Raw genomic sequence first — 116,060 nt, 5'->3', positions numbered from 1 at the left:
TAGTAACAGTAGTACTAGTAGCAGCAGTAGTAACAGTAGTAGTAACAGTAGTACTAGTAGCAGTAGTAGTAACAGCAGCAGTAACAGTAGTACTAGTAGCAGTACTAGTAGCAGTATTACTAGTAGCAGCAGTAGTAACAGTAGTAGTAACAGTAGTACTAGTAGCAGTGTTACTAGTAGCAGCAGTAGTAACAGTAGTAGTAACAGTAGTACTAGTAGCAGTAGTAGTAACAGTAGTACTAGTAGCAGTAGTAGTAACAGTAGTAGTAACAGTAGTAGTAACAGTAGTAGTAACAGTAGTAGTAGTACTCACCCCAGCATCAGAGTCGACAGCAGGACCAGAGTCAAAACTTTACTGTTGATCAGGTTCATCATCTTACAGTCTCAGGTAGTCCTGATCCACACGTAGTCCTGAGCCACAGGTAGTCCTGAGCCACAGGTAGTCCTGAGCCACAGGTAGTCCTGAGCCACAGGTAGTCCTGAGCCACACGTAGTCCTGATCCACGTAGTCCTGAGCCACAGGTAGTCCTGAGCCACGTAGTCCTGATCCACGTAGTCCTGAGCCACAGGTAGTCCTGAGCCACACGTAGTCCTGAGCCACGTAGTCCTGATCCACGTAGTCCTGAGCCACGTAGTCCTGAGCCACTTGGACTTACCTTGGAAACTGCGCGAGCCTCTCCCCAGCGCTCGCTCGCTCTGAAGCAGGAAGTGCAGCAACATCCGGTATGCTTTCTGCTCAGGGAGCCCGTCGGAGGCTCCGCCCCTCACCTCAGGTAACAACACGTGACGTCAACAGGTGACGGCGTGCAGGGGTGCAGGTGAATAGTCCAAAAGTTACCTCCTAACGTCCTTTCCTCACCACTTTTCCCGCCCAGACGCAGAGGATCTCCACTTTCACTAAGCTACGTAGTTATTAGGCCAGAAACATCAGATAGAACAGGAAACATCCAAACACGGATATATGTTTACTTCCGGTCGTGAGTCAGTGAGCTGAAGCTGTTCTGAGATCAGCTGCTGTTTGTCTCCACCTGCTGGTGGATTCAACTCACTGCACACAGTCACATCAGGTCAACAACATAAACAAGGGCTGCGTCCCAAGTCTCTTAATTGCATCCCCGAGAGAGGACGCGAGGAGAGAGGACACGAGGACGCGAGGAGAGAGGACACAAGGAGAGAGGACGCAAGGAGAGAGGACACAAGGAAATTTGTTTTAAGAGACATGAATGTCGGTCACTTCATGGAGTTTCTGTCTGAACACACGATCAGTGTGATGGAGTTATTTTCATGTCCGGACCGTTTTTTAGTGAACATTCCAATAAAAATGCACTTAAAATATTGATCAAAAATGATCAGTTGATTTAATGGTGTTGAACTACTACGTATGTGGTAAGGCAGGCCACAGGCAGCCTGCAATTAAGGACCCAGGCAAAGGGGCAGAGCCTTTAAAAAGGGGTGTGAAGCTCACCTGGGCCTTTCTTCCTAACGACACACACCTGAGAGCAGCTGTGTTGGGACTGATTTGGTGAGCACTCCTTCCTGTTGATGCTGGTTCTAAAAGCATGATTTTAACAATGTGATATAACCTTTTGTTCCTTTTGTTTTGAGTTCTTGAAGGAGCGACCACTGTTTTCCCCACACCTTTTACATTTACATGTCCTTTTTAAAGTCATCAATTGCACGGGCCTTTTTATGTTTGATTTTAGCTTGTGGGGTTTTGTGCTGAAGAGAGGGACACCAAGTAGAGCAGCCATATCTTTTGCATGGGCATTTCACTATTGTGTTATTGTGTTTGGTTTGTGTGACTATTTACTGTTTTCATTTAGCTCTACACTGACCTCCCTGACTGCAGTTTTAGTTCCACATGATTTACTTTCTTGTTTGTGCACTTTTGATTTAGGTATAGTTTACCCAATTTGTCAGGAAAACTTACGTTTGGTACGTCGTCTCTGGCTTTACTCTGGGCGTTGTGTGGGGATTATCACCGGGTCACACTTATACTAATAAAGACAGTTGTCACCACTGTACTTGTACTAATAAAGGCAGTTATCTTAACTGTCAGAGTGGAGGTGTGTGTGTGTGTGATTTATACACAGTGTGGAGAAACCACTCTAATATATAACTTGAGTTTAATCTGTGATCGTCTACATCTGGTATGCAACTCCAGCAATCAGTCCGCTCAGCTGCAGCTTCCAATAAAATAACAATGTGGGAGTGTGTCCAGCGTTAAAACACTTCCTGGAGGCCGGCTCTCGTGGCTCCTCCTCCTCAGAGTAGGATAAGAGCTTTGGGACGGCCGGCCCAAAGAGCGAATGGTGGAACATGTTTGATTGGAATGGTGTCTTGAGTTTTAAATGCATAAAAGAACCAAATGTCTTTATTGCATCAAGGCTTTTTGACTTTGTCAAGAACCTCTATTTCAACAAAATAAATATATATAAAAAAAAAAATCTGTTTGAAATTATGACCTTTGTGTTAGGCTCGGTTTCAACCCACTTATAAACATACGATTGGTTTAATTGGTTGTTTGTTTGACCTTGCAAATCTATATTTTGTGTTATGACTTGTTCTGCTTTTCATTTTGTGTTTGTATTAAAGTTATATTGCTGAAAAAAATACTTTTTAGCCTTTTTCTTGAATTAAATATACATGGGTTGAAATTGACCCGTAACACAATAGATGTTGTTATAGTTAATATTAAAATAAAAACATAAATAAAACATGTAAGAGATGTGTTCTAATACCCCTCAGTAATAGTCAGGTAACACAACCTTTTATTTATTTATTAATATGATAATCTTGAGGTTCATGTTACCATTTCTTTTTTATAGAAATGGAGGTATCCTGATAAAGAAAAGGCCCGTAGGCCCACACCAAAAATATTAAAACATACAACCATGTATAAGGAAGCCTAACAAGGTAACCAAGAGATGAGAAACAAATTGGATGATAGATAATTCCTTTTAGTGTATTTTACAGCTGATTTAAGTCATGGGTCAAAACCGACCCGTTAACACAAGAGATGCTAACAGAAAGCTAACACAAGAGATGCTAACAGAACGCTAACACAAGAGATGCTAACAGAATGCTAACACAAGAGATGCTAACAGAATGCTAACACAAGAGATGCTAACAGAAAGCTAACACAAGAGATACTAACAGAAAGCTAACACAAGAGATGCTAACAGAAAGCTAACACAAGAGATACTAACAGAAAGCTAACACAAGATATGCTAACAGAAAGCTAACACAAGAGATACTAACAGAAAGCTAACACAAGATATGCTAACAGAAAGCTAACACAAGAGATACTAACAGAAAGCTAACACAAGATATGCTAACAGAAAGCTAACACAAGAGGAAGGTTTATCTGTTTCATTGTCAACATTTACCTGTTCATTCTGTTTATTCTGTTTCACTGTCAACATTTATTCTGTTTATTCTGTTTCACTGTCAACATGTATTCTGTTTATTCTGTTTCACTGTCAACATTTATTCTGTTTATTCTGTTTCACTGTCAACATTTATTCTGTTTATTCTATTTCACTGTCAACATTTATTCTGTTTATTCTGTTTATTCTGTTTCACTGTCAACATTTATTCTGTTTATTCTGTTTCACTGTCAACATTTATTCTGTTTATTCTGTTTATTCTATTTCACTGTCAACATTTATTCTGTTTATTCTGTTTATTCTGTTTCACTGTCAACATTTATTCTGTTTATTCTGTTTCACTGTCAACATTTATTCTGTTTATTCTGATTCACTGTCAACATTTATTCTGTTTACTTTGTTTATTCTGTGTATTCTGTCTGCAGCCAGTTACTGATATTCGTGTTGGAATGGTTTTATTTGGCAATACTTTATTCCACTGAATCAGCAATGCGATTATTAATAAGAATGAAATGAGTTGACTACGTTCTATGGAAACTTTGCTGAAGCTGAGGATGAAACCTTGAGACGGAGAGGAGGACTTTGGTTTCATTCTCTCCTTCAAGCTGAAGTGGAAACTGAGTGAAGAGCGATGAGGACTTTCCTTCTGCGACGTCACACTTCTGAACAAACTGCAGCTGAAATGAGTCACGTGGTTTCCTTCCTGTTTTCTGAGATCCTCGAAGGTTTTCTGTGTTCACTGAGGCTGAACTTCCTCCCTCGCGTTCAGCCGTCTCCTCTCCCTGCTCGCCTCTTCTCTGTAAACGTAAACTGAACGTTTGGGGGTTGAACCGCATCCTGACGACGGGCGACGCTTCAGACAGAACGGAACTGAAGGAACTCCTCGGTGTGAAACCGCGGGGAACAAAGTCATGAAGAAGCAAACTGCTGCTTCACTTTCCAACCTGCACTTCACCCCACAGGCTGTTGGCGGGAAAACCTCCAGAATAAATACATTTTCTGCTTCTGAATCTCAGGGAACGCTTTTGTTTCACAAGAATAAATCAATCATGAAACCTTTAGTGGAACAATAAGCTTCTTCTTGATAATCACCTCTTTCACAATAATCCCATTCATTTACTCACTAATATTGACTCAGATATTTTAAACTACTGAAAGAATGAATGGACAATAATACACGTTGGTTGATGTTATGAGTCTGTTTTACTTTAAATCATAAACGCATCCAGATGTAATAATGTTAATGTTATTGTATTTATAGTTATGTTATTGAGTAGTAATACAGATGTTATTGTTTTTATAGTTATGTTATTGAGTAGTAATAATTATGTTATTGTATTTATAGTTATGTTATTGAGTAGTAATAATTATGTTATTGTATTTATAGTTATGTTATTGAGTAGTAATAATTATGTTATTGTATTTATAGTTATGTTATTGAGTAGTAATAAAGATGTTATTGTATTTATAGTAATGTTATTGAGTAGTAATAATGATGGTAATGTATTTATACTTATGTCATTGAGTCGTAATAAAGATGTTATTGTATTTATAGTAATGTTATTGAGTAGTAATAATGATGTTATTGTATTTATAGTAATGTTATGGGTTAGGGTAATAATGACCTGTCTGCCTACCTGTCTATCTACTTGTCTATCTGTCTACCTGTCTATCTACCTGTCAGTCTACCAGCCTGTCTACCTGTACATGTCCATAGATATGTGGACACGGCCTGAGTCTAGCTTTGTATTAATGGTTTTAATGCATCAATAGTCACAAAGTAATCCAGTTGATTTCTTGTCTTATTAGTTCTGATTGTACTTTAGTAGCAACAAGACTGTCAGATGCCCCACATGCAGCCTGGCACCCTGAGGTGGTGGTGAGGGGGGGTGAGGGGGGCGAGGGGGGTGAGGGAAATTTCCAAGTTTTGCAGATTTTTATTTTTTTTATTTGCTTTGAAGACATCAGAGTTTCAGTTTCTGTCGACCAGGATGAAGCTTTATTTAAACCAAAAGACAACAGAGACGCTCATCAGAACCACAACGACCTCAGCCAGAGGGAAGACCAGGACCTGCAGAGGACCAGAGGACCAGAGGACCAGAGGACCAGCACCACTCTCACGGTAAGTTCATTATTATCAATAATCACAGTTAGGATGCAGTTATATTTCATTTACAGGAATAAACACATATAGCTTAAATTAAACAATCATCTTATTGGTTTTACGTTTTATTTCAAGATTCGTTAATTTCATTGTAAAACTTGATTTTTTTGCGATTCCTGTGATCAATCTTTTATCGTCTGATTGATCATTATTCATCAGAAAAGCTTTAGTTACTTTACAAATCAAGATTTTTACACAGAAAACACATAAAGAGCTAATTCCCCAACAGATTACACAAGTCCATGCATCAATTAATCAATTAGTCCATTCATTAATTATTGAATTGGAAGACAAATCATGTGAAGCTATTTTGTCTATAAAGTCATTTTTCATGAAAATACATCCAGATGTAATAATGTCAATTATGTTATTGTATTTATAGTAATGTTGTGGTAATACAAATATTGTTATGTTATTGTGTAGTTATAATGTTCATGTAGTAGTTATAATGTTAATAAAGTAGTAATAACTTTATTGTAGTAGTACTAATATTAATGTAGTAGTAATAATGTTAATAACATAGTAATAACTTTATTGAAGTAGTACTTATATTAATGTAGTAGTAATAATGTTAATAACATAGTAATAACTTTATTGAAGTAGTACTAATATTAATGTAGTAGTAATAATGTTAATGAAGTAGTAATAACTTTATTGTAGCAATAATAGTGTTAATGTAGTAGTAATAATGTTAATAACATAGTAATAACTTTATTTTAGTAGAAGTACTAATATTAATGTAGTATTAATAATGTTAATTATGTAGTCATAATGTTATTGAAGTAGTACTAATATTAATGTAGTAGTAATAATCTTAACGAAGTAGTAATAGCTTTAGTGTAGTAGTAATAATGTTAATAACGTAGTAATAATGTTAATGAAGTAGTATTCATTTTATTGTAGTAGTAATAATGTTAATGAAGTAGTAATAATGTTAACGAAGTAGCAATAACTGTAATGTAGTAGTAATAATGTTAATGAAGTAGTAATAATGTTAACAAAGTAGTATTAACTTTAATGTAGTAGTAATAATGTTAATGAAGTAGTAATAATGTTAATGAAGTAGTAATAACTGTAATGTAGTAGTAATAATGTTAATGAAGTAGTAATAATGTTAACGAAGTAGTATTAACTTTAATGTAGTAGTAATAATGTTAATGAAGTAGTAATAATGTTAATGAAGTAGTAATAATGTTAACGAAGTAGCATTAACTTTAATGTAGTAGTAATAATGTTAATGAAGTAGTAATAATTTTAACGAAGTAGTATTAACTTTAATGTAGTAGTAATAATGTTAATGAAGTAGTAATAATGTTAACAAAGTAGTAATAACTGTAATGTAGTAGTAATAATGTTAATGAAGTAGTAATAATGTAATGTTGTTGTTTAATAATAATGTTATTGTAGTAGTAATATTGTGATTGTGTTGTAATAATGACGTAGTAATAATGTTAATGTAGTAGTAATAACATTATTAATAGTTTATAAAAGTTATTAGTACCACATTAACATTATTACTACTACATTTAAGCGCGATGATGCCGGCTCACAGTTATCGTAATGACGCAAACGGAGTTCCACGCACTTGGAGTTTCCTGGTCCGCCGCGTCAGAAACATGGAGCGTCGCGTAGAAATGGAAACATTAGTCAGCCGATAAAAAGTCATTCAGAGTTTCAGAGTCCTGGTCTGAGATCAGTTTGACTCACAGACATCACGAAGCAGCTTGTGTTGAAACTTCACATTATCATTTCATTAGAAACCTGGGAAACCTCGTATTAATATTCATGTGGCAGTTTATTTCCTCTGAAATTAAACCTCGTCTCTGATCTGACGCTTGACGGGTCGATCTGGAAACTCGTTATCGTGACAAACAGTTTATCTGTGAGCCGTCCTCGTCCACCGGGTCTGTATATCCTACATTATTATCATTATTATTGTCATTATCGTTATTATTATTATCATTATTATAGTAATTATTGTTATAATCATTATTATTATTGTCATTATTAAAGTTATTATTGTTATAATCATTATTATCATTTGGATTATTATTATCATTATTATAGTTATTATTATCATTATTTGTATTATTATTATATTATATATTATTAGTTTCATTATTATTTTGATTCTTACTATTGTCATCATCATTATTATTGTTAGAGTTATTATTATTATCATTATTATAGTCATCATTATCAATATTATTATTTTTTATTATTATTATAATTTTGTTTTATTATCATCATTATTATCATTATTATTATTATCATTATCTTTATTAGTTTAAACAGTCACATAACCAACATTCTCAATTATGACTCAAATATAAACGTCTGTGTTGATCTCAGACTCCATAATGAATTCCACGGAACGAGTCTACTTACCTGTATGAACCTGCAGGACTCACCTGGCAGAGCAGCCTTGGTCCTGGTCCTGGGCCTGGGCGTTGTGGTTTGGATCAGACTCTCGAAGATTTGATGAGTCAGGTAGACGGCTGCTGATTGGCCAATCTGCTGCTCTGTGTTCCAGGTCGACTGAACTCACCTGAAGCTGTCTGCTCACATAGCTCAGACCAGACCCGCACCAGGACCAGGACCAGGATCAACACCAGCACCAGGACTCGCTTCAGGTGAAGGTTTTTAAAACTCAGAACGTCAATTTGTCTTTTTGTAGAACTTCAACTAAAACTGAGATATATTTCAGAACCTCAGGACCTGAAGAATCAGAACTATTAGAAACACCTGAAGAACGACCTGAGGGACCAGAACACCTCTGAACCAGGACCAGAACCACGTGAACCATGACGCTGTCTATAGTCCTCCTCGTGCTCCTGCAGGTCTACAGCCTCCAGCTGATGGTGGTGGCCAAGCCGACCTGTTCTCTGGACGGCAACATGGTCCAGAAGGCCCACCACTCGCTCAAAGACCTGGTACGACCCCTGGTACAACCTTTGATCTCCAAACAGAACACTGCAATCATGTTAACGAACGTTGAACCAACACCTGAACGCCCCAGCTGACAGAGTGATGACGGTTTAGAGTTCAGTTTACTATATTAGTTCAGTTTTCAAGATCAACATTCATTCATATTTTTAATGTCATTCCGTCCACACGGAATTACAATAACTTCAAACTTAAGATGAAGAGTGTTTCTATGAAGAGTAGTCCTGGTAGGGGTCCTGATAGGTGTCCTGATAGGGGTCCTGGCCCTCTGAGGGTTGTGTGGATGACGTGATGAAGACTGTTTCTATGAAGAGTAGTCCTGGTAAGGGCCCTGGTAGGGGTCCTGATAGGGGTCTTGGTAGGGGTCCTGATAGGTGTCCTGATAGGGGTCCTGGTAGGTGTCCTGATAGGGGTCCTGGTAGGGGTCTTGGTAGGGGTCCTGATAGAGGTCCTGATAGGGGTCCGGGTAGGTGTCCTGATAGGGGTCCTGGTAGGGGTCTTGTAGGGGTCCTGATAGGAATCCTGCTAGGGGTCCTGATAGGGGTCCTGATAGGGGGTCCTGGTAGGTGTCCTGATAGGGGTCCTGGTAGGGGTCTTGGTAGGGTCCCGATAGGAATCCTGCTAGGGGTCCTGATAGGTGTCCTGATAGGGGTCCTGGTAGGTGTCCTGATAGGGGTCCTGGTAGGGTTCTTGGTAGGGGTCCTGATAGGTGTCCTGGTAGGTGCCCTGATAGGGGTCCTGGTAGGGGTCCTGATAGGAATCCTGCTAGGGGTCCTGATAGGTGTCCTGGTAGGTGCCCTGATAGGGGTCCTGATAGGAATCCTGCTAGGGGTCCTGATAGGTGTCCTGATAGGGGTCTTGGTAGGGGTCCTGATAGGTGTCCTGATAGGGGTCTTGGTAGGGGTCTTGGTAGGGGCCCTGGCCCTCTGAGGGTTGTGTGGATGACGTTGTTGACTACATCGTCAGTGGACCGGTTCTGGCGATAAGCAAACGGGTCTACGGTGTCTAGGATGGTCTTCTTGATGTGGGTCAAGACTATTCTCTCCAAACACGTCATCACTATTGGGGTGAGAGCAGCAGGGCGAGAGTCTTCGGGCAGGTTTTTCTTTGGGCACGATGGTGGTGGACTTGAAGAAGGTGGACTGTAAGCTTGTGCTAGTGACAGGTTGTAAATGTTAGCAAGCAGTAGATACATACATTTATATGTATAGCTTAGCATTAGCTGATACTAGCAGGTAGATAAAGATGGGTCTGTTTCCTGTCTGTCCTGTAGGGGGAGGAGTTTCCCATCCACTGCTTGCCATACCGTACCAACATCTCCTTTCCAGACTCCGCCTTCCCTACTGCAGAAGCCAATCACATTCAGGTAATCATCTGACCTGTCAGCCAATCACAGAGCTGATTTATATCCAAAAGATTTGTTTAAAAAAATGTAAACTGCTGACCTCTGATTGGTTTCCTGCAGTGCCGCCGTGCATTACGGGTAGTGCATGAGTCACTACAAGGAGCGGAGCAAGTGTTTGAGGACCATGAGGTACCTGCCGGAGGGGGCGGAGTCACCTGGGACCAAGAGAAGCTCAACCAATTCCAACACCTGCAGCACCGCCTGCTGGAGGAGGGGAGTTGTGTGAGTACCTGTCTGTCTGGCTGTCCATCTGAACAACTGGCTGTCTGTCTGGCTGTCCATCTGAACAACTGTCTGTCTGTCTGTCTGTCTCTCTGAACACCTGTCTGTTTGTCTGTCTGTCCGAACACCTGTCTTTTTGAATACCTATCTGTCCGAATACGCGTCTATCTGAATACATGTCTGTTTGTCTGAACACCTGTCTATCTGAATTCCCGTCTATTTGTCTGTCTGAACACCTGTCTATCTGAAAACCTGTCTGTATGAATACCTATCTGATCTTTTCTCTCTCTCTCTCTCTCTCCCTCTCTCTCTCTCTCTCTCTCTCTCTCCAGTTGTCCAGTGTTGATGGCTCAGGTGTTTTATCTTCTTACTTCAGTAATGTGACAGCAGTTCTGGAGCAGCAGGTAAACTCACAAACATAATGAATGATATATAAATGATATATAAATGATATATATAAGTGTATATATATACATATGCATATATATGTATATTTACACATATATATACAGTAGAGTCTCTCGTCATTGGGCGAGAGGTCTGTCTGCTTGCACCAATCCCAGCTGAAGGGGCGGATCTCTCTGTGTGTCACTCAGGACAGCGCAGGCTGTGGTTGGATGTCTCTGAGGAGAGATCTTCTCCGGGTCCTAGAGTTCACCCTCCACCACCATCACACTTGTTTCACCTGGAGACACGCCCACTGATGACAGGGACCACGCCCACTGATGACACTGACAATATATATTCTTCTAACTAGTTCTATCTATTTATTTTTTTTTATATTTATTAAGACATTTTTAATTTTTTATACCTATATTTTATATTTCATAAATTATTTTTTAAATATTTAAATTATGTTGTTCTGGTTGTGTCAATGATCAATGTATTATTTATTGTTAGCATCATAAAATAAAACATATTCATGTTTAAGATTCGTGTCTTTGATTATTAGCTTATAGTTGGGATGTGTTTGATTACAGGAATCATTGGAAATGAACATTAATTACACTTTGATGAATCTTGAATCTGGTTTGAAAAGCAACGTACATTCATTTAGCATTCCTAAGTATTTATATAGCATTTATTTAGCATTCCTAAGTATTTAATAGTATTTATTTAGCATTCATAAGTATTTATATAGTGTTGAAATAGTGCATTCGTTACTATATTCAGTAACGAATGCACATGCATGAGTGTGAGTACAAACAAAGGACTGGAGAAGAGAAGAGTTCTGCTTGATGGTCTTTAATGTCCTTTACAACCCGTTAGCAACTTCCTTTTTACAGCAAGTAGAAGCTACAACATGGACGAGAGGGTTTTTTACTGACAGCATTTATACTGTAGAACAAACCCCAGACCTCCTTTATTTACAGATAGCATTTATACTGTAGAACAAACCTGAGACCTCCTTTATTTACTGACAGCATTTCTACTGTAGAACAAACCTGAGACCTCCTTTATTTACTGATAGCATTTATACTGTAGAACAAACCTGAGACCTCCTTTATTTACTGACAGCATTTCTACTGTAGAACAAACCTGAGACCTCCTTTATTTACTGATAGCATTTATACTGTAGAACAAACCTGAGACCTCCTTCATTTACTGATAGCATTTATACTGTAGAACAAAGCCCAGACCTCCTTTCAGGCATCTAACCAAAAAGAAACATAGACTGGGAGACAGGAACAAGTACAAGTGGACCCTTAGAGAACTACAAAGGAAGTGGAGAACTACAAAGGAAGGTCGGTGCATGAGCACAGACAGTCAGAGCCTGAATAAATAAATAAATAACATATGTATATATATATTAGGGCACGTTAATATACACAAAACATATGTGTACATGTATAGATATATTTATATATACATATATACATATGTACATATATATAATTATACATATATATAGACATATAAATATAAGTGTCTGAACAAACAAGGGTGCTCAGATTTTAATCAGGTTTGATTATTAATAAAATATTTACAAAAATAACATTTGTGAATAAATAATGCCCTTGCTTTTATATTTCACACAGTATTTAATTAATAATAGTATTTAATCCTGAGAGTTTACATGTATTACTATATGGTTACCTCTATGGGGCCTAAAACTTCCTCTGAGTGCAAATGTGCATTACAATTGTTATATATATATATATATATATATATATATATATATATATATATATATATATATATATATATATGTATATATATATATATATATATATATATTTCAAGCTATACCTGTACTAGTAAAAATATCTGTATGCCCGTTTGCTCGTGAGTCAATCTGAAGGAAAGAGCAAATATTAATACAAGTACAAAAAAGTACATTATAGCATTAATTCATGGATTTGTGTGTGTATGTGCGTGTGTGTATGTATGTGTTTGTTGTGTATGTGTGTGTGTGTGTGTGTGTGTTAACCAGAAGAAAGGTGCTAATCAATATGTAAACACTCACAGCTCATCAATAAGTAAATACACTTGGTTATAGAACATGATATTGATCGTGACCCTGTAGAAGCAGCTGATTGGTCCGCACACGAAGCTCTCCGTCTGATTGGATAAACAAACTTTGTCCTGCACTGTGATTGGCTGAATCAAGTCCCAACACAGGAACCACACGTGAGTGAGTAACTGGAGCGATGCCATCGGCTGTCAGAGGGTGGAGGACTGTTTGATGCTGTGGAAGGACACTCTGCTGGGGGAGGTGGGCAGCGACGTGGCGCGCACCGCCCGGCTCCGGAAGGAGTGACGGTCCTGCCAACGAATCCAGCGCTTCCTGACCGCAGTCCGCACCTGAGCACAGATCATCAGACATATATATATATATATATCTCATCATATATATCTCATCATGTTTACACAAGATATCATGTTTATATAGCATACCATGTATATAACGTATCATGTATACATCATATCATGTTTATATAACACATCATCATGTTTATATAACACACTTTATATATAACACATCATCTTGTATATATAACATATATAACAGATCATCATGTATGCATAACAGATCATCATGTATATATACCATTTCATAATTTATATATAACATATATAACATGGGGCCACACGTAGAACCCTGTGGAACGCTACGGATGGAAAGATCAAAAGAAGAATAAATTACCTCACTGTTGAGAAAACAATAGAAAACAGAAACAAAGAACCCCTGTTGAGACAAACAGAGGAGAGAGTTAGCTGCTAACAGTGCTAACAGGCTACTAGCAGTGTTAAAAGGCTAATAACAGTGCTAATAGGCTAATAACAGAGCTAATAGGCTACTAACAGAGCTAATATGCCAATAACATAGCTAATATGCCAATAACAGAGCTAATATGCCAATAACAGAGCTAATATGCCAATAACAGAGCTAATAGGCTAATAACAGAGCTAATAGGCTACTAACAGAGCTAATAAAGTGTGTGGGGGGGGGGCGCGTCCTCGATTAAGCTAAGCTGCATGTCTTTGGATGGAGAACCCACACTGACACGGGGAGAACCCCACAGCACCCCGTTCACCTTGAACCTGGACTCTGCGGTTTGTAAAGACAGATCCTGAACGAACCTGGAAGGACTCCAGGACGGAGTTGAAGTAGATGAAGACGATCTGAGCGACCTCATCTTCTCCCCCAGGATTCACAAAGAACAACATGTAGGTGATTCCTAACAGAGGCAGCAGCACCAGCGTCGCCTTCACCGCCTTCCTGCAGGAGCAACCAATCAGACAGAGGGGCCGTGAACGTATGATCTTTGGCTGCGGTGGAATCGTCCTTTTTGGTGAGGAACCTTCCTAACTGAGTGAAATGACCTGAAGTACCTCAGTGGCCTCCATGATAAGAGCCGGTCAAATTCTCTAAACGCAAAGATAAGGAGCTTCAATGCTTCCTAACTTAGCTCCTTTAGCAAAGGAACCACTGGACCTGCCTTTACTAAAGGAAAGGAGATAATGCCGACCCACAATTCCTTGCGGCGGCAACATTTAAAGTGACGCGCCAATCGGCCGTTCGCGAGAACAAACGATCATGAAGACAAATGCAGATCATGTAAATAACCGTTAGCATAACTTGGAAATACTTTCAATAATCTGTTAAACCGGCTGGAAAACTACGAACGTTATGTTGCTGAAAACTGCTGTAAAGTGATCAAACTGCTGTAAAGTGATCAAACTGCTGTAATGATATTCTGTTGTCCTGCAGCTTCAGCCCTCATTCTTTTATTTGACTTCAGCTACAGAAGCTTTGATGAAAGAGTTAAACTGGTAGAGCTCTTCAGTCTGAGTCATGTCTCTGACTATCATCTTTGGATCAACTATGTTGTCCCATTAGAATAAAACATGTCAAGTCAACACTTCTAGTTGACACTGAGTTGTGTCTCATAAACTGTTGTCTGCATATTTTTATGATCAGATCATAACCTGCATATAACCATAACAGCATAAAGGGATATGAGACATACATATATGACACACATATATGACACATTGTTATTGTGAGAATGTATTTAATTCAACATGTTTGAAACTGTTCAGTAGCTTTGGTTTCACTTTCATATTCCGTCTTTCATTTCTATTCCAACCTCATGAATAAAGTAATACCATGAACCAGGTTGCTAAATTGATATCAATAAATAACTTCCAGTGTTTGTACCAGTTGTTCTACCTGTTTTATTGGAACCTGTGTTTTGGCTGGTACCTGTACTGGATGGTCTCTGATGTGGTTGATGCCCTCAGTTTGGTCATCAGGATCCGAACAATGTTGAACAGGAAGATGAAGTTAATCTGAGGAGAAGAACACATGAACACTGACTGTCAGTTCGTCCAGATAAAACCAAAACATGTGACTAGAGAGGCACAGATAGGAGAACCATTGTTTCCTGTTGTGTCTCTAGCATGCACTCCTCTCTTGTTTTTAAACATGCTCAAACATGTAAACTTCTCAGTTTAAAGAGGATTGCAGCGTCGTCAATGTCCCACTTGGCCCAGGCAGCCAATCAAACGAGCCACAAGGTGGGCTTCACTATCCCAGTAGATATGGGACATGTGTTCTCATGTGTTCTCAGTAATAGCAGATAGACTATTTAAGGTGGACCTGATGTGACTAGTTGAAATAGATTGTATTTAAGGTGGACTAAGAACCAAAACACATGTGGCAGGCATGTGAACTTGAATTGTTTGTCATATTACATACTTTTTTCATTCAATAGGTCTTCTGCATTCAACACATCCTCAGCAGGAGCAGTCGGCTGCTGAAAGCGGTGTCTTGCTCAAGGACACTTTCCACATGCAAACTATGGGGAGACCGGGGATCGAACCGTGTACCCTGCGGTTTCAAGATGACCACCACAGTCGGGTGCAGGGGGCGGAGCAGGGATTCTAACATGTGACACAGATGTGGTTGCGTAACTCTTACCAGCAGGACCAGGATCATGGGACCTTGGTAGATGTAGTCTGTATAAACTCCCGCCTTCTTTCCAAACCAGCACCTGTCAATCAAAACGTGACCACCAATCAGATCGCCTCTTCTCAGGGTTCATTACTCATATTGATGACATCATCAAGTCCTGCTCTGTGATTGGTTTAACTTTTGTTTTAAAGCCAAAAGCTATTGTTGTTGTTATTATTATTATTATTATTTACACCACACTTCAATAAGGAGAGTGAATATTAACTTAAGGAGGAACCTGTTCTGATGTGTTCTCATGGGTTCTGATGGGTTCTCATGTGTTCTGACGTGTTCAGGTGTGTTCTGATGTGTTCCCATGGGTTCCGATGTGTTCTCATGTTTTCTTATGTGTTCTTGTGGGTTCTGATGTGCTCTCATGTTTTCTCATGGGTTCTGACGTGTTCTTGTGCGTTCTTGTGCATTCTTCTGGGTTTATAGGGTTATTATGGGTTCTTATGGATCCTGACGGGTTCCTATGGGTTCTTATGGGTTATGATGTGTTAGAAGATCAACAGAACATTAGCTGCTGTTCTTGTGAGTCATAATATTATCGCCACTGATAAACGTCCATAAATCTGCTCAGAATTCACAACTTGTCTGAATCCTTTGTGAAAGTTTTCTTCAGTTTCCCATCATGCATTGGGTCTGAAAACAGCGGCCGCCTCAATCAAGCGAGATCATCGCTGATCAGGTATGCATGACGTCAAAACAAATCTACCCAGCATGCATTGTGGAAGCTGTGAGGGTTAGTATGATTGTGTGACTTACTTCTCATTGTCGTAGTAAAGCTTCCCGAAAGCCCAAGCCACTATGATGGGAAATGGAATACCTGTAAACAGACAGACAGGTGGTCAGGTAAAGCTGTGGACAGAGACAGGTAGACAGGTAAAGCTGTGGACGGAGACAGGTAGACGGGCAAAGATGTAGACAGAGACAGGTAGACAGGTAGACAGGTAAAGCTGTGGACAGAGACAGGTAGACAGGTAAAGCTGTGGACAGAGACAGGTAGACAGGTAAAGCTGTGGACGGAGACAGGTAGACGGGCAAAGATGTAGACAGAGACAGGTAGACAGGTAGACAGGTAAAGCTGTGGACAGAGACAGGTAGACAGGTAAAGCTGTGGACGGAGACAGGTGGACAGGTAAAGCTGTGGACAGAGACAGGTAGACAGGTAGACAGGTAAAGCTGTGGACAGAGAGAGGTAGACAGGTAAAGCTGTGGACGGAGACAGGTGGACAGGTAAAGCTGTGGACAGAGAGAGGTAGACAGGTAAAGCTGTGGACAGAGACAGGTAGACAGGTAAAGCTGTGGACAGAGAGAGGTAGACAGGTAAAGCTGTGGACGGAGACAGGTAGACAGGTAAAGGTGTGGACGGAGACAGGTAGACAGGTAAAGCTGTGGACAGAGACAGGTAGACAGGTAGACAGGTAGACAGGTAAAGCTGTGGACAGAGACAGGTAGACAGGTAGACAGGTAAAGCTGTGGACAGAGACAGGTAGACAGGTAGACAGGTAGATAGGTAAAGATGTGGACAGAGACAGGTGGACAGACAAGTGGACAGACAGGGGGACAGACAGGTGACAGATAGGTGGACAGACAGGTGGCTGACCCCAGCCGATGCAGATGAACATCCACCTCCTCAGCCTGTCGGTGTGATACGTGAGGACGACGGCCGTGTGGAGAAAACAACCTTCACCAAACATCCAGAAGAAGTTAGTCACCTGGAAGTAATTATAACCTGCTGTGACCAAGCGGCACCACACCTGAGGAGGAGGAGGGGGAGGAGGAGGAGGAGGAGGAGGACGAGGGAGAGGAGGGGGAGGTGGAAGAGGAAAATGAGAAAGAGGAGGAGGAAAAAAGTAAATCTGTGTTCAATTGTTTCTCTCCTCTTTGTCTTGTTACCAGGGTAACCAGTGATGTCACAGTAAACCAACCTGTCAATCAAAGACGTTACCTGGTTGCTATCGGTAACAGCAGGGTTCATCGTTAACTGCACGATGAACCAGGTGGAGTTCCTCAAGATGAACGCAGAGATCAGGTTCCAGTGGATGATGTTCCTCAGACACCGAATACTCCTGCACACACACACACACACACACACACACACACACACACACACACACACACACACACACACACACACACACACACACACACACACACACACAGGTAACTGACCTCACCTGTAACTCAGACAGACAGACAGACAGACAGACAGACAGACAGACAGACAGACAGACAGACAGACAGACAGACAGACAGACACACACACACACACACACACACACACACACACACACACACACACACACACACACACACACACACACACACACACACACCTTACCTGAGTCTCATGAAGAGTGTGAAGGCGAGCAGCAGAGCGCCCAGAGAGATGCAGTGACCCAGGAAGTTGATGATCACAGCCACCTGATAATGAGCTTTACTCTTCCTCTAAACACAGGAAACATACAGCAGTTAGTTTGTTTGTTTGTACAACATGTCGTAGTATAAAAAGGAAAAACCCAAGGAAAGAATCCGACACCAGAAGAGGAAAGTCATCCAAGATTATTCTAAATGTCTGAAGAATGTTTATAACATTTGTTTAATTACAGATTCCAGCAGCTTGAGAAACACGGACTGTGAAATATGTTGAAAGTGCATCTGAAGCTGTAAATTATCAAATAATCATGGAGAAGAGTTACTTTATGGATGCTTTCACCTGTAACCTAGGTTAACCTAACTAACCTTTGCGAGTCTCCAAATCACTGCAACTAGTCCCCAGACCTTGTTAGCTAGTCCTCAGACCTTGTTAGCTAGTCCCTAAATCACTGCAACTAGTCCTCAGACCTTGTTAGCTAGTCCCCAGACCTTGTTAGCTAGTCCCCAAACCACTGCAACTAGTCCCCATACCTTGTTAGCTAGTCCCCAAACCACTGCAACTAGTCCCCAAACCACTGTAGCTAGTCCCTAAATCACTGCAACTAGTCCCCAGACCTTGTTAGCTAGTCCCCAAACCACTGCAACTAGTCCCCATACCTTGTTAGCTAGTCCTTAAACCACTGCAACTAGTCCCCAAACCACTGTAGCTAGTCCCTAAATCACTGCAACTAGTCCCCAAACCTTGTTAGCTAGTCCGTAAATCACTGCAACTAGTCCCCAGACCTTGTTAGCTAGTCCTCAGACCTTGTTAGCTAGTCCCTAAACCACTGCAACTAGTCCCCATACCTTGTTAGCTAGTCCCCAAACCACTGCAACTAGTCCCCAAACCACTGTAGCTAGTCCCTAAATCACTGCAACTAGTCCCCAGACCTTGTTAGCTAGTCCGTAAATCACTGCAACTAGTCCCCATACCTTGTTGGCTAGTCCCCAAACCACTGTAGCTAGTCCCTAAATCACTGCAACTAGTCCCCAGACCTTGTTAGCTAGTCCTCAGACCTTGTTAGCTAGTCCCTAAATCACTGCAACTAGTCCCCAGACCTTGTTAGCTAGTCCAGAGATCTCTGCAGCTGGTCTCCAGACCTCTGTAACTAATTACTAAACAGTTGGAAAGAAATTAATTGTCTTCTTTTCTTAACATTTCTTTAGATGGTGCATTTCAACTGTCCAGCTCTGTGCTGTTTGTTTTCATGAATAGATGATTGAATATCTAACCAAAACAGTAGAGAAGCGATCCTCAGAGAGTTTGTTTTCTCTGATGATGAATATCTATGCAACATTTATCTTCGGCCTGCTTTGACTGTCAACAGACACCTCTCTCTCTCATTGATTATGGCTCTGTGATTGGCCGACAGCCAACTCTGTTGTCCAATCAGAGGAGAGCAGGAAATAGGCGACAGATTTTCTCAGTGGGAAGGGAAACAGTAACTGTGTTACGTGACAGAGCATATGGACACACACACATACACACACACACACACACACACACACACACACACACACACACACACACACACACACACACACACACACACACAGTCCAGATGGTTCCCTCTGATCTTGCTGGACTCTCACTATTGTCTCTGATTGGTTGGTTCATGCTCATTTGTTTGCATATATTTTTATCTGGTTGATTTGTAGCAGCTGAAATGTTTGTGCAGATCAGGCACAAACTGTAATTCTCTTGTCCAAAATGAACTCTGTAACTAGTCCCTAGACCTTTGCAACTGTTCTTAGGCCAGTGGTTCTCAAACTTGTTCTGTCATGCCCACTTTGGAGGAAGAAAAATGTTCATGCCCCACCTCCCCAACAAAGTGATTTTTATTGAAATAACTTTTTGTGACTCCTCCATCCGTGCTCTTTCAAATATTAGAATAAAGAAAATTGCAATCAAGTTCAAGTAAACCAGATCGCTCCATCAGACAAAAACTAAAAAAATGTGCAATCACTTTATTTGAACAGTGCAAATAAAGTTCTATCTGTGCAAAAAATAACCAATATTTGGCAAAAGAAAGTACATATTGTGGCTGCAAATAACCGGTTTTGCACTGAATATCTTCTCAAGATAATAGCAATACCGTGCAACCTGTGCAAAACAGAATGAGTGCAGATGTGTGATCATCACGTTGCATCAGTATTAGTGGCTGCAGTGAGCTGCTTTCCTCTACACATCTTTTTTAAATGAGGTTGCAGGCTTGATACGGCCGCTCTCAATTCATGCTCAATGTTGAGCTGAGATCTGTATTTTGTTTTGAGAGACGCAACAGCAGAAAAGCGGATCTCCGTGAGATCTCACGGAGATCCGCTTTTTTCTGTCGTTGCCCACGTGAGCGTTGAAGTCTTCCAGGAGCACTATGGAGTCGGTGGGCGTCACCCTTTCCAGGACCCTCCAACCGACTCCAAATAAGGCCAGGTCTGGCTCGACCCCCCCCCCCCCCCCGACACCTCTCACCCTGGGCAACCTGCTCCACCTACTGCTCCACCTACTGCTCCACCAACTGCTCCATCTCCTGCTCCACCTCCAACACCACATTCTGCTCCACCTCCTGCACCACCTCCTACACCACCTCTTGCTCCACCTCCTGCTCCACATTCTGCTCCACCTCCTGCTCCACCTCCTGCTCCACCTCCAACACCACCTCTTGCTCCACCTCCTGCACCACCTCCTACACCACCTCTTGCTCCACCTACTGCTCCACCTCCTGCACCACCTCCTACATCACCTCTTGCTCCACCTCCTGCTCTACCTCCTGCACCACCTCCTGCTCTACCTCCTGCTCCACCTCCTGCTCTACCTCCTGCTCCACATCCTGCTCCACCTCCTGCACCACCTCCTGCTCTACCTCCTGCTCCACCTCCTGCTCTACCTCCTGCTCCACATCCTGCACCACCTCCTACACCACCTCCTGCTCCACCTCCTGCTCCACATCCTGCTCCACCTCCTAAACCACCTCCTGCTCCACCTCCTGCACCACCTCCTACACCACCTCCTACTCCACCTCCTGCTCCACCTCCTGCACCACCTCCTACACCACCTCCTACTCCACCTCCTGCTCCACCTCCTGCACCACCTCCTACACCACCTCCTGCTCCACCTCCTGCTCCACCTCTTGCTCCACCTCCTGCTCCACCTCCTGCTCCACCTCTTGCTCCAGCTCCATCGTTCAGGTCAAGAAACAGTCAGAACAAATCTCTGAGTGTGTGTGATCCATTAGAGATGACAAGATCAGAAAAACACATTATCACCCAAAAGACGTGTTAACACACACACACACACACACACACACACACACACACACACACACACACACACACACACACACACACACACACACACACACTGGGGACACGCGTCTCAGAACATGAGTTCCTTTGAACACTGATTCAGTAACGTCAGTGAATCATAAACTCATCGTTCTTTGTCTTTACAGCCAGTATAACTATGTAATTAACCCTAACCCAGTATAACTATCTAACTAACCATAACCCAGTATAACTATGTAATAAACCCTAACCCAGTATAACTATCTAACTAACCATAACCCAGTATAACTATGCAATTAGCCATAACCCAGTATAAGTATGTAATTAACCCTTACCCAGTATAACTATCTAACTAAGCATAACCCAGTATAACTATGCAATTAGCCATAACCCAGTATAACTATGTAATAAACCCTAACCCAGTATAACTATCTAACTAACCATAACCCAGTATAACTATGCAATTAGCCATAACCCAGTATAAGTATGTAATTAACCCTTACCCAGTATAACTATCTAACTAAGCATATCCCAGTATAACTATGTAATTAACCCTTACCCAGTATAACTATCTAACTAAGCATATCCCAGTATAACTATGTAATTAACCCAGTATAACTATCTAACTAAGCATTACCCAATATAACTATGTAATTAACCCTAACCCAGTATAACTATCTAACTAAGCAGAACCCAGTATAACTATGTAATTAACCCTAACCCAGTATAACTATCCAGCTAACTCTAACCCTCAATAATAACAATAATAAAAAACTACTATCAACCCTCTCAATCAAAATACCTCAAAACAATTGTTTAACCATTCCTGCAAAATTTGACAAAAAACGCCTATCCAGGTAAACCCAAAGTAAATTGGAAGCTGTACTTGAACTATGTGGAGTAAATGCATGAAAGGTAACAATCTGAAGCTTTTTCCCTCAATAGTCAGAATCACTTTAAGTGCTGCTGACACTGAGTTATATGAGTTTGAACACACTAAAGTATAAGGTTTTTATTTCCGCCTGAACATTTATTTGTAAATAGATGCCTGTAGATGACTATAAATGGGACTTATGGACTGGAAAACACAATGGGACCATAGCCTGAAGCCTTTTTTAGTCTAAGTAAAAACTTGGTAACAATATCACAGAAAATTAATATTTTACACATGTTTTTCTAATGAAATGTCTAGGCGTTTTTTCATTTTGAGACTGAAAATATTCCTGATCTATATACTATATACCAATTTAAAAAGGCTTATAGTCTTGCAAACTTATAGAGGTACTATTCATATATACTACCAGTATTACTGACAGAGAAAATGAAGTATAAATGCATTTTTAAGCTAATTCAATGACAGACTGACAGCAGCTGTCTCTTCTCATCAAATTGAAGGCTGTTGGGATTATTTTCCCCCCCTCTTCCCGGTACTTGTTCTTTAGGGAATTTCATCGCCTGTCATCTGAGCTGTACGACGTGACAGGCTAGACAGGGGTTGACTCTGTTCTTCAACGTAGCTTCTGGTTGGGTAATGTAGCTTGTCAGTCAGGACATGAAGCTCCTATTGGTTCAAGTGGGGATCCAATAGAAAGCTTACATTTCGGCGGACATTTTGATACCTAGTTTGTAGCTGTGCTCCCATGCAAATATGACTTTCTGTTAAAAACAAAACTGCTTTCGTTCATATCTTCCAGCTGATATGAAATGATGCAACGCCAGTTGGTGGATATTTATGGATGTAATCACGTGTTTTGGACTAAATCTTTTATGGGATTTATTTTTCTTGGACCTTTGCGATGCAACAACGCCGTTTTTGTTGGAATGTTATGGATTTATGGATCAATATGAGGCGTCATCGGTGAGTTGCCTGGATTTTGCTTTTGTTTGTTTGTTTGTTGTTGTCTGACAAAAGTCTCGTTTGTAGCTGCTGTGGTGGTCTGATCTTGAAACGGGTTACACAGCTGGAATCACAAGAATCGTAGGTTTCCAGAAACACATGGCACTCGTACCGAACGTGTACCGAACAATAAATAGGGGGTACAGTGTACACTGGAATGTCCAGAAAAGGACGCCCGCAGGACGGCAGAACGTTAGCAGTTTAAACATGTATCTCGATCTTTACCATCAAGTCTCACTATCCAATTAAAACTGGACTAGCCATCCTCTATGAATACTTAACCGTACCTACAACAATACCTAACCTTAACCCGATTCCTATTACCTAAACCCAACTGCTTACCTACCAACACATTACCTCAAACTCAATATAAAACCTACCTAGACCGATAACTTAACCAAAACTAACCCGGTTCATTTTGCCAAAACTCAACCATTTCCCTACTTACACCATCCCAAACCAAAAGCTAACCTTAACCTGATTCCTCTTACCTTACCTCAACCCTTTACCAACTAAAATCACTCAGACCAAACAAGATCCGAAAAAAGGACAAAACTACGCAAGAAAATATACTACTGTGACATGGGGAGATTCATGAGTACATTCATACAACCTAACCCAGTATAACTATCAAACTAACCATAACCCTAACCCAGTATAACTATCAAACTAACCATAACCCTAACCCAGTATAACTATCAAACTAACCCTAACCATAACCCTAACCCAGTATAACTATCTAACTAACCATAAAACAAACCCAGTATAACTAACCCTAAGTATAAACCTAAACCAGTATAACTAACTAACTAACTAACTAACTAACTATCTAACTAACTAACCATAAAACAAACCCAGTATAACTAACCCTAAGTATAAACCTAAACCAGTATAACTAACTAACTAGCTAACTAACTATCTAACTAACCATAAAACAAACCCAGTATAACTAACCCTAGGTATAAACCTAAACCAGTATAACTAACTAACTAACTAACTATCTAACTAACTAACTAACCATAAACTTAAACCAGTATAACTAACCATAACCCAGTGTAACTATCAAACGGACCATAATCAGTGTATTGATCAGTGTGTTGATCAGTGTGTGGATCAGTGTGTGGATCAGTGTGTGGATGACCTCACCAGGATAATGATCTCAGTGCACTGACTGTAGTTTCCTCGCAGAGCCCAGCTGCCATTAGACTGACACTCTCTGTAGACTCGGTCTGAACACACACACACACACACACACACACACACACACACACACACACACACACACACACACGCACACACACACACACACACACACACACACACGGTTATTATGTAACATTAATACAGAGGAACATTAAACTGTTACATATCTCAGGAAAATGATTTATTTTCATCAAACAGAAGATTTGGATTCTGATCATCTCAACCAACTAATGTTGATCGGTTAGATTGATCTGCAGGTTCTCCAGGAGAACTCGTCAGGTAATCAATGCTACAATTGTCATGTCATTGAGCTGTCCACATCAAATAGACTTAACTAGTATTCATATCAATAACTCATCAGTTTGCTCATCAACCTGTGAAACACAAGTCAACCAATCAAAGGCCAGAGATCTGATTACACAAGAGGAGAGGCAGCGTGGGCATTTCTCACTTTGTGAAGAGATGATGATGATGAAGACGAAGAAGGAATGAGACATGAGCTCCAGCTGGGCCACACACACACACACACACACACACACACACACACACACACACACACACACACACACACACACACACACGCGACTCATGTTTTTAAGTCAGTCAACAACTAAACATCTAATTAAACAGGATATGTATTTGTCACCCACACATTAACACTCACTGTCATTTCACTGTATCTCTGTTTAATGTGTTTGTTGGATGGCCTTTCAAAAGACCGGGAGACAGACCGGTGGACAGGCAGGTGGACAGAATGGTAGACAGACCGGTGGACAGGCAGGTACCTACTGGTGGTATTGTAGTGGATGCCGTTGAACTGTTCAGGACAGGGTCTGGAGATCAGCTGTCCTGCTGCACTATGAGGCCAACAGGTCCCTATACCGTCCACAGAAAGATCACAATACAGACCTGCAGAGAGACAGGCAGAGAGAGAGACAGGCATAGAGACGGGCAGACAGAGAAACAGTCAGACAGGCAGGCAGAGAGTCAAAATGAGACTATTACAGAAGTTACCATGAAGGGATTATAACCTATTCAGGTGAACTCTAAAAGTCAGCTGGACAGACCTGAGGTGTTACTGATGGTGATCGTCTGGTTCAGTAACGTCCTCGCTAAGAGACAACAATGCAGGAAGACAGAAAGATAAAGCAAGAATTATCTTCACTGTTCACTGTGTGTCTCCTATCTGAAGACGGAGAGAAGAGGAAGCTACCTGTCAGGTTGGTCGACAGCAGGGCCAAAGTTTCACAAGTCAACTCTGCCGGAGAAACCCGTCCGCTCAGCATAACACACACACACATCACCTGAAACACAAGATTATTACGTGTCATCAGTAGCGGGTCATCAGTGGCGGGCTGTCAGGGCCTGATTTTACTAAATTTCCCCTTGGGGATTAATAAAGTATATATTCATTAATTTTTTTATTCATTCATTCTGCTAAGCCTTCTCTGCTGGCCTAAACAGAATCACAAATGTATAGCTATTTTCTTTTTTTTAATCAGATTTATATTTATTTAAATGTGCCTAAAACAAGCCCAGAGAGTATCTAATTGATACAAATTAATATATACTTATGAGGATATATGTACTGTATGCGCGTATGTATGTACTATATATGTGCATATACATGTATGTATAGCTTACCATATAACTAGGAGTTTGAATATGTGTATGTATTATTCATAATCAGAAATTCAATTGAAGCAGATAAGTCCACCTTAATCATTTTCTACAATAATGATATGTATGGTGTACTAATAAGTCGTATAAATATGAGTGCTTTCAACACATCCATAAGTTTCTTAAGCGCTAAATAAACTATACGAACAGCGCGGCATGCAGCGGCTTTCCCGATGTACCAATCGCAAAAAAGCGCAAGGCTGTGATACAGTCTGTGAGACAGTCTGTGAGACAGGCTATGCATGCAGTATGTGAGACAGTCTGTGAGACAGTGTGTGAGACAGGCTATGCATACAGTATGTGAGAAAGTGTGTGAGACAGGCTATGCATACAGTATGTGAGACAGTGTGTGAGACAGGCTATGCATACAGTCTGTGAGACAGGCTATGCATACAGTCTGTGCGACAGGCTGTGCATACAGTATGTGAGACAGGCTATGCATACAGTATGTGAGACAGGCTATGCATACAGTCTGTGCGACAGGCTATGCATACAGTCTGTGAGACAGTGTGTGAGACAGGCTATGCATACAGTATGTGAGACAGTCTGTGAGACAGTGTGTGAGACAGGCTATGCATACAGTATGTGAGACAGTGTGTGAGACAGGCTATGCATACAGTCTGTGAGACAGTGTGTGAGACAGGCTATGCATACAGTATGTGAGACAGTGTGTGAGACAGGCTATGCATACAGTATGTGAGACAGTGTGTGAGACAGGCTATGCATACAGTCTGTGAGACAGGCTATGCATACAGTCTGTGAGACAGGCTATGCATACAGTCTGTGCGACAGGCTATGCATACAGTATGTGAGACAGGCTATGCATACAGTCTGTGAGACAGTGTGTGAGACAGGCTATGCATACAGTATGTGAGACAGTCTGTGAGACAGTGTGTGAGACAGGCTATGCATACAGTATGTGAGGCAGTCTGTGAAACAGTGTGTGAGACAGTGTGTGAGACAGGCTATGCATACAGTCTGTGAGACAGTCTATGCATACAGTCTGTGAGACAGTGTGTGAGACAGGCTATGCATACAGTATGTGAGACAGTGTGTGAGACAGGCTATGCATACAGTATGTGAGACAGTCTGTGAAACAGTGTGTGAGACAGTGTGTGAGACAGGCTATGCATACAGTATGTGAGACAGTCAATGCTCGGCTGCACTGTCGGCAGAATCGATAGCGTACAGGAAGTCATGATGATGTGAGAACGGATCTTGGCGATCTCGAAGAACTCTCTCTCTATAAAACTAATATAACTATTATCGCTCCTTCAACCATCATTATCACCATCATCGTCATCACTGCCTCCACCTGTCTATCTGAATTATTCTGTTGCTGTTTGAAGACGAGTTTCAAACTGAGAATTAATTAATAATTGAATCATGTCACATGATTCAGTTTGTAAGAAATACGTTATTATAAGTATATTTATTATTATTATTATTAACACAGACTCTTACCTGACTCATTATTTTTTCCATCACTGTCATTCAGCTCTACCGCTCACAGCCCCATGCCGCGCGGTCCGGTTTGAGACCTGTGTGAGTCCGGTTTGAATCCGGTTTGAATCCTGTTTTGAATCCGGTTTGAATCCTGTTTGAATCCCGCGTCCACATCAGAGGAGGAGAGACTGGTGAGCTACTGCCGGTCCTCACCAGCAACACTGAGACCGGAGCAGAGAGGCTGCAGAGCGTCTTCCAATCAGATCAGAGAGAGAGAGAGAGGAGGGAGGGAGAGAGAGAGGAGGGAGGGAGGGAGGGAGAGATGGAGAGATGGAGGGAGGGAGAGATGGAGGGAGAGATGGAGGGAGAGAGAGATGGAGGGACAGTGGGTGCATCCCAAGTCTCTTACTGCTCCCCATTTCCCTCACTTGATCAGTGTGATGGAGTTATTTTCTGCGCACATTCTAATAAAAACCCACTTAAAATATTTATACAAAATGATTGGATAATGTTTTCATTGAATTTGTGTTAAACTACTACTTATATAATAAAGACAGTTAACATCACTGTACTAATACTAATAAAGACAATTATCATAACTGTATTAATACTAATAAAGACAGTTACCGACAGTCAGGAAGGATCAGCCTCACGTGACTGAAGGATGATATATGATGTAGAAAGTGTTTTAACCAGATGGTGACTCAGAAACAAGTAGCATTCATTCAAAAAAATCCTATAAAAAATATTTAATAAATATTCAATAAAGTGTAAGTTCATGACAATATTAGTATATATTCTTTACTAAATCAAACACTGATGACACAGTGCTGTGTATGACATCTTTTTTTCAACCAAAAACAATGGTGCGCTGGTGAGGGGGTACATGGCTGAAAACATATTGTGAAATATGTCTTCAGCGGTTCATCACTGAAAGAAGATTCTAGTTACAACAACACCTTCTAGATACAACCGCACATTCTAGTTACAACATTCTAGATACAACATTCTAGATACAACCGCACATTCTAGTTACAACATTCTAGATACAACATTCTAGATACAACCGCACATTCTAGTTACAACATTCTAGATACAACATTCTAGATACAACCGCACATTCTAGCTACAACAGTCTAGTTACAACAGCACATTTTAGATACAACAGCACATTTTAGATACAACATTCTAGATACAACACATTTTAGATACAACATTCTAGATACAACAACACATTCTAGATACAACCGCACATTCTAGTTACAACATTCTAGCTACAACAGCACATTTTAGATACAACATTATAGATACAACAGCACATTTTAGATACAACATTCTAAATACAACAGCACATTCTAGATACAACATTCTAGATACAACAGCACATTCTAGATACAACATTCTAGATACAACAGCACATTCTAGATACAACATTCTATATACAACAGCACATTCTAGATACAACATTCTATATACAACAGCACATTCTAGATACAACATTCTAGATACAACAGCACATTTTATATACAACATTCTATATACAACAGCACATTCTAGATACAACAGTCTAGATACAACAGCACATTTTAGATACAACAGTCTAGATACAACAGCACATTCTAGCTACAACAGTCTAGTTACAACAGCACATTTTAGATACAACATTCTAGATACAACAGCACATTTTAGATACAACAGCACATTTCAGATACAACAGCACATTCTAGATACAACATTCTATATACAACAGCACATTTTAGATACAACATTGTATATACAACAGCACATTTTAGATACAACATTCTAGATACAACAGCACATTTTAGATACAACATTCTAGATACAACAGCACATTTTAGATACAACATTCTAGATACAACAGCACATTTTAGATACAACATTCTAGATACAACAGCACATTTTAGATACAACATTCTAGATACAACAGCACATTCTAGATACAACAGCACATTCTAGATACAACATTGTATATACAACAGCACATTTTAGATACAACATTCTAGATACAACAGCACATTTTAGATACAACAGCACATTTTAGATACAAAATTCTAGATACAACAGCACATTTTAGATACAACATTCTATATACAACAGCACATTATAGATACAACAGCACATTTTAGATACAACATTCTATATACAACAGCACATTATAGATACAACAGCACATTTTAGATACAACATTGTATATACAACAGCACATTCTAGATACAACATTCTAGATACAACAGCACATTCTAGATACAACATTCTAGATACAACAGCACATTCTAGATACAACATTCTAGATACAACAGCACATTTTAGATACAACAGTCTAGATACAACAGCACATTCTAGCTACAACAGTCTAGTTACAACAGCACATTTTAGATACAACAGCACATTTTAGATACAACATTCTATATACAACAGCACATTCTAGATACAACAGCACATTTTAGATACAACATTGTATATACAACAGCACATTTTAGATACAACATTCTATATACAACAGCACATTCTAGATACAACATTCTAGTTACAACAGCACATTTTAGATACAACAGCACATTTTAGATACAACATTCTATATACAACAGCACATTCTAGATACAACAGCACATTTCAGATACAACATTGTATATACAACAGCACATTTTAGATACAACATTGTATATACAACAGCACATTTTAGATACAACATTCTAGATACAACAGCACATTTTAGATACAACAGCACATTTTAGATACAAAATTCTAGATACAACAGCACATTTTAGATACAACATTCTATATACAACAGCACATTATAGATACAACAGCACATTTTAGATACAACATTCTATATACAACAGCACATTATAGATACAACAGCACATTTTAGATACAACATTGTATATACAACAGCACATTCTAGATACAACATTCTAGATACAACAGCACATTCTAGATACAACATTCTAGATACAACATTCTAGATACAACAGCACATTTTAGATACAACAGTCTAGATACAACAGCACATTCTAGCTACAACAGTCTAGTTACAACAGCACATTTTAGATACAACAGCACATTTTAGATACAACATTCTATATACAACAGCACATTCTAGATACAACAGCACATTTTAGATACAACATTGTATATACAACAGCACATTTTAGATACAACATTCTATATACAACAGCACATTCTAGATACAACATTCTAGTTACAACAGCACATTTTAGATACAACAGCACATTTTAGATACAACATTCTATATACAACAGCACATTCTAGATACAACAGCACATTTCAGATACAACATTGTATATACAACAGCACATTCTAGATACAACATTGTATATACAACAGCACATTCTAGATACAACATTCTAGATACAACAGCACATTCTAGATACAACATTCTATATACAACAGCACATTTTAGATACAACAGTCTAGATACAACAGCACATTTTAGATACAACAGTCTAGATACAACAGCACATTCTAGCTACAACAGTCTAGTTACAACAGCACATTTTAGATACAACAGCACATTCTAGATACAACATTCTAGATACAACAGCACATTCTAGATACAACATTCTAGATACAACAGCACATTTTAGATACAACATTGTAGATACAACAGCACATTCTAGATACAACATTCTAGATACAACAGCACATTTTAGATACAACATTCTAGATACAACAGCACATTTTAGATACAACATTCTAGATACAACAGCACATTTTAGATACAACATTCTAGATACAACAGCACATTTTAGATACAACATTGTATATACAACAGCACATTCTAGATACAACATTCTATATACACAACAGCACATTTTAGATACAACATTCTAGATACAACAGAACATTTTAGATACAACATTCTAGATACAACAGAACATTCTAGATACAACATTCTAGATACAACAGAACATTTTAGATAGCACATTCTAGATACAACAGCACATTCTTGATACAGCATTCTAGTTACAACAGCACATTATAGATACAACATTCTATATACAACAGCACATTCTAGATATAGCATTCTAGTTACAACCGCACATTCCTTTCACATTCAAGCCTTATTTCAGTGACGCAACAGTCCTACATGTATATTCCCTGAATCAAACAACAAACAAACAATATATTGATGAGTGAATTATTATCACATCGTCCTATTTAGATAAGATAATCCTTTATTAGTCCCGCAGTGGGGAAATTAGATTCTCTGGTTCTAGTCACATCTGGTCTCTATATCAGACCCACACACTATCATACTCTCACACACATTATCTCACACACACCTAACTGATTGGTTAAAGTTACCTGTCGACTGAACCAGTTTCTTGCCTGGAGGATGAGTTGGAGTTTGATGTTTTCTTAGTGAGACCATACTGCCACCTGCTGGCGTCACACGTGAACTCCACCTGACTCTCCAATAAGTCTGTCACAGGTATAATCACTCACCTGGTCCATTAGTGCAGAGAGCTCCGATTGGCTGTATAACAGGAAGTAGACAGACAGCAGGGGCAGGGTTTACACGTTTTTATTGATTTATTTCCATAACGATGATAAAAATAACATAAAAAACAGCTGTGATATCAGAGGACGAGCTTGATGATCTATGGGGAGGGGCGGGGCTTCAGGGCAGCAGCAGTCTGTTTCAGCCAATCAGAAGACAGGGAGGAGGGCCGGGGCAGAGCGTGACTGAAGATCCGCCGGTCAGAATGTTGTCTAGCAACTACTCCAGCCAATCGGGGCAGGGCTTGGCTCGAGCAGGGGGCGGGGTTAATAGCAGGGGGCGGGGCTAAAGGACGTCATCACTCTCAGCCGTGTGGAGCTGCGTATCGTCAGCGTCTGTCATGATGCTGCTGTCCTGACTGTCGTCCACCTCAGCAGCTAGACAGGTGGAGGGAGGGAGACAGAGGAACCATGTTTAAGAACAGGACTACAGGAGCAGAGAACAAGTATTTCTAACGGAAGACTAAAACAACAAGGAGACAAAAACTGAATGTTTAGGATTAAAGCTAAAAGCAAACAGCTAACTAGCAAAACAAAAGCTGGGCTGCCATGAACGTCGTGGCTCAAGATCCTGACCAGCTGAGGAGGATTTCCCCAAAATCTTCACCCCTGAACTAGACCATCAATACATCAACTAGACCATCAATACATCAACTAGACCATTAAACCATCAATACATCAACTAGACCATCAATACATCAACTAGACCATTAAACCATCAATACATCAACTAAACCATCAACTATACCATCAATACATCAACTAGACGATTAAACCATCAATACATCAACTAAACCATCAACTATACCATCAATATTACTCAACTGCTGCAGCAAACTGAGTAAAGTAGATATACTTTCAGGAAGTGGATCACGTCTCCAAACTCCACGACTGCTGCTGGTTCTGTGTCCGCTCATGAGACACTGAGGCGTCTGTTAGTAAAAACGGATCCGTCCTCCGTTTGCGGTGCTCTAGTGAGGAGGACGCTCAGTGGAAACGTAGCAAAAGATATGCGTTTCAAATGTAAAACTCACTGAAGAGGACGGGTATCGAACCTGCTGCCTTGCAGTTTCAGGGCAAACACTCTACCACATGAGCCACAAATATAGACAGACCTGAAGGTCTGCATAGTTGTGTTTTTAATTAACCTTAATGTAGCCGACACATGACTATTTTTTGTTTGATAGTTATAAACAGGTAAAATAGCAATACAATGTAACAAAATGTCTTTATTATTGTTCTATAACTTCATAAATACAACAAACTATAATTTTTTGTATATATAATATGACTATATATAAAACTTCAGAAGCTGTGATATAAAATATTTGTTGCGGCTCCAGACAATTTTTTTTTGGTGGAAAAAGGTCAAAATGGCTCTTTGGATACGAAAGATTGCTGACCCCTGAACTAGACCATCAATACATCAACTAGACCATCAACTAGACCATCAGTACATCAACTAGACCATCAATACATCAACTAGACCATCAATACATCAACTAGACCATCAGTACATCAACTAGACCATCAATACATCAACTAGACCATCAATACATCAACTAGACCATCAGTACATCAACTAGACCATCAATACATCAACTAGACCATCAATACATCAACTAGACCATCAATGCATCAACTAGACCATCAACTAGACCATCAATACATCAACTAGACCATTAATACATCAACTAGACCATCAATACATCAACTAGACCATCAATACATCAACTAGACCATCAGTACATCAACTAGACCATCAATACATCAACTAGACCATCAATACATCAACTAGACCATCAATACATCAACTAGACCATCAGTACATCAACTAGACCATCAGTACATCAACTAGACCATCAATACATCAACTAGACCATCACCTGGTTCTATAGACAGACAGACGATGTCTAGATCACACGTTTGATCCTGATCCCGGGTCTCACCTTCGTCCTCTGGCAGGTATCTCTTGTCGATGGCTTCTTTGATCTGGTTGTTGGCTCCTTTAGGATCCAGGTCCATGGCCCAGCTGAAGTTCATCAGAGCCAGGTGAGTTTGACCCAGCTTCTTATACACCTGAGGGGGCGGGGACAGGAGTAGAGATGAAAGCTATACTGGTTAACGAGTGACACCTTGTATTGACATTCACCTGAAGGACAATCCACACCAGGGGAGCGATGGAATAGTCCAAAAATTACTGCCTAACGTCCTTTCCTCCCCACCTTTCCTAGACCTCTGTGGAAAACATCACAGGGTCAAGGAAAGGTGGGGAGGAGAGGTCATGAGGAGTTAGGACACTACAAAGTCCAGAAGATGGACCACAAAGAAGCTCCTCTTAGAGTCAGAACCTTCCAGAGCAGCCAACATGAAGGGGTCAAAGGTCATTACCTTTCCTATGAGGAAGTAAACCAGAGACTCTTTGGGAACTATCTGTTTCAACTCCTCCAACTCCTGAAGAGCAGCCTGCAGAGAGAGAGAGAGAGAGAGAGACATTGATTCATAAATGTACCACACTGATTAACTAATCAATGTGGTACATTGTGGTACGAGAGCAAGGTAATTAATAACTATTAATTACCTTGCTCTCGTTAACCTTAATGAAAGGTATGGAGGTATTGATGAGTCTAAAGTATTGATTACCTTGTACTTGTCGTTAGCAAAGAGTATGGAGGCACGGTGGAACTTGCAGAGTGGGTTTTTGGGGTCGATGACGATTGCCCTGTTCAGAGTCTCTAAAGCAGCATCAGACTTCTTCAACGCATGCTGCACCTAGACACCCACACACACCATCCGTCAAATCACTCCCTGATCAATAGCATGGGCCTGAAGCTACATGCTACATGCTACGTACCACTCCGATGTGGCAGAGCAGCACGGAGCTCTGAGGGTTGATGCTCAACGCCTTCTTAAAGTGGATTTCTGCCAAGTTGAACTTCTCCTGTTTGTAGTAAATCATCCCGAGACCGTACCTGAACACACACACACACAAACACACACACACACACACACGGTCATCGGAGAGCCGGGGCATGGAGTCGTGCCCCTGCTGTCACTCAGGCCGCGTGACCTACCACGCATTGTAGTGCCTGTTGTTGACTCTGATGGCGTTGCGGAAGCAGGCGAGCGCTCGGTCCAGCTCCTCCGTCAGGACGAACTCATGACCCAGCAGAGTGTAGGCGTACGCAAAGCCCGGGTCCACCTGAGAGACAGACAGGAAACAGAGAGAGAGACGGGTCAGACACACAGGAGACAGAGAGACAGGTGAATCTAACCTCAGTAACGGGCTCACCTGGATGGCTCTCTGGAAGAACTTGATGGCGATGTCGTGCTCCCTCTGCAGACTGAAGCAGTTCCCCGCTACACACCAGGCCTGCAGAGACAGACAGGTGGTCAGAGAGAGAGACAGGCAGCATGGGAGACCTCTAGTTATGCTCACCACTACTGGAGCTTGAGTCTTTCTATTACGCCTTTCAATAAATCGCGGCGAAGAAAAAAAGAAAAGAGAGGAGCAGAGCAACTGGCCTGCCAGCGTTTCTGAGATTGGAGTGAGACACAATAGAACATCTTGGATGTGACGTGTCGAGTCTTGGCCAATCAGCGTCAAGATGTCGACAGCGTCTTCATCTCCCTCAAAATTGTTTTTAATGGAAGCTAGTCAGCTTGCTATCACGTTAGCTAACGTGTTTGGGTTGTGTATTGTCGTTAAAGTTCCGTTATGTTCCGTTACAGTTCAGTCTTGCTTGTAAAAAAAAAAACGTAACGTGATGAAACATGCCGTAAACCTGGTTCAGTTCACGCTGTCACTCGTTAATGTTAAACCGGCACACCGGAGGATCGGGCTGCAGGTTTTTTAATTTCTTTTTACTCAAAGTAGAATGAAGCAAATCACGTAGTTGGGCTTAGCCAACAAGAGATGAGGTGGAGCTGGGCCTGAAGGTGGAGGTCAAAACAGATGTGAGAGGAGCAGTGCAGCTTCCCTCTGTCCCAGTATTTCATACATATTGATAAAGCAGGGCATGCTAAATGCAGCCTCTGCTCCAAGGAGATCAATTACAGTTTAAAGGGCTCATATTTAGCAGATGTAAAGCATACATGTGTATGCATTTTGTGTTAGTCCAATTTTTTTTAATTAACAACTCAGGGATGTTCAAGGAGCAACCTGTTTGTGCACTTTCTGAAGATGTTTTGCACTGTGAATTCACTTCTGTTTTTGAATCAATGGTTCATGACCATAGGTGAAGGTTGGAACGTAGCCCGACCAGTAAATTGAGAGCTTCTCCTTCAGCAGCCGCACCGATCCGCCTGTCGATCTCCCGCTCCACCTCACCCTCACTCGTGAACAAGACCCCGAGATACTTGAACTCCTTCGCTTGGGGCAGACGCACAAAAATACACCCCTGATCTCGGGTCAGTGGGTCTGACGGGATCCAGGTTCAAAGCCAAAGCAGAACCGTTTGTGGAGTTTACCTCGGGACAGTTCTTGTCCATGTCGGTCAGGTCTTTGGACAGGGCGGACAGCGCCACGTCTTTCTGCAGGTGCCATAGCGTCGTTGAATAAATCTCCATTCCTTCAACTCTGTACGACTCGATCCTGCGAACCTCGCTGAACAGACGCTCCGCCTGCAAACACACACACACACCATCAGCCCAAACACGCCCACAGCTGACCAATCAGGACACTCACGGACTCCCACTGTCGCAATCAGACAATGTAGGCGTGGGCGGAGCTTCAGGCCACGTCTCATCTATGGAAGATGTTTGCCTTCGAACTCTGCTTCACTTCCCTGCAGGTTGTAGTGAGAGTGGTACTAGTTACCTGCGTGTACTCGGCCAGCTCAAAGTAAGCCCTGCCGATGTGCGTGAGGACCCAGCCGGTGTTGTAGTGCTGAGGAGGCAGGGAGGTCAGGGTGTTGATGGCTTCTCTGCAGTTGTACGAGCACAACGCCTGGTAACCACGTCCAAGTTCCCGTAGCAACGCCATCACGCTGTCTGGAGACACAGAACATGTTCATGAAGATTAATCCAGAGCAACTTCCTGTTATTATTGCCCAGGTTCAGGTTTCCCTGTGAGGATCCGTAAAGACAGTACTGGGTTAGTACTACCTGCCCTCTAGGACTGTAGTACTGGTAGTCGTTGGGTACTCAGGTACTGCAGTATTTCATAGTATTAGTAGTAGTATTACCTGCAGCAGCCCTCTGGTACTGGGGGATCTTGGTGTCTGGTAGACTCAGGCTGGTGTCCAGTCTCAAGATGTCCAGACTCTCGTTCAGGTTGCTATTTGACGTCTTTGCTGATTTACACTTAGTTTTTCTGTTGGGGATCTTTGTAGGAAACTTCATCTTTAACTTCTTGCTGTTCTCCTGCGGGAACAGAGATGGACGTTCAGAAGTACTTAAGTAGTAATGTAGTTAAGTACTTAAATCGGTATTAGCAGTACAGTATGGTAGTACTGCAGTATTACAGTAGAAACCTAGAAGTACCTTGGCAGTAGAACTGGCACTAGTAAACAGTCTGGAGCTTCTTCTGGGCTGAACGTTGGGAGGACCAGACATACTGGGACTGAGGACCTGAGGGGAGCCACTGAGAGACAGACAGGTTGTTAGACAGACAGGTCAGACGGACAGGTTGTTAGACAGACAGGTTGTTAGACAGACAGGTCAGACGGACAGAGGCCACTGAGAGACGGACAGGTTGCCAAACAGACCTTGATGGACATAAGCCACCCGTCTGTCTGTCTTGCTGCTTTCTGATTGGACCAGAGAAGCCTCGTCCCTCCTACATTCACCTTGAGGAGGGGCGGCGCTCTGTGATTGGTCGATAGAGTTACCTGGTGTGAGGGGCGGAGCTCTGCGATTGGTTGAAGGGGATGGGGAGAACATCTCTGCTGTTTCCACTCTGACTGAAGACCGATTTAGACTGACTGATCCTGGAAACAGACTGAGAGACAGACAGAACGAGAGACTTTCATCATTAAGATTCAGCGAGTGTCATGTAGAGGCCCCCTGTGTATGGATACTGTGTGTGTGTGTGTGTGTGTGTGTGTGTGTTTACTGTGTACCTTTTTGCTGGGAGCTGTAGATTGTGTTTCCATGGTAGCTGAATAGTTCTGTAGATATGTGGGGTCTCCAGGGCTGGGCTCCAGGGGCAGGATGCCAAAACTACAGAAAACACACAGTGAATGTTTAAAGGTTGAAAAGTGAAGAGTTCCATCACACCCGTCTGTCTGAAGACAAAAAAGGTGAAGAAGTCACAGAAGCCGTTTTTAAGTACGGACGGGAGTGTCGGTGTGTTTTGGTGTGCGTTGTGTGTCTTGTTGTGTGTCGGTGTGTTTTGTTGTGTGCTGGTGGGTGTCGGTGTGTGTCGGTGTGTGTCGGTGTGTGTCGGTGGGTGCCGGTGGGTGCCGGTGGGTGTCGGTGTGTTTTGGTGGGTGTCGGTGTGTTTTGGTGGGTGTCGGTGTGTTTACCTGTACAGGTATTGCATAACTCACCTGGGTGTCAGCGGGCTGAGAGCTGCAGGTCCTCCCAGTAAACTCCTCCCACTTTTGGGCTTGTTCTGTTTGGCCAACAAGGAGCCAGCTGTCGCCATGGAAACCGAGTTACCCAATAGGGAGCCGGTCTCCGGTGAGATTAGGGAGGAGTCAATGTAGGAAACCGACAAATCAGACATCAGCTTTCCATTAGAAGATTCTAGATTCAAACGATTCAACTCCTGAGGAGAAAATAAAACATGTTTGATCATTTAATCTGATCATCAGACTAAAACCACCTCATCAATCTGATCATCAGACTACAACCACCTCATCAATCTGATCATCAGACTACAACCACCTCATCAATCTGATCATCAGACTACAACCACCTCATCAATCTGATTATCAGACTACAACCACCTCATCAATCTGATCACCAGATGTGCTACATTGAAGCTGTATGTAACCGCATCATCTGTAATCTGATTACCAGACTACATACATGACATGAAGACCTGTGTTTTCGTACCAGCGTGTCCTGGGGCGTCTCCATGAGGGCGGTGTCTAGGCGGTGGGAGGGGTTGTGGGCGGGGCTAACAGATGGAGGGAGTGCTATAGATGAGTTGTGTAGAGAGGACAACCTAAAGACTTGATCTGGATCTGGCTTCTCTCCTGGAACACAGACCACAACAGTTCATCACATGATTGCATGATGAAGATAATCAGTGGGAGAATCACCTGGTCAGGTGTGTCTGTTACCTAGGTGACAGAGGTTCTGGAAAGGCGACCAGAGGAACGGGTTGAGTGTTAAACTTCTCTGGAAGCACTCTGCACCTTTAGCAACGCGATCCGTCTTACTGCTCAGAGAGAGAGAGACGGGTCAGTGAGCGGAGGGTCTAACATCATTACACGAGCAGACTGGTTGAGCCGTTACCAGTAAATGTGTCCCAGTAACGACAGTGTGAAGGGGGCAGAGTCTCCAAACTCTGTGATGATGTCATCCTGACTCTTCTGTTTGTTCAGCACTCCACCAATCAGAACCTGTTCTCCTTCAGCCAGCCTGAGAGACAGACAGGTAGGTAGAGAGAAAGACAGACGGAAGGCTTTAGTCGTGAGAGCTTCATTGAAACAAATACAAATGGAAGTTTCTACTGGTTTTACTGGTACAAAATGTTTGAACCAGTTCTGGACGCTTACTTGCTGAGTTCGACGCAGCACTTTGCCAACAAGAATCGAACCTGCGGCGTGGAGCAGCTGTGAGCCTTCAGCAGCCGGTACGCTTTGTAGGGCTTCCCCGAGCGGTAGTAACATGTAGCCAGCAGGTACAGGGCCTCCTCGGACCTCACTGGGAGACAGACAGGTACAGTTAGGTCAGCAGGTACAGGGCCTCCTCGGACCTCACTGGGAGACAGACAGGTACAGTTAGGTCAGCAGGTACAGGGCCTCCTCGGACCTCACTGGGAGACAGACAGGTACAGTTAGGTCAGCAGGTACAGGGCCTCCTCGGACCTCACTGGGAGACAGACATATTGACATATGGACCTGTACTTATGGACATACGGACCAGTCCATAATGATATACAGACCAGTACATATGGACCAGTACGCACGGACCAGTCCGTACATACGGGATGTGAACCCCTGTGGTTGTGGTTCCTGTGTGGCGTAAAGAGCGTAATGTATTGTAGACGTGTGCAGAACTGGTACCATTATGAGAACAACTCTGCAGACTGGGAGAGGACATGTAGTGATCTCACCGAGTAGACAGACAGACAGACAGACAGGTGAAGAGACAGACAGGTGACCAGACAGACAGGTACCTTCAGCGTAGAGTCTCTCAGCCAGGAAGACAGCATCCAGGTAGGCGTAGTGGTTCAGAGCCTGCCACACTGCAGCCTGAGACAAACACACACACACACACACACACACACACACACACACTCTAAGAAACCGCTCAGACAATAAACAATAATTCATCTTCAGATATGAAAAAGTGGAACATCCGTCTAGAACCGGTCCACTGAAGCCCGGCATGGGTAAAAGGTTCTGAGTGCGTGAACCCGACAGAACGAGGTTATGGAGCAGAGAACTCCTCCCATAGCAGTCTACTGCCAGTTCTCTAGCTTTCTACTGGTCGCTCATCACATTGACATGTCGGGTTTAAAGTCAGGTTTACAGTTCCCATCTTCAAGAAGGGGGACCGGAGAGTGTGCTGAACTATCAGGGTGTCACACTACTGGAAAGGAGGCTCCAGGGTTCTAAAGAAAGTTCCAGGGTGCTGGAAGACTGCTGAAAGGAGGCTCCAGGGTGCTGAAAGGAGGCTCCAGGGTGCTGGAAATGAGGCTCCAGGGTGCTAAAGGGAGGCTCCAGGGTGCTAAAGGGAGGCTCCAGGGTGCTAAAGGGAGGCTCCAGGGTGCTGGAAGGAGGCTCCAGGGTGCTAAAGGGAGGCTCCAGGGTGCTGGAAAGAGGCTCCAGGGTGCTGGCTCAATGTTGAGCTGAGATCTGTATTCTGATTTGAGCGAGGCAACAGCAGGAAAGACCTCACGGAGATCTGCTTTTATGTTGCGGGTGAGGGAAGTCTGGGTCCAGCAAACACATGTAGACTGGATGCAACTCCCATGAACCCTCTGACAGACCTGCAAGGATGTAAAGCTGGTCCACTGGTCCAGGACAGAATCTACATTGAGGAGTCTCCTTAACTGGATCCTGGAGTAAACCTTTAGGAGTTCCTAAAAAAAAGTTATTTCCACTATGTGTTCAGTCCAGGCACCACGGTCCTCCCCCATGTGGACTCCCTGCTTCCTCTTTTTGAGCCAGTTTGCTCGAGGCCTCGTAGATCTGGACTGAAGTGAGATTAACCGAGAGTCGTTGATCAAACACATCGGGAAGATGAGCTGTTGATGAACCACATCGCACGAGACCTCCATGTGGTTCACCAGACCCTAACCAGAGACCCTCTCTCCCCATGAACATGATAACTTCACATAGTACAAAAGTACACCGATATAAAACGTCATTCATAAATACATGGTGAAATGCCTGTACTTTTGGGTAAATGTTTACGTTACGCCGTTAACAGGTTACGCAGCACATGTGCGACTCACCGATTCTTGGCGTTTTGCTAAAGGCCTCCGTGAGGTCGGCTTTTCTGTGGTTGAGTCTCTCAAAACAGAATATAGATCAAAGCTCAACACTGAGCATGAATTGCGAGCGGCCGTATCAAATCTACAACCCAGTTTTTAAAATAGCCACTAACACTGATACAACGTGATGCTCACACATCTGCACTCATTCTGTTTTGCACAGGTTGAACGTTATTGTTATTTTCTTGAAGATATATTCAGTGCAAAACAGGTTATTTGCAGCCACAATAGGTACTTTCTTTTGCTAAATAGGAGTTATTTTTTGCACAGATAGAACTTAGTTTTTGTCTGATGGAGCGATCTGGTTTACTTGAAAGGAATTTCAATTTTCTTTATTCTATTATTTGAAAAAGCACAGATGGAGGAGTCACAACAAGTTGGACCATTTTGTTACAATTGTGTTGGGGCCCGAACATTTTTCTTCCACCAAAGTGGAGCGTGACAGAACCAGTTTGAGAACCACTGGAATAACCAAGACCCCAATGTGGTTCAACAGACCCCTAACCAGACCGGGTAGTCAGGTGGCTGATAGGTAATTGATCATCCGGGTTTCTATTGATCATCGTTTATTAAACTACACGGCAACAGTTAATTCTGGTGACGTCACAAATAAAACATACTTTACTCTGACTGAAGGTTATAACTCTGTAGTTTGGTGTGTCTGTGTCTCTGTCTCTCACACTCACACACACACACAGACACTTAGCAACAGAGGCTAATCAGCTGTTGGCTAACTTTAGACTAACACTAGTTTCGCTAAAAACAGGATAAATACTCGTGAAGCAGTTCCCTGATGAACTTTAGATCACTGACATTTAACCCCTTAGATCAGGTTTATTCTCATTAGTTAGTTAGGGTTGGCTAGCTAAACGTTAGCCTTGGGGTTAGCCGCTACTGTTAGCATATCAGCTGCTCGTCGGCAGAACCAATAACTCGTATAATAACTCTATAACGACCTTAAACCAATCCCTGTGACCCACTGGTGGATTCCGCTCACACACATGAAACCAAAAGGGTCTGGTTCTGGTAGAATATGAACTTGAATAACTGAATGAGCTGCATGTTGAGCTCAGCCAGAAGACAGATATTATAGTATATGATATGATATGATATAATCTCACATTAAACCACAGCCGAAGCGACCAACGGGACCAAGTGAATAAGCAAAGCTCACAAGAACATTCCTCTCCATGTATTGTGTCCCCTAAACCGCCGGCACCCTTGAAGTGGACTCTTTCTGAACCGGGTCTGGAACGACCGCAGCTGATGTTAGCAACCAAGAACCCGCTACTGTGAAGTCTAGACCCACGGCCCCCTACAGAAGACCAGGGTCCGGGTCTACAGAAGACCAGGGCCCGGGTCTACAGAAGACCAGGGCCCGGGTCTACCAAGGACCAGGGTCCGAGTCTACCGGGGTGTTTCACACCGATAACACCGATAAAGCCCTCGGGCTGCAGCGGGGCCTGTGGCCGGGTAGCAGCTCTCAGACCGCGGACTGGAGCCGCGCTGAGGCCGGGGCTCCCTCTCCCCTTTCCGGCTCGTGACAACGAGCTCCAGGTGTGTGTTTACCTGGACGGGTTCCTGCAGCACCGTCATTCCGCTTCGGGACTCTGTCTTTCTGCTCTTGTCGTCTGTTTCCCTCTTTCCTCTCGGCTCTTTCTTCACTTCGCTCTCCAGGAGGAGCTGCGGCCGAAGATTTGAACACACCGACCGTTAACAGCCGAATTTAGCCGAACACAGCCGATGATTCCCGAGGAGGGGGAGAAGTCCGAGGCGAACAGCCGAACAAAGCCGAACACAGCCGATGATTCCCGAGGAGGGGCGAAGTCTGAGGCGAACAGCCGAACACAGCCGAACACAGACGATTATTCCCGAGGAGGGGAGAAGGCCGAGGCGGAGATGAACGACTGGCAAACGGAATGAGCCGAAGCTGTAGATGCGCCTCCTGCTGGTGAAACATCCTGTTCAGGTTCTGTGGAGCCAATCTGATGCCACCTGGTTACATTAAAACAAGGTATACCCATTTAATTGAGTGACTTTATCTATGGTACAAGTATTGGGTTTATCTGTGGTACAAGTATCGGGTTTATCTATGGTACAAGTATTAGGTTTATCTATGGTACAAGTATTAGGTTTATCCATGCTACAAGCATCAGGTTTTCTCTTGTACAAGTATCGGGTTTGTCTATGGTACAAGTATCGGGTTTATCTATTGTACAAGCATCAGGTTTATCTATGGTTGACTGTCTGGTGACTACATATTGTTTGCTAGTCACGTGTTGGTGGAGGCACAGCTGTAATGTGGTGGATGTGTAGACTGAAAGCTCTGCTGCTGATCACTCAACTGAGAGGAGCGCTTCTGCTGGCATACTGAAATGTGGGATTTTCAGTTTTTTCTATTTAAAGGTTTTTCACCCCTTTCCCTGAATGGAACTTGCTTCATTGAACATTGTAATGACATGTAGCTCATGGGGATGAGTGGTCGTTCTGTAACCACAAGGTCGCTGGATCTATCCCTGGTCTCCCCATAGTCCACATGTGGAAGTGTGTCAGTGTCCTTGAGCAAGACACTGAACCCTAGTTGCTCCCCGGTCAAATGCAGAGAAGAATTTCCCCAAGGGGATTAATAAAGGATCATTTATTTCTTAAATGACTCCAATGGCTTGATAGGCTAATTCCCAGAATAAAAGGAGGAAAAGGGAAGAAGTTGTTTGTCGTTAGATGATCAATCCCTGTCAAGTTGGGAAACTGCACACGGTCAAAAAACGGAAACTTGACAGAGGTTCTACTTCCTGATTCAGCTCAGGAAGTAGAACCTTCCTCAGGAACTGATACTGTTCTACTCTTCTTCCATCATCTGTTCTCTGTTCTTCTTCACCAAACCTGATCAACTGAAACGCCGGGTATTGCAGGAGAAAGGCTAAATTTATGCGGTCTTTACTATAATTTAAACCATTTTGTACCAATACCCCCCCCCCCCCACACTCTAACCCCTAACCCTAACAACCACATACACCTGAAGAGACTGAAGATACTGTGAACATCAGCAGAGTGAGTTTACAAATCATCAACACGCAGCTGAATGCAACACAGAACACTTTATTTCACATATTGACAGTATGACACCACTTCCTCTTCACAACCGTCATCATAATAACATCAGAAAACATTTCATGATCAGCACAGAGACACTCCATCTGCATCAACAAAACCACTGAGGCTAACACAAATGTGAACATGGAGGCGGGGCTACAGAAAACACAGGATTACGTCATCCACACAAGGCGTAGCCTTACAGTAGAGAGGCGGGGCTACAGGGTGCAGTTGGCTTCTGGAGAGAGTCGACATTTAGCCACCGTCAGGTAGGTCTCCACCTGTAAACACAAACGTCATCATCTTACATCATCATGACATCAGCATCAGCATCGGTACATCAAAGCTCTCCTCTTGCGCACCTTGTGCATGTCTTTCTTGAAACAGGCCAGGAGTTCGTAGGATCTTCTCAGCGACTCGTCGGCTCCCAGACTTTGATAGTAGTTCCCATAAGGAGCCAGCTGCAGGGTGGAGCTATCGGGGAAGAGATCTGCTCCGTCCTGATTGGCCTGCAGGTTCAGTTAGGTTAGTCACGTTAAGTTCGTTGGAGACGAGCCAGTTCTGATTAGAATCGATCACCGGCAATCGGTGTGCAATGCATGCTGGGTAGATTTGTGTCGGACTTGCTCTGACCTCATGAACATGTGGTCAACGATAATCTCACCACGTGTCGTAGAACATTCTTATTTTATGTGTAGTTGTAATACTTAACGCTGGATTGTTGACTATTCGTCTCGTGTTTGATCTGAAAACATATCTTGTGTGGTTGATAATAATAAAGATTATTTATACAACACACATCAAAACCAGGAGTAATGTATTTCACAGGCAGACAAACAGAACAAAGGATGTAGCTACACACACATTTCTACATAAATATATACATATATATATATATATATATATATATATATATATATATATATATATATATATATGTATATATTTATGTAGACGGTATGATTCATGTGTGTTCTTACCTTGATCAGCAGCAGGATTCCTGTCTTCAACTCAGACAGTTTGGGGGAAATCTGGATTCTAGGAGCAGACCCTCCAGACAGGGAACGACTAGGAACCTCCCAAGACTCAACCAATCGATAGGAGATAGACAACAGTTTCAACACCTAGACCAATCAGACGATAGGAGATAGACAACAGCTTCAACACCTAGACCAATCAGACGATAGGAGATAGACAACAGCTTCAACACCTAGACCAATCAGACGATAGGAGACAGATAACAGCTTCATCACCTAGAACATATAGCATAGAACAGTGTAGTACAGTATACTGTAGTACAGTGTAGTGCAGTATAACGTAGTACAGTGTAGTAGTGGTAGTACTCTCACAGAGCTGCGTTGGGTCTCGTGCTTGTCGATGGGGCTGATGATGTAATCAGAGTTGCAGAAATCTTGCAGGAAGATTTTGTTGAGTTGCCGTTGCTCCTCAGTTTGCAAAGAACTCTCCTAACAAACACAAATACACACAGTAATACACACTGAACTCTCCTAACAAGCACAAATACACACAGTAATACACACTGAACTCTCCTGACAAACACAAATACACACAATAATACACACTGAACTCTCCTAACAAACACAAATACACACAGTAATACACACTGAACTCTCCTAACAAACACAAATACACACAATAATACACACTGAACTCTCCTAACAAACACAAGTACACACAGTAATACACACTGATAGTTATACTTCTGTTTTTGTGTCTGTGAACTGCTGTCGACTTACGAAGTCAGAGAAGAGTCTCTGAGCGAGCAGGTGGAGGTGTTGAACTCTGCCCACGGCGATGGAGAACAGACGGCCGTCTGTGATTGGCTGAGAGGAGACGCCTAGACACACCACCGACAGTAGGAGGACAACTGAGAGACAGACAGGTGGGAGACAAGTGAGGGAGACAGACAGGTGAGACCTATAATAAAGTACAACAAAACAAACGAGTTCCGTCTCAAAAGCGCTATTTAAACCAATGATGATGTCATACCTCGGTCCATGGCTGGTCTGGGATCAGTTCTGGTTCAGGTTCAGGTTCTGCTTGATCTGATCTCAGGTCAGTTGTTCAGTGAGTTCTGATGTTTTCAGCTCAGAGTTTAGTTGTTTTATAGACGAAAACGTGATGATTATATTCATCAACAGAAACATGAAACTAACAAACAACACTGTGCGTGTTTGTGTGTGTGTGTGTGTGTGTGTGTGTGTGTGTGTGTGTGTGTGTGTGTGGGTGTGTGGTGACTTCTATTTAACATTAGCCCTAATAATAATATTTATTGAACAAAAAACACTGGATGGTGACGTTCAATTGATTTTGAGGTAAAAATATTTAAGTATTTAAATGTGAAGAACAAGACGAGGTGACGCTACAAGGAAACTAAATAATAATAACACTACATTATTATTATTATTATACTATATACTATATATATACTATATATTACTGAGAGTAAACCTTAAAGTACTGAGAGTAAACTTTAAAGTACAGAGAGTAAACTTTAAAGTACAGAGAGTACACCTTAAAGTACTGATAGTAAACCTTAAAGTACTGAGAGTACTGAGAGTACACCTTAAAATACTGAGAATAGACCTTAAAGTACCGAGAGTACACTTTAAAGTACCAAGAGTAAACCTTAAAGTACGGAGAGTAAACCTTAAAGTACTGTACAGTAGAGATTAGTAGAGTACAATAGAGTACAGTGGTGATTAGTAGAGTACAATAGAATATAGTAGAGATCTTGTTGTTGAATAGGAATCATTTATTATTGCTATTATTTCAGTAGATTTACAGGAAACATGTTGCTGCTGTAAAAATGTAAAAACGTTTTGTCTTTCCAGAAAACAAAGTCAGATGTTTGATGTTTTTGTCCTCAGAGATCTGAATTTATTCACAGCTGTCACTGATCTGTGGTCGGACGTGGAGCAGAGAGGAGTTACATCACGGAGGAAACTGAATTCATTCAACGCTCTGTGGAACTGATACGAGCAGAGAGATCAGCTCAGACACAAGTGGAACAGGAGAGGTGACACAACAAAGGGCATGAGCAGGGTTATCTTTGACAAACAGCTCGTTATCAAACAGCTCGTTAGTAAACAGCTCATTAGCAAACAGCTCGTTAGTAAACAGCTCGTTAACACACAGCTCGTTAAGTTAACACACAGCTCGTTAACACACAGCTAGTTAACACACAGCTCATTAATACACAGCTCGTTAACACACATCTCATTAACACAGAAATTGTTAACACACAGCTAGTTAACACACAGCTCGTTAACACACAGCTCAATCACACAGAACTCGTTAACACACAGCTCACTAACAAACAGCTCGTTAGGGTTACACCTTTTGAAAACCCATCTATTTTTAGGCCTCTGCTCGAAAATTGCCGACCCAAACTAAAAAGAGTGTATCTCTACAACCACTAGGGCTATTTATATATTTTTTGTGTTATATAAAAAGGTACACGTGTGAGATTTTGTTCAGATGTGTAAATATCAGTTCATACGTTACTGGTTAAGAGTAAATAAAGATGACACACAGCAAAAATTAAATGGTTTCAGGTCCGCCTAGAAAAAAACACTTTCAGGATGATTATTTCTTTTAAATGATGCAGCTGTAAGGTCCAACTCTAACCCAAATCATCACACAATATGTGAACATTCTCTAACCCAAATATAACACAATATGTGAACATTCTCTAACCCAAATCATAACACAATATGTGAACATTCTCTAACCTAAATCATAACACAATATGTGAACATTCTCTAACCTAAATCATAACACAATATGTGAACATTCTCTAACCCAAATCATAACTCAATATGTGAACATTCTCTAACCCAAATCATAGCTCAATATGTGAACATTCTCTAACCCAAATCATCACACAATATGTGAACATTCTCTAACCCAAATATAACACAATATGTGAACATTCTCTAACCCAAATCATAACACAATATGTGAACATTCTCTAACCTAAATCATAACACAATATGTGAACATTCTCTAACCCAAATCATAACTCAATATGTGAACATTCTCTAACCCAAATCATAGCTCAATATGTGAATGTTCTCTAACCTAAATCATAACACAATATGTGAACATTCTTTCTGCAAAGGTTGACTTTGATGAAGTGAAGCAGAACAAAGTTAGAAAGGGTTTAGAACAGAGAACATTCAGGCGAGGACATCTGTGACATTTCAATTTTCTCATGTACCAAACCATATATTTCACTTGTATATTACTTATGGTGTATAATACATCCAAATACAGCAGTTTGGGGCTTTTTTTCATAAAACAAGCTATGCTTTACAGTTTTATATAACAATCACTCAGTTCCCCCTTAATGGGGGGATTGGATTTGAACTGGTTAACACTATCGTGCTTATAAAGTGCATTGCATTAGAGAACAGTCGAGATCCGTTCTCCCCAGGGTTCCTCCTACCTGACCGTGTTGCTACACACAGCCCAGTGCTCCCACTACAATCCTCCCTCCTTTTAACCAGTTGGCTCCCTCTGTCAGTGTAGGAATACATAGACCTAAACAAAACAGAGGTATAAACAAACATATTAAAACGAACGTAGTGAAGCCCGTAGACAAGATGTTACTGTCCAGCCAAGTTTCACTGATCACCAACACACAGCCGTCTGATACTCAGGTAGCGGCCTTTGATTGACAGCTTGTCTGTCTTCGCTCTCAGTATGTCGGGGTGTCAGGGTGTCAGGGTCTCAGGGTGACAGGGTGTCAGGGTCTCAGGCTCTCAGGGTCTCAGATTTTATGTCTATATTATATTTTTACTCAACCTAAAATGTAACAGATTGTAGTTTCGAGGCGGTCCAGCAAAGGGCGAGAGAAGTCAGGGGAGAGTTGCTCACAAATGAAGATGAAGGTGTACATGTATAAAGGTGTACATGTATAAAGGTGTACATGTATAGAGGTGTACATGTATAAAGGTGTACATGTATAGAGGTGTACATGTATAAAGGTGTATAGCTATAAAGGTGTACATGTATGAAGGTGAGTTTAATTTTTTCTTTCCGTCTATAACTCTTCCCACAAGGCTTTCTATAGTTAATATTTATATGATGTATATATATATATATATATATATATTAATAAATAAATATATATTTATAATATATATTATTATATTAATTATTATTATATATTATTATTATATTATGATTTACATTTTTGTGCAATACTGTTATATCTTTTATATGTTGTGCCTTATTTCATTTACCTTAAGTTTATTCTAATTCTGTGTGTTATGAGGACCCAGCAAAATAAGCATTTCATTGTATCGAATAACTCTGTTATATGACAGTGAAAACATCTTGAATCTTGAATCTTGAATCTTACTGTATTTTAGCAATTTAAATGAAGTTAATCAACGCTGTGGTTCCGGAGATCCTTTAGGAAACGTCACGATAATGTCCGGAATAAAAAGGTACATGGGGACGTTATCGTTGAGGGTTCCCTCGCCGTCAGCCTGTTTTCCATTGCGCTTCCTCGGGTGAGTGGGGTGGCGAATGTTTCCTTCTGGCTCGTTCTCTTGAGTGTGCAGTGTTTCAGTGCCGCAGTTTTGTTGGATTGTTTTGTTATAACTAAATGTGACTGGTTCTTGTGGATGTGGACTACATGCATTGTCCGTTAATGACGCAGCATCCCGTCCTGCACAAATTCATGTAAATGATATCAGACAGCACAGAAGGCCCAGGTAGAAAATGCACGGCCCGCCACTGATGAAGGTGTACATGTATAGAGGTGTACAAGTACACAGATACACATGAAGGTGTGAAGAACAGCAGCAGAAACAGAGGGATTGGAGCTTCAATCATTTTATCTTCACTGCAGATCACAACAGTCAATCATCATCTTCTAACATTTAAAATCGACCAATCAGCAGACTGATGGCATGACACGCAGCCACAGTTTGAAGTTAAAGGAAAGATTGTCAGATATTACTGCACAGATCAATACAAATGCATATTATTATAAACACTGATAAACCACAAATACAAAAATACATGAAATAAAAAAGAAATAATAAAAAGAAGAGCAAGAAAAAGAAAACAACTGCTGCTCAGTGCAGAAAACAAGGATGCATATTAATTTGATCATTAATGGTCATTTTTTTTATTTCAGCTTTCTCAACGCACATCCTCGAACACTTTATTTAAGTATATTTGATTGACAGATGAGTTTCTCCCACTCAATAGTTGTCAGCTCCATATATTCTGATTACCAGACGAGGAACATCACGTCATAACCACAGCTGGAGCTCCTGTTGAAATCGGGACTTCGGTAAGTAATATAATAATAATACAAATATTAATATAATCAGGTATTAATTAGTCATGGCAACCAGCCACAATGAAGCTCATCAACGTAGAACACGTGGAACAAAACGACTCATATCTGCATAAACGATCCTGCTGTTAATGTCACGGTTTAGAATATTTTCACAAGATCAGACTCAGTTTGTTCATTTCATGTTTATGATTGCAGCATTTATGAATTCCTTTTAGTTATTCAAAGAATAATCCTCAAATCAAGAGAAACTAATCTAATGCAGTAATAAACCAAACTCTTTGATTCTTGTTCATATCAGAATGTAAATCTGTACCATAAAGACCATATAATTCATTCCTAAAAGCTTTCAACCCCAAAACACAATATGAAATGATATGTGTCCCTTCCATGTATAATTAAGTCATCGTCTATTTTGTAGTTGTATTATTATATTTCACATCTGTTCCCCTATAAAATAGGCTTTCTTGATCATTTTGTAAAATGTTGAGCTATGAATAAAACTGACTTGACAATAGTGTTATTAAAATTACATGTTTGGACTTTGACTGAAAAAGTCAATCTTGGCGTTATTGATTTTAACTGCATATCAAGGCTGATATCACCTTAACCAGTAACACATATACTGATATCTACACATCTGGACAAATCTCACAAGTGTTGCCTTTATTATAACACCAACATTTTCAAATAGCCCTTGTGGCTGCAGACATAAAATCTTTTGATTTTGGGGGTGCAATTTTTTAGCGGAGGCCTGGGGAATAGGTTTTTAAACATGTCAAAACAGAATTTTAAGAAAAACTATATTTTGCCTTCATCTCGAGTAGGAAAGTAAATGACAGTACATATCAGCTTTCAGTCAGTTATAGAACTGAATAAAAGTTACTGCTGGTTGAGTACTGCTCTGAAAGTGCACCTTTATTTAGCCTTTTATTTGTATAATTTTTATGATAATTATTATGTATTTGTTTATTTCATACTCTTATTCTTGAATCTCTGCTTTAGCAGGTACGTTTTTGCTAGGTTGTCATATTTGACCACTGAATACTGTCATGGGATTGTTCATACTTTAATAATATGCTATAAATCATAATAATATATGTAACATGCATACGTAGCCCCTTAAGCCCCTACAATAGCAATATCCACCTGCCTCGCACTAATGTAACGTATGGGCCTACTAGAGATGTTCCGATGCCACATTTCATTTAATTGAATCCAGTACTTGAACTTGTGTCTCGATGTGATGCAAAGTATGGATGTGATACAAAGTATGGATATGATACAAAATTGCTATGATACAAGTATGGGTATGATACAAAGTATGGATATGATACAAAGTATCGCTATGATACAAAGTATGGGTATGATACAAAGTATCGCTATGATACAAAGTATGGGTATGACACAAAGTATTGGTATGATACAAAGTATCGCTATGATACAACATATTGCTGTGATACAAAGTATCGGTATGATACCAGTGAATCAAAGACAAAAGACGTTAGGTCATAATCCCCTCTCTAATATGCCACAATTCTCAATTTTACTGAATGGACTTTGAAGGTCTCATAATGGAACTCAATGGAACCTCCGTTAACAGCAGTTAGCTTCGTTATTTAGCCGATCAGGATTGTGCTGCTAATAGCTAATGCCAACTAGCTCTCCTGCCGATCTGTTGTTCACAATGTAGCATTATCGGAGTAAACATAAGCTTGCGTGTCTGTATTTCCTGCAGCAGAGACGTTGTCGGCATCAGTAACCGTGATGTCAGCGTCATAAGGAAGTCCTTCTGTCTTCACATTCACGTCCGTGAAAGGCGGTGGCCTCACTTACTGATCCTTTCCAGAAACAGGACGGACATTTTGGACATCAGACAATCGACTCCCTCAGGTTCTCCACCGGCAGGAGGAAGTTGGAGGTGTTGAGGGGTGGAGCAGCGTGGAGGAGGAACTCACTCTGAAGCTGCACCCGGGTGGGAGTATCCTCACCTGAAACACCTAAGACGGGCTCCTCTGTGTCCTCGCTGCCTCCGTACAGCTGACTGATGCGTTTACAGAGAAGTCCTTTGGTCTCGGGCGGCGACTCCTTGTCTCGCTGCCCCGCCGTCTTCTCTCGGTATTTGTAGGATGCCAATTTGACCGTCCGCTTCAGGAGGCGCTTCCTGTATGCTCTCTGAATCACAGTCGCAGCCACTTCTTCCTGTTTCCTCCGCAGAGTGCTGCTGATTGGTTCATACGACACCTGTAGGTAACAATTGTTATCTATGGCTTCAGTATACTGAAACAATGAATGAAACAATATCCGCCCCTTTTAGAATATGACAATAGTTTGTAAAACCTAACCTTGGAGGGATTGTTGGCCATGAACTTCTCCTCCATGCTGGCTTTAAGAGCATCCATCTCTCCTGAATCACCCAAAACCTACACACAGACAGTAGAACATAAATCAAACACATATGTGATTTGCTATACCACAACATCAACGATATGAAACATGCTAGCACAAGATGAATATAAGTGAGCAGGTCATGTTACCTGTGTAGTGAGAGCCAGCAGGATGTCAAGACAGTGGATCTTGTCTCCAGGAACTAGAGGCAGATCCATGTGAATCAGTTTGATGGTGTTTGGTTTGGAGATCCTCAGCGGATCCTTCAGAGTGTCGCAGAAATCTGACAGCTTACTGTGGAATACAAGAGAGTCCATTAAAGCCCTGCAGAGTTTTGGAACAACACATCAGAGTACGATTGGGTTCTCAAGACTCACCTGTACTGTATGAACTGAGAAGCAGCGGGGTCAAACTTCTCCCAGGTTTCATAGAACATCTCAAAGTCGTCCTCACACAGCGGGTCGGCGCTCTCCTCTGTCGCCACATTGAAGTTCTCCAGGATGATGGCGATGTACATGTTGACCACCACTAGAAAGGACATGATGATGTAGGTGGTGAAGAAGACGATGCCCAATGCCGGGCTGCCACAGTCCCCCCTGACCATGGACCCGGGGTTCTCTATGTCGGGGTCGCAGTCCGGCGGCGTGTTCATGATGGGGTCCAGCAGACCGTCCCATCCGGCCGACGTGGTGATCATGAACAAACAGATCATGCTGTTCCCAAACGTCTCAAAGTTGAACATGTCGTCGATCATGGCCTCCTTCCTCACGTATGCAAAGTTAGACATGCCGAAGATGGAGAAGATGAACATGATGAGGAATAGGAGGAGGCCGATGTTGAAGAGGGCAGGAAGTGACATCATCAGGGCGAACAGCAGTGTCCGGATACCCTTCGCTCCACGAATGAGACGAAGGACTCGGCCGATCCGAGCCAATCGGATTACACGGAAGAGCGTTGGAGAAACGAAATATTTCTCTATGATGTCAGCAAGAAGGAGGCCTGAAGGGAAGAAAGTAAGGAAGTAGGGGAAAAAGACAACATGTTTTTCTTCTGGGTTGACTTAACACAAACCAGCACATCTCTGACCATATTTAATACTCCATAAAATAACCCTGATCACCAGACACCGACTCACTGACTCACCCACAATGGACAGGATGACGACAACAAAGTCGAAGATGTTCCAGCCGACAGAGAAGTAGTGCTGCCGGAGAGCGATCATCTTCAGACTGCATTCCGTGGTGAAGACGACGATGAAGACCAGGTTGACCCAGTACAGGATCATCTCTTTCTCCTCGCTCTGCTCGTCCGTCTCCACCATCATGGTCACCATGTTGAGGCAGATTAGCACCATGATGAAGATGTCGAAAATCTGAGTCGTCACCAGGTCAAAAACCAGAGCCTGGAACTTGTTCTGGTGAGACGGAGAGACCAGAACCAGGTGACGGACGGGTCTCACCTGAACGTTTCACGCCTGTACTTCACAAAGAGCTGAACTGACCTCCGGCCGTGGAACAGGTTTCTGAGGTTTCTTGGAGCCTAGTTTCTTCATGGCGTTGTAATATTTCTTCTGCTCCTCCGTCATGAACAGATCTGTCCCGCCCATGTAAAGACAACAACACAGAGGAGCAATGAATATCTGTAATCGGATTTGTTATTGGAGTTAAGATAATGTCAGTGAGTAGAAACATATCTTGGACTTCTGCTGGTTGAAGTTGTCTATGATGACTCCGATGAAGAGATTGAGGGTGAAGAAGGAGCCGAATATGATGAAGATGACAAAGTATAGGTACATGTACAAATTGGCCTCGTACTGCGGCTGGGACTCCACCTACACACATGGGATAGTAATCGTCATAACATGGTAGTTTTGTTAGTATTAAATCTAAAATGTACTTCTACGAGTATCAGTACCTGGAACCTGTCAGGAGTAGTACTAGTACTGGAATCAATTTTAGCTTCAGGTCCACACTAGCATTAGTTCCAATAGGAGTACTAGTATTAGTAGGAATACTAGTATTAGTAGGAGTACTAGTATTAACAAATAAGGTTTGCTGATTCAGTGATGTCTCAAGACCTACCTGTTTACGCTGGCGTTTGTTTTAAATTCCTGATATGATTTGCCTTTTATCTGTTTTATCTGTTTTTATTTATTTATTTTCACTATTTGTTTCATTGTGTTTTGACTGTGTTGTTTAACTGTACAGCACTTTGTGACCTCTTTTGTCTGTGAAATGTGCTTTACAAATAAAATTAGTATTATTATAAGTTCCAATAAGAGTACTAGTATTAGTTCCAGAAGGAGTACTAGCATTAGTTCCAGTAGGAGTACTAGCATTAGTTCCGGTAGGAGTACTAGTATTAGTTCCGGTAGGAGTACTAGCATTAGTTCCGGTAGGAGTACTAGCATTAGTTCCAGTAGCAGTACTAGCATTAGTTCCAGTAGGAGTACTAGCATTAGTTCCAGTAGGAGTACTAGCATTAGTTCCGTTAGGAGTACTAGCATTAGTTCCAGTAGCAGTACTAGCATTAGTTCCAGTAGGAGTACTAGCATTAGTTCCAGTAGCAGTACTAGCATTAGTTCCAGTAGGAGTACTAGCATTAGTTCCAGTAGGAGTACTAGCATTAGTTCCGGTAGGAGTACTAGCATTAGTTCTGGTAGGAGTACTAGCATTAGTTCCGGTAGGAGTACTAGTATTAGTTACAGTAGGAGTACTAGCATTAGTTCCGGTAAGAGTACTAGCATTAGTTCCGGTAAGAGTACTAGCATTAGTTACGGTAGGAGTACTAGTATTAGTTACAGTAAGAGTACTAGCATTAGTTACAGTAGGAGTACTAGCATTAGTTCCGGTAGGAGTACTAGTATTAGTTACAGTAGGAGTACTAGCATTAGTAGTATACAGCTATTGGACGGTGCACTGACGTCTCTGGAGTCCACGGCTGCGTACATGATGGCCATCCAACCTTTAAACGTGGCCTGGAAAAGATTATTTGTATTATTTGTATTATCAGCCGAATGTGAAACGTTTGGTTTCCAAAGTGAAGACAGTAGCAGGAATGAGCCGATGAAGCTCAGATGAAGACAGTTCGGTGGTGTATCGACTGTGTTGGGGTGATTATGGGATGCCATAAGCCGTCTGATGGTTGTAATGTGACTCACCACTTGCAGCAGTGACAGGTAGCCCAGCCCCACGTTGTCGTAGTTGACCTTTATGTTCTTCCAGCGGACCTCAGTGAAGTTGGCCTCCATCAGAGCGAAGCACTCTGTCTTGTTGTTGACATCTTCATGGTGAAACATCTCCTCAGACGTCTCGTTAAAACAATAATAAAACTTTCCTGCAAACATATTTACTCCCATGATGCTGAAGATCAGCCAGAATATCAGACACACCAGCAGCACGTTAAAGATAGACGGGATCGCTCCAACCAGGGCGTTCACCACTATCTGCAGACAGACAGACAGGTAGAGGGGGAGAAGCAGACAGGTGTCACCTGATAGAATAATAACCTGAGAACGTCATGTGACTCTGGACCAGGTTTCACTGACATGTAGCACGTTACAGGGTGTAATAAGAACACAGACGTTTATATGTTCTTATTACTCTGGTGACACAAAGACAGTTCCCTGTCTCTCTGTCGGTGTTTACAATGCCTGTCTCACCTTCATGCCCTCGAAGCGAGACAGGGCCCTCAGGGGCCTCAGAGCTCTCAGAGTCCTCAGAGACTTGATCGCTCCCAGCTCAGAGTATCCCAGGATGTTTGCCGTCAGAGACACTAGAGACACCTGGAAGACACAGCACAGCTGGTGATGACATAACACATTCTAAAAAACCTGGTGATGACATTACACATCCTAAAAAAAACCTGATGACATCACACATCCTCAAAAACCTGGTGATGACATCACACATCCTCAAAAACCTGGTGATGACATCACACATCCTAAAAAAAACCTGATGATGACATCACACATCCTCAAAAACCTGGTGATGACATCACACATCCTCAAAAACCTGATGATGACATGACACATCCTAAAAAACCTGGTGATGACATCACACATTCTAAAAAACCTGGTGATGACATCACACATCCAAAAAACACCTGGTGATGACATCACACATTCTCAAAAACCTGGTGATGGCATGACACATCCTAAAAAACCTGGTGATGACATCACACATTCTAAAAAACCTGGTGATGACATCACACATCCTAAAAAAACCTGGTGATGACATCACACATCCTAAAAAAAACCTGATGACATCACACATCCTCAAAAACCTGGTGATGACATCACACATCCTCAAAAACCTGATGATGACAGCACACATCCTCAAAAACCTGATGATGACATGACACATCCTAAAAAACCTGATGATGACATGACACATCCTAAAAAACCTGATGATGACATCACACATCCTCAAAAACCTGGTGATGACATCACACATCCTAAAAAACCTGGTGATGACATCACACTTTCATACTGTTGCTATGGTTGCTATGGTTACCAGCAGGTACTCGTGCTCTTACGTCTACGATGAGGAAGTCCAGCCAGCACCAGGCGTTGGTGAAGTACGTCTTGAATCCGTAGGCGACCCACTTGAGGAGCATCTCCAGCACAAACACGTAGGTGAACACCTGGTCGGCGTACTCCAGGATCGTCTTGATGACCTGCCGCTTCTCCAGGTAGATGTCCTCAAACGCCTGCTCACGCACACACACACACACACACACACACACACACACACACACACACACACACACACACACACACACACACACAGTTCATGTCTTTATGTCTTTTTTATGTTTTTTATAAAAATATTGTCTTGCCTAAATCATCTCCTCATGATACTGGCCACCTCTAGAAAAAATGCCTACATCCTGAGTCCTAAGGTCCTAATCTTTCTAAAAAGGTGTCGAGGAGGCTTTTTTTATTTTTGAAAATTTAAATTTTTTTCGCAAAAATATTCTGAAAAGAATCATAAAATAACACAAGTATTAGAACTCATTTGGGGTTCCTACAACTACTGGAACATGGGGGAAAGAGGTGCAGTGTTAATAAGGGTTAATGAGGGTTATTAAATGTTAATAATGGTTAATGAGGGGTAATGAGGTAAAGATAATCTCACCTGGGTTACATGTGGCTGCCATGTTAGTAATGAGAATCTCAGCTATGTCACAAGCCATGTGGTCAGCTCATGAGCCTGCTGCGCTCGGCCATGTTGTCTCCGCAGGTTAGTAATCACACCGCATGCATTCTTGAGAACCAATCAGATCAGACCTGCTCTGGCATGTGATCACATAAAACAGACATTATGGAATATTCAAAAACAAATATGACATGAAAGCTATCATGTATAAATCAATAATCTCAATCATTTACCAGAGCTCCACTGCTCATCAGGATCATGAAAATGATGAAGGTCTCAAAGTAGTTGTGTTCTACGATGCAGAAGCAGGTTCTCCTGACGTTAGCCCAGACCTTCCCTCTGCTCTGGGACGTGTCTATGTCCAGGAATGGGCAGCGTCTGTAACACTCTGGAATATATACAAACAACAAATGTTGTATTTGAATAGTTATATTAGAGTGTATGCATTTCACCTTCTGTCTTCTTCTGTGAACCTGACGAGATCCTCTCACACTACGGTACATTCATATCCTGCTTTAAACACAACCTACCTCTGAATCCTCTGGAGTCCTTTTCTCGATTTTACATAATTTCTTAAATTCACCTTTTTAAAGGCACTTCCATATAATAGATATGCATGTGTGTTACATCAAAAATTGCAGAACAATCTCAGTTCTATATAACGAGGCACCATTTTCCTAAGGCACAAGTGTAAAGAGATAATATGGCCCTAAAACTGAAAAATTGACACTCGGTTTTTGAAAGTCTTCATATCTTCATGTGGACGAACTGTTTTGGTGCTTGAAATTGGTTTACCAAAGGCCTTTGGTTCACAGAAGCAGTGGAATATATGAATAAAATGGTAGATACATGTAAATAAATGTCTAAAACCAAATGTTTTATTATGTGGTGGGGATGGATGTGCTGGAGTGGCGAAACACGTCCTTTTCTTCAATACCTTTTTCATACATGTCGTAGGTTGTTTTACAAGTTACACAAAAGTGTAATTGTGTGTGTGTGTCTGTGTGTGTGTGTGTGTTTCCGTACGCTCAGTGAAGCAGTCCTCAGGTGTGTTCGCTTCATGCTCTTCTTCTTCTCCGTCCTCGGGAGCTTCAGGAAGTTTCTGAACGGTGCTGCAGACCGACGACTCGTCACACTGTACGAACATGTCAAACAGCCTGCCGTTGATATTCATGTTCATGCCTGATACACACTACTTCTGTTCACTCTCTGAACAGCAAGGTTTTATCAAATTAGGTTCATATTTCCAAAATCCATGTTCCTGCTCTGGCCAAACTTGTCCTGAATGCTGCAGAAAAATAAATAAATTTTATTCTCGAGAAGAATTTAACCTTTTTTTCAAACTTATTAATACCTGGGAATCTGGCGCTTGCTCTAAACCGTTCAATACTATACTATATAGAGGCCTTTCCTCTCAAAAGTCACAGTATTCTCACCATCATCAGTCCTCTAGAACTGGTCATGGTGTGACCTTACAATACTCACAGGACTTATAAGAAAAGACTATGGTCCCAGGGAAGGAATTGGTTTCCTGTACTGTAATAAAGCATCTATTACACATGCAATGCACGACTTGTTAAGATGAAATATCGCCCAATTCTGGCAACTTAATCTACAATTTACCTGCACAAATCGTCTAGTTGTATTTATGTTCCAATATCTTGTATTAACTTCCCTTCTATTGAGTCGTCACTGTAAATAAGAATTGCTTTTCAATTGACTTACCTGAATAAATAAAGGTTAAAAATAATAATACTAATAATAATAAATGTAAAGCATGTTCAGAGTTCCATCTGAACTTGACGCACTAGAGTTCAGTTTGCCGCAATAGAATAGAATAGAATAAAATAAATAGAATAGAATAAAATTAATTTGAATAGAATAATGTTCACATGGGAGTGCTTTTCTTCGTCCTCATTCTCCTCTTCGTCCTCTTCATCATCATCATGCGTCTCAAAGTCGGACTCGGCCTCGGCGATCGGGACCATCAAACGGGGAATGATGTCATAGTTGCTTGTCAGGTTGCCATGGTTATAGTCGAGGGACTTGACCTCTGACACCGGCTGGCCTGAGGTCACAAAGCTCAAAGCTAAAACCTCCTTCGTCGTCCTGTTGTCTTCCTCGCTGTCGATCACTAACAATGAAATTCACAAACATGAAAAATCTGTAAATTGCTTAAAATGCATTTTAAAGAACTTCAACCATTTGAAATCAGAGTGAATATTTCATTTGAATATAAAACAAGCAAAACACCTGGAACACTGAGTAAATACTAAACAGATAAATACATACACAAGGAAATCAATAAATAATGTATTTGCTGTAGTTCCAGGTCTGGTCTTACCGGTGTGGTCTGGGCCAACATGATTGGTCCAGATTTGCTCCAGGATCCATTTCTTTACCCAAGCCACACCCTGACTGATCCTGTTCATAGCGATCTGCAGATTGTTTTCTCCCTCTTCTTCTGGAGCCGCAAGGTTATCACCACTAAATGAGCTCAGCAACAAGGCCAGGAACAGATTCAGGACCTGAAACAAGACCAGGAACAGATTCAGAACCTGAAAGAAGACCGGGGTCAGATTCAGAACCTGAAAGAAGACCAGGGTCAGATTCAGAACCTGAAACAAGACCAGGGACAGATTCAGAACCTGAAACAAGACCTTGATTGGTTTAGAACTGTCAGACCTGGTTTTCAATGTATTTGTTCCCCATCAGGCTCGTTCAAACCCCCAACCTTTGATCCCAGACCTGGATCAGTTTGCTGCAACACTGATCCTGACCCATTAAAGGTTACTCGCCACAGTTCATCTACTGGTAATGTGTTTGTCCGAACCACCAAATGTTCTCCTGAGGTTGGCCCTCCCACAACCTGTCATGCATGCATACGTGAACAACGTTATGTAGGAGTTCCCTCATCCCAGCTGTGTTCCGTTCAACCAGTGTTATGGGGATCGCAAATAGCGTAGGTCAAAGCATAGCTTGTGTTTTCTGGCATCCAAGCAGAGGCTGGCAAACCCCATCTGCAGGTGTCGCATGTGTAGCAGCCACAGTGGCACTGGCGGGTCGGTGGCTGCCATGAACCCTAGCGCTTGCATGATGGTCAACGGCCCCACCGTCGCACCCCGCTGGTCTGCAGGTATTCGGGTAGGCACCTCCTGGTTGTTTGGCTACATTCATGCATAATTTCAGTGCGTGAACACATGCTTGTGATTGGAGGAAAGTGTTACCAATAGAGTCTAGTACAAGGCGTAGCTTGTGTGAGTTCAGGCTCAGGTCAGAGTATCTTTGTGCCTACAGGGACTCACCACCAGATTTCCAATGACGAGGACCATCATGAAGACAATCAGACACATGGTCTGACCAGAGACCTCCATGCAGTCCCACATGGTCTCAATCCACTCTCCACACAGGACCCTGAAGATGATGAGGAAGGCGTGGAAGAAGTCAAACATGTGCCAGCGGGGAAGTTCACAGTCAAGTGAGATGCGACAGACGCAGTCTTTGTAGTTCTTCCCGAACAGCTGCATGCCGACGACGGCGAAGATGAAGACGATGATGGCCAGGACCAGAGTCAGGTTTCCCAGAGCACCCACCGAGTTCCCAATGATCTTTATCAACATGTTGAGGGTTGGCCACGACTTCGCCAGCTTGAACACTCGCATCTTGACATGAGACAGGCAGGGAAACAGGTGAGAAAACAGACAGGTAGACGGACAGGTAGACAGTAATCTGATTGGTTTAACACATAATGAGTGATGATTTCACACTGACCAATCGGAAGGAGCGCAGCACAGATAAGCCCTGGACGTCAGCCAATCCCAGCTCTACCAGACTCATGGTGACAATGATGCTGTCAAAGATGTTCCAGCCCACCTGCAGCCATGGCAACAATGACAGAAACGTGTTACCACGGAACGAGCTGTCATGACCACTGAATTGAGCTGCAGTTGAAAAGTACGAAAATGGCGTCTTGTGTCTTTTTCGAACTTATTCTTGATCTTGATTTAAAATGTCATGAGGTGAAAGAACTTAGGAAAAGAAAAAGATGAAAACAACTTCCATACTTCGGCTCATTTCACTCACTTTTCCAAACATAAACACTATTTGACCGAAGCACAGTCAACAAACAGGAAGTCTGACCTGGAAGTAGTTGTACGGGTCCATGGCCAGAAGTTTGAGGACCATCTCCGCTGTGAAGATCCCTGTGAAGACCTGAGGGGGATCAGAGGTCAGCAGAAAAAGCTTTACACCAAGGCTATTAAATGAATGGGGGTTTGTCCAAGTTTCCAGTAGAACGAATGGTGGCCAATATACAAAAGAACATCATGGAATAGAAGCATTTTTTGTTGAAGATTTTTTCAATAATTTCAGAATTGTAATTCTCAGCCATGAGAATTGAATTGAATTGAATGAACATGACTCATCTGATATTCGACTGACACAGCGATGTGATGGGAAACAAGATTAATGTTGACACTCCTATTGACTATGTGACACAATGGAGAACAGAAGTCTCTTTGTGTTATATAATACAGTATAATACATCATGGGGTTCGATAAAACACAGTTCGGGAATGAAGACCACGCCCCGAAAAGAAACAAACTCTGTGACTGGATTTTCTTCATCACTGACCAGATTTCCAATGCTCAGAAGCTCCTCAAACTCATCTGTCATTGGATAATGCTCCATGGCCATGAAGACAGTGTTGAGGACGATACAGATAGTGATTCCGAGGTCAACAAAAGGGTCCATGACGATGATGTAGAGATAATGTTTGAGCCTCCGCCAGCAGCCACAACAGTTCCATTTCAGGAAGATGTCGGCAAAGACATACCAACATGGAGGACACGGCCTCTGGTCGTCTGCAAAGTCTGAAACACACAGCAGGTTAGAGAGGATTCAAATTGAAAGTTGTTGTTTTTCTCCTTTTCTGTAAACGCTCGTTCCAATAACCGATCGGTACGCCAAATCGATCGGCGTATCGATCGATTTCGTGTATCGATCGTTGGTCATGCCCATGTTGCTCTCATGTGTTCAGGAACACAGTGTGGTGGAGGGTTAGGGTCCCTACGGTTAGTGTTAGGCTCTGTTGTGTCTGTCTTCATGGTGTTCACTTGATTTTCAGTGATAGTTTTCTTACAGGACTGGTCAGGGGCGACTGTGGCTCAGAAGGTAGAGCGGGTCGTCCCCAATCAGAAGATTGACGGTTTGAACCCTGGCTCCTCTGGTCAATGTGTCCTTGGGCAAGACACTTTATCCCAACAAGGTTGTGCCATCAGTGTGTGAATAGGCAGGTGGCACATTACATGGTAGCCTCTCCCATCAGTGTATGAATATGGGTAAATGATGACATTTAAGAGTAGACTTTCCTCTTTGATAGCGCTTATAGTTAGAGTTGGTTCAGGTTTATAGTTAGGGCTGGTTCAGGTTCATAGTTAGGGCTGGTTCAGGTGTATAGGTAGGGCTGGTTCAGGTTTATTGCTAGGGCTGGTTCAGGTTTATTGCTAGGGCTGGTTCAGGTTCATAGTTAGGGCTGGTGCAGCTGTTTGGCATTGGCAGAGAAGATTTAGCAAATGTTGTATGGGCTCAACCATCATACCCTGTACTGTTCGTCACACAGATGCATGTTCCTTACAAATGGGGCACCGTTTGAAAGGGAAATAAACAGGCTTTCCAACGGTATACCATTTATTGACAAGAAGCTTTGTTAAAGAGAAATAATCTACCAAACACAAATTTCCAAATTTCTTGTATGTACAGCTGTATGTTTATCTGTCTGTGTGTACATGTATGTGTGTACCTTCCATGGCAGTGTGTTCTTGGTCGTGACCCTTTGTTTCTGCAGATGAATTATTCTTATGTGATGCTGCATCTAGTTCCTCTGAGAGCTGAGCCCTGCAGGCCGCCTGCTGGAATGACAAGAAGAATAAGTGTTGAGCTGTGGGTCTTCACCGTCAGCTGATTAAATGTTATTTCATCACATCAAACCTCCTCCTCTCTCTTCTTCAGCATCTCCAGGATCTGAGCGTACTCTTCCTCCTTCTGTTTGGCCTCGGCCATGGTGGCCTGGTTCTGCTCGGCGTACGCCATGGCAACCACGGCCAGGATGAGGTTAATAAGGTAGAATGAGCCGAGGAAGATGACGACCACGAAGAAGATCATGTAGGTTTTACCGGCTGCTCGCAGTGTCTGCAGCCAGACAGATGGGTGAGAGGCAGACGGGTGAGAGGCAGACGGGTGAGAGGCAAATGTCAGTCAAAGTCAAAGACCAGTGACGATCAGTTACTACTGGGACCAGTTTGATACTGACCAGCTGGAACAGGTTCTCCCAGAAGTCCTGGGTCATCAGTCTGAACAGAGACAGGTACGCCCACCCAAACGAGTCGTAGCTCGTGTATCCGTAGTTTGGATTTCTCCCCGCTTTCAGACAAATGTAACCCTCCGGACAGACCCTGAAATCATCATCATCTTCATCACATCTTCATCACATCATTGTCATCATCGCCATCATCATCATCGTCATCATCATCAACGTACCCGGCATCAGAGCTGTTTCCACACAACAGAGCATCAAGTTGACCTGGCAGGTAGTAGTAGTTCTCTATCAGACAGACAGACAGAGAGACAGACAGACAGACGCATCAGTAATAAGTTCACTAAATATGTGAAGCACAAGCTGGTCTATACCCTACTTAACTGAAGCTGGTCTATACCCTACTGAAGTAAAGCTGGTCTATTCCCTACTGAATTAAAGCTGGTCTATACCCTACTGAATTAAAGCTGGTCTATACGCTACTGAATTAAAGCTGGTCTATACCCTACTGAATTAAAGCTGGTCTATACCCTACTGAATTAAAGCTGGTCTATACGCTACTGAATTAAAGCTGGTCTATACCCTACTGAATTAAAGCTGGTCTATACGCTACTGAATTAAAGCTGGTCTATACGCTACTGAATTAAAGCTGGTCTATACCCTACTGAAGTAAAGCTGGTCTATACCCTACTGAATTAAAGCTGGTCTATACCCTACTGAAGTAAAGCTGGTCTATACCCCACTGAAGTAAAGCTGGTCTATACCCTACTTAACTGAAGCTGGTCTATACCATACTGAAGTAAAGCTGCACACCATTACAGTAGTAGTCCTATTATATGTACCTTGAAGAGGTGTTTCATGAGGTATATTTGTGGTAGTAGTACCTGTATCATACCTGGGTTGTTGATGTACTCTGAGTAATCAAATTGGCTGCTTCCTGTGTTGTTGCTTTGGGTGTCATTGCCATGATCACCAGTACCGAGGTGGGTGTCAGAGGTGTGGTTGCCAGGCAACAGCGGTGGTACCAGAACACATTTCTGGCGCAGGTTTCCCATAAAGAGCTGCAGACCGATCAGAGCGAAGACGGCCAGGCAGAACACGGTCAGAATCATCACATCAGCCAGCTTCTTCACTGATTGTATGAGCGCTCCGACAATCGTCTTCAGGCCTGGGGGAAGGGGGGGGGCGGGGGCATTAAAAACTAACTGTCCAATCGGAGTTGTAAACTAACACAACAGACACACAGACTGACCAGGGATGACTGTGATGGTCTTCAGAGCTCGAAGAACTCTAAACGTTCTCAACACAGAAACATTTCCCAAATCTACAAACTCTGTCAGGTATCTGAAACACAGAGAGCCATCAACATCATCATCATCATCATCATCATCATCATGGAGAAAAATCACAATACCGAACAGACAACTTCTAAATTAAAAAGGTGTGATGTTAACTGTTTTAAATAGAATAAAGTAGTAATCTCTGCACATCAAGGGTGCAACTTTTATGTAAATGTGATGATCTTGTGACGTAAGGCCGACTTCCTGTTGCTAATAGAAAAAATTGTTTCACACATTTGTTTCTTGAAGACTGGATTACTGTAACTCCTTATTAGGCTGCTCTAATAAATCTCTTAAATCTCTCCAGTTGATCCAGAATGCTGCAGCTCGTGTACTAACTAGGACAGGAAGAGAGATCACATTGCTCCTGTATTAGCTGCTCTGCACTGGCTCCCTGTAAAATCATATTACCCCACTAGAGAGCTTATAGTACCATATTACCCTACTAATGAGTTTATTTATAGTACAATATTACCCCACTAGCGAGCTTATAGTACCATATTACCCCACTAGAGAGCTCATAGTACTATATTACCCCACTAGAGGGCTCATGGTACCATATTGCACCATTAGAGGGCTCATAGTACCATATTACCCCACTAGAGAGCTCATAGTACCATATTACCCCACTAGAGAGCTGTGCTCACTGAATGTGGGGTTACTTGTGGTTCCTAGAATCTTAACAAGTAGGCTAGGAGCCAGAGCCTTCAGTTATCAAGCTCCTCTTCTGTGGAACCAGCTTCCACATTCAGTCCGGGGGGCAGACACAGTCACCTCATCGCTCTAAAAAACACGTTTCGGGAATATCGGACCAACTATGTCCAAACTAAGGCCTTCCACACATTAGGGGTGCTATGGAGTCTAAGCACAAATAAACCCGATCGCTCTATGTTCTCGCAATGTTCACAGGCTTTGATGTGTTCGCACAGTGTTTTGAGTTTACAAGTTTACAATGTGTGTCAAAGATACGATTAGGAGGCGCTAGACAGCCGATGTGCCGCGCTCAAACCTATTTATGACATTGAATCAAAATATTGTCAGGTCACTTTTTATGAGCTTTCCTGCATCCCGAGCCCCTGGAGAATGTGATTGTACATCAGAATAACAACAACAATGACAATGACAAAAACAACAACAACAACAATCATAATCATAATCATAAGCATCATGTGCTATGGCTCTAAATAGGTTAAAGTATGTGTATTATTTATTGTGTCGATGATCAATAAGTGTGTTATGAATATTACGCCATGCTGATGACCATGAAGTCCAGCCAGTTCCAGGGGTCTTTCAGGAAAGTGAAACCACCGACACAGAATCCTCGGGACAGAACTTTGATCGTCGCTTCAAACGTGTAGATGAATGTAAACACGTATCTGTTCAACAACAGAAAAATACGTCAGACATTGACACATAAACAAACAAAAGACTGGAATTGAAACTATAGACGGAGAGAGAGCAAATATTTCTCTTGACTGATGACATAAACTGTCAGTGCGCCCTAGAGACTGCAGCAATTAACCAACTTAACAAACTAATCACATCCTGTGTTTTTATGAAGCCCATCGAGGATAGACTTAATGATGGAGGATCATCTGCTGAGGCTCTGCTGAGCCTTCTTGGTGAAGAACAGGTATCGTTCCACAGGAAAAAGGGTGTCTCAGAATTAAACTAATCAGATTGATCCAATTGATCAGAGAAGTTAATGTTTATCAGTCTGTCAATAACAAGATCAGTAGTTAGTGGCTTAGCATCTGTTGTTCGGATCAGCCGTCGGACAGCGAGTCTTGCTGTGTGTATTCTCATGTGTGTGTACTTATGTGTACTCTCATGTGTGTGTACTTGTGTGTATTGTGTGTTGACTCACTCCACAGTCTTGCTCCACGGTGGAGGATCACTCAGAGTCATGAAGGAGCAGTTGGCCAGAATCGTCAACATGATGAATAAACTGAATAATGTTTGGGTTTTAAGGAGCACAAAACATCATCAAAACATCATCAGCTGATCATTAAAGAGTAGCCTGTAAATCAAAGCTAACTGTTTCATAAAGGATATGAGTCTCCATAAAGGTTATGAGTCTTCATGAAGGGTATACGTCTTTATCAAGGTTGTGAGTCTTCATAAAAGATATGAGTCTTTATAAAGGATATGAGTCTTCATAAAGGTTATGAGTCTTCATAAAAGATATGAGTCTTCATAAAGGATATGAGTGAATGAGGATCTTGATGGCGACGGTCCTCAGCGGGTTGAATGGATTCAGCAGGTAACAGGCCGACTCAGCATTAAACCTGTAGATGACGTTTCCTTTACCAAGCACGATGAATGTCTGCAGAGAGACAGACAGGTCAGAAAGACAGACTCAAAGAGACAGCTGAGAGTCAACGAGACAGACAGGTCAGAGAGACTTACAGCAATACTTATTTATTACATTATTTAGATGATGATTGAAACCTTCACTGAGACAAATAACCTAAAACTGAATCAATACATTATCAGATTTACTTTCTAATGATAATACATTGATTGATTTATTGATTAGTCCTCGGGCCACAGGGAATATCTTTGGTCAAAGAAAGAAAGAGGGACCTTCTGTGAAAGGTAAAAGGGATCCAGCTCCTCCAATGGGGTGTTGAGAAGCTCAGGGGGAGGGTCTCCGTAGATGAATGGGACGGGCTTCCCGGCCTCCAGGTCACTGGCTGGTTTAGGAAGATTTTCCTCCGCTATCTGTCAATAAGAGACGGGATTAGTTTTTGAGAATTTCATTCATGGTATCTTATCATTGTGATCGATCCTTTGCTAAGCCCCGCCCCCTGCTGACTAACTGCACGCCCTGAATACATATTATCTCATGTTTGGACAAACATAAAAGAGGAGCACACAGAAGGGTCTACAACATGCATTTTAAGGATATATCCAAAAACCAGCCTGAAAATTAAGAAAATCTGAAACAATTGCATGAAAGGCGCATCAATATTTTTGGTACCTCTATCTTCTTCTCCTTCCTCCTCTGTCGCTCCTTCTCCTCAACTTCGTAGCGTCGATTGACTTCCTCCAGCGAGGCCGGCGTGAAGCGTCTGAAGACCTCCGAACCAACAGGGGGCAGCAGAGGCGCCATCCTGGCATTATGTAACGCTGCTTGCACTCCGCTGTCTTGTAGCAATCGACTCCTGCAAGGAGAGAGGGGGAGTCCAATTTCAGCCCAGTAACATGCCAGTTTGTGAAATAATCACCGAATGGACACTTCCTTTGTGTTGCTCAGGATGCAAACAATGGTGAATGGTAATCGACTGTTCTTGTATAGATCTGATCTAGTCTTCCGACCACGCCGAGCTCTTTAACACTACTTCTCATCACCCATTAATACACTGATGGGAGGAGCTACCATGAAGGTTTAATTTGGTCCTAAAAAGAGTTTGTGTCCCTGTCCACAAAACCGATAAATTCCTGACTATTTTCACGACCTTCTGTGAGACTGTTGGAAATGTACCCGACACTGAAAGAAAGTCACAAATCAATTTTGCATCGTCCAAAAATAACAAACACCTGAAGAAAACAAAAACTTAACATTAAACACTCCCAACCCTGGAGTCTTATCACTCTGTGGCATAAAGTACACATGATCTCTGCTCAGAGTTCCTGAATGCTTTGCAGAATTGGACCAATTGAACATCTTGGCAGCTTTTGAACCTCTCCTATCAAGACCAGAACGCAGGCTCCCGTGAATGGACGAGCAGGGGGATTAATGGATGAATATTGGGTGAAATTGCACAGTGGATAAAAGTCTAAATAAACCTTAATCACTCATTCAGTTCAAGGTTACAAACAGCATGAAGAGGGATTCCTCCCTCTGAAACCTTTTACGGTCCATCCCTATAGTTGAAATGGAAATACTGCTCAACAAATAAAGATTTCTTCAGTTATCTGCAATTATGTTACTTCATTAGAACCATGACGGTCACTGGATTTTATCTGAAGCTCTCATGTCGACTTAATGAGCACCTGGTCTGAATAGACCCAGAGTTAGATGGTAGAATGACTGAATCAATCTGGATGGGGAACTCTGCATTAAATATAATATATAGATGGATACAACTTAACTTTGCCCATCAGTTCGATATCACTCCATTTAAATGGCACCAATATAACTACAATATTTGGCCCTGTTATTTTCTATCGAAAAGAGGGAAGGTGTTCGCAGTCCACTCGGCAGCCCCCTAAACAAAAGAGGTGTTGTCAGGTGGTGATGTCCTATCCAGTGTTCATGGTGTTGACTTTCAGTTGGAACGTGGAATTAATAGTTCTAACATTTTACAGAGTTAGGGTTATATATTTAGTTCAGATTTAGTTTTTATGGTGTAATTACATCCATCAACCTGCAGGTTGTTCATCAGAAAATAAACTACGGCACTTAAACTGATCTTCACACACACACACACACACACACAAACACACACACACACACACACACACACACACACACACACACACACACACACACACACACACACACACAGTCTCTGGTGTCTTCATCGTTGCCAGGGTTGACCCCACCCTTGCGTTGCCATGGCAGCAGCAGCTGTTGCGAGTCATCAGTTTGACCCTTTGGTGTAAAGTTGCAGTCGCTACGATGACCCAGCTCATTCCAACAAACACACACACACACACACACACACACACACACACACACACACACACACACACACACACACACACACACATGCATACTTAGGGAACCTTTGGGGACATTGCACAGACTTCCATTCATCTCTTGGAATTAGGAACGTGTCATGGAGCTAAAGTCAGGAACAGACTCACTTCCTTCACTCTGATCAACCGCTGACTATATGTTCCTTCACTTGTCCCCTCTATTTGTCCCCTCTCCTTGTCTCCTGTCCCCTCTCCATGTCTCCTCTCCTTGTCTCCTCTCCTGGTCTCCACTACGAAACATGGAGGGAGTTGTGGCTTGAAAGGATTCATTCACACCAATTCACACACCCATTCACAACCAGGAGGCAGGAGGCAGGAGGCAGGAGACAGGAGACAGGAGACAGGAGACAGGACCGGTCCAGACACAACCACGATCCATGGTAACTTGAGGCGAGGAAGCACAGAGGCTCCGGGTAGAAGTAGAGTTGGTAATGTGCATTGAAGAGACATTAATTCATCCAGAAGGAGGGAGAGGAGAGGAGAGGAGAGAGTAGCTCAGTGTATCCTCAGATGTCCCCCAGCAGTCTAGGCCTATAGCAGCATGTCTAGGGGCCGGACCAGGACAGACCTGAAGCAGCCCTAACTATAAGTTATCAAAGAGGAAAGTCTTAAGTCTACTCTGAAAGTGGAAGCTGATTCCACAGAAGAGGAGCTTTGTAACTGAAGGTTCTGGCTCCCATCCTACTTTTTAAGATTCTAGGAACCGCAAGTAGCCCTGCATTCAGTGAGTGCAGCTTTCTAGTGGGGTAATATGATACTATGAGCTCTCTGGTGGGGTAATATGGTATTATGAGCTCTCTAGTTGGGTAATATGGTACTATGAGCTCTCTAGTGGGGAAATATGGTACTATCAGCTCTCTAGTGGGGAAATATGGCACTATAAACTCTCTAGTTGAGTAATATGGTACTATGAGCTCTCTAGTGGGGAAATATGGTACTATACACTCTCTGGTTGGGTAATATGGTACTATGAGCTCTCTGGTGGGGTAATATGGTACTATACACTCTCTGGTGGGCTAATATGGTACTATGAGTCATTTGAGTTTTTAAAATCCTTTTGGAAAAAAATCCTTCTGAAAATCAACCTTTAGTTTTTTTTTAATCAAACTGTCTTCATCAAAAGGATTGACTTTACTACAAAACTGATTAGTATATTATCCTGTCTGTCTGTCTCTCTGTGTGTCTGTCTGCTCAGTGACTGCTGGTTCCCACAAATATTAGGCTTCAGGCAGCTAAATACAGCAACACACACACACACACACACACACACACACACACACACACACACACACACACACACACACACACACACACACACACACACACACACGCACACGCACACACACTCAAGGGTTAGGGACCCTCCATCCACAGCTTTAAATATCTTATCAACAGATCACTGACATCCAGAAAAGATCATCTGTACACTCAACACCTTCTGTTGTGTCCCCTCCTGCTCTTGTTTTACACCACTATCATTGTCACCATCACCATCACCATTAATCACCACCATCACCATCAATCATCAAGGTCAAGGCACCGTGGCACTAAGCTACGGTTGCTAAGCTCACATACACTGACTACATGACAGGGCTTCATACTAATAAATGGATTCACGTTTGCGTCTCAAACAAAGCTAGCGAACACTTTAGCAAACGTTAGCTAGATGTGGCTAACGTTTGCAGCATTTGTCAATTAAAACAAGCACCGCAAAACTGTGATTATGAGCATGATGACAGACATGTATCAGGCAATCGACAGAAGTTTGTATAAAGTTGAGAGCCTCTTGTTGACCAAAACAAATGCATGTGAAGCGAGACAGATGAATATCTGATCTAAATACAACATATCTGAAGATACAACTGAATATGTGACGAGAGAAGTCTTACTGTGTCCAGTTGCTGTTGGTTTGACCACTGCTTTAAACTGAATGTGTGTGTGTGTGTGTGTGTGTGTGTGTGTGTGTGTGTGTGTGTGTGTGTGTGTGTGTGTGTGTGTCCATCACCCACATGTCATTCAGCCTCTTGTCTTTGTGATAACAGGCGCCACACAGAGTCTGAGACAAACTGCATTAATGTCCTTTTTCACCACAAGATGGCTCCAGAGAGGATTAGAATGAATAAAAATGGTACACAGAGTACACATTTCAACCACTGTAGGTCTTTTAATGATTCAGCCACAATTTAAAAAAGGCTTTGATCTTTAGTTCAAAGAGTCATGTTATTAATCTGACGATCAGCTGACCATTTGTTTGAAAGCCTCTGTTTCCTGGTCTTTGTCTCCAAATCAAGTTCCTCTGAGCTAATCTAACAGTTTCCCTCTGCTCCCAGCCTTTGTGCTAAGCTAAGCTAACAGTTTCCCTCTGCTCCCAGCCTTTGTGCTAAGCTAAGCTAACAGTTTCCCTCTGCTCCCAGCCTTTGTGCTAAGCTAAGCTAACAGTTTCCCTCTGCTCCCAGCCTTTGTGCTAAGCTAAGCTAACAGTTTCCCTCTGCTCCCAGCCTATTTGCTAAGCAAAGCTAACAGTTCCCTCTGCTCCCAACCTTTGTGCTAAGCTAAGCTAACACGTTCCCTCTACTCCCAGCCTCTGTGCTAAGCTAAGCTAACAGTTTCCCTCTGCTCCCAGCCTTTGTGCTAAGCAAAGCTAACAGTTTCCCTCTGCTCCCAGCCTATTTGCTAAGCAAAGCTAATAGTTCCCTCTGCTCCCAACCTATTTGCTAAGCAAAGCTAACAGTTCCCTCTGCTCCCAACCTTTGTGCAAAGCTAAGCTAACACATTCCCTCTACTCCCAGCCTTTGTGCTAAGGTAACAGTTTACCTCTGCTCCCAGCCTTTGTGCTAAGCAAAGCAAACAGTTTCACTCTGCTCCCAGCCTTTGTGCAATGCTAAGCTAACAGTTTCCCCCTGTTCCAAGGCTTTGTGCTAAGCTAAGCTAACACGCTCCCTCTACACGCAGTCTTAGTGCTAATCTATGCTTAACTTTTCCCTCTTCTACAAGCCTTTGTGCTAAGCTAGGCTAACAGTTTACACTTGCTCCTAAACTTTTTGCTCAGCTAGACTAAAGGTTTCCCTCTGCTCCTAGGTTTTGTGCTAAGCTAGGCTAAACCTGTCATCTGTCCTGGTGTCACAAGGATCAAAATTATCGTCTGACTAAGTTTATTTAATCTTAGACTTTAAAACAACAGTCTTCTTTCCTCTAGGGGACAGAGGTGACTCATGACACACAATCACACTCTCTCTCTCTCTCTCTCTCTCTCTTTCTCTCTCTCTTTCACACACACACACACACACACACGCACAAACAGCTGTTATCAGTGTTGTTCTTCCAGCAGTGTGACGCTGTGTCACACTGATAGAGAAAAGTCATTCTGCTTTAATGCGCATGTGTGTGTGTGTGTGTGTGTGTGTGTGTGTGTGTGTGTGTGTGTGTGTGTGTGTGTGTGTGTGTGTGTGTGTGTGTGTGTGCGTGTGTGTGTGTGTGTGTGTTAGTGTGCGGGAGGGGGGCTGCAACTGTAGACTGCAGAATGCTGTTGGACGCAGTCAGAGACGCCAGGCATTTCCTCTCTCTCTGTTAGCTCTCCACACTAAAATAAAATGATGTGCGAGTGTGAGAGAGTCAATATTCATGAGTGTGTACTTTTGTATTCTGATGCTTTGGTAAAAGAAATGTTTTTACTTTCATGCCAATGAAGCCACATAGAATTGAAAATGTAAATTGTGTTTGTGTGTGTGTGTGTGTGTGTGTGTGCATGTGTGTAAGTATGCGTGTAAGTATGTGTGTTCAAGTGCTAGAGTGTCCTTCATGACGTGAATGACACACTCTTGAAGTTCAAATGATTTCAGTAAGTATTGACCATGAAATTTGTTCACATGAGAAAAGAAGGCTAATTTGTTCTGTAAATCTTTTAATCTGTAAAGCATAGTTTATAAAATGCTGTATAAATACAATTATTTTGAATAGCGAACTTGTCAAAAATATATAGTTACTGATATAATAACTACTGTGGCTCAGTGGCGAGCAGGGTCGTCAAGTGTAAGACACTTAACCCCAAACGTACCTCCTGGAGAGGGGCCTGACTGTAGTCTTGTCTGGAGTTGCCCTGTGTACCTAAGAGCAGTGATTCTTTACCTAGCGGGTCAACAAAAACATTCTGTCTTTCACCTGTGGGCCGCGAGGGCCGTGGGAACGCATATGTTAGGAATTGAAGACACCAGAAATATAACTGTTATCCACAAGACGCTCAGTTACAATATAGTTTCCCACTACTTGGTGGGGGTAATGCATCAGTCAGTTGTTTAACAAGCTCCTATATGCAGAAGAAGACACTCAGCCAGCCGCTAGCCTTTAGCGAAAGTTATAGAGAAGTATTTAAAACAAAGTATAATCCTGACTTTACAAAGCTTTGTGAACGGAGGTAACAAGGCGGAGCCCTGAGCCTGTGTGTGAAGTGTGAGCAAACGCTAGCCTCGCTAGCTAACGCAGCAATGAAGGCTTCAAAGCTAAAGTGGCATCGAGAGACCAAACATCCAACGCTCGTGGCAAAGCCGGTGGGATTTTTACAGGGGAAAGGACAATGGACTACAGATGCAGAAAAAGTCTGTCGCCGTCCGAGTCCAGAAGTACGAGGTGTTCAGTACTCAGTGACATGGCCACAGTAAAGAAGGCTGAAACCCAACCTTCTGCACACAAACAGTTGCCCAATAACTGTGCACACATATTCTCCTAAGAAAGTAAAAACCTCACTTTTACTGTCTTAAATATTCAGGTTTGAAGTTTATTAACATTTAGGATTATCCAAGAGCACTGTAGTTGTTCAATAATACAATTAATCCTCAAAAAAAATACTTTCCTAATAGTTGTGCACAGTGTATTTATTGTATTACCACATATCATTTTATTTATCAAATTTCAATTTGTTTTTCTTTTTTTTTTACTCCCCCTTGTTTTTGTAGAAAAATTTAATTATTAGTTATTTTTGTGTTAATACGCCTGACTTGAGCCTTTACATTAGTTATTGTATTAGCTTGATTTGTTCCATGACTTGTTGTCCGTGCAGGTTTACATGTGTATGTAAACCTAAATGTAAATGTAATCAATACATGTCTTTGTGATGATCACATTGCATCATGTCATTTATTTGACAAGGTTTTTGCTTGTTGAACTGTAGATAGATTTGATTTAGTTATTGAATACAAATCAAACCAAGAGTGAGATCAATTAGTTAATAAACCAATACAGGGTTAATATTTGAATTGGGAAGCCTCTGTCAACTCCCACACCACCATCAACTTTGCTGACAGAGTCAAGGTTAGGGTCAAAGTAGCAACCAGATAGGTGGGATCAACCATGAATATTAAAGCTTTCCTTATCAGGACCCGCTGCCGCTTTTTATAGCTGACATATTATCCTAAACTGAAGCTAGCGCTGCTAATCCGACTAGCTAAACGGTATTTGTTCTTGCAGGCTGTTAACCTTTCAGTGTGACCCCGCTCAGTGAGCGGTTATCCTGATCACAGCCACACTGAGCTAAATCAGACTGCAGCAGTTGTTGGTGGCAGCAGTTGTTAATATCTGATCCCTGATCAGCTTGTTGAACGTAGTCAGTTGACCTATAAATACTGAGTGTCTGACATCTTATGACATCTTCCACCGAGGTGGAATATGTCCTAAGATCAAAACAACTCATCTCCTTACCCTTTCTCTAAGGCTGAGCATACAGAGGAAACTCATCTCTTTACTCTATCTCTAAGGCTGAGCCCTACAGAGTAAACTCATCTCCTTACTCTATATCTAAGGCTGAGCCCTACAGAGTAAACTCATCTCCTTACTCTATATCTAAGGCTGAGCCCTAAAGAGAAAACTCATCTCCTTACCCTATCTGTGGGGTGACTGTGGCTAAGTGGTTAGCATGCCCATCTTTCAATCAGAGGGTTGGAGGCTCTCTAGTCCATGTCGTTGTGTCCTTGAGTAAGGCACTTAACCCCTAATTGCGCCCAGTTGCTGTGTCTACGGTCTATAGAGAGCAAAAATGTAAGCTGCTTTTATATTCTGTTCAGTAAAAACATGCCGACTCCATCATCGGCTGCAAACAGGTCTATCTGGAACAGGTGGTGGAGAGGAGGACACTGAAGACATTAATGTCCATATTGGACAACCCGGACCGCCCTCTCCACCACCTGCAGGGACAGCGGAGCACTTTCTCCAAGAGACTCATTCCTGCCCACGGCTATAGGACTTTATAATAAATCACCTCTGGCCAGATCCTCCCTCAATTAATCAACATCAATAGCCCTTGCACCGCTTCTGTTGTTTGTTAGTCACTGTATATACTTGTATACACTTCATATACATTGCATATATTTTGCATTTTTGCACATTCTTTATTGTTTCTTTTCTAAATTAATATGCTCTGCTGTTTTGTTGTATATATTGAGTTCTGTTGTATATATTGAATATGTTTGTGTCTAAACGCTTGCTACTGTAACAAACAGATTTCCCCTTAGGGATAAATAAAGTATACATCTATCTATCTATTTATCCTAAGCAGCCATTGTAATAATTATATGAGTAGTATAATACTGATTGGCCTTGTATTAACAGAGCCTGATTCAAACTACTTGTTGCTACTTTACTGCTCCAGCCAATCCATTTTTTTACTGGGTTGCAGCTGAAATAATACGATAAATATTGTCACCCATAAGAACACTGTTACGCCCAGCTGTCTCCCTCCCGCTCTTTTTCAGGTTAGCCACGCCCACTTCCAGGACCTGCAGCATCTGAACTAGGGCACTAGTGTGCAGACGGGGATTGAACCACCGACATTAGAGAGAATGCATGTTGAACACTCCCGCTTCACTCTTCAGATCCAAAGGTTGCCTCCTGGTACTGCAGCCAAATGTTTGACAGCATCTCCGATCACAAGTTACAGCTCCTATTGTCCGCCACAACCTGAACTCAACAAACGTTCAGATTCACGGCTACTCCATGTGGACCAGCTGTATGAGACGTTTGGCATTCGATGACCGGTTGATACCCCAACTCAGACGCAGCTAGAACTGATCAATAATCAATCAGCACTGTGGTTCCGTCTAACTTAAGAGCAGATCCACTACAGCCCTTTATCGGAGACAGAATCCAGCAAAGGCCTTACAAGCAACCCACACACCTTCAAAGATAGGAAAGGTCTGAGGCTTATACTCAGCACCGAAACCTGGATTTCTGTAAAGACACAAACTTCTCAGGCAGATCCGGATATTTATTCTATTGAACCTTGTGTTGTCTTCGGGTCAAAATGACCCTGTATATGTATGTGTGTTGATGGGTCATTTTGACCCCAAGACGACACAAAAAACGGGTACTTCCAATATGTTAACGTGCTGTACACAGATGAGATAGAATTGGAAGTGGATTAGTATAAGTGATCAGTCCATTTGAAGAGAAAACTAAACATCACTTCTATTCAGAAACCTTTGATCGGCAGGCTTTTCCATAGACCTTCATCATTATGATAAAGAATACACTTGTGAAATCCTGGATAAAGAAATATCTTTGAAACATTTAATAACAATTAATCTCATTTGTTAATCAGCATGTTTGTTATAAAATACACAATGCAAGACCAATCAATGCTCTGGCTGCAAACTGCCTGTTGAAAATCCAAAACTAATTTTCATCTATATTTAATTCCTAGATTAAACTCTAACCCAGCACAATGTTGGAGGGCTGTAAATGGGAGATTGCATCTGTGAATCTGGTTCTAATAACTTTGAGGAATTAATATGAGGAGATTTGTTGTGCCTTTAATAAGCATTTTTTTGCAGCTGGCCATCAGTTTCATGTTGAGAATGTGAGAGACGTATTGCCCTCTCGCTGATTACTTTGTGTGCCACGGTTCTCAGTTTACCTTCTAGCCTTTCTTGGGTTCGGGTCAGTGTTGACCCGAGTGTTGTTTATGTAGGACTGCATTCCATTGATTCCAGGAACTCCACTGGAGAGGATTAACTGGACCTGTGTTTTCTCAAGCTCATTCATTACAGAGCAAATAACACACATATTTAATTGTTCTAAATTAGCAGGAATATGTTGCAGTGCCTGAAGAATAGCTCCTGTGGGTCCATTGCACAAAGGTGGAGATAGAAATGAAGGAATAACTATCAAACAATCCTGTTGAGGGAAAATCCTGTAATCTCTGTAAATACTCAAGTTATTCTTTATTATCTCGTAAATTACAAATAACATACAATCATATATAAGGCCTGCTCGAGATAATGATGAAAAAAATAACTAGTGCTGCCCTTTTAACCCTCCCATTGTCTTGGGGTCAAAATGACCCGTAAAGACCTCTCAAAAGGGTTAGAATTATGCATTGCTCTTTAGATGATGTTGTAATATACTTCAAGTCAAGGAGTGTCCAGTCTTTGGTTTTACTGGTAACAAAAGGTGTTCTTCAGAGGTGACTTTTGAGTGTTGTCTTTATATATTACATTTCTCTCAATGATATTGTCTCAATATTGAATGGCGGTCCATCTTTATGCTGATGACACCGTTGTGTATTGTATGGCTGACTGGGTTTGGGTTACTAACTGTTGGACAACATGCACTTGTTAAAATATTCACTCAATCATCTGCACAGAACCGCAGCTACTGAGTGTGATATTGAGATTTATGGAGTATAAATATCTTGCCATCTGGCCTAGTGAGAAATCTACGTTTGAACCCTAACCTTGCCCTCAGATTCATTACTGGTGTTAGCTCTGATACTTACCATTGTTCCCAGTGTCTTGGTTGGCCTTGTCTTGCAGAGAGCATGATGGTTGTTTATTTATTGGTCAGCCACCTCCTCACATCGCAATAAAGCTGGAAGTTTGGTGTCTCAGACGCCTTTTCCTTCATGCACCCTGATTTATGGAACAACCTTCCACACACTTGTTTTATTTAAAGTTTCTTTCATTCTGGTTCTTGTAGATGACCTGAATGGTAAATGGACTGTACTTATATCGCTCTTTTCTAGTCTTTACACTTTCCACAGGATTCATTACATACGTCAATGTCATAAACATCAAAGACTTAAAACACACACACACACATACACACATGCACACAGTTGTGGTAAACAGATGATGGTCAAGGCTTACCTGCTTCTGTTGTTAATTTACCAAATTATTCCAGAAAATATCAGTCTGCGCAGAGTGTCTGTCTGTCTGTCTTACTGTTTAACTGTCTCTCTCTCCGTGTCTTTCACCCTGTCTGTCTCTCACTCTAATGTCTGGTGTCTTCTGGCCTCGCCTTGCTTTGCCTCTCTGACTGAAACCTGAGAGGTCAGGTACTGTGTCGTGTCATCTCTCTCTCTCTCTCTCTCTCTCTCTCTCTCACACACACACACACACACACACTAGTCCTACTTCTGATAACAAATTCAGACTTTGATTAATACAAATAAATGCTTTATTTATTTATTTTGATGATGGGAGGGCTGAGGAGTGATTAATTATATTTAATTGACACTAATATTGGTTAAAAACAGTTATATTGATTTTTTCAGAATTTTATTTGGAATAAAATGTGTATTTTTCAAAAATGAAACTTTTATACCATATGTTGATCATAACTATAAACATCTAGCATGATCTGAGCATGATTTGATCAAGGTTCCCCAAAAAGGCCTTCTCGAGCCGCCCCCGAAAATCGTTGATTAACTTCATTTAAATTGGGATGTAAATTGCTGAAATACAGTAAAGCCTTGTGGGAAGAATTCTATCCGAACAAAAACAGAAAAAATTACCGCTAAGTTTATGTTATTACATAAACCCCGTAACCTTGCCGTCATTTCCGGGCCGCGGCCGTAACGTTTCACTAGATTGTCAATAAGTACACTCTACAAAGTTGGATAAAAGACACTTCTTTGTAACCCTACGAGCTTGTAAGGATCTAATTAAGTATGATATATCCTTGTGTGTAGTATATTAGCACCTGAACAATCCAAATGCGGCCAGACTTCTTTTTTCTTCCGTGATCGTGGGAGGTTTCTTATCACGTGTAACAATTGTTAAGCAGAGATTTATGCAAATTACAATACCCAGCATGCCCCAAACCAATGGTGTTTAGACATAAAGGCATAAACATGAAATGCCATTAAATAGACATAAACCTTTACATTTTTTAACCGAACAAAACAGTTTTTTGACTAAAACTCCATGGTAATTCCCCAAGGTTTTGAATTTTTCCGGTCATTATCTTTACAAAAAGGGGTCTTACAACTCTGTAGGTTGTGGTTTAGGCCTTGGATCATGAAGTTGGAAAAACTCGGGGTTGGCTCGAGAAGGCAATGTTAAATATTTAACTGCAAAATAGTAATGTGTGTTTGATACTGTTTTTTTTTTGCATTGAACCATACTGGGATGTTTGCTGGAATTGATTAGATGGCTCTACCAAAAAATGTATTCCACCAGCCGCCACTGGTTGAAACACTTTACCTGTGTACTGGTTGCTCTGGTGGTGGAATTGGGGATTGGTTTGGATTTGACCTTTGCCCTCACTAAGAATTCCTGTAGATTCTTGTTTTTCTGAAATACTGGCATGATACTATACTCTTCAAGCAGTTTAGAGGTATTACTCATTCTTTTAAAGTTGTTCCTGCATTTGTTAACTAGGTCCATGGACGGTGAGTACGTGGTTATAAAGGGGAGGTTAGCTCCCTCTCTACAGAAGGACCTAGAGCCCCCCCTGGTGGACAAGGCTTGGAACATAATTTGCACCGCCTGAAAGAAGTCTTCAGATCTGGTGCATATTCTGTGGAACCTAAGCAAGTGTGCCTGTATGAGGCCTGCAAATGTGAGCTTCGGATGGAAGCTGGTCTTGAAAAGCAAGGCATGAGTGTCTGTTTTTTTGAAGAATACGTTTATGTCCAATGAGCCAGATTTAGAAAATGCATCCCCCAATGTCAGCTGTTTAATTAAAACAGTGCTGCATTAATAACATTTAACATCATTTTGTAGTAATACACAGTAAGTATAATTATAGGTGAAGGTGTTTAATTGCATGTATTTGTTTTATTTGTGTGTGTGTGTGTGTGTGTGTGTGTGTGTGTGTGTGTGTGTGTGTGTGTGTGTGTGTGTGTGTGTGTGTGTGTGTGTTCATGTGGGTCATCTAAATAAGGTTTCTCGCTGCTTCTCGCTCCTCCCAAGCCATTTCTAGAATTGTTATTTATTACTTTTACATTCAAGCAAAAATAGAAAGTTTAAATCATAGACCCTGTACGCCACTGGATGGCGCTGTTACTCAAGACTGAGAAGTGAACTGAACTCTGAAGTTATCATTCGTTTTATTTTGCTTTAGCACCTATTTCTTTTAAATTTTATATTGCATTTAACTTTTTATGAAAAATAAATGTACACCAAAAGACGCCGCAAAGCCACTTTTCACTTTTGAGTGATTAAAAGTAAAAAATGAAAGCAATGCTGAATTTGTACCATTTCCAAGAAAGTATATAAAGTAAACACTCAACTAAAGTAGCCTATGTAAAAATTATTATTAATAATAATAATAATAATACATTGTATTTGTACAGCGCTTTAAACGGTCCTCAAAGACACTTTATATGGTAAAAACAGAAGATTCAAATGAAAGCAGTAACAGAATAAACAAGGCAGAGAGATAACTTGTCCTCCACTTCCTCCATTGACATGCAAACATTCAGTTTTTATTCTCTTTGTTTTATTAATGCAACGTTTACATTTACGACATGAAGCATCATGAAGTCATAAAGCTGGTATGCTGCTGAGAAGGGAACCGGTCCTGCAAGTTACACTGGCTTCATTGTTTGAGAGGAAAACAAAACTCAGCTGGTTGAACTCTACCTGGGCGTAGCTCTCCTGATGATGATGATGATGATGATGATGATGATGATGATGATGATGATGATGATGATGATGATGATGATGTGGAGAGAAAAAAACGAAACCAAGCAGAACTAAACACGACTGATCGATCAGATAGCGAGTGTCAGCGACTGGTCAGGTGATCTGTCCACGCAGGTAGTAACAGGAGGAGCTGAAGGTAAGAGACCAAGAGGAGAAACATGTCTGCTGCGAGGTAAGAGTTCACATCTTTGACCTACTTTGAGTGTTTTTTGTTTGTAATTTACTTTGTAGAAGTGTTGTGTGTCTGCGTCTCTTTGTAGTCATTGTGTTGTCTTTTTGCATTTCTCTGAACTTGTTTGTCTCTTGTTGCTGTTTTTAGTCTCTTTGTGGTCATTCAGTTCTTTTTGTAGTTCTGTTGGTTGTCTTTTTGCCTCTCTGTAGTTGTTTAGTGTCTCTTTGTTATCATTTAGTGTCTCTCTGTTGTCATGTTGTGTCTCTTTGATGTAATTTAGTGTCTCTCTGTAGTTATTTAGTGTCGTTTTGAGGTAGATTAGTGTCTCTTAAAGGTCATTTAGTGTCGCTTTGGGGTCATTTAGTGCCTCTTTAAGGTAATTTAGTGTCGCTTTGAGGTAATTTAGTGTCTCTTAAAGGTAATTTAGTGTCGCTTTGGGGTCATTTAGTGCCTCTTTAAGGTAATTTAGTGTCTCTCTGTAGCAGTGTTGGGCCGTGCGTTTTTCGACATAGGCCTTCAGTACCGTGTAGTCCACATCAGGTGCAGACTGCAGATAAGGCTTGGCTGGCCCTGACGGCCCACCACTGCTCTCTAGTTATTTAGTGCCTCTTTGCGGTAATTTAGTTTCTCTCTGTAGTTAATTAGTGCTGCTGTCGGCTTAACTTCAGTGTGGTGTTCCCTCTGGAGATGCAGAATGGCGGTCAGACTCCGGTCCAAAGCGTCCTGCAGCTCCACAACAAAACTTTAGTTTGAATCAGTTTTGAACTTTCACAAACTGGATGGTGTTTTGTGTTCCAGACAGGAGCTGCAGGAGGCCTTGTGCTGCTACATCGGAGACACCCTCATCTACGTCGACACCGTGAGAGAATTCTGTGAGAGGAGCCAGAAATGGATCCTCAGGAGGGAGACGGAGTTGCAAATGATGATGGACATCAAAGACCGGGCCGACAACATTGACTTAAGCATGGACCATGTCACCAAATCGAAGGAGAGATTTAAGGCCTTTCAGCAATACATGAAGAGCAAAGCCACCCAGGTGACTGCAGACAGCCGGCGTGCAGAGCTGGAGATGGAGCTGGCTGCTGTGCTGAAGGACACTCTGGGAGGTCTGGAGGAGCTGGACTCCTTTCTGGATGCGCTGGAGAATCTGGCGGTCACCTCGCTTCATGTGTTCACGCTGGAGAACCAGGGGCTCCGTCTGCCAGAGGGGATCGGCCCTGAAGACGTTCAGCTTGTCATCGCTGCTGCACGGATCATCTGCCCTCACCTCCTCGAGTTTAAAAGAGACGCAAGCGCCTTCTTCCTTCCCAAACTTCAGAATGTGGAGGTGCTGTCGTACCAGCTGAACGAATACATTAAGACCACCCTCAACATCTGTGGGAACTTAGAGAAAAGGTAAAGAGACATTTCAAAATCTTATGCACATTTTGCTAAATAAACATCTGTTTTAAACCATGTGTTTGTGTCTTGTAACAGCTCCCTCAGTAACTTTTCCATGGAGATGAACAATGAATCCCTGGTGGACCTTGATGTGGATTTGTCTAAAGATGACGTACACATGATGCTTTCTCAAATTAATGAGCTTGATGAAATCAGGTGAGCGTTAACCATGTCCGGATACAAATATGCATTGAAAGAAAAGCAACAAAAAATGATAAAAAAGTAAAACAAGAAAAACACAAAATTGAAGAGGAGCTTGAGAAACAGTAGCATCGCTGTAGAGTCAATGTACTGTAACTAAAGAAAATGACAGGCAAAATTATTATAATTCATTGATCAAATGACAAAAAAAACATCAGTTTTTCAATTATGTATATATAAAGGACTCAGAAATGAAAGAATACTTGGGTTATAGTTCTTCTCCAGCAGGAGTTAACCCTCTGGAATCGGGGGTCATTTTCGCGATTTTACATCATTTCTTATATTCACTTTTTTAAAGGTATTGTGCTGTGCCGTTGATCAAACACATAACAGAGATCCAGCTATGCTCATGTTATGAGCTAAAAATGCTAACGTAACGTCAACACTGCAGTAGTAACGATTAACGGAGATCCAACACTACTAGGCGTACTACGTTCACTGAAAGAAAGTTAATGTGGATAGTGACAATATTTGATTACGCACCATTCATTCTTATAGACATGCTGTAGCCAGCTAGCTCCCCGTTAGCTCTTGTTAGCTCGCTCCGTGTTAGCAGCAGCGCTAGCTGACTACAGGTCCCCTTACTAACGTATATATGCTATTGCAAAGTTCAGTAAATACACTTACCCATCTTCAAATGGATCCCTTTTATTGGCGTTGTCCTCTTCATCGCAGGAATCGAATCCTTCAGGCTCTGAAGCTACGCCGTCGTCCTCTCCAAAATGTAGCTTCGCTCAGGCTAAACTCCCTGCTCTCTGTTCCCTCTGACTCAGTGAAGCTTTGTGCATGTTTAGATGCTCTGATCTCGCTGTGAATCTACAAAATTCGACTGAATCTTGGAGAAGTTGAACCATATTTCTGTGCAGAATTATCGCGAAGAAATTAATATTTACAAAATGTAAACATCGTATCCCGCGGATCCGCGGTCGCAGATTTTGAAGGGTTAACACCTAAGTGTTAACACCTACTTTTGTTGCCTCGTGAAATGTGTTTGAACAAGATCCAGATCCTAAATCCAATATTTAAAGTAGCATGCTAACCTTTTGAGATGAGTCATCTTGTGTCTTTCCTAATTTCTTCTCTCCTCTTCATCAGAATGAACCAGAGCTTCCGGACGGTGTTCTTGTTTCAGGGGAAGTGTTCTGGCTTCATCAGTCAGTTCCAAGAGCGACAGGCCAGGATGCTGCAGTCTCTCAACGAGCTGGAGGAGAACGCCGTCCAGCTCGACAGAATGAACACGGGGGCAAAGATCTCCAGCGTGGCCGGCAGCTCAGTGGGGGCAGCTGGAGGTGTGCTCTCCATCGTCGGCTTGGCTTTAATGCCTGTCACATTTGGAACATCTCTAATTCTGACGATGACCGGGTTGGGCATGGGAATCACCAGCGGAGTCAACAGCGCGGTCACCACTGCCACGGAGATCGGCGTAAACCGTAAACATCAAAAGAAAGCCGGTGAGATCTTACAGAGCTTCATGGAGGACGTGCAGAGTCTGCAGGATTGTCTGGAACAGGTCACCAAAGGAGAAACAAACCCAATGGATGTGGTTCTGGGAGTAAGCATGGTGCTTTGTAATGCTGGCGCTATTGGAAAGGGTATCGATTCGCTCATCGATGCCGCGGCAGATCTCCCCGATATCGGTCAGGCGGCAGTCAAAGGTTCTCTCGCCCTCTCCAACTCGGCCAGGGCCGGTCTCATTGGGTTCAATGCGCTCTTCATCGGCCTGGATGCCTTCTACATCTGTAAAGACAGCATCAGTTTGGCCAAAGGCTGCGAACATGAAGTGTCACAGTTCATCAGAGCCAGAGTTGCTCTCTGGTGCTCGGAGATGGACTCGTGGCAGAAGATCAATAACTTCCTGAACAAAGGTCTGGCGACATCAGAGAGGAACGAAGCCGTCCTGGAGACGCCATTTTATCCAGAGAGGGAGACGAAGAAACGCAGCGAAACGGGAAAGAACATTTCGTTTGATGAAGCGGACGAAAATTACAAATAAAAAGAGAACAGTTGTGTGTGATACAGTAGACGATCATCAACTCACTGCATCAAACATCATCAAAATGTCTCTTTGAGGGATTCTTAATCAGCTGTTCTTCTCATGACATAAACCAATTTATTGAATCCTTGAACCGTTTGTTAAACCTGTTTCAAAACATGATACATTGTGTGTGTGTGTGTGTGTGTGTGTGTGTGTGTGTGTATGTGTGTGTGTGTGTGTGTGTGTGTGTGTGTGTGTGTGTGTGTCATTTAGCACTTTACCTTATTAATTAAAACACTACTGAAAAATAGAATTACTATTTTATTTCTTGAGTTGCAATTACTGTCAAATGAAATGGGACCAAAATTATTATGCCAATTACATTCTGTACAATCTGTATGCTCTTCATTATTGTGTATGTATAATTCAATGTGCACATTTTTGTTGCACAATTTAATAAATACAAATTTGAAAAAATAAATGTTGTTTTCTGTTTATCAAAAAAACAATGTTTTGAATTAATATTATTATAGAAATACTTTCATATGTAACAGACACGTCTGTTCAAGTATCCCTCCACGTGGCTGCATTCTTTATCAATACCGACAAACGCTGAGTACTATTTCTTAATATTATCATGTACTAATACTACTATAGTGTGCTGTCCTAACCCTCACTGGATGTATTCCCTCAGCCCCTTCTCTAGTCTCTTCCGTTATCCCGGGACCACCATGTCCATGACGGCATAGCATGCGGCATCAACCCATGACAGTGGGGTCGTCGTTGAGGTTGGCTCAGACATCCTTGAGAGAATCTGGTGCTGACTTTGGCTCTATATAAGGAATGTGAATGTTGAAGTAAAATAAAAATAGAATGTGTCTAACGTGCAAGTGTAGTGCGATTGGAAGAAAATACGGGAGGTTAGGGAAAAAAGTTTCACACTGCTATCGAGCTGGACAAGAGAACAAATTCCATTCTGCGATAACCTCAGTGACACTAACTGTGGTAGTACCCTAATTTTGCCACGATGGTGCTAGATTGGTTAATCCCTGTAGTCCCTGTCTGCCCACTAGAATCACTATTTATACAGTACTACTCCCAACCACTAAGTGTCTCCCTTCTGTCTCTCTCTTTCCTGTGTCACACTCTCACTTCCTCTCTCCTACACGTGTTTTCCTTTCTTAGCTCCCTTCCCCCTCCGTGTTTTCTTCCTCTCTTTAGCTGCACCTCGCCCTTTTTTTTCCTTTCTTCTCCGTGACCAGCGCTTCTACTGTTGTGCTACTTCTGTTAGCCTTTGCAAACTCACGTTTGCTCAGCCCCACCGTATTGTATAAACCTATCCTGAGCTTGTCTACTAAGTTTCTCTACACCACTCATCCCCCAATAGACTCCTTCAGAATAATAGTTTCACCCACACAAAACCAAGCGTAGGGACCTGCCGGTTATGTCCCATGTACGATAGACCGCTATGTTGGTATGTTAGACCCTCTATGTTACACAGTTTATGTTAGACAGCTTATGTTAGACCGCTCAAGTTATACTGCTATGTTAGCATGTTAGACCACCGAACGACCCGGCGGCACCTCCACAATGCCGCAAGTTGCCGGTTCCTTTTTTTTTTTTTAAAGGCATTCAACCACTTTCACAGAAAAAGACCTCAATCATACCGACGACGCTGCGTCACCTCCCTTAAGGGGTTCTCATTCAACCACTCAGACGAACAGAGCCGCCATTATGCAGCGAGTCTTCTCAGTTTCCCACTCGTCCACATCAGACGAACAGCGCCGCTGCCTTCTCACCAGACACACACATATGAATGTATTACCTCGTCAGACCGGCTTCTCTCCACTCACACATGTCATTTTACCTTTAGTCGAGGCGCGGTGTGACTAGAGAGATTGTCTGTGGTTTTCCCAGAAAAAAAGAAATCCAACCTCCACAATCGCCACCACAAATATCACGTCGGGGTCACCAAATGTAAAGTATTCTTAGAATCCCGGGTGGCCATGGGAAGTGAAGGTCCAGAATGCAATGAGTTATGATTAAAAATGATTTAATAAATGGTTGATCACAAAAACAGCTTATGCATTCTCGATATATATATATATATATATATATATATATATATATATATTTATATATATATATATATATAATTATCCTGCACACAAAAAGGCCAAATAAACATTAAATAGTAACCTGCAACTGTGCATAGAAGAGCTATAATGGTATATGTACTGATCGTGTATTTCTAATGTGTAACGTGGTAATGTGTGGTGAAATTGTAAAATGGCTTCTATCATATCAGTCAGATTATTTATAACTAATTTAGTTTACCTGTACTACAGAATGTTATTGCTTCAAGGTTCATTCGGTGGTTGTTTGTTTCATCTCAACCTTTGATTCCAGGTCAAAATATATTTTTTCCATCACACGTCTGAAACAAAGCGACCTAATGACGTGATTATTAGCAGCCAAGTCAGCAATTAGTGTAGCTGTAGAGTAAATATATCTTCTACTAGGACAGCACACTATAGTAGTAATAGTACATGATATTATTAAGTTATAGTACTCAGCGTTTGTCGGTATTGATAACTATATTAATATTAATAATACTTGGACAGATGTGTCTTACAAGTATTTCTATAATAATATTAATTCAAAACATTGTTTTTTTGATAAACAGAAAACCACATTTATTTTTTCAAATTTGTATTTATTAATTTGTGCAACAAAAATATGCAGATTGAATTATACATACACAATAATGAAGAGCATACAGATTGTACAGAATGTAATTGGCATAATAATTTTGGTCCCATTTCATTTGACAGTAATTGCAACTCAAGAAATAAAATAGTAATTCTATTTTTCAGTAGTGTTTTAATTAATAAGGTAAAGTGCTAAATGACACACACACACACACACACACACACACACACACACACACACACACACTCTGTGTCATGTTTTGAAACAGGTTTAACAAACGGTTCAAGGATTCAATAAATTGGTTTATGTCATGAGAAGAACAGCTGATTAAGAATCCCTCAAAGAGACATTTTGATGATGTTTGATGCAGTGAGTTGATGATCGTACATGATGATTGTACAGGATGTAATTTGCATAATATTTTTGCTCTAAATGTATTTTACAGTAATTTTCAGTAGTGTTTTAATTGATCAGGTAAAGTGCTAAATGACACACACAATGTGTCATGTTTTGAAACAGGTTTAACAAACGGTTCATAAATTCAATAAATTGGTTAATGTCATGAGAAGAACAGCTGATTAAGAATCCCTCAAAAAGACATTTTGACGATGCAGTGAGTTGATGATCGTCTACTGTATCACACACAACTTTTTCTTTTTTTTTTCTTCTTTTTCATCCGCTTCATCAAACGAAATGTTCTTTCCCGTTTCGCTGTGCTTCTTCGTCTCCCTCTCTGGATAAAATGGCGTCTCCAGGACGGCTTTGTTCCTCTTTGATGTCGGCAGACCTTTGTTCAGGAAGTCGTAGATCTTCTGCCACGATTCCATCTCCGAGTGCCAGAGAACGGCTCTGGCTCTGATGAACTGTGACGCTTCAGTTTCACAGCCTTTTGCCAAACTGATGCTGTCTTTACAGATGAAGAAGACATCCAGGCCGATGAAGAGAGCATTGAGCCCAATGAGACCGGCCCTGGCCGAGTTGGAGAGACCGAGAGACCCTTTGACTGCCACCTGACCGATATCGGGGAGATCTGCCGCCACCCTGGGCACGTTGCGTAACGCTTTCCCTTCCTGCAGCGCCACTTTGCCCGCACTGACAGCCAGCTCTTCACTTTTTAACATCTTAGCAGCTGAGGCGGCATCGATGAGCGAATCAATACCCTTTCCAATAGCGCCAGCTTTACAAAGCACCTTGCTTACACCCAGAACCACATCCATTGGGTTCGTTTCCCCTTTGGTGACCTGTTCCAGACAATCCTGCAGACTCTGCACGTCCTCCATGAAGCTCTGGAAGATCTCACCGGCTTTCTTTTGATGTTTACGGTTTACGCCGATCTCCGTGGCAGTGGTGACCAGGCTGTTGACTCCGCTGGTAACTCCCATCCCCACCCCGGTCATCGTCAGAATTAGAGACGTTCCAAATGTGACAGGCATTAAAGCCAAGCCGACGATGGAGAGCACACCTCCAGCTGCCCCCACTGAGCTGCCGGCCACGCTGGAGATCTTTGCCCCCGTGCTCATTCTGTCGAGCTGGACGGCGTTCTCCTCCAGCTCGTTGAGAGACTGCAGCATCCTGGCCTGTCGCTCTTGGAACTGACTGATGAAGCCAGAACACTTCCCCTGAAACAAGAACACCGTCCGGAAGCTCTGGTTCATTCTGATGAAGAGGAGAGAAGAAATTAGGAAAGACACAAGATGACTCATCTCAAAAGGTTAGCATGCTACTTTAAATATTGGATTTAGGATCTGGATCTTGTTCAACCACATTTCACGAGGCAACAAAAGTCAATAAAATCAACATGAATAAAGGAATAAATGACAACTTAGGTGTTAAGCCTTTGAAATTTGCGAGTGCGGATCCGCGGGATACGATGTTTACGTTTTGTAAATATTAATTTCTTCGCAATAATTCTGCACAGAAATATGGTTCAACCAAGATTCAGTAGAATTTCCGCTTCCGCTGCCTTCTGCCCGCGAGATCGTCATAATTCAGAGGGAAGAGAGAGCAGGGAGTTTAGCCTGAGCGAAGCTACATTTTGGAGAGGACGACAGCGTAGCTTCAGAGCCTGAAGGATTTGATTCCTCCGATCAAGAGGACAACGCCATTAAAAGGGATCCATTTGAAGATGGGTAAGTGTATTTACTGAACTTTGCAAGAGCATATTTACGTTAGTAAGGGGACCTGTAGCCAGCTAGCGCTGCTGCTAACACAGAGCGAGCTAACAGGGAGCTAACTGGCTACAGCGTGTCTATAAGACTGAATGGTGCGTAATGAAATATTGTTACTATCCCCGTTAACTTTCTTTCAGTGAACGTAGTACGCCTAGTAGTGTTGGATCTCTGTTAATCGTTACTACCGTAGTGTTTACTTTACGTTAGCATTTTCAGCTCATACCATGAGCTCTTCCCCTTTCTGGATCTATGTTAGCTTAACAATGTTAGCATGTAGCTCATTACGTTCTCCGTTACGTGTCGGTGTGTAATCGTTACTTTCTTTCAGTGAATTCATACTGAATTTAGACATATATCTGCCATTGTATTCATATATTCCTCTGCTTTTCAAGCACCAAAACAGTTCGACCACATGAGTAAAGTTATGTTTTCACAAGAGATATGAGAATTGGAATTTTCAAAATCGAGATTACATTTTTCAGCTTTAGGGCCATATTATCTCTTTAGACTTGTGCCTTAGGACAATGGTGCCTCATTATATAGAGAGCTGAGATTGTTCTGCAGTTTGATGTACCACATGGGTATCTACCATATGCAAGCGCCTTTAAAAAGGTGAATTTAAGAAATGATGTAAAATCGAGAAAGTGATTATGATTCATTTCAGGAATGAATCATAATAATTTTGCCTGTCATTTTCTTTAGTTACAGTACATTGAGTCTACAGCGATGCTACTGTTTCTCAAGCTCCTCTTCAACTTTGTGTTTTTCTTGTTTTACTTTCTTATATATTTTTGTTGCTTTTCTCTAAATGCATATTTGTATCCGGACATGGTTAACGCTCACCTGATTTCATCAAGCTCATTCATTTGAGAAAGCATCATTTGTATGTCATCTTTAGACAAATCCACATCAAGGTCCACCAGGGATTCATCGTTCAGCTTCATGGAAAAGTCACTGAAGGAGCTGTTACAAGACACAAACACATGTTTTATAACAGATGTTTATTTGGCAAAATGTGCATAAGATTTTGAAATGTCTCTTTACCTTTTCTCTAAGTTCCCACAGATGTTGAGGGTGGTCTTAATGTATTCGTTCAGCTGGTACGACAGCACCTCCACATTCTGAAGTTTGGGAAGGAAGAAGGCGCTTGCGTCTCTTTTAAACTCGAGGAGGAGAGGGCAGATGATCCGTGCAGCAGCGATGACAAGCTGAACGTCTTCAGGGCCGATCCCCTCTGGCAGACGGAGCCCCTGGTTCTCCAGCGTGAACACATGAAGCGAGGTGACCGCCAGATTCTCCAGCGCATCCAGAAAGGAGTCCAGCTCCTCCAGACCTCCCAGAGTGTCCTTCAGCACAGCAGCCAGCTCCATCTCCAGCTCTGCACGCCGGCTGTCTGCAGTCACCTGGGTGGCTTTGCTCTTCATGTATTCCAAAAAGGCCTTAAATCTCTCCTCCGACTTTTTGACATGGTCCATGCTTAAGTCAATGTTGTCGGCCCGGTCTTTGATGTCCATCATCATTTCCATCTCCGTCTCCCTCCTGAGGATCCATTTCTGGCTCCTCTCACAGAATTCTCTCACGGTGTCGACGTAGATGAGGGTGTCTCCGATGTAGCAGCACAAGGCCTCCTGCAGCTCCTGTCTGGAACACAAAACACCATCCAGTTTGTGAAAGTTCAAAACTGATTCAAACTAAAGTTTTGTTGTGGAGCTGCAGGACGCTTTGGACCGGAGTCAGACCGCCATTCTGCATTAGAGAAACTAAATGACCTCAAAGAGGCACTAAATTACCTCAAAGAGACACTAAATAACTAGAGAGAGAAACTAAATGACCTCAAAGAAACACTAAATTACTTCAAAGAAACACTAAATGACCACAGAGAGATACTAAATAACTACAAAGAGACACTAAATAACTACAAAGAGACACTAAATTACCTCAAAGAGACACTAAACAACTACAGAGAGGCAAAAAGACAACCAACAGAACTACAAAAAGTGAACCCTAACCCTAACCCCCTAACCCTAACCCTAACTGAATGACCACAAAGAGACTAAAAGCAGCAACAAGAGACAACCAAGTACAGAGAAATGCAAAAAGACAACACAATGACTACAAAGAGATGCAGACACACAACACTTCTACAAAGTAAACTACAAACAAAAAACACTGGATTTACCATCAGCTATTTGTGACACAATAAGTATGCATGTGAGAGTTTATTATTCACTAAAAATGCCCACTTAAAGATACACACACTGTCTGGTCTCATTATGTCTGTTTATATAATATTCAACTGTTGTAGATTTCTTACTGTTTTTTACCATTTATTATTTATATTACTTGTATTTTTTCATTTTGTCTCTTGTGTGAACTTTACCCTGTTTGCTGCTGTAATCCTGTAAATGTCCTGACTGCAGAACTAATAAAGGAATATCTAATCCAATCTAATGTAATATAATTTAATCAGCATGCTGGTTCCTAACTGGGCTCAGAACCCTCCAGTGTTCCAGTGAGGTTGTGAGATGATGATGGAAAAGAGGAAAGAATACCAGAGCAGTTCCTGTTTCCAGAAAACTTAATTTCCAACAATACTCTATTGAGCACAGTAAACTGTAATAACCCGATTTTAAACAGTGAAATGATTTTACACTGATGAATAATGTCACTACGTGCAACATTACTGTTCTACACAACAACTGAGGGGGAAACCCCCACCACTCAAAAGCAGTTAACATCTTTATAAACTGCGTGTTTCCTTCTGCGCTCACAGATCTGTCTCCTAAACACACGTCCTGTCTCCTAAACACACGTCCTGTCTCCTAAACACACGTCCTGTCTCCTAAACACACGCATTGTCTCCTGCAGGCTTCCGGTCTCTTTCTGTGCAAAAGTATCTCAAAGATGTGAACTCTTACCTCGCAGCAGACATGTTTCTCCTCTTGGTCTCTTGCCTTCAGCTCCTCGTGTTATTTCCTGGTGGACAGATCACCAGATCACCAGATCAGTCGCTGATCGTCTCCATCTGATGGTGAGGAGTGTTTATTCTGCTCGTTTGGTTTTCCTTTCTCCACATCACCAGGAGAGCCACGCCCACGTAGAGCTAAACCAACGCAGTCGTCTGAGTTTTGTTTTCCTCTCAGAATGAAGCTGTCTAACTTGCAGGACCGGTTCACTTCTCGCGTGATGTTGTTCTCACACCAGCTGATTGTATCACGCTGCCTTCATGTCGGAAATGTAAAACTTTGCATTAATAAAACAAAGAGAATAAAAACTGAATGTTTGCATGTCAATGGAGGAAGTGGAGGACACGTCATCTCTCTGCCTTGTTTACACTGTTGCTGCTTTCATTTGAATCTTCTGTTTTTACCATATAAAGTGTCTTTGAGGACGTTTTAAAGCGCTGTACACATACATTGTATTATTTATTATTATTATTATCATTATTGTTATTAACAATAATAATTTTCACATAGGCTACTTTAGTTGAGTGTTTACTTTATATACTTTCTTTGCTCCTCCACTACATTTCAGAGAGAATAAAGACGTTATTTCCTGTTAGAGGACAACCTGCAGCTTTATTTATTTAGAACATCTAGAAATGGTACAAATTCTCAGCATTGCTTTCAATTTTGACTTTTAAACACTCAAAATGCTGAAAGTGAAAAGTGGCTTTGCAGCGTCTTTTGGTGTATATTAATTTTTCATAAAAAGTTAAATGCAATATAAAAAAAATTAATAGGTGCTAATGCAAAATACAAACTTGAATGATGCCTTTAGGGTTCAGTTCACTCAGAAGTCTTGTGTAACAGCGCCATCCAGTGGCGTACAGGGTATTTAAATATAAAGTTGTATGTTTTTGCTTGAATGTAAAATATGAAAGGAATGAATAATAATTCTTGAAATGGCTTGCTGTCAGCTGATAGATCAAACACTGCTGCCATGAAGTAACATGTGTGAATCAAGGCTAGAGACACACACACACACACACACACACACACACACACACACACACACACACACACACACACACACACACACACACACACACACAGTGGTCTGTGTACTGGTACTGGACTAAAGGTTTAGTTAGGAGTAGAGTCAGTAGACTGGACTAAAGGTTTAGTTAGGAGTAGAGTCAGTAGACTGGACTAAAGGTTTAGTTAGGAGTAGAGTCAGTAGACTGGACTAAAGGTTTAGTTAGGAGTAGAGTCAGTAGACTGGACTGAAGGTGTAGTTAGGAGTAGAGTCAGTAGACTGGACTAAAGGTGTAGTTAGGAATAGAGTCAGTAGACTGGACTAAAGGTTTAGTTAGGAGTAGAGTCAGTAGACTGGAGTAAAGGTTTAGTTAGGAGTAGAGTCAGTAGACTGGACTAAAGGTTTAGTTAGGAGTAGAGTCAGTAGACTGGACTAAAGGTTTAGTTAGGAGTAGAGTCAGTAGACTGGACTAAAGGTTTAGTTAGGAGTAGAGTCAGTAGACTGGACTAAAGGTTTAGTTAGGAGTAGAGTCAGTAGACTGGAGTAAAGGTTTAGTTAGGAGTAGAGTCAGTAGACTGGAGTAAAGGTTTAGTTAGGAGTAGAGTCAGTAGACTGGACTAAAGGTTTAGTTAGGAGTAGAGTCAGTAGACTGGACTAAAGGTTTAGTTAGGAATAGAGTCAGTAGACTGGACTAAAGGTTTAGTTAGGAGTAGAGTCAGTAGACTGGACTAAAGGTTTAGTTAGGAGTAGAGTCAGTAGACTGGAGTAAAGGTTTAGTTAGGAGTAGAGTCAGTAGACTGGACTAAAGGTTTAGTTAGGAGTAGAGTCAGTAGACTGGACTAAAGGTTTAGTTAGGAGTAGACTGGACATAACGAACACACGTCGGGTGTCGCCGCTCCCGTCTCCCCAAGATGGGACCCGATCCGTGAAAATATAGTTTTTCCCGTGGCGCATAAAGGTTTGGGACCGCTGGACGAGAGGATGTAGAGGGAACATGCATAATATTGTGATTCGCAAAACCTGCTTCGTGGAGTCTGTGTTCCACCACAGTCCCGGATGTGCTTTTATTTTTTTTATTTGATTGTAGGGAGTAACGAAGGTTTCATGGGAAATGTATCGGAGTAAAAGTACCAGTTTTCTTTGCAAAATGTAGTGAAGTAAAAGTAAAAGTCAACAGAAATATAAATAGTAAAGTAGAGTACAGATATCCCAAAAAACTACTTAAGTACAGTAATGAAGTATTTCTACTTTGTTACTATACACCACTGCTATAAACATCTAGCATGATCTGAGCATAGTTTGATCAAGATTCTCCAAAAAGGCCTTTTGGAGCTGCCCCCGAAAATTGTTGATTAACTTCATTTAAATTGCTGAAATACAGTAAAGCCCTGTGGGAAGAGTTCTATCCGAACAGAAAAAAATTGAACTTGCCGTTAAGTTTATGTAATTACATAAACCCCGTAACCTTGTCGTCATTTCCGTCTGCGGCCGTAACGTTTCAATAGATCGTCAATAAGTACATTTTACAAAGTCGGATTTCAAAAAAAGACACTTCTTTGTAACCCTACGAGCTTGTATGAATCTAATAAAGTATGCTAGATTGTGTGTAGTATGTGTGTAGTATATTAGGACTTGAACAATCCAAATTTTCTTCGACTCGCTTCGACTTTTTCCACTGTGGAGACTTCCGTGATCGTGGTTGGATCATGCAGTTGGAAAAACTCGGGGGTGGCTCGAGAAGCCAATGTTAAATATTTAACTGCAAAATAGTAATGTGTGTTTGATTCTTTCTTTTTTTTGCATTGAACCATACTGGGATGTTTGCTGGAATTGATTAGATGGCTCTACCAAAAAATGTATTCCACCAGCCGCCACTGGTTGAAACACTTTACCTGGGTACTGGTTGCTAAACCAGTTTTTATGTTAAATATTGCCCTCTGGTGGTGGAATTGGGGATTGGTTTGGATTTGACCTTTGCCCTCACTAAGAATTCCTGTAGATTCTTGAACACTCACAAAACACAGAGAGTTTGGATCAAAGTTCAATTCACGTAGATTTATTTGTAACAGTTTCACAAATAAAAAAAGTTGGGCACGGTATCAAAAGACAATAACTTCCTTCCACATCTGTGTTTCCCAACTCTCGATAAGACAAACAGACATATTACTATAACGTGACAAACCGCCTTGCGTCCAACCCCCCTCACTTCATATATCTCGTCACCCACTCTCCTCATGTATTCAAGTATTCATGTGTTCAAGCCGGTGACTTTAAGGAATGTGGCTGTGTTGCTGACATCTTTTCCCTAAACGTTGTTTTGTCCTGGTTTCTTTTGCACCTAAAGCCCACTTTCTACCGGCTAATACTGGAACAGAACAAGGTCAGAGCGACTATCTACGCCCGATGTTCCCTTTTAATCAGTGAACTCTCACATTAAACTCTCTCATGGGGCTGAAGAATTCTCCTCTCCAGGAAATTCCTCGGGTGTTCAAGAATTGACAGTACAGGTTATATTACAATCAAGGTTATTTATTTAAGCCATTATTACACATACATGGAATGCATACCTACTACAAGGCCTTGGACTCAGCTCCCCTGATGGTCTGCTCTGCACACAGTCTGCACACCCCCAGAATGAGAGTGGGCCCCGTTCTCTAAGAGCAATGGATATTTATCCCATTTCTGTGAGACTTCCTCTTTTCTGACTTCCATAATTGTCACAGTCTAAGTAGCGAAAGGGGAGCGGTCCGTCTGTAAATCAGACATCTAAAGGTCACAAGGGTGAGTTATACTGTCTGCTACTATTCCCGAGAGCATAAAGCGGAACTTCTTACATACGACAGGAACCAGATATTCGTCCCTGTACCAGACCGATAACGGCCAAAAGCAAGTTTTTTGTGTTAAAACGCGGTAGCATGTGCATATAAGGCCTCAGCGGCCTCTATTCGACCTGCTCAGCCAGGGTCAAGAGGGAGAGTGTCTACGGAACCAAAACTGCGAGTGAGAACTCAGCCAGTTGCGTTTTCTCAGCTTCGAGACACATTATTTAGTATAAGCGAGACATGAAACTTCAGTCAAGGTAAGGCAGTACAACATATAAATCATAGTCAAAGTAAAGCAGTACAACATATAAATCATTAGATTCTCTTCACTACTAACTGGGTATTATGGCCTGCTCTCCTGTCCATAGGAACGTGCCTCACAACGCCATGTAATGTTAAATGTGCTCTCATGGGATGTTTATAGTTGTACTTTACGCATAAAACAATCTATACACAATACTTAATATTACGCATTATTATAAACACATTTTCCTGATGGCCAAATGCCATGGTCACACAGACGTCATATCTATATCCAACAAATGTGGTGTTCGCGAGATACATATTTTGTTATGTGAGCCCTGACCAGAGAATTTGAGCAAACTCCAACAGGTTTATAACTTTGCAGTCGCCTGTAGTGCCGTGCACCACTTGGAGAGACAGAGAGTCAATAGTTGCATCTATCATGTCACAACTAACACCTCTTAACCAAGGGATCATGCATTTGTTGATTATTTAAACACCTGACATCAGGAAATGGATCTCTGTTTTTTTTTTTAAATCATGCTATGGTGTAAATATATACTTGGAACAGGCTTGTACACATCAGTGGTTTAGCTTTCTTTTTGTGTTGGAAATAATGAAATTATCCTTTCTTTCTGAAACAGACCATCTGCCTTTGTTTTCCTAAATTAATGAACAGACCACATTATAAACGAGTTGGAAGAAATCTCATTATTAACTGTAAAAATCTGAATGATGTACAAAAAATGATTTTGCCTTTGCTCCTTTTTATATACATATTATATGAAGGAAGTCTAACTGTCCTAAAGTTAGATACACTTATTCTTTACAGTTCTTTCATTGTGGATTCAAAGCATTTCAACAATAACAAAAATCTGAAACAAACATCTTCTCATGTTGCATGAAGCAAACATCTGAGTACTGATGTGATTTGGCCTCTCAGTGTTGAATGAAGCAGAAAAGGCATCTTAAAAGCATAATGCCTCATAATGAGCTCTGATCTTATTTATAACTGATTATATAGCAAAAACATACATTGAATCATTGGAAATGGCAGAAAATGTCTAAGTAGCCTGGTATTTCTATCTTACAATTATTCTTAAATTTTTTTTAGGAATGTATAAATCCAATCAATCCGTTCACTATCTACTACATCATCGTTGGTCTCTCATTCTTTCTTCGTCTCCCTCTCTGGATAAAATGGCGTCTCCAGGACGGCTTTGTTCCTCTTTGATGTCGGCAGACCTTTGTTCAGGAAGTCGTAGATCTTCTTCCACGAGTCCATCTCCGAGCGCCAGAGAACGGATCTGGCTCTGATTAACTGTGACACTTCAGTCTCGCTGCCTTTGTACAGACTGATGCTGTCTTTACAGATGAAGAAGACATCCAGGCCGATGAAGAGAGCATTGAGCCCAATGAGACCGGCCCTGGCCGATTTGGAGAGACCGAGAGACCCTTTGACTGCCACCTGACCGATATCGGGGAGATCTGCCCCCACCCTGGGAACGTTGCGTAACGCTTTCCCTTCCTGCAGCGCCACTTTGCCCGCACTGACAGCCAGCTCTTCACTTTTTAACACCTTAGCAGCATGGGACCCCTGGACTGCTGTCTGTCCAATATCTGCTATTTCTAACGGCACCCTGGTAATGTTAGGTAGTGCTTGTCCTCTCTGAAAAAAAACACGAACATCGGTAATAAGTGAATTAATTTTTCGGCCAACTGATCGAATAGTCTTCAGCTGAGAGAGTATCTCGACATAATCTATCTCCCATTGAATGTTCGCAGCTGGTTGAGCGGACACCACCTCCAGACACTTCTGGATACTCTGCACATCCTCCATGAAGCTCTGGAAAGACTTACTGGCCTTGCCTTGAAAAGTAGAGTTTACCACAATCTCTGTGGTTGTGGTGACCACAGCGTTGACTCCGCTGGTAATTCCAAGTGCTGTCCCACCTATTATTAAACCTAGAGAAAGTCCAGCTGTTACAGGAATTAATGCCAGGCCAATGATGGAAAGCACACCTCCAGTTGTCCCCACTGAGCTGCCTGCCACACTGGAGATCTTGGCTCCCTTGTTCATCCGGTCGAGCTGAACAGCACATTGCTCCAGGTCTTCCAGAGACTGCAGCATCCCGGGCTGTCGCTTGCTGAACTCACAGATGAAGTCAGAACATGACACCTCCTGGAACAAGAACACCATGCGGAAGTGCTGATTCATCCTGGTGAAGAGGAGAGACACAATGTTAAAAAAAGAAGATCAAGAAGAAGATGGTGCGTTCATGCTCCATTCAGATTTATTTTTATTGAACAAAGATAAATTCCAACATGATCATAATGTGATGAAATGTAATCTTCTAAAACGTAGTTTTGGCGAGAAACTTGAATAACATCAACACATGGGAGACGCTTACCGGATTTCCTTGAGCTGATTAATGTGAGAAAGCATCATTTGTATGTCATCTTCTGACACATCCACATGGAGGTCCACCACAGTGTCGTCGTTCATCTTCATGCAAAAGTCGCTGAAGGAGCTGTGGAAGACACGGTCGCTGTGAATTTCTACTGGAGATGTTGCATCCTAATTCAATGAAATGGTGAAAACTAAATGTGGTGAAATGTCTCTTTACCTTTTCTGTAACTTCTCACAGATTTCCTGTGTCGTCTTAATGTATTCGTTCAGCTGGTACGACAGCACCTCCACATTCTGAAGTTTGGGAAGGAAGAAGGCGCTTGCGTCTCTTTTAAACTCGAGGAGGTGAGGGCAGATGATCCGTGTAACAATGATGACAAGCTGAACGTCTTCAGGGCAGATCCCCTCTGGCAGACGGAGCCCCTGGTTCTCCAGCGTGAACACATGAAGCGAGGTGACGGCCAGCTTCTCCAGCGCATCCAGAAAGGAGTCCAGCTCCTCCAGACCTCCCAGAGTGCCCTTCAGCACAGCAGCCAGTTTTTGTTGATCGGTGTCTTTTGTCATCTTTGTCATCTTTGTCAACTCTGTCTTCCTTGCATCCGTCCATGTAGAGAGCCTCTCACAGAATCCTCTCACTGTGCCAATGTGGCTGAAGGTATCTTTGATGTACTGGCACAAGGCCCTCTGCAGGTCCTCTCTGTAACACATAGACAAACCTCAGTGAGGGGGAAAGGGGGAGGGTCTTTTTGTGGAAGGGAAGGCTGAAAGATGGATTACTGAATGGGCCCAGGTGCCCAAAGTGTTGGTGCCCTTACTGGTCTTCACCTACAACACGTTACTCAAAAAGATACGTAGCAAACAGGAAGAGACTCAAAATGACATAACATAAAAAACATATGACGTCAAAGAGACAATGTGACGACAAAGAGACACAATGTGACTACAAAGAGACACAATGTGACTACAAAGAGACAATGTGACTACAAAGAGACACAATGTGACTACAAAGAGACACAATGTGACTACAAAGAGACAATGTGACGACAAAGAGACACAATGTGACTACAAAGAGACACAATGTGACTACAAAGAGACAATGTGACTACAAAGAGACACAATGTGACTACAAAGAGACACAATGTGACGACAAAGACAATGTGACTACAAAGAGACACAATGTGACTACAAAGAGATAATGTGACGACAAAGAGACACAATGTGACTACAAAGAGACACAATGTGACTACAAAGAGACAATGTGACTACAAAGAGACACAATGTGACTACAAAGAGACACAATGTGACTACAAAGAGACACAATGTGACTACAAAGAGATAATGTGACGACAAAGAGACACAATGTGACTACAAAGAGACACAATGTGACTACAAAGAGACACAATGTGACTACAAAGAGACAATGTGACGACAAAGAGACACAATGTGACTACAAAGAGACAATGTGACTACAAAGAGACACAATGTGACTACAAAGAGACACAATGTGACGACAAAGACAATGTGACTACAAAGAGACACAATGTGACTACAAAGAGACACAATGTGACGACAAAGACAATGTGACTACAAAGAGACACAATGTGACTACAAAGAGATAATGTGACGACAAAGAGACACAATGTGACTACAAAGAGACACAATGTGACTACAAAGAAACCCAATGTGACTACAAAGAAACACAATGTGACTACAAAGAGACACAATGTGACTACAAAGAGACAATGTGACTACAAAGAAACACAATGTGACTACAAAGAGACAATGTGACTACAAAGAAACACAATGTGACTACAAAGAGACAATGTGACTACAAAGAAACACAATGTGACTACAAAGAGACAATGTGACTACAAAGAAACACAATGTGACTACAAAGAAACACAATGTGACTACAAAGAGACACAATGTAATGACAAAGAAACACAATGTGACTACAAAGAAACACAATGTGACTACAAAGAGACACAATGTGACTACAAAGAAACACAATGTGACTACAAAGAGACACAATGTAATGACAAAGAAACACAATGTGACTACAAAGAAACACAATGTGACTACAAAGAAACACAATGTGACTACAAAGAGACAATGTGACTACAAAGAGACACAATGTGACTACAAAGAAACACAATGTGACTACAAAGAGACACAATGTAATGACAAAGAAACACAATGTGACTACAAAGAAACACAATGTGACTACAAAGAAACACAATGTGACTACAAAGAGACAATGTGACTACAAAGAGACACAATGTGACTACAAAGAGACACAATGTGACTACAAAGAGACACAATGTGACTACAAAGAGATAATGTGACGACAAAGAGACACAATGTGACTACAAAGAGACACAATGTGACTACAAAGAGACACAATGTGACTACAAAGAGACAATGTGACGACAAAGAGACACAATGTGACTACAAAGAGACAATGTGACTACAAAGAGACACAATGTGACTACAAAGAGACACAATGTGACGACAAAGACAATGTGACTACAAAGAGACACAATGTGACTACAAAGAGACACAATGTGACGACAAAGACAATGTGACTACAAAGAGACACAATGTGACTACAAAGAGATAATGTGACGACAAAGAGACACAATGTGACTACAAAGAGACACAATGTGACTACAAAGAAACCCAATGTGACTACAAAGAAACACAATGTGACTACAAAGAGACACAATGTGACTACAAAGAGACAATGTGACTACAAAGAAACACAATGTGACTACAAAGAGACAATGTGACTACAAAGAAACACAATGTGACTACAAAGAGACAATGTGACTACAAAGAAACACAATGTGACTACAAAGAGACAATGTGACTACAAAGAAACACAATGTGACTACAAAGAAACACAATGTGACTACAAAGAGACACAATGTAATGACAAAGAAACACAATGTGACTACAAAGAAACACAATGTGACTACAAAGAGACACAATGTGACTACAAAGAAACACAATGTGACTACAAAGAAACACAATGTGACTACAAAGAAACACAATGTGACTACAAAGAAACACAATGTGACCTCCTGCAGCTCCTGTCTGGAACACAAAACACCATCCAGTTTGTGAAAGTTCAAAACTGATTCAAACTAAAGTGTTGTTGTGAAGCTGCAGGACGCTTTTGGACCGGAGTCAGACCGCCGCTCTGCATCTCCAGAGGGAACAACACACTGAAGTTGAGCCGACAGCAGCACTAAATAACTAGAGAGAGAGAAACTAAATGACCAGAAAGAGACACTAAATGACCTCAAAGAGACACTAAATGACCTCAAAGAGACACTAAATGACCCCAAAGAGACACTACATGACCTCAAAGAGACATTACATAACTACAAAGAGGCACTAAATTACTACAGAGAGACACAGAAACACAAAACAGCTACAAAGAGACAAAAACTACACAAAAAGACCACAAGAAATGACGACAAAGAGACACTAAACAACTACAGAGAGGCAAAAAGACAACCAACAGAACTACAAAAAGAACTGAATGACCACAAAGAGACTAAAAACAGCAACAAGAGACAACCAAGTACAGAGAAATGCAAAAAGACAACACAATGACTACAAAGAGATGCAGACACACAACACTTCTACAAAGTAAACTACTAACAAAAAACACTGGATTTACCATCAGCTATTTGTCACACAATAAGTATGCATGTGTGAGTTTATGAATCACTAAAAATGCCCACTTAAACATACACACACTGTCTGGTCTCATTATGTCTGTTTATATAATATTCAACTGTTGTAGATTTCTTACTATTTTTTACCATTTATTATTTATATTACATGTATTTTTTTTACTATGTCTCTTGTGTGAACTTTACCCTGTTTGCTGCTGTAATCCTGTAGATAATATCTTCTAATACATCAGCATGCTGGTTCCTAACTGGGCTCAGGACCCTCCAGTGTTCCAGTGAGGTTGTGAGATGATGATGGAAAAGAGGAAAGAATACCAGAGCAGTTCCTGTTTTCAGAAAACTTAATTTCCAACAATACTCTATTGAGCACAGTAAACTGTAATAACCCGATTTTAAACAGTGAAATGATTTTACACTGATGAATAATGTCACTACGTGCAATATTATCACTTTCATTATTACACACATTATTATCACTTTCATTATTACACACATTATTATCACTTTCATTATTACACACATTATTATCACTTTCATTATTACACACACACTGTCTCCTAGACACACGCATTGTCTCCTACACACACACACACACACACACTGTCTCCTAAACACACGCACTGTCTCCTAAACACACACACTGTCTCCTAAACACACGTCCTGTCTCCTAAACACACGCACTGTCTCCTAAACACACGTCCTGTCTCCTAAACACACGTCCTGTCTCCTAAACACACGCATTGTCTCCTAAACACACGTCCTGTCTCCTAAACACACGTCCTGTCTCCTAAACACACGCATTGTCTCCTAAACACACGTCCTGTCTCCTAAACACACGTCCTGTCTCCTAAACACACGTCCTGTCTCCTAAACACACGCACTGTCTCCTGCAGGCTTCCGGTCTCTTTCTGTGCAAAAGTATCTCAAAGATGTGAACTCTTACCTCGCAGCAGACATGTTTCTCCTCTTGGTCTCTTGCCTTCAGCTCCTCGTGTTATTTCCTGGTGGACAGATCACCAGATCACCAGATCACCAGATCAGTCGCTGATCGTCTCCATCTGATGGTGAGGAGTGTTTATTCTGCTCGGTTTGGTTTTCCTTTCTCCACATCACCAGGAGAGCCACGCCCACGTTGAGCTAAACCAACAGTCATCTGAGTTTTGTTTGGAAAATACAAACTTTAATGATGCCTTCAGGGTGCAGCTCACTTCTCAGAAGTCTTGTGTAACAGCGCCATCCAGTGGCGTACAGGGTCTTTAAATATAAAGTTTTCTGTTTTTGCTTGAATGTAAAATACAAAAGTAATGAATAATGAAGTAACATATGTAAATCAAGGCTAGAGACACACACACACACAGTGTAAATCAAGGCTAGAGAGACACACACACACACACACACACACACACACACACACACACACACACACACACACACACACACACACACACACACCGGTGTGTATACAAGCTATAGGCAGTGAGGTGGGCTTCGTGCTGTTTCTATGGCAACAGGGCATCCAGAATATGTATGTTTTCTCTCCGCTGATCTCAGTTCACTCCTCACAACGATGATGCTTACAGGATGCTCACTGTGAACAGATCTCAGGTCAGGCAAAACATTTAAATAATGTAATAAAACTGTCAGAAGAAAAAAAGGCAAGTTTCAGGTTTGATGAGGAAGAATGAGCAAGAAGGAAATAATGAAGTTAAGACAAAGAAGGAAAGAAACTTGAAGAAAATGTTAAAATCATGAACGAAAGAAACAATGAGGGAAGAAATTAAAGAAAGAGAAAGCAAAAACATGAATATGAAGAGAGGAAAGACACAGATGGGATCAGTACATAACAAAAGTGAAAGTAGGAACAAACAAAGGAAGGAAGGAATTAAAAGAAGCAAAAATACCGGGACAATATGAAGGGAAGGGCAACATGAAGACAAGACAACAATTAGAAGGAAAAGAAAGGATGAGCAAAAAAGAAGAATGAAAGTATAGGAACCAACAAAGGAAGGAAGAATATACAGAAAGAAGAAAGGGCAACATGTCAATAAAACATGAAGTATAAGGAAAGTAAGAAGTGTTTCACACATTATCATCACTCTTCTTCTCTGGGAGGATGCAGTCTGTGGTAACAGTGACAGGTGTTTTTATTATTATGTCCACCCCGCTTATGAATGAGTGCCGGCTAAATAACCGATCAGTGGAATGCGCCTTAAGCCCTTTTAGTCAGGCAGTAACAATATTAATTTCCTGGAAAAAATAATTTAAAATGTTTTAAAAAAAACATTAAAACCGAGCCGCTTATGAATGAGTGCAGGTTAAATATCTGTGTAATGCATCTTAAGCCCTTGTAGTCAGACAGTGACAATAGTTTTTTCCCTGGAAACAAAAAGGAGCTCAAAAACCCAAAACATCTTTAATATATAATTATCCTGCACACAAAAAGGCCAAATAAACATTAAAAAGTAACCTGCAGCTGTGCATAGAAGAGCTATAATGGTGCATGTACTGATCGTGTATTTCTACCAACAAAACTAGCATTTATAGAGCTATAGATTATTTATAACTAATTTAGTTTACGTGCACTACAGAATGTTATTGCTTCAAGGTTCATTCAGTGGTTGTTTGTTTCATCTCAATCTTTGATTCCAGGTAAAAATATATTTTTTCCATCACACGTCTGAAACAAAGCGACCTAATGGCGTGATTATTAGCAGCCAAGTCAGCAATTATTGTAGCTGTAGAGTAAATATATCTTCTGTTAGGACAGCACACTATAGTAGTAATAGTACATGATAATATTAAGTTATAGTACTCAGCGTTTGTCGGTATTGATAAAGAATGCAGCCACGTGGACAGATACTTGGACAGATGTGTCTGTTACATATGAAAGTATTTCTATAATAATATTAATTCATAACATTGTTTTTTTGATTAACAGAAAACACGTTTATTTTTTCAAATTTGTATTTATTAATTTGTGCAACAAAAATATGCAGATTGAATTATACATACACAATAATGAAGAGCATACAGATTGTACAGGATGTAATTTGCATAATATTTTTGCTCTAACTGTATTTTACAGTAATTATCAGAAAGGCAAGGCAAGGCGAGTTTATTTGTGTAGCGCATTTCAACGACAAGGTATTCAACGACAGTGGTGAGATGCAGTAATTGAATCTGGTTCAGTTAAAGGCAGCAGCAAACAGAAAAGTCTTCAGTCTGGACTTAAAGGAGCTGAGGGTCTCAGCAGACCTGCAGCTTTCAGGGACCTGGTTCCAGATGTGTGGAGCAGAAAAGCTGAACGCTGCTTCTCCATGTTTAGTTCTGACTCTTGGAACAGAAAGTAGACCCGTCCCAGACGACCTGAGGGGTCAGATGGGTCATAAGGTAGCAGCAGATCACAAACATACTCAGGCCCTAAACCATTCAGTGCTTTATAAACCAGCAGCAGGATTATAAAGTAAGTCTTTGTTGGACAGGGAGCCAGTGCAAAGACTACAGCTTTCTGATTGACTTTTTACAAAGGCCTGTGAACACACCGTTACAGTAGCCAAGTCTACTGAAGATAAATGACCTGTGAACACACCGTTACAGTAGTCCAGTCTACTGAAGATAAATGACCTGTGAACACACCGTTACAGTAGTCCAGTCTACTGAAGATAAATGACCTGTGAACACACCGTTACAGTAGCCAAGTCTACTGAAGATAGATGACCTGTGAACACACCGTTACAGTAGTCAAGTCTACTGAAGATAAATGAAACAGCCTTGAAACAGGTTTAACAAACGGTTCATAAATTCAATTAATTGGTTTATGTCATGAGAAGAACAGCTGATTAAGAATCCCTTAAAGAGACATTTTGATGATGTTTGATGCAGTGAGTTGATGATCGTCTACTTTATCAAACACAACTTTTTCTTTTTCGTCCGCTTAATCAAACGAAATGTTCTTTCCCGTTTCGCTGTGCTTCTTCGTCTCCCTCTCTGGATAAAATGGCTTCTCCAGGATGGCCTCGCTCCTCTTTGATGTCACCAGACCTTTGTTCAGGAAGTCGTAGATCTTCTGCCACGATTCCATCTCCGAGCGCCAGAGAACGGCTCTGGCTCTGATGAACTGTGACGCTTCAGTTTCGCTGCCTTTGTACAAACTGATGCTGTCTTTACAGATGAAGAAGACATCCATGCCGATGAAGAACACATTGAGCCCGATGTTGCCGAGCCTGGCGAGACTGAGAGACCCTTTGACTGTCGCCTGACCGATATCGGTGAGATCCGCCCCCACCCTGGACATGTTGCGTAACGCTTTCCCTTCCTGCAGCGCCATGTTGTCCGCACTGACAGCCAGCTCTTCACTTTTTAACATCTTAGCAGCTGAGGCGACATCGATGAGCGAATCAATACCCTTTCCAATAGCGCCAGCTTTAGAAAGCATCTTGCTTACCACATCCATTTCGTTCATTTCCACTTTGGTGACCTGTTCCAGACAATCCTGCAGACTCTGCACGTCCTCCATGAAGCTCTGTAAGATCTCACCGGCTTTCTTTTGATGTTTACGGTTTACGCCCATCTCCGTGGCAGTGGTGACCACGCTGTTGACTCCGCTGGTGATTCCCATCCCCACCCCGGTCATCATCAGAATTAGAGACGTTCCAAATGTGACAGGCATTAAAGCCAAGCCGACGATGGAGAGCACACCTCCAGCTGCCCCCACTGAGCTGCCGGCCACGCTGGAGATCTTTGCCCCCGTGTTCATTCTGTCGAGCTGGACGGCGTTCTCCTCCAGCTCGTTGAGAAACTGCAGCATCCTGGCCTGTCGCTCTTGGAACTGACTGATGAATCCAGAACACTTCCCCTGAAACAAGAACACCGTCCGGAAGCTCTGGTTCATTCTGATGAAGAGGAGAGAAGAAATTAGGAAAGACACAAGATGACTCATCTCAAAAGGTTAGCATGCTACTTTAAATATTGGATTTAGGATCTGGATCTTGTTCAAACACATATTACGAGGCAACAAAAGTAGGTGTTAACACATAGGTGTTAACCCTTCGAAATCTGCGACCGCGGATCCGCGGGATACGATGTTTAAGTTTTGTAAATACTAATTTCTATTTCACGATAATTCTGCACAGAAATATGGTTCAACTTCTCCAAGATTCAGTCGAATTTCCGCTTTCCGCTGCCTTCTGCCCGCAAGATCGTACGAGATTCACAGCGAGATCAGAGCATCTAAACATGCACAAAGTTTCACTGAGTCAGAGGGAACAGAGAGCAGGGAGTTTAGCCTGAGCGAAGCTACATTTTGGAGAGGACGACGGCGCAGCTTCAGAGCCTGAAGGATTTGATTCCTGCGATGAAGAGGACAACGCCAATAAAAGGGATCCATTTGAAGATGGGTAAGTGTATTTACTGAACTTTGCAATAGCATATTTACGTTAGTAAGGGGACCTGTAGTCAGCTAGCGCTGCTGCTAACACGGAGTGAGCTAACGAGAGCTAACGGGTAGCTAGCTGGCTACAGCGTGTCTATAAGAATGAATGGTGCGTAATCAAATATTGTCACTATTCACATTAACTTTCTTTCAGTGAACGTAGTACGCCTAGTAGTGTTGGATCTCCGTTAATCGTTACTACTGCAGTGTTTACGCTACGTTAGCATTTTTAGCTCATAACATGAGCATAGCTGGATCTCTGTTACGTGCTTGATCAACGGCACAGCACAATACCTTTAAAAAAGTGAATATAAGAAATGATGTAAAATCGCGAAAATGACCCGACTCCAGAGGGTTAACTCCTGCTGGAGAAGAACTATAACCCAAGTATTCTTTCATTTCTGAGTCCTTTATATATACATAATTGAAAAACTGATGTTTTTTTTTGTCATTTGAGGAATGAATCATAATAATTTTGCCTGTCATTTTCTTTAGTTACAGTACATTGACTCTACAGCGATGCTACTGTTTCTCAAGCTCCTCTTTAACTTTGTGTTTTTCTTGTTTTACTTTTTTATAATTTTTTGTTGCTTTTCTTTCAATGCATATTTGTATCCGGACATGGTTAACGCTCACCTGATTTCATCAAGCTCATTAATTTGAGAAAGCATCATGTGTACGTCATCTTTAGACAAATCCACATCAAGGTCCACCAGGGATTCATCGTTCATCTCCATGGAAAAGTTACTGAAGGAGCTGTTACAAGACACAAACACATGGTTTATAACAGATGTTTATTTAGCAAAATGTGCATAAGATTTTGAAATGTCTCTTTACCTTTTCTCTAACTTCCCACAGATGTTGAGGGTGGTCTTAATGTATTCGTTCAGCTGGTACGACAGCACCTCCACATTCTGAAGTTTGGGAAGGAAGAAGGCGCTTGCGTCTCTTTTAAACTCGAGGAGGAGAGGGCAGATGATCCGTGCAGCAGCGATGACAAGCTGAACGTCTTCAGGGCCGATCCCCTCTGGCAGACGGAGCACCTGGTTCTCCGGCGTGAACACATGAAGCGAGGTGACCGCCAGATTCTCCAGCGCATCCAGAAAGGAGTCCAGCTCCTCCAGACCTCCCAGAGTATCCTTCAGCACAGCAGCCAGTTTTTGTTGATCGGTGTCTTTTGTCATCTTTGTCAACTCTGTCTTCCTTGCATCCGTCCATGTAGAGAGCCTCTCACAGAATCCTCTCACTGTGCCAATGTGGCTGAAGGTATCTTTGATGTACTGGCACAAGGCCCTCTGCAGGTCCTCTCTGTAACACATAGACTAACCTCAGTGAGGGGGAAAGGGGGAGGGTCTTTTTGTGGAAGGGAAGGCTGAAAGATGGATTACTGAATGGGCCTACCGGGCACAGGCCCAGGTGCCCAAAGTGTTGGTGCCCTTACTGGTCTTCACCTACAACACGTTACTCAAAAAGATACGTAGCAAACAGGAAGAGACTCAAAATGACATAACATAAAAAACATATGACGACAAAGAGACACAATGTGACTACAGAGAGACACAATGTGACTACAAAGAGACACAATGTGACGACAAAAAGACACAATGTGACTACAGAGACACAATGTGACTACAAAGAGACACAATGTGACTACAAAGAGACAATGTGACGACAAAGAGAAACAATGTGACGACAAAGAGACACAATGTGACTATAAAGAGACACAATGTGACTATAAAGAGACACAATGTGACTACAAAGAGACACAATGTGACGACAAAGAGACACAATGTGACTACAAAGAGACACAATGTGACGACAAAGACAATGTGACTACAAAGAGACACAATGTGACTACAAAGAGATAATGTGACGACAAAGAGACACAATGTGACTACAAAGAGACACAATGTGACTACAAAGAGACAATGTGACTACAAAGAGACACAATGTGACTACAAAGAGACACAATGTGACTACAAAGAGATAATGTGACTATAAAGAGACAATGTGACTACAAAGAGACACAATGTGACTACAAAGAGACACAATGTGACTACAAAGAGACAATGTGACGACAAAGAGACAATGTGACTACAAAGAGACAATGTGACTACAAAGAGACAATGTGACTACAAAGAGACACAATGTGACTACAAAGAGACAATGTGACTACAAAGAGACACAATGTGACTACAAAGAAACACAATGTGACGACAAAGAGACACAATGTGACTACAAAGAGACAATGTGACTACAAAGAGACAATGTGACTACAAAGAGACACAATGTGACTACAAAGAGACACAATGTGACTACAAAGAAACACAATGTGACGACAAAGAGACAATGTGACTACAAAGAAACACAATGTGACTACAAAGTAACACAATGTGACGACAAAGAGACACAATGTGACTACAAAGAAACACAATGTGACGACAAAGAAACACAATGTGACGACAAAGAGACACAATGTGACTACAAAGAGACAATGTGACTACAAAGAGACAATGTGACTACAAAGAGACAATGTAACTACAAAGAAACACAATGTGACGACAAAGAAACACAATGTGAAGACAAAGAGACAATGTGACTTCAAAGAGACAATGTGACTACAAAGAAACACAATGTGACTACAAAGAAACACAATGTGACGACAAAGAGACACAATGTGACTACAAAGAGACAATGTGACTACAAAGAGACACAATGTGACTACAAAGAGACAATGTGACTACAAAGAAACACAATGTGACGACAAAGAGACAATGTGACGACAAAGAAACACAATGTGACGACAAAGAGACAATGTGACTACAAAGAAACACAATGTGACTACAAAGAAACACAATGTGACTACAAAGAAACACAATGTGACGACAAAGAGACACAATGTGACTACAAAGAGACAATGTGACTACAAAGAGACACAATGTGACTACAAAGAGACAATGTGACGACAAAGACACAATGTGACTACAAAGAGACAATGTGACTACAAAGAAACACAATGTGACGACAAAGAGACACAATGTGACTACAAAGAGACACAATGTGACTACAAAGAGACAATGTGACGACAAAGACACAATGTGACTACAAAGAAACACAATGTGACGACAAAGAGACAATGTGACTACAAAGAAACACAATGTGACGACAAAGAGACACAATATGACTACAAAGAGACAATGTGACTACAAAGAGACAATGTGACTACAAAGAGACACAATGTGACTACAAAGAGACAATGTGACTACAAAGAAACACAATGTGACGACAAAGAGACAATGTGACTACAAAGAGACAATGTGACTACAAAGAAACACAATGTGACTACAAAGAAACACAATGTGACTACAAAGAAACACAATGTGACTACAAAGAAACACAATGTGACTACAAAGAAACACAATGTGACTACAAAGAGACAATGTGACTACAAAGAAACACAATGTGACTACAAAGAAACACAATGTGACTACAAAGAAACACAATGTGACTACAAAGAGACAATGTGACGACAAAGACACAATGTGACTACAAAGAGACAATGTGACTACAAAGAGACAATGTGACTACAAAGAGACAATGTAACTACAAAGAAACACAATGTGACGACAAAGAAACACAATGTGAAGACAAAGAGACAATGTGACTTCAAAGAGACAATGTGACTACAAAGAAACACAATGTGACTACAAAGAAACACAATGTGACGACAAAGAGACACAATGTGACTACAAAGAGACAATGTGACTACAAAGAGACACAATGTGACTACAAAGAGACAATGTGACTACAAAGAAACACAATGTGACGACAAAGAGACAATGTGACGACAAAGAAACACAATGTGACGACAAAGAGACAATGTGACTACAAAGAAACACAATGTGACTACAAAGAAACACAATGTGACTACAAAGAAACACAATGTGACGACAAAGAGACACAATGTGACTACAAAGAGACAATGTGACTACAAAGAGACACAATGTGACTACAAAGAGACAATGTGACGACAAAGACACAATGTGACTACAAAGAGACAATGTGACTACAAAGAAACACAATGTGACGACAAAGAGACACAATGTGACTACAAAGAGACACAATGTGACTACAAAGAGACAATGTGACGACAAAGACACAATGTGACTACAAAGAAACACAATGTGACGACAAAGAGACAATGTGACTACAAAGAAACACAATGTGACGACAAAGAGACACAATATGACTACAAAGAGACAATGTGACTACAAAGAGACAATGTGACTACAAAGAGACACAATGTGACTACAAAGAGACAATGTGACTACAAAGAAACACAATGTGACGACAAAGAGACAATGTGACTACAAAGAGACAATGTGACTACAAAGAAACACAATGTGACTACAAAGAAACACAATGTGACTACAAAGAAACACAATGTGACTACAAAGAAACACAATGTGACTACAAAGAAACACAATGTGACTACAAAGAAACACAATGTGACTACAAAGAGACAATGTGACTACAAAGAAACACAATGTGACTACAAAGAAACACAATGTGACTACAAAGAAACACAATGTGACTACAAAGAGACAATGTGACTACAAAGAAACACAATGTGACTTTAAAGAAACACAATGTGACTACAAAGAAACACAATGTGACTTTAAAGAAACACAATGTGACTACAAAGAAACACAATGTGACTACAAAGAAACACAATGTGACTACAAAGAAACACAATGTGACCTCCTGCAGCTCCTGTCTAGAACACAAAACACCATCCAGTTTGTGAAAGTTCAAAACTGATTCAAACTAAAGTTTTGTTGTGAAGCTGCAGGACGCTTTTGGACCGGAGTCAGACCGCCGCTCTGCATCTCCAGAGGGAACAACACACTGAAGTTGAGCCGACAGCAGCACTAAATAACTAGAGAGAGAAACTAAATGACCAGAAAGAGACACTAAATGACCTCAAAGAGACACTAAATGACCTCAAAGAGACACTAAATAACTACAAAGAGTCACTAAATGACCTCAAAGAGACACTAAATGACCTCAAAGATACACTAAATAACTACAAAGAGTCACTAAATGACCTCAAAGAGACACTAAATTACCTCAAAGAGACATTACATAACTACAAAGAGACACTAAATAAATACAAAGAGACACTAAATGACCTCAAAGAGTCACTAAATGACTACAAAGAGTCACTAAATGACCTCAAAGAGACACTAAATGACCTCAAAGAGACATTAAATAACTACAGAGAGACACAGAAACACAAAACAGCTACAAAGAGACAAAAACTACACAAAAAGACCACAAGAAATGACGACAAAGAGACACTAAGCAACTACAGAGAGGCAAAAAGACAACCAACAGAACTACAAAAAGAACTGAATGACCACAAAGAGACTAAAAACAGCAACAAGAGACAACCAAGTACAGAGAAATGCAAAATGTCTCTATGTCTCTTGTGTGAACTTTACCTGTTTTCTGCTGTAATCCTGTAGATAATATCTTCTAATACATCAGCATGCTGGTTCCTAACTGGGCTCAGGACCCTCCAGTGTTCCAGTGAGGTTGTGAGATGATGATGGAAAAGAGGAAAGAATACCAGAGCAGTTCCTGTTTTCAGAAAACTTAATTTCCAACAATACTCTATTGAGCACAGTAAATTGTAATAATAATTTTAAACAGTGAAATGATTTTACACTGATGTCACTACGTGCAATATTATCACTTTCATTGTTACACACACATACATCATTATTCAACATTACTGTTCTACACAACAACTGAAGGTAAACCCCCACAACTCAAAAGCAGTTCACATCTTTATAAACTGCGTGT

The 116,060-nt window shown here is 41.6% G+C and overlaps 6 protein-coding genes across 6 annotated transcripts; 1 reads left to right on the top strand and 5 right to left on the bottom strand.

Annotated features, from left to right (window-relative positions):
• Positions 1 to 12,790: 12,790 nt before the first annotated feature.
• crhr1 (corticotropin releasing hormone receptor 1) lies at positions 12,791 to 32,016 on the bottom strand (the record flags this gene model as incomplete). Its single annotated transcript, XM_079232903.1, has 14 exons — positions 12,791 to 12,931; positions 13,275 to 13,316; positions 13,712 to 13,850; positions 14,838 to 14,923; positions 15,555 to 15,627; positions 16,356 to 16,416; positions 17,197 to 17,350; positions 17,542 to 17,662; positions 17,935 to 18,041; positions 24,334 to 24,416; positions 25,180 to 25,299; positions 25,458 to 25,502; positions 25,604 to 25,694; positions 32,008 to 32,016. 14 exons carry the CDS (start codon positions 32,014 to 32,016, stop codon positions 12,791 to 12,793), a joined length of 1,272 nt encoding a protein of 423 aa, XP_079089029.1.
• Positions 32,017 to 32,076: 60 nt separating this feature from the next.
• On the bottom strand, positions 32,077 to 43,349 carry cdc27 (cell division cycle 27). Its single transcript, XM_079232808.1, has 20 exons — positions 43,247 to 43,349; positions 40,355 to 40,430; positions 39,732 to 39,879; positions 39,469 to 39,594; positions 39,294 to 39,391; positions 39,064 to 39,206; positions 38,553 to 38,773; positions 38,124 to 38,223; positions 37,893 to 38,002; positions 37,546 to 37,645; positions 37,248 to 37,425; positions 36,881 to 37,053; positions 36,532 to 36,684; positions 35,354 to 35,434; positions 35,136 to 35,263; positions 34,916 to 35,033; positions 34,705 to 34,833; positions 34,453 to 34,527; positions 34,011 to 34,140; positions 32,077 to 32,439 (listed from the first exon to the last, which is right to left on the bottom strand). The coding sequence occupies exons 1-20, from the start codon at positions 43,271 to 43,273 to the stop codon at positions 32,348 to 32,350; spliced, it is 2,406 nt and encodes an 801-aa protein (XP_079088934.1). The 5' UTR covers positions 43,274 to 43,349; the 3' UTR covers positions 32,077 to 32,347.
• A 1,639-nt stretch (positions 43,350 to 44,988) lies between these two features.
• On the bottom strand, positions 44,989 to 46,790 carry gh1 (growth hormone 1; the record flags this gene model as incomplete). The annotated part of the gene is made up of 6 exons (XM_079232902.1): positions 44,989 to 45,051; positions 45,133 to 45,279; positions 45,751 to 45,894; positions 46,120 to 46,236; positions 46,528 to 46,658; positions 46,781 to 46,790. 6 exons carry the CDS (start codon positions 46,788 to 46,790, stop codon positions 44,989 to 44,991), a joined length of 612 nt encoding a protein of 203 aa, XP_079089028.1.
• A 3,832-nt stretch (positions 46,791 to 50,622) lies between these two features.
• scn4ab (sodium channel, voltage-gated, type IV, alpha, b) lies at positions 50,623 to 80,258 on the bottom strand. The gene is made up of 31 exons (XM_079232806.1): positions 80,150 to 80,258; positions 69,295 to 69,478; positions 68,898 to 69,035; positions 68,510 to 68,637; positions 68,179 to 68,259; positions 67,559 to 67,687; positions 66,224 to 66,315; positions 65,867 to 66,139; positions 65,196 to 65,259; positions 64,969 to 65,110; positions 64,647 to 64,847; positions 64,459 to 64,567; positions 63,291 to 63,529; positions 62,798 to 62,869; positions 62,429 to 62,530; positions 61,963 to 62,319; positions 61,002 to 61,185; positions 60,550 to 60,791; positions 59,684 to 59,792; positions 58,891 to 59,045; positions 58,035 to 58,208; positions 57,160 to 57,282; positions 56,659 to 56,943; positions 56,422 to 56,475; positions 55,192 to 55,329; positions 55,000 to 55,104; positions 54,642 to 54,912; positions 53,876 to 54,497; positions 53,648 to 53,792; positions 53,456 to 53,533; positions 50,623 to 53,354 (listed from the first exon to the last, which is right to left on the bottom strand). The coding sequence occupies exons 2-31, from the start codon at positions 69,424 to 69,426 to the stop codon at positions 52,983 to 52,985; spliced, it is 5,316 nt and encodes a 1,771-aa protein (XP_079088932.1). The 5' UTR covers positions 69,427 to 69,478; positions 80,150 to 80,258; the 3' UTR covers positions 50,623 to 52,982.
• A 2,744-nt stretch (positions 80,259 to 83,002) lies between these two features.
• LOC306749589 (uncharacterized protein) lies at positions 83,003 to 86,739 on the top strand (the record flags this gene model as incomplete). The annotated part of the gene is made up of 4 exons (XM_079232901.1): positions 83,003 to 83,105; positions 83,904 to 84,500; positions 84,582 to 84,701; positions 85,842 to 86,739. The coding sequence occupies exons 1-4, from the start codon at positions 83,092 to 83,094 to the stop codon at positions 86,737 to 86,739; spliced, it is 1,629 nt and encodes a 542-aa protein (XP_079089027.1). The 5' UTR covers positions 83,003 to 83,091.
• Positions 86,740 to 89,473: 2,734 nt separating this feature from the next.
• apol (apolipoprotein L) lies at positions 89,474 to 94,536 on the bottom strand (the record flags this gene model as incomplete). The annotated part of the gene is made up of 4 exons (XM_079232900.1): positions 89,474 to 91,089; positions 92,448 to 92,567; positions 92,649 to 93,245; positions 94,523 to 94,536. The coding sequence occupies 4 exons, from the start codon at positions 94,534 to 94,536 to the stop codon at positions 90,063 to 90,065; spliced, it is 1,758 nt and encodes a 585-aa protein (XP_079089026.1). The 3' UTR covers positions 89,474 to 90,062.
• Between the last annotated feature and the right edge of the window lie 21,524 nt (positions 94,537 to 116,060).

Source organism: Taurulus bubalis (genome assembly GCF_910589615.1).
Source record: "Taurulus bubalis genome assembly, chromosome: 17".
In the NCBI taxonomy this organism is placed as follows: domain Eukaryota; kingdom Metazoa; phylum Chordata; class Actinopteri; order Perciformes; family Cottidae; genus Taurulus; species Taurulus bubalis.
Note: the sequence above shows the minus strand (reverse complement) of the source record. Positions and strands in the feature narration are given on the sequence as shown.

Excerpts from the sequence above, each read along its gene's own strand:
- cdc27 (XM_079232808.1), bottom strand. The coding sequence starts at position 43,273 with ATGACGGTGCTGCAGGAACCCGTCCAG. Across the intron at positions 34,141-34,452 it reads TTTACTTCCTCATAGGAAAG|GTGTATAAGAAGCTGGGTCA; the intron begins GTAATGACCTTT and ends CCGCCCCCTCAG. Across the intron at positions 32,440-34,010 it reads ATACCTGCCAGAGGACGAAG|CTGCTGAGGTGGACGACAGT; the intron begins GTGAGACCCGGG and ends CCACCTGTCTAG.
- scn4ab (XM_079232806.1), bottom strand. The coding sequence starts at position 69,426 with ATGGCGCCTCTGCTGCCCCCTGTTGGTTCGGAGGTCTTCAGACGCTTC. Across the intron at positions 59,046-59,683 it reads TGAGGACTGCTTCACTGAGC|AGTGTTACAGACGCTGCCCA; the intron begins GTACGGAAACAC and ends TATATATTCCAG. Across the intron at positions 56,476-56,658 it reads ACCTGTCACTGCTGCAAGTG|GCCACGTTTAAAGGTTGGAT; the intron begins GTGAGTCACATT and ends AATCTTTTCCAG.